Genomic DNA, 130,779 nt, shown 5'->3' with positions numbered 1-130,779 from the left:
GGACGGTGGTGTTTTTCTCGGCGGGTGCATGCGGTGCACGTGGGTGGTCCGCTCCCCAGCGGTATTTTGAAAATGTCGGCGGAACTCTTTAAAAATGTAGTGGAAACTTTCGCCGGGTGGTTTTCCGCTGAAAAAGAGCAATACCGACCACCGAAAAAACCGCCGGAAATGAAGAAGATAAAGAGCTATCCAGCCTAATCTCACTTTCCAGCTCTTGGTCCGTAGCCCTGTAGGTTACGGCACTTCAAGTGCACATCTAAATACTTTTAAAATGTGGTGAGGGTTTCTGCCTCTACCACCCTTTCAGGCAGCGAGTTCCAGACCACCCTCTGGGTGAAGACATTTCCCCTCAAATCCCCTCTAAGTCTCCTACCAATTACTTTAAATCTATGCCCCCTGGCTCTTGACCCCTCTGCAGCAGGCATCGATGACGAAATCCAACACCGCCTCTAGTGCGCCAGTGCAGCCTTCGACCTCCTGAGGAAGAGTGTTTGAAGACCAGGCCCTCAAAACTGCCACTAAGCTCATGGTCTACAGGGCTGTAGTAATACCTGCCCTCCTGTATGGCTCAGAGACATGGACCATGTACAGTAGACACCTCAAGTTGCTGGAGAAATATCACCAATGATGTCTCCGCAAGATCCTACAAATCCCCTGGGAGGACAGGCGCACCAACATCAGCGTCCTCATTCAGGCTAACATCCCCAGCATTGAAGCACTGACCACACTCGATCAGCTTTGCTGGGCTGGCCACATAGTTTGCATGCCAGACAAGAGACTCCCAAAGCAAGTGCTCTACTCGTAGCTCCTTCACGGCAAACGAGCCAAAGGTGGGCAGCGGAAACACTACAAGGACACCTCAAAGCCTCCCTGATAAAGTGCGACATCCCCCCTGACACCTGGGAGTCCCTGGCCCAAGACTGCCCTAAGTGGAGGAAGTGCATCAGAGAAGGCGCTGAGCACCTCGAGTCTCAACGGCGAGAGCATGCAGAAATCAAGCGCAGGCAGCGGAAAGAGCGTGCGGCAAATCAATCCCACCCACCCCTTCCCTCAATGACTATCTGTCCCACCTGTGACAGGGACTGTGGTTCTCGTATTGGACTGTACAGCCACCAAAGAACTCACTTCAGGAGTGGAAGCAAGTGTTCTTCGATTCCAAGGGACTGCCTATAATGATGAAGGGAAATAGGTCATTCCTATCCACTCTATCTAGGCCCCTCATAATTTTATGCACCTCAGTAAGGTCTCCCCTCAGCCTCCCCTTCATAATTTTATACATCTCAATAAGGCCTCCTCTGTTTCAAAGTAAACAAACCCAGCCTATCCAATCTTTCCTCATAGCTAAAATTCTCCAGTCCAGGCAACATTCTCATAAATCTCCTCTGTACCCTCTCGAGTGCAATTACATCTTTCCTGTAATGTGGTGACCAGAACTGCACGCAGTATTCTAGCTGTGGCCTAACTAGTGTTTTACACAGTTCAAGCATAAGCCCCCTGCTCTTGTATTCTATGCCTCAGAAAATAAAGGCAAGTATTCCGTATGCCTTCTTAACCACCTTATCTACCTGGCCTGCTATCTTCAGGGATCAGTAGACATGCACTCCAAGGTCCCTTTGTTCCTCTACACTTCTCAGTGTCCTACCATTTAATGTGTATGCCCTTGCCTTTTTAGTTCTCCCCAAATGCATTACCTCACACTTCTCCAGATTCAATTCTATTTGCCACTGTTCTACCCACTTGACCAGTTCATTGATATCTTCCTGCATTCTACAGCTTTCTTCTTCATTATCAACCACACAGTCGATTTTAGTATCATCTGCAAACTTCTTAATCATACCCCCTACATTCAAGTCTAAATCATTGATATATACCTCAAAAAGCTAGGGGCCTAGTACTGAGCCCTGCAGAACCCCACTGGAAACATCCTTCCAGTCACAAAAACACCCATCAACCATTACTCTTTGCTTCCTGCCTCTGAGCCAATTTTGGATCCAGCTTGCCACTTTGCCCTTGATCCAATGGGCTTTTACTTTCATGACCAGTCTGCCATGTGGGACCTTATCAAAAGCCTTGCTAAAATCCATATACACTACATCAAACACTATCCTCATCGACCCTCCTTGTTACCTCCTCAAAAAATTCTATCAAGTTAGTCAGACATGACCTTCCCTTCACAAATGCATTATTGGAGGTGCTGTGTTTTGGATGAGACGTTAAACCTAGGCTCCGTCTAAAGTGGACGTAATAGATCCCATGGCACTATTTTGAAGAAGAGCAGGGGAGTTATCCCCGGTATCCTGGCCAATATTGATCCCTCAATCAACATAACAAAATCAGATTATCTGGTCATTATCACATTGCTGTTTGTGGGAGCTTGCTTGTGTGCAAATTGGCTGCCGCGTTTCCCACATTACAACAGTGACTACATGCCAAAAGTACTTCATTGGCTGTAAAGCTTTGAGATGTCCGGTGGTCATGAAAGGCACTATATAAATCCAAGTCTTTCTTAATTGTTTTTATAATCCTTACTTTTCTCCCCATCTTCCTCTAGAGGATGTTGCCTCTTTGCTGGAGTATGGTTCCATTGATTGCAATATCTCACCCAAATGTCTATTCTGCACATCCAAGCCTAGATGGTGAGTTTCAGCAGGCTATTCTACTTTGGGAGTGTTGTAGTTGAGTCTAATCCTATCCTTACCCAATGTCCACATGCATGCACTTCCAGCAAAGATGATTGGATTGTGATAAGAAGCTGCAACCAAGGATTATCTTCCTCCCAACCGAGGAGCGTTCGGGTCAATTGTGGCAAAGATCAGCTAACTCAGCACAAACTGTAGATTGAATGTGGGACCTTTCTTGTCTATAATTGCTGAGCTACTCAGCTGCTTAACCAGCCAAACCATTTTGAGGAGCTATAAATATTAATCTCAAGTGACTGCTCTCGTTGGAGTTTAAAAATGCCAAGGCTTAGAAGATGAGAGCAGTGGTGACCTTCACTTACTGTATGTCATTTTATCAGACTCTGACACTCCAAAGTCTCCACTACCATCTTGCACCAGTTAGAAAGGACTTGCTTTTTGAATCTAAACTGCATTATGAGACAGATAGGTTTGCAAGGTGGAATTCAATGTAGAAAAATGTGAAGCAATATATTTTGAAACTAACAATAGAAAAACATTCTTTACAGAAAACTGTGCTTAGAAGTTGTAATTCTCAGTCACAGACCATTGTTGGAGCAGAGTCCACAACTTTATTTAAAAAGGGAATTATATAGTTGCTTGAAAAGGAGGAATATTGAAGGATATGGGAATCCAGCAGGAGAATAGAATTCGACTAATATAAAAACAGAAAATGCTGGAAATACTCAGCAGCTCAGGCAGCATCTGTGGAGAGGGAAGCAGAGTTAACGTTTCAGGTTGATGACCTTTTGTCAGACCAGTTCTGATGAAAGGTCATCGACCTGGAACGTTAACTCTTTTTCTCGCTCCACAGATGCTGCCTGACCTGCTGAGTATTTCCAGCATTTTCTGTTTTTATTTCAGATTTCCAGCATCTGAAGTATTTTGCTTTTGTAATGGGATTAGACTAGATAGTTCCTATGGAGAAAAACACCAGCGACGGGCCTAATGGCCTGTTCCTGTGCCATTATACGATTCTGTGAAATTGGTCAAACCTGCTTACATTAAACAGTTGATAAAACTTACGTAATGTCTGTCAATCCTGAAATGGCTCTTTTCCTGAAATATAATTGTGATGGTTCCACCAACATCAATTCAAAATTGTAATCAAGTAATTCACAAATAATGCTCATTTGTGTTGAGCACTGTGCCTTACATGGACGCGTTAGTTTGCAACAACTAAAGCTGTGATTGGGTACCCCTTGATCACAAGACCTGATTGGTCCTCTTAAAGCATAAGACACATCCAGCAGTTTCTCTGGAGTGTGTAATCAGAACCACCCTGCCTACGTAATCAGTGATTTTGCAAAGTGTAATTCGAGCCATTCTGACTGCCGACTCCAGACAGGACGGTGCTCACTTGGAACAGACAGAACTCACCCTCATGGGTTAAGACCTTCTCCCACACTGCCCCCCGCTCCCCCCTGCAAACAAGTTCCTGTCCCCATCCCCCACTGTCCAAGTGCCTGACCTTCGCCCCCCCGGCCCAAGTGCTTGACTTCCTCCACACCCCCACCACCCGATTTCCTGTCCTACACCTGTTCTAGTTCCTGACCTTCTCTCCCCTGCCCAAGCTCCCCCCCACCCCCTCCCCATAGTTTCATGACCTTCTTTCCCCAACAAGCTCCTGACCTTACCCCCGCCATAGATGGGGCAGTATGTGTGGGTCGCAGATTGTTAACAGGTTTATTGGGTATGAAGTGAATAGTGACAGTGTTGTGTCTTCTGGATTTCGTCCAGTCCAATGATGTCACTTGCCACACACACACCGAGCTTTCCGAGAAATCAACCAGGTGTAGGGGGAGGAGAGGGAGAACAAGGTGCGGGTGTAAAGGGAGTGGGGTTGGAATAATGTGATCCGTCTTACCATTTGGATCACACTTTCACTCTCAAAGCCCCTTTAGACCAGGATCACATTCTTCCCTCATCCCCACTGTGCTCTCCTTACTCTTTACAACCATCCCTCACCGAGATCCTGACTTCTCCCTGAGTTCCTGCTCTCTCCCCCCTCTGATACCCTCTCCTCGTCCCCTCTCTCTGCCTCCTCCCAGTCTCTCTCTCCCCCCCCACTCTCTTGTATTTATATAGCGCCTTTCACGTCCACCGGATGTCCCAAAGTGCTTTATAGCCAATGAAGTACTTTTGGAGTGTAGTCACTGTTGTAATGTAGGGAACGTGGCAGTCAATTTACACATAAGCAAGTTCCCACAAACAGCAATGTGATAATGACCAGATAATCTATTTTTATGTGATGTTGATTGAGGGATAAATATTGGCCAGGACACTAGGAATAATTCCCCTGCTCTTCTTCGAAATAGCTCAACTGAATCCTTTACATCCACTTGAGAGAGCAGACGGGGCCTTGATTTAATGTCTTATTCGAAAGACGGCACCTCCGACTGTGCAGCACTCCCTCAGCACTGCACTGGAGTGCAAGCCTAGATTTTTTTGTGCATAAGTCACTGTAGTGGGACTTGAACCCACAACTATCTGACTCAGAGGCGAGAGTGCTACCCACTGAGCCACAGCTGAACGCGGCCGAATATCACAATTTATCACCTCATAAGTTTCAATACAACTGGATGCTCAATGTGTCAAAGTGATTAATTATATTTGCAAAAAAAAACAATTAGTTTGCTACATTGGCCCATAATGGAATACTACAACAAAAGGCACAAACATACAAAAACAAAGCATTCAGCCTTATAAAATGGAGCTAGAAGATAATAAATTCCTATAGACACCTCACATTATAACTTGTCTCACAGGTTAAAATGTGAGCATGGTAGGGGAGACCACCAAAACCTCGAGCGATACAGTGCCAGATCTCTCATTCAGAGAATGAGAAGCCACGTTTAAATTTGGATTTCAACTGTCATTCAAATCTGGATTCTCTTCATACAGTGTACTTTAATGAAATCTGTCCCAGCGCCTTTGTCACAGAAATTGAGTTTTCTAATCCTGCAATCATTTTTGTTTAATTTCATTATACTTAGGTTGTTTCTGTAATGAGAATAATTTTCATTGCAAAATAAGCTAAGCCTTCTGACTAATGGGGATTTCATGAAGTATCACAATGCTTAACACAATCACGTTCAGGGCAATCCGGTTCCTTCATGCACTATAATCAAGCTAATCAGGAGAATTCATGTGGCACTACTTATTTTAATTCAGAAAATACATCAGCATTGCACCCAATTTAATAGGAAAAAATATTCTCAACACCCTTGAAGACACAATCCCTTCGTTTGCTTCTCAGTTGAGCGCTATTTCACTGTTATCAGCAAGGAGTTGCATCCCCTACAATTATACATCTCAATCATTCCCATAACAAACCACTGGATAACACTGCTCTTCAGAATTCATTCACTAGATGAAGTACCTTTGAGAGGTTCTGATATGATAAAAGCGCTATATAAATGCAAGTGTTCCATGCACAGCCTACACTTGGCATGGGAGAAACACAAGGCAATTTGACCAAATATGTTGCATGGTGACCCGTAGGAATGACCCAACCCCTCCACCATCACCCTTCCATAAAATAAACCAGTCAGCACAACCATAGCAGTGGAAAAGAGCAATACCTCGTTTCAAAATTCCACATGGGTGGAGGGCAGTGAAGATAGAGTGACTCAGCCCTAAATGTCTATCCACTTGCCTTTCACACAGAGATAGCGACAACAAACATATCACTCAGCCCCCTCTCTACCACCGACAAAGTCACCCAAGCATGCACGTGTGAAATACCATATGAACACAATGAAAATTGATTTGGGAATTTGTCTAATAGTTAATGATTTAAATAAACTTTTAAATGCCTCCCAGTATATCGAGCTAATATTACTATCATTTACTCATATGTACAGTGTCAGGAAACACATACAAATTTACCACCCCACTAAAAACTGACTATCCAACAACAAAGAAAAACAGCCAGGATTCCCATTCCTGAACTTTATCCAGCGACCCCTGTTTAAAAGCACTTGTGACTGGGTGTCAGACACGGAGAGGACTGGGCTTGGATGCAGTGTTCCCCAAAGTGAGGGAACCTGATGGTACTCACTGTTCAAGCTCACGCATGATAAACTGCCAGGTACTGAAGGGCAGCAGTCACTGGTTGAAGCATATCTCAGATGAGTAACCATCTTAAAAAGTTGGAAAGGAAAACAAGCCAAACTGGGGTGGGGAGGATGCATTTAGCTTTGTTGTTGCGGCCTGTCACAAGAAACAAATCAACTTGGATTAATACAAATACATGGATATACAAGAATTAACTTGAAGTGTTCCAATTCAGGTCACATTAGTGCTACTAATTGCCCTCTGCTACATAACAACTTTTATCGTAATTAATGTGGCATAGGTTCATTGGATTTGCATACTAATTCTATTGAATTAAATGGCTGACCCGAACATTATGAACTCCTGAACTATGAAATGGTTTGACCTGGCTCAGAGCAGAATTAAAGAGAAAGTCCAATTTGCTGCCCTGGCCATTTATTTAATCGGGTTTCTGGCTCCAGTTGCCTTTAAAAAAACAAGGGATGTTACAAATGGGCATGTGTTCTAGCCATTTCTGCCTTTGGGCAGCCTTCTCAATCTGTGTGCAAGGATTTTTCTTCTATCCACACTGACTGCTTCATCGGGACGAGCTGAAGAAATATGTTTGAAACATTGAATGGAGTTCTAGTCACCTCATGACTGTATCCTTCTTGTACACTGCCATGCAGACAAGCAACAGGCCATTCATTGGCATTTCTAAGATGTTCCATGGAGTGCTGAAATCACCCCCACCCCCACTGTGCGGAATTCTGATCAGCTTTATTTAAAAATGGCTTACAGCCAAAATTGTGCGTGTTTATTTCTCTCTATCCCTAGTTATTCTGAAATCAATAAATTTTCAAACTTAGTTTACTTTAAAAATGTTTCAGAGTTTTATGAGGAGGAGTTGAAACTATGTGTAAATGCAGGAGTTAAATGGCCATGTAAATGTCATCCATGAGTATTAATATTTGCACAGAACCAGGTCCTGTAACTGCTCTACTGCATTCAAAATTTTAGAGGCTGCAAATAAACAGAACATTTTTAGGGAAATTACTGAAATTTCTATTTGCAAACATACAGAGCTCATAACTCCAGTCAAGGTTTCACCTATTAGTTGAGTGCAGAGTAATAAATAAAAATTGTATTAATATAGCACCATATCACATCTTTCAGAAATGTTGCAAAGCACTTCACAAAGAATTTGAAATGTGATGTTGTGCAGGCAGCCATTTTACACACAGTAAGAAATGGACAGCTCGTTAATGTGTTTTTGATGGTGTTGGTGAGGGAGGAATTTTGGACAGGACACTGGGAATGCCACTTTGCATAGAATCTTTACCTTCCACCCGAAATATTGCAACAGTTAGAAGGGGACTCGATTGAACATTTCACTGGCAGACACGGCCTCTAACAAAGCAACACTACCATACTGCACTGGTGTATCAGTTTAGATCATGTCCATAAGCACTCAGGGGTTGAACCTACAGGGGGTGAAATTGGTCTGGGGCGACTTCAATGGACAAGAAAAGTTGGATGGGCTGTGAAACGGGCGGCTGATTCGCTGCTGCTCAATTTGTGCTACTGACCAAGATCAATTTCACCTCCACCTTCTGATTCAGAAACAACAATGCTACCAACAGTACTAATACTTGGCAGTAGTTGGATGGTAAGAAACATACTCATCATGATCATCATAGGCAGTCCCTCGGAGTCAAGGATGACTTGCTTCCACTCTAAAAGTGAGTTCTCAGCTGGCTGTACAGTCCAATGTGGGAACTACAATCTCTGTCACAGATGGGGCAGACAGTGGCTGAAAGAAAGGGTGGTGGGAAGCCTGGGTTGACACGTGCTCCTTCCGCTGTCTATGCTTGGTTTCTGCTTGTTCTCGGTGATGGGACTCGAGGTGCTCAGTGCCCTCCCGGATGCTCTTCCTTCATTTTGAGTGGTCGTGGGCCAGGGATTCCCAGGAGTCGGTGGGGAGGTTACATTTTATCAATGAGGCTTTGAGGGTGTCCTTGAAGCATTTACTCTGCCCATCTGGGGCTCACTTGTCGTGTCGAAGATCCGAGTAGAGCACTTGCTTTGGGAGTCTCGTGTCGGGCATACGGATGATGTGGCCCACCCAACGGAGCTGATCCAGCGTGGTCAATGCTTCGTGCTGGGAATGTTGGCATGAGAGAGAACACTGACGTTGGTGCGTCTATCCCACCATGCGGAGGCAGCACTGGTGGTACTTCTTCAGTGTTTTGAGGTGTCTGCTGTATATAGTCCACGTCTCTGAGCCATATAGGAGGTCGGGTATCACTACTGCCCTGTAGACCATAAGCTTAGTGCCGGATTTGAGGTCGTGGTCTTCAAACACTCTCTTCCTCAGGTGACTGAAGGCTGCGCTGGTGCACTGAAGGCGGTGTTGGACCTCGTCATTAATGTCTGTTCTTGCTGACAGTAGGCTCCCGAGGTATGGCTCACGTTGCCAATGCCTCGTCGTGGATTTTGATAATTAGGGAGCAGTGCTGTGTGGCGGGATCAGGTTGGTAGAGGACCTTTGTCTTACAGATGTTTAACGTAAGGACCATGCTTTCATATGCCTCGGTGAAGGTGTTGACGATGGCTTGGAGTTCGGCCTCAGAGTGTGCGCAAATGCAAGCATCGTCTGCGTACTGTAGTTCAATGACAGAGGATGGGATGACTTTGGATCTGGCCTGGAGGCGATGGAGTTTGAACAGATTCCCATTTGTTCTATAATTTAGCTCGACTCCAGCGAAGAGCTTGCTAAGGGTGATATGAAGTATTGCAGCAAGGAAGATCAAAAAGATGATGCAGCCTTGCTTGACCCCAGTCTAGACATGGATTGGGTCTGTGGTGGATTGGTTGGTCAAGATCACGGCTTGCATGTCATCGTGGAGCAGATGAAGGATGGTGACAAACTTTATAGGGCAGCCGAAATGGAGGAGGGCGTTCCATAATCCCTCACGGTTGACAATGTCAAAGGCTTTTGTGAGGTCAAAGAAGGCCATGTACAAGGGTTGGTGCTGTTCCCTGCATTTCTCTTGTAGTTGTCACGCGGTGAAGATCATGTCCATTCTACCCCTTAGTGGACATTGCGACTCTTGGAGGAGCTCTTCAGCCACAGGGAGAAGACAATTGAGAAGGATTCTTGTGATGACTTTCCCTGTGGCCGACAGCAGGGAGATTCCACTGTAGTTACCGCAGTCGGAATTGTCCCGTTTCTTGAAGATGGTCATGATTAAGGCATCCCTGAGATCTCCTGGCAAGCTGCCCTCCTTCCAGATAAGAGAAATTATGTCATGTAGTCATGCCAATAGTGCTTCTCCGCCATACTTTCGTGCTTCGGCGGGAATTCCATCTGCTCCTGTAGCCTTGTTATTCTTCAGCTGACAGTTGGCCTTTTCTACCTCGTGCTGGGCTGGCATTATGCTGAGATGATGGCGGATAGCATGCTGCGGATGGAGTTGAGGACACTCGCATTGAAGACAGAGTCTCGGTTAAGGAGATCTTCGAAATGCTCCTTCCAACGGGCACTGACTGCCTCTCTGTCCTTGATGAGTACCTCTCCATTCTTGGCCAGCAGTGGGATAGGGCCTTGGGTGCAACAAAAAACCCGTGACCTAAAAAACAGATGTGGGTGGAGAAAGCACAGGAGATCCAGCAGCTAGCCAACAACCACGACGTGCGTGGATTCTTCAGCGCAGTCAAGACCACCTATGGCCCAAGAAACATACTACAAATATGAACACTGAACATCCAGAAATAGAACCATGTACTTTTACTTACAATACTGTCTACTCCTCGATTCAAAATCGCTTAACTCAAATAACTGGATAATGCATTTCTTTGGTATTGAATTCTCATTTTGTTGGGTTATTGGAGTTCAACAATTTCTGATCATAACTCAACGTAAGCTCGAGGAACAGCACCTTATCTTTCGATCAGACACATTTCAGCCTTTCAGACTTAAGATTGAGTTCAACAATTTCAGATCATAACCTCGGCACCGATGTTTTCAGATGGCAGCTGTTGATGACTCTGATATTCCCATTGACCCCTTTTCTAGATGCATCTTTTATTTCTTAACTTTACCATCCCCTTTTGCCTCGCACCATCATCTCTTATGTCATTTAATCTCTCTTGCCTTCCACCCTATCACAGACCTTCCCTTTTGTTCTTTCCTCCCCTCCCCCCTTTCCCTGCCCCTGCACTTGCTTAAAATCTGTTACATCTCTAACTTTTTCCAGTTCTGATGAAGAGTCGTCAACCTGAAACTCTAACTCTGTTTCTCTCTTCACAGATGCTGCCTGACCTGCTGAGTATTTCCAGGATTTTCTGTTTATATTTCAGATTTCCAGCATCCGCAGTATTTTGCCCTTCGCTGGGCTATTGGCTCCACATCCATGTTCCTCACACCACTGTGAAGTAAGTGCCCTGACATATTTTACTCTGTTCAAGGCGCTATATAAATGCACCTTGTTAATGAATTACTGCCTGCTCTCCCAGCTATTGCGAAGTGACTGGATTTTATTACATCACTGGAATTAACGAGGCATACTCTGCTGTCAGAGCTATCAACTTCAAGGAAATGTTGGGAGTGAGATTAATATATGCGAATAAGAGAATGAGACAGATTGCAAGCCATGTAAAATATGGAGCGCTGTGGATTTTTTTAATAGTTAGGTAACATTGGAACACGAATAGGTGAGTCTCACTTCGCAAACTAGATCGGTCTGCACTATAAAAGTTCAGCGCGGCTTTGTCAGTAACTTACAGAAAGTACAGTATTAACCAGACCGCGAGTCACTGGGCTGAGTGGCGAGGTTGCCTTGCGATTGGCAGCGAGAAAAGATCATCTCCAGTAGGTCACGGCCAGGACAGGAGAGCACTACAGGGGAACAAGAGAGCTGGAAAGACTCTGGAGTGGGGCGAAAGCGTGCTACACATGGCACAAAAGTGAACAGGTTGAGGAGGACAGGGCGATTGGGGTTTGAGGGCGGGTGCATGTCGAGAGGAAAAAAGAGCTGGAGTGAAGGAGAAATAAGACAAGAGGTGGGGAGAGGAACCAGGAAGTAGACTGCCCTGGTGACAGGGACTGTCTTTCTGACACTCCCTCGCTCTGTCACCAACATGTCGCTGTTTCAGTGACTTCTCCACAGAAAGCTTATTTATTGGACTGGTTCATGCAGCGTTTACAGTGCTCCCTTCGCTCAGGGCTCGGCGCACTTCTCTTGGTGAGTGTACAGCTGTCGATATAAGTTGGGCAGTAACATATATGCAGTCATTCTTTTTCTCCATGTCTACCATAACTTACCTAGCAAAAAATAAATAGATTTGAAATTGTCTGCAGCAAGAAAATCTTAGTAGTGGCCTTGAAAAGTCCTTTAACATTAAAGTAGTTATTTATATATGCCTTAAACGAAAAAAAAGACAATCGCCATAGTGCGAGACAACACCAAAGGGTGAAAAAGAGTGGGGAAAAAAGACACGTTGTGTGAGGGGGGGAGGGGGGGTGCTGGTTGATAAAGTGACACCATGCTAAGGATTTGAGAGTGCAGTTGGAAAGTAAATTGGGAGACAATGTGGATAATAAGGGGAGAGCTGGCAGGTACAGTCCCAGCCAGAAAAGGGGCCATGGAGTGATTGACCTGTGTTTCTGTAGGCCCATTGCTTCAAGGCACTGGATGCTCACCTTCTAAATAATTTGTTCTCGGGATGTGAGCGTCGCTGGCAAGGACAGCATTTATTGCTCATCCCTAATTGCCCTTGAGAAGTTGGTGGCGGGCTTTCTTATTGGACCACGGCAGTCCGTGTGTTGAAGGTGCTCCCACAGACCTGTTGGGGAGGGGTTTCCAAGAATTTGAACGACAATGAAAGAATGGCGATATATTTCCAAATCAGGATGGTGTGTGACTTGGAGGGGAACTTGGAGGCGGTGGTGTTCCCATGCGCCTGCTGCCCTCGTCCTTCTTGGTGGTAGAGGTTCCAGGTTTGGGAGGTGCTGCCGAAGAAGCCTTGGCGAATTGCTGCAGTGCATCTTGTAAATGGTACATACTGCAGCTACGGTACGCCGGTGGTGGAGGAGGGAATGAACGTTTAAGTCAATGGATGGGGCGCCAATCAAGCGGGCTGCTTTATCCTGGATGGCACCGAGCATCTTGAGTGTTGTTGGAGCTGCACTCATCCAGGCAAGTGGAGAGTGTTCCATCACACTCCTGACTTGTGCTTTGCAGGTGGTAGAAAGCTTTAAGTGAGTCAGGAGGTGAGTCACTCACGGCAAAGCAAAATACCCAGTCTCTGATCTTGCTCTAGTAGCCACTGCATTTATGTGGCTGGTCCAGTTCAGTTTCTGTTCAATGGTGACCCCCAGAATATTGATGGTGGGGGATTCGGCGATGACAATGCCGTTGATCGTCAAGGGGAGTTGGTTGGACTCTCGATTGTCGGTGTAAATATTACTTGCCGCTTATCAGCGCTTTTAGACGGGGGAGTGCTGTTGACTGCACGGGAGCTGTGTGTCAGGAGTCAGTGTACAGCAGTAAAACAGAAGTGCCCCAAGTTAACAACAGCACCAACTTGCATTTATATAGTGCCTTTAAAGTAGTATAACGTCCCAAGGCACTTTACAGGGACGGTATCAGACAAAATTTGACACCGAGCTACATAAAGAGATATTAGGACATGTGACCAAAAGCCTGGTTAAAGAGGTAGGTTTTAAGGAGGATAGAGAGGTTGAGAGGTTTAGGGAGGGAGTTCCAGAGCTTAGGGCCTCGGCAGCTGAAGGCACGGCCTCCAATAGTGTAGCGATGGAAATCGGAGATTCACAGGATGCAGTCTTCGATTCCATCATCAGATGTATGTCATGGAGCTATATTCACGTACCTCTGTGAGCAGATCAAAGTACAAAAGTACTTAAATTAAATGGTCACTATAGTAAGTGGTGTGCTTTTCCTGGCAGTCTCTGTACACTGAATTATTTACTTACCTGCCTCAACTTGAGTATTTCTTTGTTGTGAACTCTTTGGAAAAAAAAGCAGCAAACCTTTGTTTAAAAATGCCTATGTATGATGAAAGTTTATGTTAATATTGTTGGGCCTTATAAGCATTATATAACCCGTTCTTATTCTGAGAAAATTAATTAAAATAAAAGACTGACTGATGTAGCATTTATAAGTCGAAAAATCCAACATAGCTTAGTGTTGACTTGACTGTCGTCTTTGTGTTATCTGTTTATTCATTTAAGCTGTCAGTGGCCCACATGCATCCTGTGATTAATCTGCTCCCATTCAAGTAAATAGAAAATGAAGATATGTACGTCACTGACAAAAGCTGTGCCTGTCACACATTAGCTATTTATGCAGCAGAATCAAGATCAATAGCAGAGCCCATGTAATCACAATACTGTCTCTGATTTTGGTCCCCAAGTTGTGGCTTTATAATCATCGGTAACCCAGGCTCAAAAATAGAAATATGCTTTAAGTGTACACATGATGAAATGTTGCGAGGAATAGTTAACGTAAATAAAAGCAGGCTATTTAATTTACACAAGTAGATGGTTAATAAGCATCAAGCTTGCGAAAATTTAAAGGAATTTTATTTGTGCCACAGTTGCAATGATAATTGGAACAAAGGTCAGCACAGGAAATTAGTGCAATATCATGCCAAAAAACCCTCCTATTTAGGAGTCACGTTTGATCGCACCCTGTCTCCAGAGCTTTGGGAAGAAACTAAAGAGTAGGGTCAACTTGATCCAGAAACTCGCCGAATCCACACGGGGACGCTCAAACCCTCCGAACGGCAACACTTGCCCTGGTGTACTCTACAGCGGAGCACTGCTCTCCGGTATGGCTATCAAGTCTGCATGTCAAATCCGTTGATGTCCAGCTGAATTCTGTAGCAAAGTGCTTGCAAACATCGCACCACCACACCTATGCCGCGAATATGCAGTCTCCAGAGAATACAACCACTACACCAGCAAAGACATGCCGACTTGAACAACCTACCACCAACCCATCTCAAATCTAGAAGGCCATTTTGAACCGTCGCCGAAGCCCTTCAGTGATCTCCCCTCAGCCTTGATGACCGATGGTGAAATGCTTGGAAGAACTGCGATATACGGAATGGTTTCCTTACAGAGGACCCTACAGTACAACCTGAAGCATCAAACCTTCCTCGCAAACAGTGGACAACCATCAATCGCCTCAGAACCGGTCATGGTCGATGCTGCCACCTTCTCCATAGATGGAAGATTAAAGCCTCCCCATCATGTGACTGTGGAGCTCCTAATCAGACCCTGGAGCACATCATTGAGCACTGCCCTCAGAGGGAATTTGCAGGCAACCTACAAGATATCCACGCTGTTACACCGGAAGCTTTGGCCTGGATATCCAACTTAGATATTGACATTTGATTTACTTTGCTACTACCGCACGAAAGAAGAAGTGCAGTATCAATTAATACATTTAAAGATAAACATGACTGGATGAATATTTGTCTCAGAACAGCGCTAAGAGTTAAAAGTATAAATATAAATGCTGCATACGACATGAATTCCTGAATTGTGGAGTAAGGCAAGTGTTTCATTGTGGCGATTGATTTCTCTTCAGTCATATCCACTCAAAAACATCGGCCTGGATTATGTGGTCAGCGGCAAAGAAACGGCGCTCACTGTTCACCTCGAAAAAAGCTGCCCACAAAGCTTTTGTGAGCTCTAGAGCGCAGACATCCTCTTTTTCGATGCATTTGAATTTGGCACCTTAGAATCATGAAATTTACGGTGTAGAAGGAGACCATTCACCCTATCATGTCTGCACCAGTCAAAAAAGAGCAATACAGCCCAATCCCAATTTTCAGCTCTTGGGGATCTGTGGGGCCCAGCAACAGGCAGGCTGATCAGCCAATTAGATTGAAGAATCCTCACAGATGGTAAAGCAGGAAGTAAAAAGCAGGAAATAAAAATTACATTTATATCATTATTTCACTTTCTGCACAAAGATTGGGACATAGACATGGGGTTAAGGGAGAAATTTAAAAGGCTTAAAAAACTTAAACTTGAAAACAATATTTAAATGTTTATTTTTTTTAAACCCTGCAACATTTTAATTTTCTTCTGAGGGAATGAGACTCTACACTTGTAACATTTAATTTTCAGAGCCAGAGAGGTAGTTCAGCAGTAATTATAAGAACATAAGAAATAGGAACAGGAGTAGGCCATAAGGCTCCTCGAGCCTGCTCCGCCATTCAATAAGATCATGGCTGATCTGATCATGGACTCAGCTCCACTTACCTGTCCGCTCCCCATATCCCCTTATCGATTAAGAAACCGTCTATTTCTGTCTTAAATTTATTTAATGTCCCAGCTTCCACAGCTCTCTGAGGCAGCGAATTCCACAGATTCACAACCCTCTGAGGGAAGAAATTTTTCCTCATCTCTGTTTTAAATGGGCAGCCCTCTAGTTCTAGCCTCCCCCACCAGTGGAAACATCCTCTCTGCATCCACCCTGTCAAGCCCCCTCATAATCTTATACGTTTCGATAAGATCATCTCTCATTCTTCTGAATTCCAATGAGTAGAGGCCCAAACTACTCAACCTTTCCTCATAAGTCAACCCCCTCATCCCCGGAATCAACCTAGTGAACCTTCTCTGAACTGCCTCCAAAGCAAGTATATCATTTCGTAAATATGGAAGTCAAAACTGCACGCAGTATTCCAGGTGTGGCCTCACCAATACCTTATATAGCTGAAGTAAGACTTCCCTGCTTTTAGAACTCCATCCCCTTTGCAATAAAGGCCAAGGTAGCATTGGCCTTCCTGATCACTTGCTGTACCTGCATACTATCCTTTTGTGTTTCAAGCACAAGTACCCCCAGGTCCTGCTGTACTGCGGCACTTTGCAATCTTTCTCCATTTAAATAATAACTTGCTCTTTGATTTTTTTTCTGCCAAAGTGCCTGATCTCACACTTTACATCATTATACTCCATCTGCCGAATTTTTGCCCACGCACTTAGCCTGTCTATGTCATTTTGCAGATTTTTTGTGTCCGCCACACTCATTGCTTTTCTTCCCATCTTTGTATCGTCAGCAAACCTGGTTACATTACATTCAGTCCCTTCTTCCAAGTCGTTAATATAGATAGTAAATAGTTGGGGTCCCAGCATTGATCCCTGCAGCATCCCACTAGTTACTGGTTGCCAACCAGAGAATGAAACATAGAAGCATAGAAAATAGGTGCAGGAGTAGGCCATTTTGCCCTTCCAACCTGAACCACCATTCAATATGATCATGGCTGATCATGCAACTTCAGTACCCCATTCCTGCTTTCTCTCCATACCCCTTGATCCCTTTAGCAGTAAGGGCCACATCTAACTCCCTTTTGAATATATCTAACGAACTGGCCTCAACAACTTTTTGTGGTAGAGAATTCCACAGGTTCACAATTCTCTGAGTGAAGAAGTTTCTCCTCATCTCAGTCCTAAATGGCTTACCCCTTATCCTTCGACTGTGACTGGACTTCCCCAACATCGGGAACATTCTTCCTGCATCTAACCTGTCCAATCCCGTCAGAATTTTATATGTTCCTATGAGATCCCCTCTCATTCTTCTAAATTCCAGTGAATATAAGCCTAGTCGATCCAATCTTTCTTCAAATGTCAGTCCAGCCATCCCGGGAATCAGTCTGGTGAACCTTTGCTGCACTCCCTCTATAGCAAGAACGTCCTTCCTCAGATTAGGAGACCAAAACTGCACACAATACTCAAAGTGTGGTCTCACCAAGGCCCTATACAACTGTAGTAAGACTTCCCTGCTCCTAAACTCAAATCCCCTTGCTATGAAGGCCAACTTGCCATTTGCCTTCTTTACTGCCTGCTGTATCTGCATGCCTACCTTCAATGACTGATGTACCATGACACTCAGGTCTCGTTGCATCTCCCCTTTTACTAATCTGTCACCATTCAGATAATAATCTGCCTTCCTGTTTTTGCAACCAAAGTGGATAACCTCACACTTATCCACATTTTACTGCATCTGCCATGCATTTGCCCACTCACCTAACCTGTCCAAGTTCCCCTGCAGCCTAGTATCCTCCTCGCAGCTCGCACTGCCACCCAGCTTAGTGTCATCTGCAAACCTGGAGATATTACATTCAATTCCTTCGTCTAAATCATTAATGTATATTGTAAATAGCTGGGCTCCCAGCACTGAACCTTGCAGTATCCCACTAGTCACTGTCTGCCATTCTGAAAAGGACCCGTTTACTCCTACTTTTTGCTTTCTGTCTGCCAACCAGTTCTCTATCCACGTCAATACATTACTCCCAATATCATGTGCCTTAATTTTGCACACTAATCTCTTGTGTGGGACCTTGTCAAAAGCCTTTTGAAAGTCCAAATACACCACATCCACTGGTTCTCCCTTATCCACTCTACTAGTTACATCTTCAAAAAATTCTAGAAGATTTGTCAAGCATGATTTCCTTTTCATAAATCCGGTTAAGAAAGCAAATGGCATGTTGGCGGTTAAGAAAGCAAATGGCATGTTGGCCTTCATAGCGAGGGGATTTGAATACAGGGGCAGGGAGGTGTTGCTACAGTTGTACAGGGCCTTGGTGAGGCCACACCTGGAGTATTGTGTACAGTTTTGGTCTCCTAACTTGAGGAAGGACATTCTTGCTATTGAGGGAGTGCAGCGAAGGTTCACCAGACTGATTCCCGGGATGGCGGGACTGACCTATCAAGAAAGATTGGATCAACTGGGCTTGTATTCACTGGAGTTCAGAAGAATGAGAGGGGACCTCATAGAAACGTTTAAAATTCTGACGGGTTTAGACAGGTTAGATGCAGAAAGAATGTTCCCAATGTTGGGGAAGTCCAGAACCAGGGGTCACAGTCTGAGGATAAGGGGTAAGCCATTTAGGACCGAGATGAGGAGAAACTTCTTCACCCAGAGAGTGGTGAACCTGTGGAATTCTCTACCACAGAAAGTAGTTGAGGCCAATTCACTAAATATATTCAAAAGGGAGTTAGATGAAGTCCTTACTACTCGGGGGATCAAGGGTTATGGCGAGAAAGCAGGAAGGGGGTACTGAAGTTTCATGTTCAGCCATGAACTCATTGAATGGCGGTGCAGGCTAGAAGGGCTGAATGGCCTGCTCCTGCACCTATTTTCTATGTTTCTATGTTTCTATGCCGGCTTGGGCTGCTTTCAAAAGCGCTGCTATTACATCTTTGATAATTGATTCCAACATTTACCCCACTACCGATGTCAGGCTAACCGGTCTATAATTCTGTGTTTTCTCTCTTCCTCCTTTTTTAAAAGGTGGGGTTACATTAGCTACCCTCCAATCCATAGGAACTGAACCAGAATCTATAGAATGTTGCAAAATGACTACCAATGCATCCGCTATTTCTAGGGCCACTTCCTTAAGTAATCAAGATGCAGACTATCAGGCCCTGGGGATTTATTGGCCTTCAGTCCCTTCAATTTCCCTAACACCATTTCCTGACAAATAAGGATTTCCCTCAGTTTCCCCTTCTCGCTAGACCCTCGGTCCTCTAGTATTTTCGGGAGGTTAGTCGTGTCTTCCTTAGTGAAGGCAGAACCAAAGTATTTGTTCAGTTGGTCTGCCATTTCCTTGTTCCCCATTATGAATTCCCCTGATTCTGACTGCAAGGGACCTACATTAGTCTTCACTAATCTTTTTCTCTTCACATATCTATAGAAGTTTTTGCAGTTAATTTTTATGTTCCCTGCAAGCTTAATCTCATATTCTATTTTCCCCCTCCTAATTAAACCTTTATCCTCCTCTGCTGAATTCTAAATTTCTCCCAGTCCTCAGGATTGCTGCTTTTTCTGGCCAATTTATATGCCTCTTCCTTGGATTTAATATTTTCCCTAATTTCCCTTGTTAGCCACAGTTGAGCCACCTTCCCTTTTTTATTCTTCAACCACACAGGAACGTACAATTGTTGTAATTCATCCATGTGATATTTAAATGTCTGCCATTGCCTATCCACCGTCAACCCTTTAAGTATCATTCTCCAGTCTATCCTAGCCAATTCACGTCTCATACCGTCAAAGTTTCCTTTCTTTAAGTTCAGGACCCTAGTCTCTGAATTAACTGTGTCACTCCATCTTAATAAAGAATTCGACCATATTATGGTCACTCTTCCCCAAGGGGCCCCGCATGACCAGATTGCTAATTAATCTTCTCTCATTACACAAGACCCAGTCTAGGATGCTCTCTAGTTGGTTCCTCGACATATTGGTCTAGAAAACCATCTCTTATACATTCCAGGAAATCCTCCTCCATAGTATTGCTACCAGTTTGGTTAGCCCAATCAATATGCAGATTAAAGTCACCCATGATAACTGCTGTACCCTTATTGCACACGTCCCTAATTTCCTATTTGATGCCATCCCCAACCTCCCTACTACTGTTTGGTGGTCTGTACACAACTCCCACTAATGTTTTCTGCCCTTTGGTGTTTCGCAGCTCTACCATATAGATTCCACATCATCCACACAAATGTCCTTCCTTACTATTGCGTTAATCTCCTATTTAACCAATAACGCTACCCCAGCTCCTTTTCCTTCCTGTCTGTCCTTACGAATATTGAATACCCCTGGATGTTGAGTTCCCAGCCTTGGTTACCTTGGAGCAATGTCTCCGTAATCCCAATTACATCATATCCGTTAACAGCTATCTGAGCAGTCAATTCATCCACCTTACTATAAAAGCTCCTTGCATTGAGACTCAAAGCCTTCAGGATTGTTTTTTTAACATATTTGTTAAATGAACCATTTAGCCCGACTCTTTGTTCTCTGTTAGTTAGCCAATCCTCCATCCATGCTAATATATTACCCCCAACCCCGTGAACTTTTATCTTGTGCAGTAACTTTTTATGTGGCACCTTGTCAAATGTCTTCTGGAAGTCCAAATACACCACATCCACTGGCTCCCCTTTATCCACCCTGTTCGTTCCATCCTCAAAGAACTCCAGCAAATTTGTCAAACATGATTTCCCCTTCAGAAATCCATGCTGACTCTGCCTGACCGAATTATGCTTTTCCAAATGTCCTGCTACTGCTTCTTTAATAATGGACTCCAACATTTTCCCAACCACAGATGTTAGGCTAACTGGTCTATAGCTTCCTGCTTTTTGTCCGCCTCCTTTTTTTAAATAGGGGCGTTACATTTGCAGTTTTCCAATCTGCTGGGACCTCCCCAGAATCCAGGAAATTTTGGTAAATTACAACCAATGCATCCACAATCCCTGCCGCTACTTCTCAAGACCCTAGGACACAAGCCTATGACCTAGTATGCCGTTAAAAACTCAGTTACTCCTGATTGAACAAAGCTTACGTTTTTCATCAGTCTTTAGAGCAAGAATAGTGGCTAATTAGTTTAAGTTCACGCCTTAATAGAGCTTTCTGTGTTGATTCCATTGGCGAAGACTGCAACAGCGCACCATGTGAAGGAGCAGGGCACCACTGACAGCAGCTTCTGGATTTCCGTGTTTAACTGCGCCTGTGCGGACGCTAGAAGTTGCTGTCAGTTTTACACTGTAATAACGGCGCGCACGGACAACCTCACTGTTGTTACTGCAGCAAATTCCAGGCCATCATTTCACTGTCTCCGGGACTTGTGCAAAGTCGGTATTGTACATCGTAACTAAAGCTCGCACTGCACCAAATCATATGCACTAATAATGAAAGATATAAAATATAATATTAAATAGATATCCTGGAGTTTTACTTGTGGGGAAAACAAAGGAAGAAACTTTGTAGAACCTTTCCTCGAGAATCAAAGCATTGGGAAGAGCCTATGACAAGTTTTGATTCCCAGGGCTATGGATAGGGATGAGCTCAATGGGATGATATTTTCTCATTCCATTTAAAAAAGATATATTTTTATCAAGGGACAATCATGAGGCTGTCTTTTTAAATCTTTAGCTAATGTAAAAAGTGCTACCTGCTCTAGCACAGGTAAATTTACCAAAATCAGAATATAGTTTCTGGATAGCAGAAATTTTCTCCAATTAAATATTGGGAAGACGAAGCCATTGTATTCGGTCCCCACTTCAAACGCCGTGCCTTTGTTACCTCTAGACTTCACTATTCCAATGCACTCCTGGCTGGCCTCCCACATACCTACGTAAAACTAGAAGTGATCCAAAACCGTGTCCTAACCCGCACCAAGTCCCGTTCACCCATCACCCCTGTGCTCGCTGACCTACATTGGCTTCCGGTTAAGCAACACCTTGATTTCAAAATTCTCAACCTTATTTTCAAATCCCTCCATGGCCTCACCCCTCCCTATCTCTATAATCTTCTCCAGCCCCATAACCCCACCTCCGCCCCAAGATGTCTGTGCTCCTCTAATTCTGCCCTCTTGAGCATTTCTGATTATAATCATCGGTGGACGTGCCTTCTGTTGCCTAGGCCCCAAGCTCTGGAACTCCCTGCCTAAACCTCTCCGCCTCTCTATCTCCCTTTCCTCATTCAAGATATTCCTTAAAACCTCTTTGACCAAGCCTATGATCACCTGCGCTAATTTCTACTTATGCGGCTCAGTGTCAAATTTCTATCTCATAATACTCTTGTGAAGCGCCATGGGATGTTTCACTACGTTAAAGGCGCTATATAAATACAAGTTGTTGTTGTTGGCAGGTAGCTCCATTGCTTGTTTGACCTTCTGTCCTGATAACCTAGAATTCATTCTCGGGGCTTCCCTAACAGCAACCTTAGGTTGGGGGAGGGAGAAAAAAATTAACTCGTGGATGCTCGGACAGACTCGAACCAAATTGCTTGAGCGTGTCTTTTATCACAGGGTGACATTGAAAGTCTTCAGAGATGTCTGTTAACTTGACAGCATTACTCTCGTAACCGCTTCAAGGTTCGAGAATTAACTAACTGGTGCTTTTGTGCTTTCCTTGGTCTTTAGGTCCTGATTATGGCCTTGTTACTGTATCCAGGGCTGAAGAACATCGCTGTACATTTGCACTCGGCTGTAACAGGAAGCTATATTTCTGGGACTCACTCTGTGGTTTTCATCAGCTGTCCTAATGAACAAGTCGGCAAGATCATTGCAAGGTATATAAAAAAAAATAACTGGGTTACTAGTATCATGTAACAGTTCCAATTCAATACTTGAATCTACTTTGAGGACAATAGGAATATTACTAAAGTAAAACTACTAGATTAAAAACAATAAATTCTGGAAACACACAACAGGTCTCCCCGTAGGTATGAAGTGAAAAGAATGATTAATGTTTTGGGTGGGGACCCTTCATCATCCAAAAAAGCCCGCGTGTTCTCCTTTTATATAATTCCAGTTCTGTTTTCATCAAGTCTGGCAAAAGCATGGTTTCCCCATCCCCCACATTAATCATACTTTCATCGAAATTATTTCAGATTTTGAAAGTCCTTCTAGTTATTGCTTTATTTCTGATGTCTTTAGAGGTTTTTTTTTAATGAAACCCGCAGCTTATTTCATTTAACTTGCCATTACCCACAGATAAGCTAAGGGAAGCTAAACAGGAAATTAGGCTTTATAAACATTTAATCCGGAGAAGAAAGACAGACTTGCATTTATATAGCACCTTTCATGACCATCAGACATCTCAAAGTGCTTTACAGCCAATTAAGTACTTTGTGAAGTGTAATCACTGTTGAAATGTGGGAAACGCGGCAGCCAACAAACAGCAATGTGATAATGACCAGATAATCTGTTTTTGATATGTTGATTGAGAGATAAATATTGGCCAGGACACTGGGGATAACTCCCCTGCTCCTCTTCGAAATAGTGCCATGGGATCTTTCATTTCCAGCTGAGAGGGCAGATGGGGCCTCGGTTTTAATGTCTCATCCGAAAGACGGCACCTCCAACACTGCAGCATTCCCTCAGCACTGCACTGGAGTGTCAGCCCAGATTTATATGCTTAAATCCCTGGAGTGGGAATTGAACCCACAATCTTCTTACTCAGAGGCAAGTGTGCAACTACCCACTGAGCCACAGCTGACAGGATTTTAAGGGCTTAGTTGTGTTCAGCAGGTTGCCATTCCTAAGATTTGGATGGAGTAGAAGACTGCAGTAGGATTGAAATTTCTCATTCTCATGATCCATAGCAGTGTTATAAACAATGCTTGGAACAGAACATAAACATTTAAAACTCTGGGAATGTTCCCAGCAATTTGTTTTTTCTGTAGTTTCAAAAAAATAAAATGTTCTTCCCTTTGTTCCCTCTCCTGAAAGTCTAATGTGTCAATGGCCCTCCCTACCTCACATATGTGCCTTTCCTGTCAGCCTCAACAGGGAGTACTGACAGGCGCTTTGACAACTCGGCCTCATTCTGTTCTCACCTGACGTCCCAACACATGTGGTCTCCAAAAAGGATCACTGGATAGTGATAAATAGGGAGCTAATTAAATCTCTGAGCTTCAAGTATCAAGCTGGTTGCATCCTTGAAGGGGCTACATCAATCGCTGACTTTTCTTATTGAAGCAACATTGCACGCTGTAATTGCTCAACAAAAGAACCTGTCAGCAGTCCAGCAGAGTGAGCGCTGCTGAGGCAAGTCAGCTCATTAGTTGTGTGCTACGTCAAAAGGTTTGAAGATAACCCTGTAAATTATGCCCGAGCTCAACTGACCTAGTTTATCTTTGGTAACTTGAGGCTTATTAATTGTGCAACTTATTTTGTGGGGAGGTAGGAGGGCGGTGGGGGCGGGAGTGGGGGGCGCGGGGGGAGAGAAGGTGTTGTAATTCTTTTCATTTTCCCACAGTACAACAGTAACTACATTCCAAAAGTACCTCATTGGCTGTAAAGCGCTTTGAAACGTCCAGTGGCCATGAAAGGCGCTATATAAATGCAAGTCTTTCTTTAATGATCCAGCCACAATCTTCACACAGCCGAAAGAATATTAAGATTGACTCTGGTAATGTTTACATACATAACAATGTGTAAGACTTGCCACCAGGGTGCACACCCGTGGGAGACCCAAGGGTCACTTGCACACCCCGAGCAAGCAAGTATAAAAGGCAGTCTACCATGCTGCTTCCTCGCTCTGGAGTTATATTAAAGAGACCAAGGTCACAAGAGTTTGAGCTTACAGTGTACAGTCTTGTGGAGTTATTCTGAACATAACAGACTCTAATTCTCATATTACTCCAACTTACAAAATTTAGAATTTCTACACTACTGTTGTAATTTCCATGATTAATTTAGCTTTTAACACCACCTTATTTTCTTAATCAAGGACGTTAATTTTGGTAACATAGAATCAAGGAGAAATGTCACTGCAGTAAATAAAACAGGTAATAGTGAACAAAATCAATGATCAGATATTTTAAAAACTCAACTAAACATAGAATATACTGGCAACAGAGGTCACATGAAGACCTTAATGAGGAGTTGTCTATAAGAAGTGTGCACTTTACCTGCCCGTGGAGCTGCAGCCACAATCACCTGCCCTCACTGCCGTCTAGGAAGCTGATAACCCCTCTCAACTTTCATGACACGGGGTTCTTTCAGGCAGCCATGGGATATCTCTGTAACATCAGCCAGGAACATTATGGGTATGCCCTTGTACTGTCATTGATGCATTTTATGAGAGCAAACCGACTGACAAAGAGTGAATGTCTTCGCTAAACCACAGAGATTCACGTTTCTGCTTTCTCTCGGGTGGACGTAAAAGTTTCCACAGCACTATTGGACGAAGAGCATTGCTGTTTGTGGGAGCTTGCTGTGCATAAATTGGCTGCCACGTTTCCTTACACTACAACAGTGACTACACTTCAAAATACTTAATTGGCTGTAAAGGGATTTGAGACGTCCTGAGGTTGTGAAAGGCGCAATGTAAATGCAAGTGCTTTCTTTCTAATAAATGAGTTAAATGTCAGTGGGTTTGATGAAGCCACCCAGTTTCCCATGGTAAATTGATATATCCCTGATAAGAAAATGAGAGTACTTGAGCTGATTTTACTGGTGAAACTATGTTTAAAAAGTCAGGGGGCCCTTAAGCCATCTGCCTTATTAATTACAAGTAAACGTGGGACCAGATGCATCACTGCACGCAAGCTGCTTTGCTTCTGTGTAGCATGTTTAACTATAATAAAGATGATAATGGTTGAACACATTCTTTTTAATTGAGATGCCTAAGTGGAGGGTTAAGCCCCACCGTGCAGGACATCACCAGGTGTAAACGAGAGTCGGAGGGAAGACAAGTTAAAGTCGAATTATGGTTAGGGGCTGCCAAGCATGGGTTTTGGAAACCTGTGCAATTTAGGAAGGCTGATGCCAAGAAGCTCCGCAATTTTGAAATCATGGGAGAGTCAGAGATAGCGAAGGGATAGAAATTCCGTCCTTGTGTTCCCGGATCGTGGCAGGATTTGCATATCTCAAAATGACACACTCCAAGCTCGTGGTTTTCTGTCCATCTATAACAGGGGTGAAGATGCAGGGACGTTATTCATAAATTGGCAACAAAAAGACAATAGTTTTGACCTCATCATAGACAGTCCCTAGAAGCGAGGATGACTTGCTTCCACGTCAAAAAGGCATGAGTTCACAGGTGTTTCAATGAAGGACCTAATATTTCAGAAACCGAATTACATAGTGAAGGGTGGAAGATGCCTGTGCGTGGATTTTTTTAACGTGTGGTGGCCGTTGCACACCAGCCACCACACGAGCTTGACAGAGCTAGGTCTCGGTCCAGTGGCAAGGATTACCCAAGACTAACTGGAGAGCAGCTGTGCTGCACAGACCGAGCGCGCACACATATCGCAGTGTGGGCTGGCCCGTGCTGCCCCTGGGACCCAGATTCACACCTCTCCTGGGCCCCGGTCACTTCCCTCTCCGGACTCTTGCCGCTCCTTCACCCCTCCTGCTGTGCCTGCCCGCACTGCAATCAGCGACCTGGCTTCGCAGCCGTCGCCCTCCTGCAGCAGCACGCGCTGCTCCCTGCAGTAGCATGCCACCGCACGCTGCTCCCGCCAATGGCCCCGGCCTGCCGATGTTTTGGACCACACAAAGAGTAGAGACATACTAAACAGAGACCTGATATTGGGCAGTGAGAGGTGATCTTATTGAAAAGTATAAGATTCTGAGGGGGCTTGACCGGGTAGATGCAGAGAGGTTGTTTCCCCTCGTGGGGGAATCTAGAACTAGGGGGCGTGGTTTCAGAATAAGGGGTCGCCCATTTAAAACGGAAGTGAGGAGGAATTTCTTCTCTCAGAGGGTCATGAATCTTTGCAATTCTCTACCCCAGAGAGCTGTGGAGGCTGGGTCATTGAATATATTTAAGGTGGACATAGATAGATTTTTGAACGATAGGGGAGTCAAAGTTTATGGGGAGCGGGCAGGGAAGTGGAGTTGAGGCCAGGATCAGATCAGCCATGATCTTATTGAATGGCAGAGCAGGCTCAAGGGGCCAAATAGCCTACTCCTGCTCCTATTTCTTATGGATAAGATTAGTCTTTAAAACCTGCTGATTCCACAGTTAATTATAACTGATGGACTCCAACAGCTGAATAATAATTCTTTGTTTTGAAAGTGGAAACTCGCTAGTTTTACATTACTTGATTGCTTTAAGGCTCCATTGACCCAAAGCGATCAGTTACAGGTCCAGCTGGTTTTTTTGAATGAGTTACTGAAATTACACCCATGTTAGTTTCCTGTGGCTTTCAAATAACAATGGGCTAAAATTTACTTTCAAAATAACAGTGAGGCTAACGGTGCTCACCATTTTTTGCGCGCAAATCAGACAGCAACTTCAGGCGAGTGCATATGTGCAGTTAAAACCGAAAATCCGGAAGTTGCTGTCTGCGATGCAGCTCTTCTCATTGAAACAGCATCGCACTGTCTGATTAACCATTCAAATACCTTGAACGGCATGAGGTTCCTGTACTTACCTTGTAGATACAAACTAAACTCGCCACAGAAAGTTAGAGCGTGTCCATTTAAGTCTAATCACCCTTTTTAATGGTGTGATAAGTCTTAATTACTGCCAAACAATCCTCTGACACTGAAAATTCACTATTACAAATGTGGTCTCTCATTCATTCAGCTTTTAATTGTTGTTGGAGATTTAAAACAAATATATATATTTTTTAAACTTTTTCTTTCTGTCTCTTTTTTTTCTCCCTCTCTTAATCCCATATTTCTTTCCACCTGCCTTTTGCTTTCTATACCTGATTTGACCTTGAATTCACTCGTCTAACTTGGACTTCCTGGTTCAGACTCTGTACTTTTTATTATTAACAATTCATCAATCTGATTGGCTAAAGAGATGCATATGTGCTTTCCCTGTTCACAAAGGTCCCGGCTCCCCTGCAGAGGGCACCTCGCATTTATAGCAACTTGCCGTGCAAAAGTTCATGGCAATTAAATGGGCAAGGGCAAGTGTAACGAATGGGGAGTGGGGGGGGGAGGGGCCATTTGTTCATCACCTACTGTAAATTCTAGCCCATTGTAGTTTGAAGTTCTGCACTTATTGGAAAGCGACTTAACTAAACTTCTAGTAAGCCTCTTGGCTAAGTTATTGTTAAATGCTTCACTTTGGATTGGCCACAGGTTTCTTCTTTTTATTTTGGAGGCTTATCAGGAAACGTGCACTCACAGAGGCTATTTTTAAAAGTAGAAACAAAGGTACACTTGAGATGAACGTTACTCTGCCATTCTTTCGATTGCAAAGATTCAGCACTTGCATGAAATCCGAGTTTAGTTTAGTATTAATCAATTTGGCCACAGGTGTTCCTATATATGGTTTAAAGAGTTTCAGCATGAAAATCTTTACTTTTTCAAAATCAGTTTAAACATCGTTAATTTTTGATGTGCAGCAGTTTTTTCTCATTCCCATGACATGCGAAGAAGAAAAAGATGCAGGGGCTGAATTCAATTATTTCCCTTTATACTGCACACAGCATATTGAGAAATGTTATTACAGAGTATCAAATGTAGGAAGTTTTGCCTCTTTCCACAACATATTTCTTTTGTCATTTAATTTCTGTCTTGTGTATCAATGCTTTCCTTTGAATAAAATGCCAGCAAGAATCGTCCCCGTGTTGGTACTTTCTGATTTCATTATGTTCAGATTTCTTAGTTCCAAAATCTTGTGTGTCAATTTGCTTTCTGAGTTCAGGGGGTTTTGTGATCGTTAACTCCTTTGGGTTATGTGGGCACATGCAGGCTTCCCTCTCAGCAAGGCTGCAAGATACAGCCATATTGTGGCCAAAATTGCCCCAGCAGTAACGGGGCGGAAATGAGTTTCCGCCGGTTGGGGTGGACTCGCTGACGATCGGGACATTGCCCTCTTAATTTTTTGATGCAGAGAAGGTATCCACCCCGCTGCTTTGCGAACGGTGGTAGTGACGTCATCAGAGTGTGTACCTAGTCCCCGCCCGCACGCGACATTGCCCTCAAATAATCGATCAACCGCTTGTTGGTGCCCCTGACAGCTTCACGCAGCGGGATACTGCCAATGGCTGGGCAGCGGGTCCGTCCTTAAAGGGGAGGGCGCACCCTCGCGGCTGCCATTCTATTTTAATTGTCGGCCGACTCTACACTCGGCCTACAATGGCGGCCACGGGCTCGGCCAGGCCACCAACAGGCAGCCCGGCACCCCCCCCTCAGCCCGGCCAAAGCCCTCCCTGGTGGCCCAGTGGGCACTAAGTCGGCCTCGCAGCGTCCCTCCCCTTTAAGTGAAGGGGAGGGACTTTGCTAAGTGTCAGTGCGATGCGGCACATCCGCGTCACACTGACGTCATCAGTGTCGCGCTGACATGCTCAGTGTGGCGTTGATCACAACGCCCGCATTCTGCACCACTCCCGACTCGCCCAACTGCTGCCCCAATGATTTTTCTGAAGGAAAGAGGGCAATTTCCCTCTATTCCTCGCCCCATCGATTGGAGCAGTAATTCACCAAATAATTCTAATTATCTGCCTCAAACGGGGCGGAGGACAATTTCGGCCCCACTGTATTCTGACTGCAACCCAGAAAGGAATTCTGCTACTAGATTTCAAGAACTGTCCTCTTCTCCTGTGCTCGCTGACCTACATTAGCTCCCAGTTAAGCAATGCTTCAATTTTAACATTCTCCTTGTTTTCAAATCCCTACATGGCCTTGACCCCCTCCCGATCCCTGTAATCTCCTTCAGCCCCACAACGATCCCCCCCGAGATATCTGCACTCCTTTAATTCTGGCCTTTGGAGCTTCCCTGACTTTAATCGCTCTACCATTGGTGGCCGTGCCTTCCGTTGCCTAGGCCCTGAGCTCTGGAATTCTCTGCCTAAACCTCTCCGCCTCTCTACCTCTCTTTCCTCCTTTAAGATGTATCATAAAATCGACATCTCTGACCAAGCTTTTGGTCCTCTTCCCTAAAATCTCCTTATGTGGCTCGCTGTCAATTGGGACGTTTCACTATGTTAAAGACGTTATATAAGTTGTTATTCAGTTACCTCACAGACAGAGCGATTGTGGAGTGATCCCAACTACAGCTTTTTCTGTTCTGACGAAAGGTCATCGACCTGAAACGTTCACTCTGTTCCTCTCTCCTCAGATGCTGCCTGACCTGCTGAGTATTTCCAGCATTTTCTGCTTTTATTTCTATCTCTCGCCCCTGAGCAACCTCTTTCCTCTCAGTATCAGTTAGGATGCAATGTTTAGCTCCTGTGCACACAAAGCTGCTCAAACTAGGTACTGAAACTGGCAGCTGTTTCAGGGGTAGAGCCTGCAGGCTTTTGAATAGCGCAGATAAACTGCTAGTGTAATACTGTACTTAAATGACGTGTGTGAGGATAGCAAGTAGAGTTTTGAGTCACCATCTCTGTCCGAGTTGCCAGGGTAACATGCTAAATTGTGCACATTTGGTTCTGGAAACACATGTTTAAAGATGAGAAATTATTATTATTTCAAAAATAATAAAATGAAGTATAAGGATCAAATTATTGATAAACCTTCAAACACAGAAGTGGGTTGAGTTGATTTGTTAATGATTTGTTTGTTTGGCCTCTATCCCCAGGACCATTATGGAGAAGAAGTTGGCTGCTTGTGTGAACATTATACCAAAAATGTTTTCCATGTAAGTTGAAGAAAAAAAAAACTTTCTTTCAAGGTTTAGTGAGTGTCTGTCAGCAAACTGTTCCCAGGAATTCACATCCATAAAAGTCTATGGCTGGTTCCAGAAACAAGGGCCCCAAGTTTCCACACGCTACAAAACGGGCGCCCCTCCGAGCTGGGCGCCCGTTTTTCGCGCCAAAAACGGCGCCTGAAAAAAAACGCGCGATTCTGGAGCGCCCTGCAGCTCCATGTCTGCTTGGCGCGGCGCCCAGGGGGGCGGAGCCTACACTCGCGCCGATTTTGTAAGTGGGAGGGGGCGGGGTACTATTTAAATTAGTTTTTCTCATGCCGGCAACCCTGCGCGTGCGCGTTGGAGCGTTCGCGAACGCGCAGTGTGAAGGAAACATTGGCACTCGGCCATTTTTGTAGTTCTTTGTAGCTGTTTAATTTTTGAACATTTTTTAATAAAAGCACATTGCCATCAGCGCTGAGGCTTCTTGCAGCAGTGAGAAGGCTGCAGGAAGCCTCAGAAAGTTGAGGCAGCCGTTTCCCGACGGCCTCTCCCCTCCCCCCCGCCGTCGGGAATGGCTGCTCAACTTCTGAGGCTTCCTGCAGCCTTCTCACTGCCTCCTTCCCCCCCCGGCCTGCCGTCGGGAATGGCTGCCTCCCCCCCCCCCCCCCGCTGCGGTCGGGCCCTCACTCCCTCCCTCCCCCCCCCCCCTCCGCCCGCCTTTGGGAACGGCTGCCTCCTCCCTCCCTCCCTCCCATTCGCGGGAACGACGCCACACCGCTGAGCTGACTAAGGCTTCCACCTCAAGTGGAAGGCTGCTTGCTGCCTGCTTACTGCCCCTCCCTCCCTCCCTCCCGTTCGCGGGAACAATGCCACATCGCTGAGCTGACTGAAGCACTTTCACACAGGTAGGAAGATTGTTTATTTAATCTTTTCTTTGCTTATAAATGTTTATTCAGGTTGGATTTATTTGTATAATATTTGTATGTATAAATAAGGATTTATTGTAGAATGTAATGACTTCCCTTCCCCCCCCCTCCCCCCCACCTCGTTCTGGACGCCTAATTTGTAACCTGCGCCTGATTTTTTAATGTGTCGACAAGGTTTTTTCAGTTCTACAAAAATCTTCACTTGCTCCATTCTAAGTTAGTTTGGAGTACGTTTTCACTGTGGAAACTTTGAAATCAGGCGTCAGTGGCCGGACACGCCCCCTTTTGAAGAAAAAATTCTGTTCCAAAGTGAAACTGTTCTAACTGACTAGAACTGCAGAAAAAAAAATGTGGAGAATTGCGATTTCTAAGATAGTCCGTTCTCCACCAGTTGCTCCTAAAAATCAGATGCAAATCATGTGGAAACTTGGGCCCATGGAGTGTTATCTTAACATTCAAACTGAGCCATTTAAAAGCAAAGAAAACATTTTCACACAAAGGTTTGGGAGAATTTGAACTGCCCAGAGACCCATAATTGCAGAGCCAACTGAGATGTTTAAAAGGGATTTAGATAGTTACTTAGGAGGCAAGTGTATAAAGGAATATGGAGAAAGGGCAGGGAATTGGGATTAAACACTAGAACTGCCATGGCTAACAAAATGCTACAACAGGTTGAATGGGGTGAATGACCTGCTCATGTGCCTATGACTTAATCACCCTGTCAGGAGTGTGATGGAATACTCTCCGTTGCCTGGATGAGTGCAGGTCCAACAACACTCAAGAAGCTCGGCACCATCCAGGACAAAGAATCCACTTGATTGGCAGCCCTCCACCACCAGTGCACCATGGCTGCAGTGTGTACCATCTACAAGATGCACTGCAGCAACTCGCCAAGATTTCTTCGGCAGCACCTCACAAATCCGCGAATGAGTGAGCATTCGGGAAAAAAAATCAGCCTTGTATGTAACTAACCTTTTATATAAATATTTATGTTAGACAAAATGTGCAACCCTTGGAAATATTTACAGCACTCAACAATCAGTTGGGTCTGAGCAAGCTGTCCAGGTGAAATTTCACCAATATATAATGTGTGAAAGATAAAGGGGGAGAGATTAGGTCGGTTAGCACCCCTGGAAAGGGGCGGAACAGGGGCGCTAAAGGGATCGGAGCCGTGAGCACTGGCACTCGTGGCACTTGGCACATTCAGTGTGCCGGTGCCGGTGGCGCTGAGCTATATCGGCCGGGAGCGTTGCGCAGGTGGGCAGCACCCTCAGTTTCGACAGCGAAGCAATATTTGGTACCTGTAACACCCCGTAGTGAGACCGCCTGGGAAAGCGGGCGTGCAGCATTGTTCCGGGGCACTGAGGGAAGGAATGATTGAAAGAGGTAAGTGAAATTGATATTTTTTTGAATTTTTTTTTGTGATTCATCTTTATGTGGGGTTGGGGCTGGGGTACTTTATCGGGAATGGTTTTTGTGTTTTTTTTGCCGATTGTTTTTTTTTTTGCAAGGAGATTTCTCTTACGGTGCTTCGAAGCCGGCTGTTTAGCAACGTATTTGCAGTTGCTCACCTGGCCTAGCGTCCTGAGAGAGGTGTGGAATGCCTCCCTTAGCGCTCTGCTCCACTCTCGGCCCAGCAAATTAATTTTTTGACTGCCGCAGCAAACCACTTTCCAGTGCAAAAATTTACCAACCAGCCACCATTAGCGCCCTAAGAAGCCTCCAACCGAATTTCCACCCCATAGGGTGTAACGGTTATAATTGCACTGTGCATCTATAATACTGGAACAACAAAGCACTTGAAAGCCATCTGTGCAGATTTTAAGCTTGTTCCTCTTCTGGTTTTTATATCCAGCATGAGGCTAACAGATGGAACTCTCGAGTTGCAGCATAAATCTGTCTGGAAATAGGTCTGTCTTTTCCTAGTAACCATGGTGTTTCTTCTCATTATATGTCCAGCTACTTTTGGGACAGTCAAATAACAGAAGCTACTGAAGCACTGCTGGTGAGTTGCTGCATGTCTGGATTGTTCAAAATATGAAAATAATTTTCAAAATTATTCAGTGTCAATTGTGTGTACTTTGTATCGCAGGCATGGTACACAAACACATACACACTGATTTCTAAAGTAGCACAAATTATCCGATACTATGAGATAGTATTAATTACAATGTCAGACAGCTAATATTAAATAGGCATTGTTACTTGCAAAATGTTTAATAAACCGGACATAATTCCCATTGAAATCATTGTGAACTTACAAACAGAAAGCAATACTTTTCCTATCCTTTTATTCCCCTCCTCTCAAAAATAATGACGATTCCCTTTATTAATGACTTAAATTTCCTATACTAACTTCCTGTATAATACTCAGTGCCAGATTTTGTACAGTTGGTGCTAAACTAAGCACCTCTAGTTAGCTGAAGAGCTAAACAGCTCAACAGTTTGCAAGTGGCAACAGTGTGTTTGTTTTTTTGTTTCTCTCCCTGGTCTTCCTGGTCTTGCCCCCTCGCCCCCTCGCCCCCCCACCCCTCACAGTTTTGTCTCTGGTGTTTTATGTCTTGAAATGGCTGACTGACTGGTGCTTCGTGTGGTGGGTGATCTATCTTCTGATCCTGGTGCTCAGGTAACAGGACTGCAAGGCTGAGGAGCTTTTCCCTTCTCCATTTTGGGAAAGGGGCCCCCAGCAGACCGTCAGTGTTCTTGTTACCTCCATAAGGTAAGCTTCTGGTCTGGAGTGGGCCTGCAGATGAGAGCTGTAAATTTTCTGTCTCGTCAGTCTTTCAAGGGGCAGCGCATCAAGACTAAAAGGGACGCAGCCACTTAAAAGATTTTTTAAAAATTCAGCCTTTCCAAAGATTGTATGGGCCAAGATATGTGGCTGACAAAATCCAATGGATGACTTAATACATGGAGAGGCAGGAAATGGAGACTGCAGGCAAGCAATGGAGTGATAAAGCACCTGAACCCTCTTTGATGGATGGTGAAGTAGAGATGCAGTTGCTTGCGGATACAGGAAGGGTTGCTTGGTTGTGTTATGTATGCAATAAAGGTTCAAACTGAGTACTGTTTAACTAAGAAAAATACAACCTCTGTTTTATTTAGGCCCAAAGTGCCTGACTCTCAAAATTGCTGGTCTTTTATACCTGAGCAGCACCATGTGTGTGCTGCTCAGTGGCCTCCAACAATGACGCCATCTGGTGGCCACAAACAGAATGTACGTACATGACAGTTTGGCACCTCCCCAGAGGGCAGCAGTGCAACATGCTTAGACTTCCACTGTAGAGAAAGCACTTTGTGCGGAGAATTCCATTTCAGTTGGAGTTTAGAAGAACAAGAGGGGATCTCAATGAAACATATCAGATTCCGAGAGGGTAGATGCTGAAAGGCTGTGTCCCCTGACTGGAGAGTTTGTAACTGGATGGGATAGTCTCAGGATAAGGGGTTGGCGATTTAGGACTGAGATGAGGAAAAATGTTTTCACTCAGAGGATTGTGAATCTTTGGAATTCTCTGCCCCAGAGGGCTGTGGATGCTCAGTCGTTGAGTATATTCAAGGCTGAGATTGATAAATATTTGGACTCTAAGGGAATCAAGGGATATGGAAATCAGGCGGGAAAGTGGAGTTGAGGTCAAGGATCAGCCATGATATGGCGGAGCAGGCTCCTATTTCTTATGTTTGTAAGCAGAGGGAAGCAATAGCTGATAGCACCAGGCCCACCTTCTGTACACTTATTAAATAACATAGATGGCAATCCCTTCGAATCCCAGATAAGGGAAACATATCCAAGGTAGATTTTAATGAGTTGCCTATGAAAGTTAATAGATGATTTTCTGCATTTCTGTAGGTGATAAAAACAAGAAGCTCAAAAATACACGAACTGACAGAGTTTATCAGGTGAGTGTATTCATCCCCAGATGGCAGAGGTAGGATTTAACTCTTCGGTTACAGGTACTAAGATTTTTTTTTTACTCTTTAAGAACACAAGATCTCAAGGAAAAAGCACCTTCAAGCCCATTCCTTCCACAAACCATGTACAATCTATCTTATCTTGAAATTTAACCCACTTAATGGCCTGAGAGAATACTACTCAAAATTTCTAATGGACCCACAAAAGAACTCCAGAATATCAACATATACCTTCAATATTCACATCTGATTGGTTATGATTCCATTGCTGAACGTTTCATTGTCTTACTGGCAACTGGACCACCATACACCACACCATATTGTACCACCTGATCATACTTTTTCTCAACAACATAAGGAATCATTCTTAGAGATTTTCACAGTTATAGTTCTTCGGTCAATTAGGTATTGGGCCACAAACAGCAGGCGGGGACCGTAACTCCGGAGTACGCCGCCAACGTGCAAAAGGAATACGCACCTACTCGATGGCAGCCCTCCGGTGCAAATGTGCGCTCTGACGCTGTGCGGCGCAGGACACCATATCGTACTCCCACGTACCCTTCCGCACAGGCTGCGTCCCTGGGATCCGTGGGCCTGGTCCTCCAATCAGAAAACAGATTGTCTTTCATTCATTTAAATCACTACATTGCTTCACTACTACAGCCTTTAAAATACACACAAATTTAGCTTTTATTGTGGGAATCCAATTCATTGCTCATAATTCCCACCTCGAAACAAATACTGTGAAGAAAGGTATGAAATATAAACGGTATTTAAAAAAAACACGTGCACCTTTAACATACACTTCCCTTTAAAGCTTTTAAATCATTTAATTTACATTAAAAAATATATGTTTTTTTTTCATTTTGGGTGTCCCCATATGCTGTGGAAACAAAACAAGTGCTGCGCCTGTTTGCTCCAGCCATAAAATTTCCAAACGCAATTGCTGGGCAATTGGTGAGCAAATATCTCAACTCGGCGCCAGGAAGTAGGCTTTTGGTGGCAGAGCAGATGGCCTGATTCATACGTTGACGGACCGCAAGTTCGGGATTTAGCGCATAATCCTGAACTTGCGGTATATTTCAAAGGGGGTGTGACGGGGTCCTCTAGGCCGTCATACTGACCACAAAATCCAGGCATTTACATTTAGAGACAGAACTAAAAGTTATTAACAAGGAAAGTATGTCATAAGTCTGAATCCACAGTTAACGTGAACAAGTTGATTTTTTCCCCAGAGAGGGGAAAAAATTCCTCTCTTTAAATTAAATTTATTTCACTCCCCTTTCTCCAGTCTCTTTTTCTGTTTATATTTGCCTACAGGCACAGCACATGTTTAAAAGAAAATATGAAAAAAATTAGGCCCAATTTCCGTCAGCTACCACAACCTTCCTTGCCCAGTTACTGTGCCATCAGCCTATCTCAGACAGATCAGAATTTAATTGGAAAAAGCTTTTGTTGTAGATGTTTATCCAGATGTGGGAATACAGTCTGGAAGCTGCAGTTTGCACACATCTGAAACATGACAAATTACTATTATCCCTCAGCCAACATCACTAAAACAGACTATCTGGTCATTTATCTGATTGTTTTTGTGGACCTTGATGTGCACATATTAGCTCCTGCGTTTCCTTAAAGTACTTCTGGGATGAGGTGGTGAAAGGAGCGATATAAACGCAAGTCCTTTCCTTTCCCTTCACCGATGCTGCATTCCACAAGGTTTTAATTTCACCCAAGGATCAGCCTGTACCAGGAGACTGGCTGAGTGACACATCCAGGATGGAGTGTTGCCCAACACTCCTGGCTGGCCTCCCACATTCTACCCTACGGAAACTAGAGATGATCCAAAACTCGGCTGCCTGTGTCCTAACTCGCACCACGTCCCACTCACCCATCACCCCTGTACTCGCTGACCTACATTGGCTTCTGGTTAAGCAACGCCTCGATTTCAAAATTCTCATCCTTGTTTTCAAATCCCTCCACGGCCTCACCCCTCCCTATCTCTGTAATCTCCTCCAGCCCCACAACCCCCCAACCCGAGATGTCTGCACTCCTTTAATTCTGCCCTCTTGAGCATCCCCGATTATAATCACTTAACCATTGGTGGCCGTGCCTTCTGTTGCCTAGGCCCCAAACTCTGAAATTCCTTGTCTAAACCTCTCCGCCTCTCTTTCCTCCTTCAAGACACTCCTTAAAACCTACCTCTTTGACCAAGCTGAGCTAATTTCTACTTATGTGGCTTGGTGTCAAATTTTTTATCTCATAATACTCCTGTGAAGCGCCTTGGGACATTTCACTACGTTAAAGGTGCTATATAAATACAAGTTGTTGGTGTTGATGGACAGGCGTTTAGGTAACTAAAGCATCCTCTTGCCACCACCTTTCAATGTGCATTATTAGGAAAGTAGAAGGCTTCATCCAGGCCAACATCTCCAGCATTGAAGCACTGACCACACTTGATCAGCTCTGCTGGGCAGGCCACATTGTACGCATGCCAGACACGAGACTCCCAAAGCAAGCGCTCTACTCGGAACTCCTTCATGGCAAACGAGCCAAAGGTAGACAGAGGAAATGTTACAAGGACACCCTGAAAGCCTCCCTGATAAAGTGCAACATCCCCACCGACACCTGGGAGTCCCTGGCCAAAGACCGCCCCAAGTGGAGGAAGAGCATCCGGGAGGGCACTGAGCGCCACAAGTCTCATTGCTGAGAGCATGCAGAAATCAAGCGCAGCCAGCGGAAAGAGCGTGCGGCAAACCAATCCCACCCTCCCTTACCCTCAATGACTGTTTGTCCCACCTGTGGCAAGGACTGTGGCTCTAGTATTAGACTGTTCAGCCACCTAAGGGCTCATTCTAAGAGTGGAAGCAAGTCTTCCTCGATTCCGAGGGACTGCCTATGATGATGATGATAAGGAACAACATCACAACATCATTTGAATTTAGAAAACTGGGAAAAGACCAAGAAATATAAATAACGTTTGGAGATTTCTTTTTACCACTGGTCAACATCTAAACACTGGCCATTAGATGGTGTCAGGGGCAGCTTTCTCTCAAGATAATAGAACATCAATTCAGAAATCATTAACATGAGATAGGGCTTGAAGTGCACAATAATGAAAAAAGGAACTGCAGTAAACTTCAGTGTCTTGTCCCTGTGAAAGGCACGTGTTTTAATTAACACTTCAGAAATATGCACTGACCGAGGTGAATCGTTGCTCTTCAATCATTGTAACTACATTCAGCCACATATGAAAAGACTATACCCCTTGATTTCCAACTAGAAGACACAAGCTTTCAATACAAACCAAAAACTTGTACATCTTGTCCTTGATGTACGTAAATCATATTCGTGCTTCATTAATCCCTTCTGCAGAATTTCATCAACTAATTAGATTTCCATACATCCATTCACTAAAGTGAATCCTCTGAAAATGCACCAGTGGCATAAGCATTTAAGTATTATATTGTCAGCTGGAGTCCTTGGGTTACTGCAGCTGCCTCAGTCACAGGAGTCACTCGGCTCAGCCAGGCTGCCAAAGGAATAGTATATGAAGAAAGACTTCGTTATATAGCACCTTTCACGACCAACAGATGTCTCAAAGTGCTTTTGGAGTGTAGTCATTGTTGTAATGTAGGAAATGCGACAGACAATTTACGCACAAGCAAGCTCTCACAAACATCAAAGTGATAATGACCAGATAATCTGTTTTTGTTATGTTGGTTGAGGTCTAAATATTGGTCACAACACCAGAGATAACTCCCCTCTTCTTCTTCGAAATAATGCCATGGGATCTTTTAACATCGACTTGAGAGGGCAGACAGGTCCTCGGTTTTAGATCTCATCTGAAAGACGGGACCTCCGACAGTGCAGCGCTCCCTCGGCACTGCACTGGAATGTCAGCCTAGATTTTTTTGTGTGCACATCTCTGGAGTGGGACTTTGAACCCACAACCTTCTGACTCAGAGTCGAGTGTGCTACTCACTGAGCCACAGCTGACATATGGAAGCAAATGATCCCACTTTGGGTTTGGGAAACCAGAGATTGGCCACATGTTTGATATCTCGATTAGTTACAGAGAATGTCAGGCCTCAAACCATACCCCTTTGTGACTGTCCCTTCCAGATAGCAGGAATGTGATAAAAGAACCTGCAAGAGGCAAAAATTAAGATCAAGGTGATTAATTATTCTTTATCTTTTTGTTTTATTTATTTGTCCAGGATTATACCAGCACATTGCGAGGATTGAAATAAATGCACAAATTATTAAATTAATTTTACCATTAACCACTGAAAAAATCTATCTGCTAAATCTTGGCTTTCTTTCTCCCCAGATCAGTCCATCCTTTTGAAATTCCTGAAGTTCTAAGCCTTCCAGTTGACCAAGGCAACCCATTATATTTGAAATGGATAGAAGCGGCTGTGCCAGAAGAATGATTTATTTACTTTGTTTTAAAAAAAAAAGTGTACAGAGTTCAGTCTCCATTACAGTTGCTTTTTTAAAATTGGTGTAAAGATGAACAACATGGCTTGTTTTTAAAAAAAAAACAACCAGCCACAGCAATACCCAAAGGTCAGTTTGGTGATCTTCAGAGGCAAGGATGCCTTAATACTGTAGAATGCAGTGAATGACCCTGTTATTTACATGAAAGAAACAAAATACAAAAGCATAGTAATAAAACCTTGTTCTTTCACGAATGTGCATAATACTTTGGCCCGGGGTTTGCGGTGATAATGATGGTGAAACTACAGTGATTCTACGCTTCTCCACAGGTTGCGCTGGTAACTCCCCAGAGCCAGCAATCAATTCAAATCACAATTTCTGGCAAAAACTTCCCTTATTACGCTGGAATATCCCTGTTAATTACTCCCCCTCCCGAAGCAGTTGAGCCTTGTTGAAAGAGGTGTAACTGCGTTTTTAATGGTGTACTGACTGCTGAGCAATTGTTCTAGCCCTGAAAAACTAATTTTACATTTGTGGAATGTCAATTTTTTCCATTATGATTAAGGTTTATAAAATAATAACTTTTTTAAAAGTTTGTTTATATGATATTTCAGCTTCTACCTTAATCTGTATGGATGTCCCAATCTTTATTTTGCTCTCTGTAAAATTTATAAAAAGTTATAATCTGTCATTTTACTTCCTGGTTTGCTGTCTGAGAGAATTCTTCAGTGTGATTGGCTGCTCAGCCTGCTTGATGACATCACTGTTATTGGATGCTGGAGATTCACTTGATTTGGCATCAGATTCGAACAAAGGACGGGAGAGCTGAAATTCACACTGATCTTTGTGGGCAGCTTTTCTCAAGGTCGGCTTTTCTCGTAAATTCACCGCTGACCGCAAATTCCAGTCCATACTTTTCTCTCCCTTCCAAAATTCATTGTCTCCAAACTAAAAAAATAAGTCACAGAATAGTCCGTCCTTTAATACTGAGACACTTCCAGGTTTCAAAAATATCTCTCACTGTCTTAGGCAGTCCCTCGGAGTTGAGAATGATTTAAAAATAAATGTTCAAATGGCCTATATGGAGATTGAACCAACACTTTGACATTAGTCACCCCACGCTCTAACCAACTGAGCTCACCAGCAAAATATCTAAATGAAAATGTATGTGTAAATGCAACCAAAATATCATTGCTGAATAGTGTAAAGATAAGTGGGGATATTTCCTATGGTCACAAATGTGAATGAAAAGGTTTGTGAGGCTATAAAATAGGGAACCTGTTTTCTACTCTCACACACTTTTTCAGTCACATTAATGACTGGAGAGAAGCATAGCTGAAGACGCATAGAAGAGTGGAACATGTCTTAGCTCTAGATTAATGGTAATCGTGTTATCATTTTCGTTTTCAACACAGAAATCCTACGACTAGAACAGAGAAGGTTGAGAGGAGATTTGATCGAGGTGTCCAACATCATGGGTCTAGGCAGAGTAGGTAGATAGAAACTGTTTCTATTGGCGGAAGGTCGAGAACCAGAGGACACAGATTTAAGGTGATTGGTAAAAGAACCAAAGGCGACATGAGGAAAAACTTTTTCACGCAGCGAGTGGTTAGGATCTGGAATGCACGGCCTGAAAGGGTGATGGAGGCAGACTCAATCGTGACTTTCAAAAGGGAATTGGATAAGTACCTGAAGGAAAAAAAATTGCAGGGCTACGGGGAATGGGACTAGGTGGAGTGCTCTTGCTGAGAGCCGGCACGGACTCCTTCTATCCTGTAACCATTATATGATTCTACTATCTTCAGAGGTTTTATAGAAGAGGAAACAATAACTGAACTGCTGCCAGAAGGTCAGACATAATAAAAAATATTTCTTAAATGTGTATGTTACAAATGCAGCCTTAGTATGGCTTTCTTTAACTGAAAGAAAACACTGTAATATTTACTGTTATCATTTTCCCACAGCAGGATCGTCTTGATAGAAGTTTACTAATCATGGGGGGTTTAAAAAAAAATTAAGTTATCCAATCTCCTGTAGCCTTGCACATGGTAAGTGAGGTGATATTCTGATGTACAAGGACAAGCATTATACAATGTTATGCACAGTGTATAATTGTTCTGTAACAGAGCTGTGTGTAATTGGCCTAATCTGGAGAATAACTGTTCAATTCAAAAAGTATTTCTGTGGCTGGGGAAGTTTCTCTGAAACTAGCAGGAAATGACTGTCATTCTATTTTATATATTTTACTTACGTGCAACACAGATATTTGAAATTGTGACAGGTATTGTGACCGCCCCTATTTAAAAAAGGAGGTAGACAAAAAGCAGGAATCTATAGACCAGTTAGCCTAACATCTGTGGTTGGGAAAATGTTGGAGTCCATTATTAAAGAAGCAGTAGCAGGACATTTGGAAGAGCAAAATTCGGTCAGGCAGAGTCAGCATGGATTTATGAAGGGGAAGTCATGTTTGACAAATTTGCTGGAGTTCTTTGAGGATGTAACGAACAGGTTGGATAACGGAGACAAGGTGCCACATAAAAGGTTACTGCACAGATAAAAAGTTCACAGGGTTGGGGGTAATATATTAGCATGGATAGAGGATTGGCTAACTAACAGAGAACAGAGAGTCGGGATAAATGGTTCATTCTCTGGTTGGCAACCAGTAATTAGTGGGGTGCCGCAGGGATCAGTGCTGGGACCCCAACTATTTACAATCTAAATTAACGACTTGGAAGAAGGGACTGAGTGTAACGTAACCATTTGCTGACGATACAAAGATGGGAGGAAAAGCAATGTGTGAGAAGGACACAAAAAATCTGCAAAAGGACATAGACAGGCTAAGTGAGTGGGCAAAAATATGGCAGATGGAGTATAATGTTGGAAAGTGTGAGGTCATGCACTTTGGCAGAAAAAAATCAAAGAGCAAGTTATTTTTTAAATGGAGAAAGATTGCAAAGTGCTGCAGTACAGCGGGACCTGGGGGTACTTGTGCATAAAACACAAAAGGATAGTATGCAGGTACAGCAAGTGATCAGGAAGGCCAATGGAATCTTGGCCTTTATTGCAAAGGGGATGGAGTATAAAAGCAGGGAAGTCTTGCTACAGCTGTATAATGTATTGGTGAGGCCACACCTGGAATACTGTGTGCAGTTTTGGTTTCCATATTTACGAAAGGATATACTTGCTTTGGAGACGGTTCAGAGAAGGCTCACTAGGTTGATTCTGGGGATGAGGGAGTTGACTTATGAGGAAAGGTTGAGTAGATTGGGCCTCTACTCATTGGAATTCAGAAGAATGAGAGGTGATCTTATCCAAATGTATAAGATTATGAGGGGGCTTGACAAGGTGGATGCAGAGAGGATGTTTCCACTGGTGGGGGAGACTAGAACTAGAGGGCATGATCTTAGAATAAGGGGCTGCCCATTTAAAACAGAGATGAGGAGAAATTTCTTCTCAGAGGGTTGTAAATCTGTGGAATTCGCTGCCTCAGAGAGCTGTGGAAGCTGGGACATTGAATAAATTTAAGACAGAAATAGAGAGTTTCTTAAACGATAAGGGGTTATGGGGAGCGGGCGGGGAAGTGGAGCTGAGTCCATGATCAGATCAGCCATGATCTTATTGAATGGCAGAGCAGGCTCGAGGGGCCGTATGGCCTACTCCTGTTCCTATTTCTTATGTTCTTATGTATTTGAAAATGTGACAACTCAAATGTTACATATATATACAACCACATATATATGTATATAATGGCCTGTATTATGAGTAGGGAATAACAGTGAGGCTTTCAGCACTCACCGGTATTATGGAGTAAATCAGACAGCAATTTCCTGAGTCTGCACGTGTGCAGTTAAACGCGAAAATCTGGAAGTTGCAGTCTGGGTTATCCTGCTCCTCCACAGGCTGCGCTAGAACAGTACTTCGGCCATCGACTCGGCATTGAAATCAATGTAAGGGCGTGAAGTTGCTGTACTTACCCACTAAACATGGCAGAAAAGGTTAGTGCTGGTGCATTTAGGTGCAAGTGAATTTTTAATGGCGTGGTCAGACATAATTACTGACAAACAACCTCTCTCGCACTGAAAATTGAGTTCAACAAGTGTGAAGTCTCATTCCTTCAGAACTTAATTAGTGTTGGAGATTTTATTTAAATTCCTCTGCCGCTGACTGCAAGATCCGGGCCAATATCTCCCACATGTAGCCTGGGAAATGGATTGTGAAGTGCAGTGGGAATACACCAGTGTAGGTGGGCGAAGTGAGAGCTGGGGAGGTGATGGAGTTGGGCACACGGTCTGAGTTGAAGCAGGGAGTAAAAGCAGAGTAAGTTTATTTGTATCTGGCAAATTGAGAGCAGCATGTTCTGAAGCCAGAGGTCGGCAGCGGCATTCCTGTGACTGAGCCTCCTGAGGTAGGCAGAGTTATTTCTGTCCAACGTGTAGCTTGTCCACACCCTGAGAGCACATTATTTATTACCTGCCCGCATCAGGAAATGCAGCAAATACACAGCAGGTTGGTAACATCTCTATAGGAACAGGAATCGGCTATTCGGCCCACTCGAGCTTGTTCTGCCATACAATGTTCACACAGCTCCCAGCAACCAGACATTGACAGCATAGGGAGAGGTCTGGGAACGGCCAGAGAGAGTGCATCGCCGAGCACAAAAGGAGGAATATAAGAGTTTTTAAAAAGTATAAAGATATGCATTATGTGATTTAAAAAAAAACACACATTTCACCTGTTAGGTGCATTCTTGAGATTACAGTGAAAAAACTGCGACGGCACGATCCATCCAGTCTCCCAGCCTTGTAAAGCTACCCAGATTATACCGCGTTGTCTTTCCGAATGCTTCTGGTCCGAAACCACTTACTTATTCCATTAAACTGAGTGTGTTTTCTTAATTAGCAAATTAAAAACCTGGTCAATATATCCTGAAAGCATAACAGGTGACACTCTGTCCTCAGCTAACAATAGGAAGCTTTAAGAGTGTCTATTGATGTGGGAGGATATGTCAGTAAATATGGCATGGATGTTCATTGAGTGAGTCTGCGCTTTGTTTATGCTGATTATCCAAATCTCTAATTGCTCTGATTTATACTTCAGATACTAATACCTGCAGCACTATCCATTTCAGCTGAATCCTGGAAAGGTTCGTACCCATTTAATATGTCCAGTTATCCAAACCAGTGGTGTCAGAACTCTTAAAATAGATTGCTCTTTGTTGAAATTGTTTTCTTAGAAATAATTGAGCAACAAGGTGATGACTTGCTACACCTGCTGTGCAAACCTGCCAACTACACACTGCCTCTTCTATATTGTCATGGAACCAGTATTGATGAAATGTCCAAATAAGCTACACTAAACTTTTGAGTACCAGAAATGAAGCCTGTACCCAGGTTTCACAGCGATTTCAGGCCAGTTGGTGTAAATCATTATTCCAGTGTCCCTGTACTGCACAACGGCAGTGCAGCGAAGAGTGATGTCAGCAAGGTCCAAGTTGGTGATTGGAGCGTTGGCAGATGCAGCAGGAGCAGCAAGATTGGGGGCGAAGGAGCTGTGAGAGACTGTGGAGCGATGTGATCGGAGCCCGGGGGAGACGTGAGTTCAGGGCCAGGGGCAGCGCGGACCAGTCCACACTGCGATATGTGTGCGCACTAGGCCCGTGCAGCAGAGCTGGTCTCCAGTTGTCTTGGGTAATCCTTGCCACTGGACCAAGACCCAGCTCTGTCAAGCCAGTGTGGTGGCTGGTGTGCAACAGCCACCACACGTTAAAAAAAATCCACGCACAGGCATCTTCTATCCTTCAGGATGTAGTTCGGGTTCTTCATTCGAAACACCTGTGAACTCATTCATTTTTTTTGGGTGGAAGCAAGTCATCCTCGTTTCGAGGGACTGCCTGTGATGATGATGACTTCACTCCTTTGCAATCTGTGTGGGTGGCTTAGCTCAAGTGAAATCATTTTCAGAATGTTGAAGGTTTTTGAGACTATAGCTGCTTCAAGAAGCTGGGAGAACTCCATGGATATATCAGTAATTGGACAGTTTTTTTCCTGAATGGGATTGAGAACATCGAGACACAAGCCTCAGATTTTAATCAAAAGTATGGTTCCACTATTTGAAAAAAGAGCCTTCTGCACTAAAACTGAATTATAATGTGAACAGGAGATCATAGGGCTGCTTTCTGGAGCTAAGCTCCCTCTGGCTGGAAAGCTCTACAAGAGGGGGAAACGTTACCTCAGAATTGGTAACTGCTGACTTGGTCAAGAAGTCGACTCTCAGACTGACAGAGATCAAAGGGTTTTCCAACACAAAGGTGAGAGGCATCTTTTCGAATACCCAGAGAAACTAATGCATCGCTTATTATTTAGTGTCTGGGGGAACTAACTTCCCCTGACGAAGGGCCATCGACCCGAAAGGTTAACTCTGCTTCCTCTCCACAGATGCTGCCTGACCTGCTGAGATTTCCAGCATTTTCTGTTTTTATTTCAGATTCCGCAGTATTTTGCCGCCTTTAACCCACCACCTTTCATCAAAATGCTTCCCTCTATTTTTTTTAAACTTGTGAGAATACATGTGGCTTTTAAAAATCCGGCAATAAACATAACTTTTTCCAAGTCCAAAAGTGGCCAAAAATCAGAACGTTGACAATAGCACAGATGAGCAAGTTAAACCAAGAGTTTATAGGCAATTGTTTTGCATAGCTGAATAATACAGAGCAGAATACTGAACCACATAACGAAGAATACATGTTTTGTTACAAGAAGGAGGACATTACATAGTGTGCTTGCTTACAAATGTACAATGTTAAAGTAATACTGTAAACCTCTAATGGTTATGCAAATCACATTGTGCAGGTAACATTTGTACAAGGATTGTCGTTTCAGATTTTTCAAATGTCAGAATTGATCAAACCCTTTGGGAGGGAGTAAGAGTACCGAATGTAAGATATATTACATGGCTGGAGATTTGGTACAGTGCTAAGTCGTAATTCACTAGTTACAGTTCGCCCCCAGTTATTCCCATCAGCCAAAGGACTTTGAAAGTCAGAGCAATTGTCCAAGTCTGGTTAAGAACTGATCAGACCACTGTGCAATAACTGGCACACCGTAATGATGAATAAACTGGGGGATGTGAAAAGTTCGTTGTCCAAATGTTAAGCAAACTCATCAGCAAGATACGGTAAGTCTTGACATATTGCCCACTCAGCAACATGTTTTAGTGCTAATGGTTTCTGAAATAATATTGCTATTTGCAACTTAAATTTTTTTTCTCTCAAAGTCTACTAAAGCAAAGAGCATTAAAAGGAACTTCATAAAATAGACTGAGCATTTTCTACCCACAGTAATGGAAATTTCCACTTGTTTTCTAAACCAGGACCAAGCATCAGTCAAGAGACACCATCATTGCAAAACGGAATTACCTTAAACTTGGGGAACCTGCGAAGAGAAATGCTTTAATTATTTCACCACAGTTGACGCACACACACAGAACTTGGCGAGTGAATCGCTGCGTGTTTGCTGGGTTTAGGGGCTGGATGGGAGGGAAGAAATAAGCAGGCGTAGACTGATTCAGATCTTGCTCGGGCACCATCCCGCACCTGGGTATAGGCACCAGTACTGCCCACTCCCTCAAACCAGGGAGGAAAACCGAACGAGGAATGTGCGGGGAGACTGAATATTCCTGTCTTTGTGAAATCAAACTAAACAAGTCTGATGGATCTTGAAGCGTGTTAAAGAGGAGGCACTACTAGTGAAATTTAAACCAGCTGTAGTTTTTGGATTGTCATGTTACAGCCTGTTGGCAACGTTACTGTATTCAGAATGTACAGTACACAGGGTTAGACATTAGTTAGGGCCCACTTTCGAATGCACAGCCAGCGGGGCGCCAGCAACCCAATAGATGAATGTGGGGCTGCTCACCCCGCTGGCAGCTGGGGGAGGGGGAAGGGGGAAGTGGAGCAGTGGGGGTGAGGAGTTTGGTGGAGTAGTGCGGTTGGGGGGTAGGGATGGTGTTGGTGGAGTGGGGGTTTGATGGGTGGGGATGGTGTTGGTGGGGAAATTGGTGGGTAGGGGTGGTGTTGGTGGAGCGGGGTGGGGTGCGGGGGGTTGGACCTGCTCCTCCTTGCTCCACAGCAGCATTTTTGGAAGCAGGCGTTTAGAGCAGGCAGTCCAATTTCTGCCATGGGGCGTAAAGCAGGCCCCTCCTCGGTAAAGGGCCTAACTCCTGATGCCTGGAAAAAAAGTCCGGTCCAATAATGGATCGCACGTCTTTCAGGCGTCATTTGGCGGCGGGGTGTAGGACATCGGTCCCTGAAATTGGCCTGCTTTACGCTCGTAAAATGGGCGTAAGGTCCAATTTCTACCCCATAATGTCTGTGAGTTCTGAGGTAAAAGTTCCCACTGGCCACTTCCATCAGCTAGATGTTCCTTTCATGTCCATTAGACACATTGTTGGTTAAATTCGACCTGGGCGATAGCAAAAAAAAACAGGTGCTAACCAATCGGCACCCGTCTTAATAAAAGTAACACGGCTGGCAATTCGCTCAAGACGGGTTTCTCCTCCCTTGTTTCCAAACAATTTACTGGCACTTCTATAACACCTTTCGTCAATAGAAAAATAAAACCACAAAAAGTTTGAAGTCTTTGGCTAGCAGGGTCTATTTTATGGAGCCTAAAATCACAATTAAATTCATCTCCATATTGCACACTTGAAAAAGACGCTCAGAATATAGTGCTTTTTTTTTGTTGCTATAGTCAACATAAAAAGGTGATCCGTCTCCATTAAATACTTAAAAGCAGGGCATTTTCCAGAACAGCTTATTTCGACCCCATTCATTCAAGTCTCCAATTTTCCTGAAAACATGATTTAAGTGAATAATCTCTGCTGTCAATTTTAATCCCACACAGGATAAATCAGAGAAAGAACTGCATTTCTCACAATAAAAATACCTTCAGTATTCATTGAGAGATGACAATTCACTAATATCTTTAATGTAGTCATTGCAGACTAGTTTTGCTTGAAACATATTTTTAAAGAGAGTTTGTATAACTGTTTTTCACTTTTAAACCGCTACATGAGAGCTCTAATAACACATAACCGTGACAATATAAATCAGACATTTTGATTATCAATAGCAACTAAAGCATCCAATGTCCCTTCGCTTTTCATTTGCAACACCAGGTTGGCACATACAGATACATTAAAGCTTAACCCTTTGAGAACAAACAGAACTTCTGCAGCTTTCAAAGTGCACACCTCTTTCCTTTCCTGCAACTACCTAAAGTGAATTATAAAGCAGCGATACAGCTCTCACGATTGCTCAGTTAGTCAGTGCATAGATAGTGCGGGACTGACCCAGGCAGCACAGGGAAGTCCCAGGTTGGATCCTAGCTCTGTGCTGAGAGCCACAACTGGCAGTGAGGAAGTTGGTTTTGGAATCCCAGGGCCAGACTGGGGGCGGGGAGTAAATCAACTAAGATTATTGCTTCTGTTCACAGTCCTGTGACTGCTGCTGGAAAGTGCACTTGTGTGGATGTCAGCCAAGGACAGGTCTGGGATCACCTGTGAAGCCCTCTATTGTCGGAAAGCCTACGGACAATCACTTGGACAAAGAAGGGTGCTTGGCTGTCCTGTCAGTTTCCCAACTGATGGATTAGGTTAAAATTGCACCCTCCACACCCCGAATTTTTTTTAAAATCGGAGTGCACCGTTTAAAAAAAATTGAAACATTCCATGTGCTGTGCTGCGCCTACACTTTCCTTTAGGCTTACAGGAAAGTGGAGGTACAGCACACCAGATAAAGATGGAAGAGGTGGTTTCGGCGGAGGTCTGCCAAAACCCAACAGAAGAGTTAAAGTGCCCTGTAAAGAACAGAAACAACGTGAAATCTTTCAACAGTGAAGTGCCCCCTTCCCCCCCAAAAAATTCCCGGTTTACAGCAACCAAAACAGGGCGGAAGGAAAAAAAAGTTATCAAATGCAGTGCGACCAGCACACAACGTCATGGTCAGAAACTTAGAGGTAAAAGGACACAAAGTTTCAACACGGTTACATTTTTGAAATTGGCATGGGAATGTCAAGCCAGTTCTCAAAGGGTAAACATTGCAGCGCAAAATAAGACAGACCCACAAAGCAGGAGCAGCAACTTGAACATAGTCAATTCACATTCTATATATTCTCTATTTTTGAAATTCCAGTCCCAATAAGGAACATGGTCGGTACCCACGGGAGAGGGTAACCTGGAGCAGCAACGACCCGACTACGTATCACGTTATCTGCTGAAGCTAGCCTTGTCCTTGCCAGAGTCCTGATAAACAAGGTTGGGTTTTTTTGTTGTTGTTGCCAAAAATAAAACTTTTAGCAAAGCTGGCTGAGAGGAGGATTTAAGCAGCAGAGGCCGGTGGAAAAATACTAAGTCTTTCAAAAGCTAGCTGTAGATGGATCAGTTACATAGCAACTGGCTACAGAATGAGCTAGCGTAATTCTGAAGTCGAAAGCAGAGCTGTGCACGGAAACGGATTAAAATAAAGCAGCGCTAAGTATGCAGCAGATACAGTGGAGCCCACTTAAGGTCAACTTTGCGAAGGCCTCCTCCCACTTGACGATGAAACTTTCTCAGTGTACAGCACCATTTCCATTCACTGCAACATCAAACGTCGCAGTTTACATCTGTAAAAATCAAATCCCACTTACAATCAAAACTTTCACATCTCGACCTTACCCTACAGTCACTTACAATTAAACTTTCCTGTTCTCCTTCCCAAAGCGTAAAAAACCCTTTAAATCGCGATTTAAATGAGATTTTCATGGCTACAAATCAACTCAGCGGCCATTGACATCAGCAAAGTGATCCAAAATAGATATGGACCATGCCATTTGCTGGTGCTGTGAAAGATGATGTCAAGTCATCTGCACCGCTGGATAAAGCTAGTGCGGTACTCATTCATTGCCACTGGATATCTATAACATTCTGAAAATGATCTTCAATTGGGTATTTACTACGTACACTAGCTACCACTAGCAGCAGAAAGCCTGTTCTGTACCAGTTTAAAAAAAAATGACATTAGTACAGCAAGTACCTAAGGAGATCTCAAATCCCAGATTAAATGTTTGTTTCTGGTAAATAAGAAGGCTCCACTGTAGTTTACTTTTTTTTTAGCAACGAGAAATTCTTTCGAGCCCTGCCCAGCCCAGGGTCCATTTCACCGTGACCCCCATGGTCGCTAACAGGACTAGACGCAGTTCCCAGTTGTGATTCAGTACGGAGTGGCTCCTTCCCATTCTACCAGGTACTGCACGTTCCCATCCAGGGTCACCCTCCGAGCCAAGACCTGGAACTTTTCACCACACGCCAGCCTTCCCGCTGCACCAAAATAATTAGTGATCGAGGATTTAAGATGGGACAGGGAGGTTTCGTCATCACTCATGCTATCAAAGGTGTGGCCGTTTATGAAATTCGTATCCATGGATTGCTCTGTTGGACCCACTCCATTAGCTGTGTGTGTGTAGATGCTTTCCTTCTGATTGTCGTTCAGTGAATACTCGACTGGCGCCTTCCTTTTACGGCTCCCCACAGTCTTTCTGCGAGCAAGAAAACAAAACACAAGGAAAGTCAAGACACTAATACAAAAGCAAAATAGTGGTGGATGCTGGAATCTGAAATAAAAACAGAAAATGCTGGAAATCTCAGCAGTCAGGCAGCATCTGTGGAGAGAAACAGAGTTAACGTTTTGGGTCGAAGACCCTTTGTCAGAACTGGCGAGTGTTCGAAATTAACAAGTTCTTAAGCACTGGAAGGGGGAGGGGAGGAAAGAACAAAAGGGAGGGTCTGTGATAGGGTGGAAGACAGGAGAAATTTGAGAGAAAAGGGATGATGGGCCAACTTGAGAGGGTAATGGAAGAAGTTAGAAAAAGATGAGTGCAGATAGGGTGTGAATGGCAGAATAATTACCAGCTGCCATGGGAAATAGAGAGATAGAAAAAATATGTAAGATCAGGGGGGGGGAGTTTAAAAAAAAAGAGGAAAGGAAACAACTGTGGGCAGAGGTTATGGTCTGAAATTGTTGAACTCGATGTTGAGTCCAGAAGGCTGTAAAGTGCCGAAACAAAAGTTGAAGAGCTGTTCCTCGAGCTTGCGTTGAGCTTCATTGGAACAGTGCAAGAGGCCGAGGACTAAGAGGTCAGAGTGGGAGTGAAGCAGAGAATTAAAGTGACAGGCGACAGGAAGCTCGGGGTCACTCTTAGGGACTGAACGGAGGTGTTTAGTCTTCTCAAGACACTGTTGCGCAGAATCATTGGAACAACCTCCTTAAACATAAGAACATAAGAAATAGGAGCAGGAGTAGGCCATAAGGCCCCTCAAGCCTGCTCCGCCATTCAATAAGATCATAGCTGATCTGATCATGGACTCAGCTCCACTTCCCTGCCCGTTCCCCATAACCCCTTAATCCTTTATTGTTTAAGAAGCTGTCTATTTCTGTCTTAAATTTATTCAATGTCCCAGCTTCCACAGCTCTCTGAGGCAACGAATTCCACAGATTTACAACCCTCTGAGAGAAGAAATTTCTCCTCATCTCAATTCTAAATGGGCGGCCCCTTATCCTAAGATTATGCTCTCTAGTTCTAGTCTCCCCCACCAGTGGAAACATCCTCTCTGCATCCACCTTGTCAAGCCCCCTCATAATCTTATACGTTTCAATAAGATCACCTCTCATTCTTCTGAATTCCAATGAGTAGAGGCCCAACCTACTCAACCATTCCTCATAAGTCAACCCACTCATCCCCGGGATCAACCTAGTGAACCCTCTCTGAATTGCCTCCACAGCAATATATCCTTTCGTAAATATGGAAACCAAAACTGTACGCAGTATTCCAGGTGTGGCCTCACCAATACCCTGTACAGCTGTAACAAGACTTCTCTGCTTTTATACTCCATCCCTTTTGCAATAAAGGCCAAGATTCCATTGGCCTTCCTGATCACTTGCTGTATCTGCATACTATCCTTTTGTGTTTCATGCACAAGTACCCCCAGGTCCTGCAGTCCTGCAGCACTTTGCAATCTTTCTCCAATTAAATAATAACTTGCTCTTTGATTTTTTTTCTGCCAAAGTGCATGACCTCACATTTTCCAACATTATATTCCATCTGCCAAATTCTTGCCCACTCACTGAGCCTGTCTATGTCCTCCTGCAGCCTCTTTATGTCCTCCTCACACATTACCCTTCCTCCGATCTTTGTATCGTCAGCAAACTTGGCTACGTTACACTCAGTCACCTCTTTCAAGTCGTTAATATAGATTGTAAATAGTTGGGGTCCCAGCACTGATCCCTGTGGTACCCCACTCATTACTGATTGCCAACCAGAGAATGAATTATTTATCCCGACTGTTTTCGGTTTGTCAGCCAATCTTCTATCCAAACCAATATATTACCCCCAACCTCATGAGCTTTTATCTTGTGCAGTAACCTTTTGTGTGGCATCTTGTCAAATGCCTTCTGGAAGTCCGAATACACCAACGATATAGGTAAAAAACGGGATGAGGTTCTATGAGTCGAATTTAAGGAGCTAGGAGCTAAATTAAAAAGTAGGACCTCAAAAGTAGTAATCTCAGGATTGCTACCAGTGCCACGTGCTAGTCAGAGTAGGAATCGCAGGATGGCTCAGATGAATACGTGGCTTGAGCAGTGGTGCCGCAGGGAAGGATTCAAATTCCTGGGGCATTGGAAGCGGTTCTGGGGGAGGTGGAACCAGTACAAACCGGACGGTCTGCACCTAGGCAGGATCGGAACCAATGTCCTAGGAGGAGTGTTTGCTAGTGCTGTTGGGGAGGAGTTAAACTAATATGGCAGGGGGATGGGAACCAATGCAGGGAGACAGAAGGAAACAAAATGGAGACAGAAGCAAAAGACAGAAAGGAGATGAGTAAAAGTGGAGAGCAGAGAAACCCAAGGCAAAAAACAAAAAGGGCCACTTTGCAGCAAAATTCTAAAGGGTCTAAGTGCGCTAAAAAGGCAAGCCTGAAGGCTCTGTGCCTCAATGCGAGGAGTATTCAGAATAAGGTGGACGAATTAACTGTGCAGATAGCAGTTAACGGATACGATGTGGTTGGCATCACAGAGACATGGCTCCAGGGTGACCAAGGCTGGGAACTCAACATCCAAGGGCATTCAACATTTAGGAAGGATAGACAGAAAGGAAAAGGAGGCGGGGTGGCGTTGCTGGTTAAAGAGGAAATTAATGCAATTGTAAGGAAAGACATTAGCTTGGATGATGTGGAATCGGTATGGGTAGAGCTACGGAATACCAAGGGGCAGAAAACGCTAGCGGGAGTTGTGTACAGACCTCCAAACAGTAGTAGTGATGTTGGGAAGGGCATCAAACAGGAAATTAGGGGTGCATGCAATAAAGGTGCAGCAGTTATCATGGGTGACTTTAATATGCATATAGATTGGGCTAACCAAACTGGAAACAATACGGTGGAGGAGGATTTCCTGGAGTGCATAAGGGATGGTTTTCGAGACCAATATGTCGAGGAACCAACTAGGGGGAGGCCATCTTAGACTGGGTGTTGTGTAATGAGAGAGGATTAATTAGCAATCTCGTTGTGCGAGCCCCTTGGGGAAAGAGTGACCATAATATGGTGGAATTCGACATTAGGATGGAGAATGAAACAGTTAATTCAGAGACCATGGTTCAGAACTTAAAGAAGGGTAACTTTGAAGGTATGAGGCGTGAATTGGCTAGGCTAGATTGGCGAATGATACTTAAGGGGTTGACAGTGGATGGGCAATGGCAGACATTTAGAGACCGCATGGATGAACTACAACAATTGTACATCCCCGTCTGGCGTAAAAATAAAAAAGGGAAGATGGCTCAACCGTGGCTATCAAGGGAAATCAGGGATAGTATTAAAGCCAAGGAAGTGGCATACAAATTGTCCAGAAATAGCAGCGAACCCGGGGAGTGGGAGAAATTTAGAATTCAGCAGAGGAGGACAATGGGTTTGATTAGGGCAGGGAAAATAGAGTACGAGAGGAAGTTTGCAGGGAACATTAAGACGGACTGCAAAAGCTTCTATAGATATGTAAAGAGAAAAAGGTTAGTAAAGACAAACGTAGGTCCCCTGCAGTCAGAATCAGGGGAAGTCATAACTGGGAACAAAGAAATGGCAGACCAATTGAACAAGTACTTTGGTTTGGTATTCACTAAGGAGGACACAAACAACCTTTCGGATATAAAAGGGGTCAGAGGGTCTAGTAAGAAGGAGGAACTGAGGGAAATCCTTATTAGTCGGGAAATTGTGTTGGGGAAATTGATGGGATTGAAGACCGATAAATCCCCAGGGCCTGATGGACTGCATCCCAGAGTACTTAAGGAGGTGGCCTTGCAAATAGCGGATGCATGACAGTCATTTTCCAACATTCCATAGACTCTGGATCAGTTCCTATGGAGTGGAGGGTAGCCAATGTAACCCCACTTTTTAAAAAAGGAGGGAGAGAGAAAACAGGGACTTATAGACCGGTCAGCCTGACCTCAGTAGTGGGTAAAATGATGGAATCAATTATTAAGGATGTCATAGCAGCGCACTTGGAAAAAGGTGACATGATAGGTCCAAGTCAGCATGGATTTGTGAAAGGGAAATCATGCTTGACAAATCTTCTGGAATTTTTTGAGGATGTTTCCAGTAGAGTGGACAAGGGGGAATCAGTTGATGTGGTGTATTTGAACTTCCAGAAGGCTTTCGACAAGGTCCCACACAAGAGATTAATGTGCAAAGTTAAAGCACATGGGATTGGGGGTAGTGTGCTGACGTGGATTGAGAACTGGTTGGCAGACAGGAAGCAAAGAGTAGGAGTAAATGGGTACTTTTCAGAATGGCAAGCAGTGACTAGTGGGGGTACCGCAAGGTTCTGTGCTGGGGCCCCAGCTGTTTACATTGTACATTAATGATTTAAACAAAGGGATTAAATGTAGTATCTCCAAATTTGCGGATGACACTAAGTTGGGTGGCAGTGTGAGCTGCGAGGAGGATGCTATGAGGCTGCAGAGTGACTTGGATAGGTTCGATGAGTGGGCAAATGCATGGCAGATGAAGTATAATGTGGATAAATGTGAGGTTATCCACTTTGGTGGTTAAAAACAGAGAGACAGACTATTATCTGAATGGTGACAGATTAGGAAAAGGGGAGGTGCAACAGGACCTGGGTGTCATGGTACATCAGTCATTGAAGGTTGGCATGCAGGTGCAGCAGGCGGTTAAGAAAGCAAATGGCATGTTGGCCTTCATAGCGAGGGGATTTGAGTACAGGGGCAGGGAGTTGTTACTACAGTTGTACAGGGCCTTGGTGAGGCCGCACCTGGAGTATTGTGTACAGTTTTGGTCTCCTAACTTGAGGAAGGACATTCTTGCTATTGAGGGAGTGCAGCGAAGGTTCACCAGACTGATTCCCGGGATGGCGGGACTGACATATCAAGAAAGACTGGATCAACTGGGCTTGTATTCACTGGAATTCAGAAGAATGAGAGGGGATCTCATAGAAACTTTTAAAATTCTGACGGGTTTAGACAGGTTAGATGCAGGAAGAATGTTCCCAATGTTGGGGAAGTCCAGAACCAGGGGTTACAGTCTAAGGATAAGGGGTAAGCCATTTAGAACCGAGATGAGGAGAAACTTCTTCACCCAGAGAGTGGTGAACCTGTGGAATTCTTTACCACAGAAAGTTGTTGAGGCCAATTCATGAAATATATTCAAAAAGGAGTTAGATGTAGTCCTTACTACTAGGGGGATCAAGGGGTACGGCGAGAAAGCAGGAATGGGGTACTGAAGTTGTATGTTCAGCTATGAACTCATTGAATGGCGGCGCAAGTTCGAAGGGCCGAATGGCCTACTCCTGCACCTATTTTCTATGTTTCTACATCCACTGGTTCCCCTTTATCCACTCTGTTCGTTACATCCTCAAAGAATTCCAGCAAATTTGTCAAACATGACTTCCCCTTCATAAATCCATGCTGACTTTGCCTGACCAAATTTTGCTTTTCCAAATATCCTGTTACTGCTTCTTTAATAATGGACTCCAACATTTTCCCAACCACAGATGTTAGGCTAACTGGTCTATAGTTTCCTGCTTTTTGTCTGCCTCCTTTTTTGAATAGGGGCATTACATTTGCAGTTTTCCAATCTGCTGGGAACTCCACAAAATCCAGGGAATTTTGGTAAGTTACAACCAATGCATCCACAATCCCTGCCGCTACTTCTTTTAAGACCCTAGGATGCAAGCCATCAGGTCCAGGGGATTTATCTGCCTTTAGTCCCATTATCCTATTGAGCACCGCCTCCTTAGTGATTGTGATTGTGTTAAGTTCCTCCCCCCCTATAGCCCCTTGACTATCCACTGTTGGAATATTGTTAGTGTCTTCTACCGTAAAAACGAATACAAAATACTTGTTTAGAGTTTCTGCCATCTCCATGTTCCCCATTACTAATTCCTCGGTCTTGTCCTCTAAGGGACCAACATTTACTTTAGCCACTCTTTTTCTTTTTATCGACCTATAGAAACTCTTACCATCTGTTTTTATATTTTGTGCTCGTTTACTTTCATGGTCTATCGTCCCTTTCTTAATCATTTGTTTAGTCATTCTTTGCTGGTTTTTAAAAGCTTCCCAATCTTCTGTCCTCCCACTAGTTTTGGCCACTTTGAATGCCCTTGTTTCTAATCGGATACCGTTCTTTATTGCTTTCGTTAGCCACGGATGATTTTCTTTTCTCTTGCACCCTTTCCTCCTCACTGGAATATATTTTTCTTCAGAGTTGTGAAATAGCTCTTTAAATGTACACCACTGTTCATCAACCGTCCCACACTTCAATCTGTTTTCCCAGTCCACTTTAGCCAACTCTGCCCTCATACCTTTATAGTCTCCTTTATTTAAGCTTAGTACGCTGGTTAGAGATCCAACTTTCTCACCCTCCATCAGAATTTGAAACTCAACCATGTTATTGATCACTCATTCCAAAGGGATTCTTTACAAGGAGATTGTTTATTAATCCTGTCTCATTACACAGGACCAGATCTAGGATAGCCTGCCCCCTGGTTGGTTCCGTTACATACTGCTCAAGGTACCCATCCCTTATGCACCCTATGAACTCCTCCTCAAGGCTACCCTGACCAAGTTGATTTGTCCAATCAATATGGAGGTTAAAATCACCCATGATTATTGCTGTTACCTTTTTACAAGCCCCCACTATGTGATACAATTGTGCCTGAGCTCAAATGTACTGTGCCATCTTTCAGTAAAAATTACTCTCACTGCCTGCCTTCTGTGGGTCAAAACAATTCTTTCTGTAATTAAACACCAAACAAACATTCATTGGCAGAATGATATACAAATGTTTAATGATTTTGAGGAAGAACGTTGGTCTTACCGAGAGTCACAAGAGAAGCTTGTGGAGGCAGAGCCAGATGTACTTGCTGCATCTGTCGAATCTAGGTCGGAGCTAAAGTTTCCCTCAGAGCGGTCACTAGAATCAGGTAAAGAAAAGACAGAACTAAAATCTGCAGGGAGAAGAAATAATCACTATATGAACACAAGAAATAGGAGCAGGAGTAGGCCCTATGGCCCCTCGAACCTGCTTCTCCATTCAATAAGATCATGGCTGATCATTGACCTCAACTCCACTTTCCTGTCCGATCTCCATATCCCTCGATTCCCCTAGACTCCAATAATCTATCGATCTCAGCCTTGAATAGATTCTGAACTCAGCATCCACAGCCCTCTGGGGCAAAGAATTCCAAAGATTCACGACTGTCTGAGCGAAGACATTCCACCTCATCTGTCTTAAATGGCCTGCCCCTTATCCTGAGACTGTGTCCCCTCGTTATAGACACTCCAGCCAGAGGAAACAACCTCTCAGCATCTACCCAGTCAATCCCCTTCAGAATCTTGTATGTTTCAATGAGATCACTTCTCATTCTTCTAAACTCTGCCAGAGATTTTTTTTATGCAGTCTGGGATGGTGAGACAGGTCAGAGACCAGCCATGCTGGAACTTCAGCAGCAGATGGAAACATGTTGGGTTTGTGTCCACAATTGCTCTCTACAACACATTTTACAACCTGAGTTTGACGTTATGGGGAGGTTCTGAGCAGAGGCAAGAACCTTTCCCACGATGAAAATTTGAAAGGCTGTTATCACTAGGCTTCTGCCGTATATAGTTTGGCTCCAGAGAAGCATAGTGGCTTTTCAGCCTGCCCTCAGAGATGCTTGGCTCTGTTCTGACACGCTATGCAACGCCCAAAGCCTGTTCCCCAAGACATAAGACTTTAAGGTGGGAACTCACTCACCTTTTCAAACTCTGAATGTCATCCACTGTAAAGTCAAATATGTTTGCCAAATGGTAGCTGGTACTCTCAGCTGTTGAGAAGTCACTCTGCGGTTGGAAAAATGAAATCATGAATGACAATTAGAATGTTACTTGCAAACTATTATTCTAATACTTCCACTTATAAAGCACCATATCACTTTAAATATCTGAGTATTTCACACAATGAATTACTTTGCAGGTGCATTGGCTGTCATTTTTCCCCAACAAAGTCCTACAAATAGCAATGGGATGCTCGGTCAATATTTGGTGTGTTGGGTGAGGGAGGAAATCTGGCTCAGACAGTGGAAGAACTCCCTAATCTTCTTCAAATAGTGTCATGGGATCTTTAAAGCCCACTTTATCAGGCAGACGGGACCTCAGTTTAACATCTCAGTCAAAGGATGATACCTTGTGCAATGCAACACTCACTCAGTATTTCAAGTAAATTATATAGAATATACAGCACAGAAATAGGTGCCCACCCATCCCGGTCTTAGCGATTGTGAGTCGCCCCCTTTCCTAGTCTTCCCCAACCGTGGGCCTGCCCTCCCCTCCCCCCCCACCAACAGCCCCACCACCCCACACCCATTAACCAGACTGTCCATTTGGCCGGCTTCCGGGAGGGAGATGGACCTACAAGATGTAAATGACAGCCTTTCGGGTCCTTGGGTCTTTTTCGGCCTCACCTGCACCATCCCCATAAATATCGGGGCCACTGTATCGCTCCCTTCGGCTTCTCCTCGGGGTGGCATATGACGCATGGAGGAATACGGAACTAACCCGTGCTACAGTGAAATCCATCACCTAACTGCCCGAGATCACCAAGCCACTTTTAGAACTACTTATCACAACCGCTCTTTGCAGTAAGGGCATGGGTGACTTCTGGTCGCTGCTCACGAGCACTGCACAACCAGATCCTTTTTAATTAAATAATTCAGGGGGAACACAGTTTCTGGAGGAGTGTAGAGAATGAAATATGCCAAAATGCTGAAAGAATTCTAACCACAGTCTAGTGCAAAGAATGACACTTGCGCTGAAGGAGGCCATTCGGCCCATCATGCCTGTGCCAGCTCTTTGAAAGAGCTATCTAATAGTCCCACTCCCCTGCTCTTTCCCCACAGCCCTGCAAATGTTACCTTTTCACGTATATACCCAGCTACCTTTTGAAAGTTACTTCTAAATCTGCTTTCACTGCCCTTTCAGGCAGTGCATTTAAAATCATCATAACTTACTGCATTAAAAAAACTCTCCTCCTCGCCACTCTGGTTATTTTGCTAATTATCTTTAATCTGTGTCCTCTGGATACTGACCCACCCTCCAGTGGAAACAGTTTCTCTTTATTTATTCTATTAGAAACCCTCATAATTTTGAACACCTCTCGTAAATCTCCCCTCAACCTTCTGTACTCCAAGGAATCTCAGCTGCTCTCATCTCTCCACATAACTGAATTCCCTCACCCCTGGTATAATTCTGGTAAATCTCCTCTGCGCCCTCTCCAAAGCCTTGACATCAGCCTCTACACTTCTAGGCAACCAAAGCATTGCTACATGTTCCAGATCAGTTGCACTATCAGCATTCCAGCACTGCGTCCCTGGCTGCCAAGGAGAAAGAAAGACTTGCATTTATATAGCGCCTTTCATGACCACCGGATGTCTCAAAAGCGCTTTACAGCCAATTTAGTGCTTTTGGAGTGTAGTCACTGTTGTAATGTGGGAAACGCGACAGCCAAATTGCGCACAGCAAGCTCCCATAAACAGCAATGTAATAAAGACCAGATAAATTGTTTGTTATGTTGATTGAGGGATAAATATTGGCCAGGACACTGGGGATAACTCCCGTGCTCTTCTTCGAAATAGTGCCATGGGATCTTTCACGACCACCTAAGAGGGCCTCGGTTTAACCCCTCATCCCGAAAGATGGCACCTCCGACAGTGCAGTCCTCCCTCAGCATGGCACTGAAGTGTCAGCCAAGATTTATGTGCTCAAGTCCCTGGATGGGATTAGGCTGGTTTAGGGGAGCTGAAGGACGTTTTTGGCTGGTTACAATATCTGACTCTCTTAAAGTGGGGTTTACGATCCATAGCTGAAGGGCAGTGTAACTAACCTTTGGAACCGCATCCTGCAGAAACCAATTTGATTTCCTGCTCTTCTGCCCCCATTTCAATGGAAGCCTTCGCCTGCGAGGTTGAGGCACTTCTGGGAGGGGACTGTGACACAACAAACAGGAGACAAAGACAAGTGAATAGTCAATGCAGCTGTCTTAAAATCTGGTACAGATCCAGACTGGCCACAATAAACAACGGAGTCAGTCTCATCAGGCGCTGATAATTATATTCATAACAGTTCAATCATTACAGACACCGAATCTTTACTGAAAACACTTTATTTTCCCTTATTCACTGAACTAATGTATTCATGGATTGACTGTTAGTCTGTAAACATGCTCAGTACATACCCGTACTTCGTTGCAAACACCAACATGTTTTTTCCTCTCCTCCTGATCTCATTAGAAGCATTATCTGTCAACTGACCAATATTATCCGGCAAAATAATATTCGGAGGAACCGGGGGTACGCGAGTACGAAGGCGGAAAATACATTTTTTCTTCTTAATTTCTTTACCACAGATAAACCTTCAATATAAAAGATAAGTACGTTAAGGCTCTTTCATTCAAGATTCCCATCTGGTTTGGGTTCTAGTCTCCCAACACACATCATAACACTACATTCATTCAGTGTGGTGAGTTGTATCGATGTAAAAATGAGAATAACCTGTAGTGCTTCTCACAAGGATGGACCTTGCGGAATTCTTTGCAAGAGACCGAAAAGGACGTTAAATTCGGAATAGGAAGGGTGGACTGAACATTGTTTGGAAGTGAAACCCACAGCAGATGAATACATGCTTCACTCAATATAAAGCTTTTCATCGACAGCAATAAATCTTTCTTCCCTACATTCTCCCTATGCCACAAACTTTTCTCTGGCGGTGAGGGTGGACCAGAGGCCTGTTCCCAGGCTGCTTGCAATGTCTCTCTATCAGCGTCCACAACAGCAGCCTGGGTGACTAACCTGCAGATTTCCTTCTCCCTCCATTTTGGTGAAACACCCAGCTTCGAGCCCACACCCTCCCACAGCAGCAGAGTACAGTCAGCCCCGTGCTGAGTGACAGAGGTGGACCCGGGCCGTACGTGTTCCAGCACCACTGAGTGCCCTCCACTGAAGCTGAAGTCAATTTTATGAAGGTCATACTGTGCACAAGCCCAGGAAGCTGCCCAGGGGTTGTGGGTGAAGCCACGTGAATTGGGCAATCTCCATTTTCATCACAAGCAGTTCATTGTGAAAACGCTCTCCAGCAATTTAAACTGAAGACTACTGGTGAAGGAGGGAATCTCTTCCCTTTTAAATGGTGTGTTGTTTGGAGCTGTTCGTGGAGGGGAGGAGAGTGTTTTAGCAAAAGGACTAACTAGGGGTGGGCAATAAATGCCGGCCTTGCCAGGGACACCCACTGTAATGTATGCAGCTGTGAGGATGCTCACAGGCTGGTAGAGCTGTTGAGTTGCGAGTGGCTTAGGCAGTCACGCGATGTTCACAAGACTCAATAAAACCCCAGCCAGTTGGGTCCAGGGTGTCCACGATGAGGCAGGTGGTTGTGAGCCTGGTGGATGAACTGGTAATGTGTGGTGTGATTGTTAAATCTTTGTTAATAAACCAACTAGTTCTTAAGAATTCATAGCAACACATTGCTATTAAGCAAAGAACCCATGAAGCAAATACATTACACCCACATCCCCAGGATGAATATTAAAAAAACATAGAACAAGGTGAAGGTTAGCGACTGTGAGTCAAAGTGACTGTCCCGGTTGGCATTTTATTTGAAGCTCTCACAGTAAGATTTTCTCATTTTAAAGTTATATATTATACATCATTCAGAGATGATATTTGCTGGAAACTACTTTAATCCCTTTAAATCCAAATCCTCACATCAGTCACTGAGGTAAAATGAAGATAAAATTCCCCCAGAGGCTTAGACTCAGAATGTTATTTTCTCTGCGCTCCAGTAAATTTGGTTGCACTCGAACAATACACTCTGAATGTGAAGTAGAGGACAAACAATCAGATGATACACATTAGGACCGTGATAAGCAATTATTTCTCTAATCAAATAGTCCACTGATTGGTTGATTAATTGAATATTCAAAGTTGCCCCACCAACCAGAATTGTGATTTTTATTAGCATGGTACAATTCGGAATAATTGATCGAGGAAACATCACAATATAAACGGCAATGGCAGAAGTCTTGACTCGCCATTATGATGAGATGGACAAACAGTCCTGGGGATAGAATGCCTCTCTTTTTGCCATCATAAACCATTACATGTATGGAAGTGGCTGCACTAAGTCTCAATATCAAGCACTCCCAGCCAAGACTCAACTGCCCCATTCTCAACATTGTATTTAATTATTTTACTTTTTTTTTGGTTTAAAAAAAATCTTAACCCCATGTCTCCTTACATGACTCCACAGCACACCAGCGTGACATTTTCAATTTCCACCTCGTCCATCCTTGTGGCTTCCCTGCGTGGATCTGCAAATGTAATAGTGGTATTGCTCATAGTGATGTCAGAGGAGAGGAGACAGTGGAGCTACGCTGCCACCTAGTGGCTGCAGCCTGCAAGTGCAGCATCACGGGACCTGTTTACATAGAGAATTCCAAATTGAATCTTCAGTGCTAATGTAAAAAGCATGATCAAAAAATGGTAACAGCAGGAAGTAAAGTTTGTGGACAGCGAATGCAAGATTTTTAATAAAGTATATAGGTATAGATATTCATAATAAAAGACTTGCATTTATATAGCGCCTTTCATGACCACCGGACGTCTCAAAGTGCTTTACAGCCAATGAAGTACTTTTGGAGTGTAGTCACTGTCGTAATGTGGGAAAGTAAGACTCACAGTCGCTAACCTTCACCTTGTTCTATGTTTTTTTTTAGATTCAACCTGGGGATGTGGGGCAGTTCTGTGCTGTAAATGAATGCTCTTTAGGAAAAGCCCAAACTCATCTTTGTTGTGAACCTTTACATGTACTGCAGAGAGGAGTCAAGTGCAAGCTGGTGAAAGGCAGTGAGTGGCCCAATGAACTGTGCGTGTTATTGTCACTGGAAAGGCTCTCATAAAACTGAAATAGTAAACGTAGATATGCCTTTTCAAATTTTACCAAGTCTCACTCGTAAAACACAAGGCAAAGTCTCACCGGCTTTTATAGCTGTTTAAAGCATTGAGGAGATGCTGCTTTCGTTCATGCACAGTCGTTTCTGTCAGCTAAAGAGAAATAAGAGGATTGATTCAGCATCAAAACACTGCAATATTTCAGTAACAATATCTCCTGAGCCTTTCAGCTGTAAAAGGGACATGTAGGTCAACGATTTGAATATTATTGGTTTTTTAATCCTGTAGACCTAGTATGAAGCAGACATGTTTTTGATCTGCATTTGACGTCAGAATTAACAATGGCTCTGGTCTTGTCTCAACAGTTTCCCCACTCGCTTAGGAGAGATGAAGATTCTGCTCCCACTCAGCATGCTAGGTACATGAGCTGGCCAAGAAATGGGGAAACTTGGTCCAAGCAGGTGATCGGGTCTGGATCTCATTCTCGGTTGGGATATCAACTGGCAACACCCAATACAAAGACTATAGAGCCTGAATTTCTCTTACCTTATTCCCTTTACACTTGGGATCACACCTTTTGCCTTTCTCTGTGCCTTCACCAATGAGTGTACATCCTTTTTGCGTTATGGTGATCAGAACTGAATCCAATACTCCAAGTGTGATCTGACCACCAGCATTGTCAAGCCTCTGAATTATGCAGTATAATGTAGATAAATGTGAGGTTATCCACTTTGGTGGCAAAAACATGAAGGCAGAATATTATCTGAATGGCAGCAGATTAGGAAAAGGGGAGGTGCAACGAGACCTGGGTATCATGATACATCAGTCATTGAAAGCTGGCATGCAGGTACAGCAGGCGGTGAAGAAGGCAAATGGCATGTTGGCCTTCATAGCTAGGGGATTTGAGTATAGGAGCAGGGAGGTCTTACTGCAGTTGTACAGGGCCTTGGTGAGGCCACACCTAGAATATTGTGTTCAGTTTTGGTCTCCTAATCTGAGGAAGGACGTTCTTGCTATTGAGGGAGAGCAGCGAAGGTTCACCAGATTGACTTCCGGCTGGCAGGACTGACATATGAGGAGAGACTGGATTGACTGGGCCTGTATTCATTGGAGTTTAGAAGAATAAGAGGGGATCACATAGAGACATATAAAATTCTGACAGGACTGGACAGGTTAGATGCAGGAAGAATGTTCCCGATGTTGGAGAAGTCCAGAACCAGGGGTCACAGTCTAAGGATAAGGGGTTTAGGACCGAGATGAGGAGAAACTTCATCATTCAGAGAATTGTGAACCTGTGGAATTCTCTACCGCAGAGAGTTGTTGATGCCAGTTCGTTAGATATATTCAAGAGGGAGTTAGATATGGCCCTTACGGCTAAAGGGATCAAGGGGTATGGAGAGAAAGCGGGAAAGGGGTACTGAGGTGAATGATCAGCCATGATCTTATTGAATGGTGGTGCAGGCTCGAAGAGCCGGATGGCCTACTTCTGCACCTATTTACTATGTTTCTGAAGAAGTGTATTCTACTTTTCTGGCCAGATAACCCAACATTATATTTGCTTTTTTAAATACTTCAGCACCTTGTCTGGATTTTGAAAGTGATGAATCTATTGTCATTCCCGTGTCCCATTACAAAAGTCTCTGTATTAATGCTATTACATTCATTGCACTACTCCTGAGGTAGCTTCTTGTGCAAAAAAAATCAATTATCCAATGTTTGAATTAAAAATTGTAAATGACATAGCAAAGTGGGAATTTAGTGCTAAAAATTGAATCAGCAGATAATCTGAACTGAGTTAAATATATTTACATTGCACATTTTTCACCAAATGTGCAATACTTTACTTTCAGCAGTATTAAATTTTGTTTTCATTTTTCTCTTCAGCTACGCAAGTCTGATGCCTTTAACTACATTCTCTATATCTACTGTACCCGCTATTTAGTCTCAAGTTAAAAAAGTGACAAGCTTACAATTGATTTCAGTATCCAACTCATTTATGTAGAGTTCTACAAATTCATTTATCAGGTTTTTGTTATAACTGCTTTAGAGGATATTTTCCCGTGACACTCCCTCTCCCTGCCCATAGGGAACGGTTAAAATCTCACTGGCCTCAAGCTCCGGGAGACAAATGGTTCGCTCCCCAGCTCCCACCCAGAGTTAAAATCTGGGCTAGTGACCAGAAGACAATTGGTCAGGCAGTTCCACTTGAAGGGATTTATCCTGGAGCAAACGGAAATCAACTGACTGAACATGTCCATTAAATATCAATTTGTGAGGTATTTAAAATAAAGAAACTAAACATTTATGATCACAAAACAAAGAACCACATTAGCACTCTTTTCTATAGTTACTAAAACCAAGCAATACATCTGACTGTGTTTAAATCAGCGATGGCAAATAAGATTGTTCCTCAGAAAGTCTTCAGAATGTTACATCGAACCCCACATTAGTTTGTCCTTTTGAGTGCTAGCTCTTCTGATTTCACATTGGCATTCAAAGGGTTAAGAGCCCGAAATAAGTTGGTTTTAAATGGCAGTAACCGGCACTGGGGATCATTCCTTAACATCCATCAAACCGGCTTCATATAAAAAAAAATCTCAACCACTGCCCCAAATATTGCTCGAGACAAACCAGATTTTAATATCAGAAACGTTCTTTGGCGTACAATTCTATTTGTACCTCTGTCAGAGCAGAGGAGCGTTTAACTACACACCAGCGCCACAGTAACACACACACCTACCTTTCCAAGCTGGAGGCTCGACCAGTTTTGATTAATAAATATGAATATTTCTTCTTCAAAGTCAAAGTATTTCTTTTTCCCACGGACCCCTAAATTGTACAAAACAAGGTGCACGACATCTACCCTAGAATCAAAATAAAGGGACAGATTTTAATAAAAGAACAACGCGTTCCCAACACAATTACCTGTATAACATTTACTGACAGCGCTACACTGAATTATCAGGTTTACGGAAATAAGGCATTCAAAGATTCCACTGTATGAAATCTAGTTCGACTACACTTTTAGAACCGAATCAATTGCTCAGTTGGTAGCACCCTCGCCTCTGAGTCAGAAGGTTGTGGGTTCAAGGCCTACTCCAGAAACTTGAGCACAAAAATTTAGGCCGACACTCCAGTGCAGAGCTGAGGGAGTGCTGCACTGTTGGAGGTGCCGTCTTTTGGATGAGACGTTAACAGAGGCTCCGTCTGCCCTCTCAGGTGGATGCAAAAGATCCCATGCCGCTATTTCGAAGAAGAGCAGGGGAGTTATCCTCGGTATCCTGGCCAATATTTATTGCTCAATCAACATCACTAAAAAAAATCACCTGGTCATTCTCACATTGCTGTTTGTGGGAGCTTGCTTGTGCGCAAATTGGCTGCTGTGTTTCCTACATTACAACAGTGACTACACTCCAAAAGTACTTGATTTGCTGTAAAGCACATTGGGACGCCCTATGGTCGTGAAAGGAACGATATAAAAGCAAGTCTTCCTTTCTCATCGAGATGAAACACATTAATGCTGAGAAGTGATACATTTTCCCACATTTGGCTCAGTCTCAGCATTAAACCCACCCAAGGAATGTATGGCAATTTAGTTGCAGGCTAAAACACTCTCTACTCTGAATGAATATTGCAGCCCAGCCGAAAACGGCCCTTTCTAAATGCACGAGTGTGAATTTACACATCTCACATCAGAACTTCTGCACCTACTCTGCACGAGACTGCTAATTTATTGCCAATTTGTGATGAATCCCTTGTGGTATTATGTATTGGAGCCGTGATTATTGGGAGCCAGGCTAAGACTGAGAAACTCATCTAATACAAGACCTTTACAACCAGCGAGAAGACTTTCATCTGTACAGGCAGGATTCAAACACTAGTCCAAGAGATGAAAGCAAAAGGTGCTTACCCACTGTAAAACCCATAAAATAGCATTCGAACAATGCTCAACACTGAAAGCCAAACATTCTTATCTGTTTTCTATACAAATTAATCATATAATATTGAAAAGAAAGACTGGCATTTATATCGCGCCTTTCACGACCATCATCATCATAGGCAGTCCCTCGGAATCGAGAAGGACTTGCTTCCACTCCCAAAGAGAGTTCTTTGATGGCTGAACAGTCCAATATGGGAGCCACAGACCCTGTTACAGGTGGGACAGACATTCGTCGGGGGAGGGGTCGGTAGGGCTGGTTTGCCGCACGATCCTTCCGCTGCCTGTGCCTGGCCTCTTCATGCTTCTTGCGTTGAGACTCAAAGAGCTCAACGCCCTCCCAGATGCACTTTCTCCACCTCGGGCGGTCTGCGGCCAGGGTCTCCCACGTGTCAGTGGTGATGTCGCACTTTACCCGGGAGGCTTTGAGGGTGTCTTTATAACGTTTCCGCTGTCCACCTTTGGCTCGTTTACCATGAAGGAGCTCCACATAAAGTATTTGCTTAGGGAGTCTCGTATCTGGCATGCGTACTATGTGGCCTGCCCAGCGAAGCTGATCAAGTGTGGTCAGTGCTTCAATACTGGGGATGTTAGCCTGGTCGAGGACACTGATGTTGGTGCGCCTGTCCTCCCAGGAGATTTGCAGGATCTTACAGAGACATCATTGGTGATATATCTCCAGCGACTTGAGGTGCCTTCTGTACATCGTTCATGCCTCAGACCCATACAGGAAGGCGGGTATTACTACAGCCCTGTAGACCATGAGTTTGGTGGTAGATTTGAGGGTCTGTTCTTCAAACATTCTTTTCCGCAGGCGGCCAAAGGCTGCGCTGGCACACCGGAGGCGATGCTGAATCTCCGCATCAATGTCTGCCTTTGTCGATAAGAGGCTCCCGAGATAAGGGAAATGGTCCACGTTGTCCAGGACCGCGCCATGGATCTTGATGATTGGAGGGCAGTGCTGTGCGGCGGTGACAGGCTGGTGGAGGACCTTTGTCTTACGGATGTTAAGTGTAAGACCCATGCTTTCATATGCCTCAGTGAATACATTGACTATATCCTGGAGTTCAGCCTCTAAAAGTGCACAGACGCAGGCATCGTTCACATACTGCAGCTCAACGACAGAGGTTGGGGTGATCTTGGACCTGGCCTGGAGGCGGCGTAGGTTAAACAGCTTCCCACTGGTTCTGTAGTTTAGTTCCACTCCTGCGGGGAGCTTGTTGATTGTGAGATGGAGCATGGCGGCGAGGAGGATTGAGAAGAGGGTTGGAGCGATGACGCAGCCCTGTTTGACCCCGGTCCGGACGTGGATTGGGTCTGTAATGAATCCGTTGGGAAGGATCACGGCCTGCATGTCATCGTGAAGCAGGCGAAGGATGTTGACAAACTTTTGGGGGCATCTGAAACGGAGGAGGACGCTCCATAGACCCTCACGGTTGACCGTGTCAAAGGCCTTTGTAAGATCGTAAAAGGCCATGTATAAGGGCCTTTTCCTGCAACTAGCGCTGCAAAGATCATATCTGTTGTGCCCCGTAGGGGACAAAATCCGCACTGTGATTCCGGGAGGAGCTCCTCGGCCACAGGGAGAAGACGATTGAGGAGAACTCGAGTGACAACTTCCCAGTGGCTGAAAGCAGGGAGATTCCCCTGTAGTTGCCGCAGTCGGACATGTCCCCCTTTTAAAAAATGGTCACAATCACTGCATCTTTGAGATCTCCTGGCATGCTCTCCTCCCTCCAGATGAGAGAGATGAGGTCACGTATCCGCGCCAACAGCGTCTCTCCGCCATATTTTAGCGCCTCAGCGGGGATTCCATCCGCACCCGTAGCCTTGTTATTCTTAAGTTGTTTTATGGCTTTGCCTACCTCGTGCAACGTTGGAGTTTCACCGAGTTGGTGGCGGGTGGCATGCCGCGGGATGGAATCGAGAACACTCGAGTCAAAGGCAGAGTCTCGATTGAGGAGATCTTCAAAGTGTTCCTTCCATTGGGCCCCGAGAGCCTCGGTGTCCTTGAGGAGTGTTTCCCCGTTCTTCACCAGGAGTGGGGTGGGGCCTTGGGAGTTTGGACCGTAGGTGGCCTTGACTACAGTGAAGAATCCTCGCATGTCATGGCTGTCGGCCAGTTGTTGTATCTCCTGTGCTTCCTCCATCACCACCTGTTCTTTAGGTCCCGCGTTTTTTGTTGGACCTGAGCCTTGAGCCGTCTGTAATGTTGTTTTGCAGCTCCCGAGTTGGGCTGTTTCTTGAGGCTCAGAAATGCTTTGCGCTTGCGATCTATTAGTTCTTCGGGCTCCTGATCATTTTCATCAAACCAGTCCTGATGTTTTCTGGTTGAGTGACCAAGTGTCTCTTCACAGGCACTGTTTATAGAGGCCTGGAGGGCAGACCAAGCGCTATGGGGATTCAGCATCTTAGGGTCATCAAGGCATGCCAGATTGGCTGTGAGGTGCTGGCTGTATAGGGCTCTCTTAGCTGGGTCTCTAAGTGCCCCGGCATTAACTTTTTTGCGGAACTGCTTCTGATATCCCCTCTGCTTTGGGGCGATGTTGATGTCGATGATGGATCGGATTAGGTGGTGGTCGGTCCAGCAGTCGTCAGCTCCTGTCATAGCGTGGGTGATGCGCAGATCCTTGCAATCCCTGGCTCGGACGATGACATAGTCGAGCAGGTGCCAGTGTTTGGAGCGAGGGTGTTGCCATGATGCCTTGTATTTGTCTCTCTGGCGGAACAGCGTGTTGGTAATGAGGAGTTCATGTTCTAGACATTTTGTCAGGAGTAGGGTACCACTGGAATTGGCTTTCCCTACCCCCTCTCTGCCAATCACGCCTCCCCAGAGGGCTGTGTCTTTGCCAACTCTGGCATTAAAATCACCCAGGAGGATCAATTTGTCGCCCGTGAAGACACGGGACAAGGATGTCTCGAGGTTGGAATAAAAACCTTCTTTAGCCTCATCCATTGCATTGAGTGTGGGGGTGTATCACCGGACATTTCAAAGCGCTTTACAGCCAATGAAGTACATTGAGTATATAACATTAAAAAAAGTGAATTAAATAACTGGAAAAAGTAACAAACAAAATCACTCAAGTTTCTCTGGCTGAACTTCTGATCACACTATTAATTCATTGTGTACAACCACAGGACTCTGCATGCCAATTGCCACCCATTGCTTCTGCTTTCTGCTAATGGGCAATTCACAGGCAGCATGATTTCAGCCTTCACTGCCACTGATCCCAATATAGCACCATGATTACGATTATATCCACCTTGGTGGGTGTAATGTATTTGCTTCATGGATTCTTTGCTTAAGAATTCATAGCAATATATTGCTATTAAGAACTAGTTGGTTTATTAGCAAAAGGTTCAACAATGACACTACACATTACCAGTTCATCCATCAGGCTCACAACCACCTGCCTAATCGTAGACCTCCTGAACCCAACTGGCCGGGGTTTTATTGAGTCTTGTGAACATCACATGACTGGCTAAGCCACTCACAATTCAACAGCTCTATCAGCCTGTGAGCATCCTCACAGGTGCATACATTACAGGGATTATTTTTCAAATATGACCGGGTTCTGGCAGTGGGTCGGAGCTGTCTTCACTCCAAGTGGTGGAAAACACAGCAAGGAGTCCGAGCAACAAGGTTAAGAGATAAACAATAGGGCCAGCTGTGTGTGTGTGTTGTGAATCAAAACCTTAAGTAATTTTTGGGGGGCATTACTTACCATCTGAGGGGTAGGCGTTTGATATATTCGGGTCCTTTATTGCACACTGAGCAGACAAACAAATAAAATCTGGAAAAAAAAATGGAGAACAGAAAATGCAGTCATTTCAATAAGTTACCTGTTATGAATGGATGTCTTATTAATGGGGATGTTGGGCTAAAGGAAACATTGCTGAAGGACTGACGCCGTTATTAATGTGCAAATCGGCCAGCAGGTCCAGGGGATTAAGGGATATGCCGTGAGTTGCGAAACTCTGGATTTGATGGTCGATTAAAGCTGCTCACCATTTGCTTCGTACAAACGGTATCTCACCCTTAGCCTCCCTGTTAATTTTAAGAACTTGCTGGATTTTCACATTAATTGCCCGTTAAACTTGCCACAGAAAGTTAATTCTAGTAACTAATAGCGCAAGTTCCCTTTTAATGATGTGATAATTGTTAATGTAAATAAGTTTCCCACATTACAACAGTGACTACACTCCAAAATGTACTTCATTGGCTGTGATGTGCTTTGAGAGGTCCAGTGGTTGTGAAAGGCGCTATATAAATGCAAGTCTTTCTTTCTTTTTTCTTTCAATGCCAATCAACCTCTCTGGCCCAGAAAGTGAACAATTTAAACTGTTCAATCTCATTCCTTGAGCTAATGAATTGTTGGAGATTGTTTAAAAAGTCAAATTTAACATTTTAAAATTTTTTCTCTTTGTCTTTTTTTTTACTCTCTCGTCATCCAACCTTCCTTTCTCACTCTTTATTTCTTTTTCTGAACCTGATTTGACTCCAAGTCACCCTCCTTTCCCATTGTAGCTCTTTCTTTTTCAATCCTTAAATCTCATTGGTTGAGGAGATATAATGTTGGTCTCGTCGTTCAATGAAGTCCCAGTCCGGCATGGACTCGATGGGCCGAATGGCCTCCTTCTGTGCCGTAATGGCTCTATGCCCTGTTGCCCTCACCGTGCCGTTATCAGCTCGCACTCCAGCAAGTTACGGTGCAAAAAAAAATTGAGCTGAAGGGAGCAGGAATAAGTCGGACTAACGGCACACACCGTGACATCCCCGCTCTAGCAAGATCTGGCCCGAAGTCTCAGAGAATAGAAAGCGTTGCAGATTTTGTGTGAAAGTTAGGACTGAGCTGCCTGTTTGAGATACATCTCGTGGACAACGCAGCACCTGCCACACATTGAGAGACGCACTTAAGCAAAAAGCAATATGTGAAAGTCATCCATGTACTGAAACATCTGAGACACGGGCTGATGAGGTCCGTGAGTAAACAGAAAAGGGGATTTTTTTGCACCCCCGCTGCACATTAAAAAGCTTCTCCTGGAACAATGATACTGAAATTCTAAAGTATGGTTAATCGAAAAGTGTGTATGTTTGGGATTAAACCAACTCACACCTGCAGAGTGCAAAGAAATGAGCACCATCTACTGGTCACTGTTCGTTACCTTAAATTTAAACAGTTTCAGCAATACTAGTGATGAATGACATTATTCATTGTCCCAGAGGGTTATACAAGAACACAACAGAAACTCAAAGATCCACAATATGTTACAACTAGCCTACCACCTATAAAGAAAATTCAATGCACAACCTACTATATGCATGTGGAATAAAGTAACCGTTCTCTGACTGCCGTCAGTGGGCAGGGTAACTATTATAGCCATTGATTATACAACGACATTCTACTGGTAATCCTCAAAGGCAGCAATACTGCCTTAATGAGGGGTCCTGCAGGGTTCCTCCAACACTGTGTGTTACGGCAGCCACTATAGACAAAGTCCGCTGGGGAGACCATGACTGGGTCTGCCATTTTAGGTCTGGTGGCGGATGGATGCAGACGCACTGCTGGCCTGGATGAAGACACCCCCCCCCCATCCTCAGCATCAGGGAATGTTGTAGGAAAACTCCAAACTTTTAAGAGTTCTAGTCAAGCCAAATTTATGCTTCACAAAGTGGGTGCCCACTTTCATTAAATATGTGTGGAAGTAAATATTTGGTCATTCAATTTTATTTTTAAAAAGCAGCAACCAAAAGAAAGGTGAGATAAACTAGCCAAATGTGTGCCTTTGGAGCAAATACAGATGTGCCAATCTCACACAAGCAATTAGTTAGCACCAACAGCAACTAGAAGAATAAATTGCATTTCATGTAGGAACAGTGAAGTCTTAAGGTCCATCAAATGCAGTCCGGTTGTCAGTGAAAGAATGACATTTCCCCCGCACACCCCCTCATCCATCTCGCCAGTTTATCAGTTGTCATTACATTATCAAAATGGCTGAATGTGATCAGACCTGTCTCCAAACATCATGGCTTCATTCAGACACTGAGTGCAGGCTTCGTGAAACCATTGCTTACATCTGCAGCACTGAAGCATCTTCAGGTACCACCTGGTGTCAGAAAATAAGAGGAATCATATTTACATCAGCGAAGTACCAGCACATTTACAATGTAACATGTCAACATATTTTAACCTTTCCTGGATGATAGCTGCACACGATCAGTTAAGAACAATTTCTACACAACAAATAAACTCCTGTAGACTAGGCAATGAGAAATCTAGGAAAGAGATTGTCGGGGCATAAACATTGCACAAGACATTTCCCTGGTACAGGTGGTGGAAAATCTCATTTCTAATTTCAATGGGATTTTCAGGAATGTATTGAGCATCCTCAGTCTCTTCCCTTCTCCCCCAAATACCCCCATTCCTCTTGAAGACTCTTCCTCGGATATATTTCCATGGGTGCCGCACACCCCTCTAGTACCTCACCCCAGTGGCTATTCTCCACACGTGAATCCAGAAATTGACCATGAAAAGCACCATGGCCGGGGCCAATCCCACAGTCAAACAAAGTCCACAGACTTCAGGGGATCCTTCCAGCAATGGGCGACAGTCAGGAGGAATGTGATCCCTGACAGTTTCCCCTCTCTAAGCCAAGGCCAAATGCAGCACCTCAGCAGCAGATGTCCCAACAGAAATTAGGGAGTGAATCTGGCATCTTCTGGTCTGTGTGCCTCAGTATCTTTACCCACCTGCCTACTAAAGGGAGTTTGCCATACTAACTTAATGGAAATTGGAAGCAGAAATACCATGATTCACTAGGTCATTAACACAAACCAGAGACATGTTAAACGTGTCAAAGCACTACACTATCATGCAGACAGGATCTTGCTCTCTGATGACCTGTCACTGTAGAGGAGCACAGTGCCTAAAAACAGGTGAGACTTCGTTTCACCTGTTCACAAGCTTGATTCCAGAGATGAGGGGGTTGACTTATGAGGAAAGGTTGAGTAGGTTGGGCCTCTACTCATTGGAATTCAGAAGAATAAGAGGTGATCTTATCGAAATGTATAAGATTATGAGGGGGCTTGACAAGGTGGATGCAGAGAGGATGTTTCCACTGATGGGGGAGACTAGAACTAGAGGTCATGATCTTAGAATAAGGGGCCGCCCATTTAAAACTGAGACGAGGAGAAATTTCTTCTCTCTGAGGGTTGTGGATCTGTGGAATTCGCTGCCTCAGAGAGCTGTGGAAGCTGGGACATTGAATAAATTTAAGACAGAAATAAACAGTTTCTTAAATGATAAGGGGATAAGGTGTTATGGGGAGCGGGCAGGGAAGTGGACCTGAGTCCATGATCGGATCAACCATGATCGTATTAAATGGAGGAGCAGGCTCGAGGGGCCGTATGGCCTCCTCCTGCTCCTATTTCTTATGTTCATTTAATGTTCCTTCCTATCAAATCACCTTCATTATGGTGTAAAGGTTCAGGAGCACTGCAACTTGGTGCAATATATAGTGATGGATTCTGGTTTATGCTTGTGAAGTCCCGCATGGTGGGCTCGGGTCTAAGTTGTGCCAGTCGATGAGTTTGGGGGGGGGGGGGGGCGGGGGTCAAAAGATCTGAGGAAAAGTCTACCTGTGCTACTCTCACCGGGATGTCTCCTCGTGACCGGTCAAGGAATAGTATATGGCACCAGAGGTGGTGGGAGACAAATCAAGAGAGGTTTGGGGTGGGAGGAGTTACAAAACAAAACCATACAGCAGATCTTACTCTCCGGGTCCCCCACAGTAACAGTAGCATTGTTGCAGATTAGTTCTGTGCAGAGAATCCCAGTTCAGTTCATCCATGTTGTAGGGTAAAACCCGTTTGACACTCTGCAAGGCTTTAGCAAGTGGTCCCTTTTTCAAAGCACCTCCTTTCTGTTAAAAAAACACAGAAAAACAAATCCAGTGTCATAACTGCAGCATCAGTATTCATTCCGTTGCCAATAGAAGCTTTGTACAGGACCAGCAGTTGCTCATTACAAATAGAGTGCGCATTATAGTTTCCTCGGTGCCTAAATCTAAGTTCGGTAACTGCTGAACCAGCCCAGACTGTAGGGGGGCGAAATTGCCCTCTGCCCTGTTTGGGTGGATAATTTGAATTAAGTGGTGAATTACCGCCAGTACAGATGGGGCAGGGAATAGAGGGAAATTGGGTGCTTTGGTTTACCACAATGAACGGGGCGATGTTGAGGGCGGCAGAGAGTCGGGAGCGGAGCGCAAGGCAGGCGGTGTCATCAGCACATCAGCATCCCTCCCCTTCACTTCACTTAAAGGGGAGGGGCACTGCCAAGCCTATGTCATGCTCACTGGTCCACCAGGAGGGTTTCGGCCGGGCCAAGAGGAGTTGCTGGGTTGCATGTTGGCGGCAGCTTCCCGTTGCGCGAAGCTGCCGGGGGCACCGACTGGCGGCAGCTGCGCTCCCGCGGGGCAATTTCTCTCGCGAGGCGGAAAGGGGTCGCCAACGGGCGGAAAGGGGTCGGCGTGTGGCTGACAAGGGGTCGGAGCGCTGGGCAGAAAGACGGGCACAGCGGAAACCCGTTTCAAGTGGATGGGGTGACTCATGCGGAATTGCCCCCAGCCCGGGGGCAATTCCGCATGAGTCATCCCATCCACTTGACCCCGGTCGGAATGCCTTTCCGCCCCATTAGGTAACAGGCCTTAACAAAAGGGGCAATTCATCCCCAGGAGCTTTCTCCACAGCCTGTCATTCCCCACTGACCATTAGGTGTGTAACCCCGCTGGCTCAGGTGTTACCTCAATCTCAAAGTTACTGGTGAATACAACCTGCCTGCAAATGCTCATTGACACCGCTGCATCAGGCTCTCCTGTCATGTCGGTGAAAACAGGCAGTGAGGCTCAGAGTGAATCACCCAGGTAAGGTTGAAGTATTAAGGTCTAATTATTTTTTGGGGGTGTTTCTTTTAGCAATTTTTCAGTTGCTCCAAATTCGCTGCTTTATCGACCATTTCCTTTTTTTGCAGGTAGTGCATTGGTCAATCTGAAAGTGCCACATGTGCACCTGACTCACGAGTACGATATTTGAGTCAAATAGCAACAAAACACAACTGAACGAATGGGGAAACCAACCAACAACAACTTGTATTTATATAGCGCCTTTAAAGTAGTGAAACTTCCCAAGACACTTCATAGGAGTATTATGAGATAAAAATTTGACACCGAGCCACATAAGTAGAAATTAGCACAGGCGATCAAAAGCTTTGTCAAAGAGGTAGGTTTTGAGAACCGTCTTGAACCCGAGGCAAAAGAAGGCACGGCCACCAATGGTTGAGCGATTACAATAAGGGATGCTCAAGATGGCAGAATTAGAGAAGCGCAGACATATCAGTGGGTTGTGGGGCTGGAGGAGATAACAGAGATAGGGAGGGGCGAGGCCATGGAGGGATTTGAAAATAAGGATGAGAATTTTGAAATCGAAGCGTTGCTTAACCGGAAGCGAATGTAGGTCAGTGAGCCCAGGGGTGATGGGTGAGGGCAGCCGAGTTTTGTGTCACCTCTAGTTTACGTAGGGTAGAATGTGGGAGGCCAGCCAGGAGTGCTTTGGAATTGTCAAGTCTAGAGGTAACAAAGGCATGGATGAGGGTTTCAGCAACGGATGAGCTGAGGCAAAGGCAGAGAAGGGCGATATTACGGAGGTGAAAATAGGCGCTCTTAGTTATGCTGCGGATATGTGGTCGAAAGCTCGTTTCAGGGTCAAATATGACACCAAGGTTGTGAACAGTCTGGTTCAGCTTCAGAGTGAAGTTGGGGAGTGGGATAGAGTCAGTGGCTAGGGACCGGAGTTTGTGGCGGGGACCGAAAACAATGATTTCAGTCTTCCCAATATTCAATTGGAGAAAATTTCTGCTCATCCAGAACTGGATGCCGGACAAGCAGTCTGACAATTTAGAGATCGTGGAGAGGTCGAGAGAAGTGGTAGTGTGGTAGAGCTGGATGTCATCAGTGTACATGTGGAAACTAACACTGTGCTTTCGGATGATGTCGCCAAGGGGCAACATGTAGATAAGAAATAGGAGGGGGCCAAGGATAGATCCTTGGGGGACACCAGAGGTAATGGTGCGGGGACGGGAAGAGAAGCCGTTACCAAAGAATGAGAGAAGCATCTTAAAACAAAAATATGAAAAAAGAGAAATAGCAATTAGCTGCTATTTGACCTCAGAATATACCGAACACCTTTTAATTGAACTCAGTTAATGCCTATAATCAAGTCGCGCAAAAAACATTTTCATTGTTTATCAACGTTCAAAGACACAGGAAGTTTTCCAGCCCAACATCTTCTCTCATCCAAACACCACCAAAGAACATGAACTGGTCATGTTGTTTGTGGGACCTTGCTGTGCACAAATAGCAACAGTGACTGCACGTCAAAAGTAATTAATTGGCTGTGAAGTGCTTGGGGACACCCTGAGAATGTGATAAGGCACTATATACATGCAAATTCTTTCTTTCTAAAGGCTGATTTCGACATTTTTTGGTTCCTCGGAGAGTGGGTATGAAAAGCACACCATATAGTCCGTGTGCTGTTATAATCGCTGTAGGGTTGATGTGCACCATGGAAAACCATCAACATCTGGGATGTATGCAGCATAACAATTGGCCAGCAACTTAACAATATTTCTTGCTGACATGTCAGTTCAATTCCTTTTTTCTTCATGACCCACACCAGCCTTCTCGAGACTTGCAAATTAACACCAATTGTTGTAAACCTTTCCCAGAATCCTATATTCCATATAATAACCAGGACTTCATGATTATTCTTCCCTCAAAATGATGCATTATTTATCTTTCAGGCAATCTGAATAATCTTATAAACACGCATTTGTAGTTTTAATAACATGCCGACAGTATTGCGTAAGATGGTAAACAGACGTAGGTACGAGAACTGGTCTTACCCTGACAGCCAATGCAAATATACACTGCCGACAGAACCACGGTGAAGTGGATGCATTTGTTGTGATATCTACTTTGGGATTGTGGCATTGCTGATGGTAACCTAAAGAGAAACAAAGTTTTATTATTCAAATTGAGTTTATATTACATTTGGCAGCAAGAGACAAATTATCTGCAATCTGGTATCACAAGTGAAAGTGCAGTTGTAACAAGTAAACAGCCTTCGTGAGGAGATAAATAGGAACTTAATTGTTAATTCTGTGCTCATCAAGATGAGGGGGTGTTTTTGCTGGGAATGGAATACTTTCCATTTCGGGGACCCAGTGACAACAATCTAGGTCAGATATAGCATAGTGAGATGTAGAGTAAAGCTCACTCCAACAAGGCGCCTCATCATCAGAAGACCACCCAGTGTGACATTTTCCGTTTCTTATACCAGTAGTGAGAGATTGCTGAACCAGTCCTGGATGGTGCTGAATTAGGAACAGTTTTGGACTGTGGGCCCATGCGTAATAAGAGTTGGTTCAAAGTGCCCCAACTCATTTCACAGATGACCCTGACAGTCAGCTTACAATTTAGCTTTGGAAACAAAGCATTAACCTCCTTCAATCCCTCTTCCTCTTTGAGTAATTCATTAAACAGCTGGTGCACTCCGACATTACTGTCACTAATGCACTAGTTTATTCAGAAATACATTATGAACTTACATGACAAAATTAATAGGGTAAAATAATAAGCTTATTGAAACAGCTTTTTGTGTTCTTTATCGACATTAATAATCTTCAGTGGATAAGATAGGGGTGTCATCTCTGTATAAAACAGAGTCTCTGACATAAATGTCAAGAAATTTCAGTAAATTCATCTTTTCAGTTAAAGTGCTCTTTTACAGTACAAGGTAACAAAGCAATCCGTAGAGTACCAGGAATAAAGACCTTCAGTTAGTGGAGCGACTAGAAAATCTGGGATTGTTCTCCTTCGAGCAGAGAAGGTTAAAGGGAGAATTAATAGAGATGTTCAAAATTACATCTTTTTGATAAAGTAAATAGGGAGACACTGTTCTCATTGACAGGAGGGTCAGTAACCAGAGGACACAGATTTAAGGTAATTGGCCAAAGTACCAAAGGGGCGATGAAGAGAAATGTTTTTATTCAGTGAGTTATGATCTGGAATGCATTGCCTGAAAGGATGATGGAAGCAGATTCAATAGTAACTTTCAAAAGGTAATTGGATAAATATTTGAAAAGGATAAATTTGCAGGGCTATAAGGAATGAGCAGGGGAGTGTGACTAATTGGATAGCTCTCTCAAAGAGCTGTCACAGGCACAATGGGCTGAATGGCCTCCTTCTGTGTTGAATGATTCGATGAGTGGTATGCTAGTGTGGAGTGTTAGTGTGTCCAATTCTGCGCAACGTGAGTTTCTGCTCTTAGTCTGGCCGCAAGTGGCAGGCACTGAGAAAAGGCTAGCTTCCACAGAGAGAGAACAGAGAGAGAAATAAGGAGAAAAAGGGAATATTGCAGGTAGATTCAAGGAATGAACTCCAGCACTGGAATATAGTCTTAAACAAGAGGAGAAAATAGATAAAATAAAAGGAATAAAATGTTAGTGATGTGAAAGGACAGTAGCTTATGATAAATAAATTCTTACATGAGTTCACATGATATACGAAGCGCGTCCAATCTATTTTACATTCCTGATGCCATATGAACATATTTGAATTGAAATATTTTACAGCCCTAATACTGTTGCTCTGGCACTGCTCACAATGCAACATCCAATCCCACAATGCGCAACAAATAAAGTTCAGCAAACAAAATTGCAAAATGATGAAAGGTTTTGTGATGGTAACAATGAAACATTGTTTCCAATGGTTGGAAAATTGGCAAGATAGGGCCATAGAGCGAAGGGGGAAATTTGGAATATTTGTTTTTCACACAGAAGGTGGAATGCTGTACCAAAAGTGGTTCTTGAGGCAGATGATAACATTATGGAAAAGGGAAATGGATGACTACTTAAAAAGGAAGAATATAAAGGGATACAGGGAAAGGGCAGATTGGAGTAAGTAGCTCCAGTAAGTAGCACAGGCGGAATGGGCCGAATGTTATGTAATGTTTTATGATTCAGTGACACAGTGATATCTCTCAAAGACTTATAAAATTCTGGCTACACTATAGAGACATGTTATACAGTGTCCCTGATATTGTTGGAACCACAGTCAATTAAGCAGTTACAAACCTCAAGGATTGCATTTATGAGAAGGGGATGTTAATCACACGAGTTACAGGTGTAGTAGCACAAAACAAAACTGCGAGCCGACATTATTGATGATGTGGTAAATCCCATATTATAGTCACTACCTTGCAGTTTGTTATTGCAAAAAGACTAATAAATTGATCACAACCTTTTTCACATCGAAATATATACATGAGAAAATAATGTTAAATGAGTGACAACTGGCCTTCAGTCACTCAGCCGTGAGATAATTATAATTTCAAACAGTCTCGGCGTGCACCTGGAGCCTTACAGCAGCCAGTCATACAACGAATGGCATTTCAACAGTGCAGCTTACATCATAGATCGGGAAACATCAAAATGTGTTAGATTGAGAAGAATATTATGTATCATTTATTAATCAACATGTGTTTTCCCTGGGCCTGTTTAAGGGTTTTTCAAATCTCTGGATGAAATGCCTTAATAGCGCGCCCATCACAAAGATAGCGAGCTTCACTTGAGTTTCATTCCTCCCAATTGCGTTGTGTTATTTGCTCTGACTAGGCAGTGCGTGGCACGGAATGTAGTACGCTTTAAATGTTACGTGTCTGTACTGCATCTGCTTCATCGGCTCTTGCTTAAGAATTCATAGCAACACACTGCTATTAAGAACTAGTTGGTTTATCAATAAAAGTTTAACAATCAACCTACACATTATCAGTTCATCCACTAGACTTACAACTGTATACCTCATCGTGGATAATCTACACTCAACTGACCGGGGTTTTATTGAGTCATGTGAACATCACATGACTAGCTAAGCCACTCATAATGCAACAGTTCTACAACTATTTTGGATGGAACTTTTAAATCAAATACCCGCTTTCAGTAAGGGCCCCTCGAACCCACAAATTACCAAATTAACTGGGAACTTTACCAAATTAAATTAAAATTCTGTTCCCGGCGGGTGATGATGCACTCCAGCCCACCTCTCGCGGAAGGCCGTGAGCGTACCGATGCTCCATCTCCAGGGACACCCTGGCGCGAACGTAGCCATGGAAGAGAGGCAGGCAGTTGGGCTGAACGACCCCCTCGACTGCCCTCTGCCTGGTCCTGTTAATAGCCACCTTGGCCAGGTCCAGGAGCAGTCCACAAAAACCATGCCAAAAATTGCTGGTCACAGGAATGTGGGAAGTGAGGACCTTGAGACAATCACTACCACTAGGGGGATAGTGATGGACAGGCTAATGGGACTCAAGGTAGACAAGTCCCCTCGTCCTGATGAAATGCATCCCAGGGTATTAAAAGAGATGGCAGAGGTTATAGCAGATGCATTCTTTATAATCTACCAAAATTCTCTGGACTCTGGGGAGGTACCAGCGGATTGGAAAGCAGCTAATGTAACGCCTCTGTTTAAGAAAGGGGCCAGACAAAAGGCAGGTAACTATAGGCCAGTTAGTTTAACATCTGTAGTGGGCAAAATGCTTGAAACTATCATTAAGGAAGAAATAGCAGGACATCTAGATAGGAATAGTGCAATCAAGCAGACGCAACATGGATTCATGAAGGGAAAATCATGTTTAACTAATTTACTGGAATTCTTTGAAGATATAACGAGCATGGTGGATAGAGATGTACCGATGGATGTGGTGTATTTAGATTTCCAAAAGGCATTCGATAAGGTGCCACACAAAAGGTTACTGCAGAAGATAAAGGTACGCGGAGTCAGAGGAAATGTATTAGCATGGATAGAGAATTGGCTGGCTAACAGAAAGAGAGTCGGGATAAATGGGTCCTTTTCGGGTTGGAAATCGGTGGTTAGTGGTGTGCCACAGGGATTGGTGCTGGGACCACAACTGTTTACAATATACATAGATGACCTGGAAGAGGGGATAGAGTGTAGTGTAACAAAATTTGCAGATGACACAAAGATTAGTGGGAAAGCGGGTTGTGTAGAGGACACAGAGAGGCTTCAAAGATATTTGGATAGGTTAAGCGAATGGGCTAAGGTTTGGCAGATGGAGTACAATGTCAGAAAGTGTGAGGTCATCCACCTTGGGGAAAAAAAAACACAGTAAAAGGGAATATTATTTGAATGGGGAGAAATTACAACATGCTGAGGTGCAGAGGGACCTGGGGGTCCTTGTGCATGAATCCCAAAAAGTTAGTTTGCAGGTGCAGCAGGTAATCAGGAAGGCGAATGGAATGTTGGCCTTCATTGCGAGAGGGATGGAGTACAAAAGCAGGGAGGTCCTGCTACAACTGTACCTGGAGTACTGCGTGCAGTTTTGGTCACCTTACTTAAGGAAGGATATACTGGCTTTGGAGAGAGTACAGAGACGATTCACTAGGCTGATTCCGGAGATGAGGGGGTTACCTTATGATGATAGATTGAGTAGACTGGGTCTTTACTCGTTGGAGTTCAGAAGGATGAGGGGTGATCTTATAGAAACATTTAAAATAATGAAAGGGATAGACAAGATAGAGGCAGAGAGGTTGTTTCCACTGGTCGGGGAGATTAGAACTAGGGGGCACAGCCTCAAATACGGGGGAGCCAATTTAAAACCGAGTTGAGAAGGAATTTCTTCTCCCAGAGGGTTGTGAATCTGTGGAATTCTCTGCCCAAGGAAGCAGTTGAGGCTAGCTCATTGAATGTATTCAAGTCACAGATAGATAGATTTTTAGCCAATAAGGGAATTAAGGGTTACGGGGAGCGGGCGGGTAAGTGGAGCTGAGTCCACGGCCAGATTAGCCATGATTTTATTGAATGGCGGAGCAGGCTCGAGGGGCTAGATGGCCTACTCCTGTTCCTAATTCTTATATTCTTCTTATGTTCTTATGGACCTGCCCGCTCCCCTCCGCACAGGATGCCCAAAGATCAGGAGCGTAGGTCTGAAGTGCAGCCAAATATCGAGGAGCAGCTCCTTCAAATAATGGAACAGAGGCTGCAACCTCACGCACTGAACATGAACATGGAACACGGACTCCTCCAGACCGCAGAAATTGCAGGCGGCCTAGGAGTCCATGAACCGACTTAAAAACTTATTGCACAGGACTGCCCAGTGCAACTCCCTCCTGGCCAAGTCCCCAATAAATAAAGGGGAAACTGCCTCCTAGAGAGCACTCCATTGGGGACCCCCGCCTCTTCCGGACGGCAAGATGGTGTGCAACAGCTCTGCAACTATTTTTGTAGAAAACAATCGAGTGCCCCCTGATTAAATGGGGGGTCACACTCCAAAACCTTCTCAGGTTCCTCCTGTTTATTTTCCCCTGAGGGCACCAAAATACAAATGATACAAGTGTCCCCTGGCTAAAAGGCGGGGGGGGGGGGGGGGGCACTAAAACCGACAAACTTAAACAAATTAAACTTTTGACATGGTTCAAATTAAAATTTGGTCGCTGGGGGTGATGATGCACTCCAGTCCCTCTGGCGCCCAACAGCTCTACAACTATTTTGTTGTAAACAGAAATCAAGTGCCCCCTGATTAAAGGGGGAGGCACACTCCAAAAACTTTTCAAGTGCCCCCTTGTTTTTTTTTTTGAGGGCACTAAAACACAAATTATACAAGTGCCCCCTGACTAAAAGGGGGGCACTAAAACCGACATAATTAACAAATTAAGTTTTAGACATTAAAATCAAAATAAAATTTGGTTGCCGGGGATGATGATGGTGGTGGTGGGGGGAACACTCCAAACACTTTTCAGGTGCCCTTTTTTTGTTTTTTTTGTGGGGTTTTTTAGGGCACCGAGAGGCAAATTATACAAGTGCCCCCTGACTGGGGGGACACTAAAACCGGCAATAAAAACAAATTAAACTTTAAAACATCTAAAATCAAAGTAAAATTTGGTTGCCGGGGGTGATGATGCACTCCAGTCTCTCCGGCGCCCGACAGCTCTTTTAGAGGAGACAAAATACATTAGATCAAGTGCCCCTCGATCTGGGGGACACTCCAAACATTTCCCAAGGCCCTTTTTTTGGGGGGGGATTTTTTTGTATTTTTGTAGGGGGTTTTTTTTGTGTGTTTTTTTTAGGGCATTAAAATTCCATATTTTACAAGTGCCCCCTATAAAAAGGGGAGGGGGACACTAAAAACCCTGGCAATTAAAACAAATTAAACTTTAAAACATAAAATCAAATTAAAATTTGGTTGCCGGGGGTGATGATGCACTCCAGCCCCTCCGGCGCCCACCTCTCCAACAGCTCGACAAACCTGTGAGCATACTCACAGGTGCACACTCATTCTTGGCCCAATTTCCTGCTCTGAAGCCCTTGCTAATGTTGCTCTGTTATTGGCCTCGAGGGCACTTGCCAAAAAAATGGTGCTGGTTGACACCTTCCAAATCGCCTTCTCTCCCACACTGGGCTGCCTCTGCTCAAGAGGGGTTCTGGATGAGATAAGAAACTCCCTCTGTGGCGAGCAGGCTGCCTATTGTAACAGGTGATGGGGATAGATTCCCTTTTTGCTTCTATTCCCTTTTTCATACATCCCGTATTTCTTTTGTCGGCCCTGAGCACTCTCAAAGGGGATTGTTAACCATGCCTCTTACCTAAGCCGCACTTGCCACAAATCAAAATTTCATTGGGTGGTGTGGATGTTTTCTCCGAGCATATGTTACACCTTGGCTCTTCTCCTGGAACACCAGCTGTTTAAAATGAAAATGAGCAGAGAACGTGGAAATCTTGGCGAAAGAATCAAATGTTACACAAAGTAGACAGTCAAACAAGAAATAAATAATGTTAATATATTTCAAAAGCATGCAGCTTTTCAAGTGATCCAAGTGCCCCAGATAAGGGAGGGGAGAAAAAAAATCAGCTAGGATTTCTGCAATACACGGGGGTAGATCTTGGCTTTGTGTGATAGTGCAAATCAGGTAATAGTGAGTTGTCAGCCTGCTTTATAGCTGTCCCGGTGTTTATTTCTGTTAAAGTCAACGGAAATAAAAATCGGGAGCGATGTAAAACTGGTTGCCAACTCGCTATCGCCTATTTTATACTATCGCACAAGACACGATCTGCCCCCTTGACTGCAGTTAGAAAGCTTTTGTGTGTGAATTTCAGGCTAGAGTCAGGGTTGACTCAGCGGTGGTCCTTCCCCATATTCAAATAGCCTGTTGACTCTCGCTGACTCGGCTCGAATATGGAAGTGTCCACTTGGGTGAAGTAGTGAAGGGACGCCTTTGGAGGCTAGCGAGATTCAGTGCCTTCAGGAAAGGGGGAAAGCAGAGGAAGAGGCTTTTTTGCGAACCTCACGGTAACTAATTACAGCTTAAATATTAGGCCGTAAATTGCGGCCTCTCTGGGTGTGTACGATGTGCGCACGCACCCGAAGAGGCCTAGCTAATTCTGGGTTTGGGCGCGCAAAGCGTATGCGCCTAAACCTGGCACTTCCGATCTGTCAAAATGTCTTTTGACAGATCCAACGCATCCCGGGGAGAAAGACCTTCCACTGGCGGAGATTTGGGCTATTTGCCCAACTCTTGCTCAGCGATTGTCCTTAAAACTCTTACGCCTGGTAAAAGCAGGCTTTTCAGGCTTTCACCAGCGTAAGAGTTTTAAAAGATAGAAAAATCAAATTTTATCAGTAATGTTTATATTTAAAAACCCTGTCCATTAAGGCAAGTTTATTTTTAACCCTATTAAAACATTTTCAAAACAATATTTTTTATTCTAAAACATTTAATTTAATTCAATTTCAATTAATTTTAAATATGTGAGGTGTTTTTTTTTATTTATTGTGTTGTTTCTGTATTCTTGGGGGTATTCTCATAGGAGCTCGTACAAACGGAACTCACCATTATTACCAATGAGAATATTACACTGTGATTGGTGATCCAGGCCCACATGATCCCAGGATGTGCTCACGTTCCTGGGATGCATTGGGCCTCTGCGCTGGGCTGCACATCTAGGCCTCGGACAGGAAATGTTCATTCCTCCGGGACCACCAGGAACTTTCGTAAAAAAAATTTGGTTGGAGACATCAGCCTGCAGGAAGCCTCCGGCCGCAATTTTTGTCCCATTATATATAAAGTAACAGAAAAGCACTGGGAACTGAATAATGGTCCTCACAACCATTTCATTTTGATGAGGGGAAAACCTGTTTAAACATATTCCAGACTCCCAAGAGCCTAATGGATAAAGGTACAGTCCATTATCTACAGACTATTAGTAGTAGTATTCGGCGGTCCGGCGTATCGAGGATGACCCACTTCCACACCAAAAAGGGATGAGTTCACAGGTGTTTCAATGAAGGACCGACATTCGAGTTCCCGAACTACATATTGAAGGGTGGAAGATGCCCATGCGTGGATTCGAGGTCAGATTTGAGCATTATAAATGGAATCCCTAAACTAAGGAGAGAAAAAAGGCACGGTCCCCACTCCGGACTCTGACTGGAAATTGCACTTGACCAGACATGAGGGTGCGTAACAGAAGCAGCGTGGCTGCAACAACCTCCATAATTGGACAGATTATCTACACTCTGTCTGGGCTCACAATTGAAGAATGACACCTGTGGACCTGTACCACAGTGAGTCAACACCTTGAGGAGGGGCGAAACACTGTAAAATAATCAATTAAACTATGATCCAGATCCTCCCTACTTTTCTCATTTATTTTGAAATAAAGGTGGCAGCTATAATACCAACATCAGCGAGAGGCTATTATTGTAAATTGTAATTTAATTGATTATTTTACAGTGTTTCGCCCCTCTCAAGGTGTTGACTCACTGTGGTACAGGTCCACAGGTGTCATTCTTCCATTGTGAGCCCAGACAGAGTGTAGATAATCTGTCCAATTATGGAGGTTGTTACAGCCACGCTGCTTCTGTTACACATCCTCATGTCTGGACAAGTGGGGACCGTGTCTTTTTTCTCTCCTTAGTTTAGGGATTCCAATTATAATGCTCAAACCTGACCTCGAATCCGCGCACGGGCATCTTCCACCCTTCAATATGTTGTTCGGGAACTCGAATGTCGGTCCTTCATTGAAACACCTGTGAACTCATCCCTTTTTGGTGTGGCATTTTAGCCTTTTAAACAATGGAATGATCCTATAATAATAATGCAGTGGCCCTCAATAGGTGTACTCACCATGTTGTATATCTTTCCAAAGAATCCAAAATTCGGAATTATCTTCAAAGACTAAAAGGCAACTTTGTTTATGTTTGTTCACCTGAAGAGTTTCAACAAAACCAATTCATTAACTTAATGACAATATTCCAGCAATAATTAATGATGCAAATTCAGATTACCTTATTCTAATCACATAACACACCTATTTAAAAAAAATGTTTTCCATTACTTTCTCCCCAAGACTCCATTGTACCTGCAGTACACTGGAGAATGTAAATCAGTGAAAAATACATTTACTGCTGATACCAGGATTAAATAAAAACTTTACTGAACAAGCAATACATGTTTGGAATAGTCCATCAAACAAGGTAACAGATTTGAAAAATTAGTGCTATTCAAAATACATTTCGAGACTGTGGTGAGTGAGTGAATTTACTGCAGGGATGAGCTTTGATGGGCTGAATGGCCTTTTCTCAATGCTAGGGTTTCTTATGTAAAATTAATTACTTGGTGGTAATAAGGGACCAAGAGCTACAACATGAGTATCTCAATCAGGAAACTTGAGTTTGAATCTCAGGCTCAACTGAACTTCACACTCGGGTTTCTCCTGGAGTTGTTGGGTGGGTAAGGGAGGGGAAGAAAACCTGGTTGAGGTTGGGCACATTCCTTCCTGCATGAGCCAAGTGTGTCTTCTGATGGATTGACAAAGGAGTATAGAGATGCACAGAAGCTGGGCCCTCATCCTCTCACAACTCGAGAGAGCAGTATGGGACAAAATGGAAAAATTACAGCAATATGGTTTTATATATAGAAATAGAAAGTACTGTCTTAGGTAGAGGCATTTTACTGAAAACATCTTTTAACAGTTTTAGTCAGGAGTGTCCATGCCTTCTTGATTTTTCCTAGGTAGACCAACCCATCTGTCCATCTGGATAAGACATACTGCCCTTCAGTAAATGCACAATCCTGTTCCACATGCACAGTTCCATTTTGCAGAGATTTGGCAGTAATCTTTTGGATGCATTTGGAGATGACACCAACATCTCTCAGTTGTGGTTCCAATGTGCCTTTCTCCATCAGCTCCTCCCACTGCTGTAAAATCAAAAAAAAATTAAAAATCACATATTAATAACATTATTACAAGATACTAACAGTTTCTACACACTCGAATGCAATGAGCATTTTGTCTCAGAAGTGGTTGGTGCAGTGCACTGGAATGCTACCAAGTTCTGAACCACTGCTCATCATCTCTGGAGACCCTAGATCCCTTCCAGAAGTTTAATTCAAAGTTATTACAAATGTTACTCTCAGCTTACAGTTTTATATTACATAGAATCTACAGCACAGCCCAACTTGTCTATGCTCCACACGAGCCTCCCCCACTCTAATTATCCTCTACCCCATTTAGTTTCTTCCCTTCCAAGAAATAAGAGGCCTCCTTATGCCCCCTACTAAAATGAAGCATCTCACACTTGCGTTCTATAGAACTTAACGTACAGAAACAGGCCATGATTATGCTTCAGATGAACCCCCTCCCACTTTATTTATTTCATCTCACCCTATTGACATATCCTTCTATTCCTTTTCCCCTCATGTGCTGATCTAGCTTTCCCCTTAAATGCATCTATACTGTTAGCCTCAATCACTCCAAGTGGTAGCGAGATCCACATTCTTATCATTCTCTGAGTAAAGAGGTTTCTCCTGAATTCCTATTGGATTTAAGTGACTACCTTATATTCGTGAGCCCTAGTTTTGGACTCCTCCACAAGTGGAAATATCTTCTACGTCTATCCTATCAAACCCCTTCATAATTTTAAAGGCCTCTATCGGGTCACCTCTCAGTCTTCTATTTTCTAGAAAAAAGAGTCCCAACCTGTTCAGTCCTCCCTAATGGTTGTACCTTCTCAGTTCTGGTATCATCCTTATAAATCTTTTTTGCACATTCTTCAGTGCTTTTGTATAATTTGTAATATTGTTATGTCTTTAGATGCTCTGATAATGACTCCACAAGGCAATGTTTTGTACTTGAACTGTAGTGACTTTCGTCTTTTATTGATAACTCCAGAGTGAGGATCACACCTGGTGGCCTGCCTTTTATACTAGGCCGGGCACACTTGTACAGGTAACCTGCAAGCCTCCCACTGCGGTGCCCTCTTGTAATAGTGCACACAGTAACCATGCAGGATACATGACAAATATAGAGACCAGAACTGTGCACAGTATTCTAAAGTGTGGTGTAACCATGGTTCTATACAAAACTTCTCCGCGTTTGAATTCTAATCCTCTAGAAATGAACCCCAATGCTTTGTTTGCATTTTTTATGGTTTTATTAACCTGCGTTGCTACTCTTAATAATGTGTAAATCTGTAACCTTAGATCCCTTTGCTAGCCCATTTAGACTCTTATCTTCCATGGAGTATGTAGCCTCCTTATTCCTCCCGCCAAAATGCACCACCTCACATTTATCTATATTGAAATTCAATTGTCGTTTACATGCCATTCTGCAAGTTTGTTAACATCTTATATTTTGTCACAGTCCTTCTCAGTATTAACTATACTCCCTAATTTGTTGCCATCCTCAAATGTTGATATTATACATTGTTATATTGAATGTCATTACCACCACTCTGCAGGCCTGTTTAGATATTTGGGTGCAGTCCTCCACATCATTAGCTATACCCTCCCCCCCCCCACCCCCCACTCCCCAATTTGGAATTGTCGTCAAATCTTGACCTCTAATTTCTGAGTCCAAATCATTCATGTACATGGTGTACATGGTGAACATTGGTCCCAACATGGATCCCTGCAGGATACCACTTCCTACTTTCTGCCAATCCAAAACATGTCCCTTAATTCCTACTATATGTTTCCAGTTTTTTAAGCCATCTTTCAATCCATTCTACCTGGTTTTCACTCCACATGCCCTGTCCTGTTTCATGAGTCTTTTATGTAGCACCTTATCGAAGGCCTTCTGAAGGTCCATGTATACCACATCCACTGTAATGCCCTTGTCTACACTTTGTTATTTATTCAATAAGGTTGGTTAAGCATGACTTATCCTTTTAAAAATCAATGCTATTTTTGATTATATTCTCCGTCTCTAGATGTTTTGATTTCTGATCTTTTAGCAAAGATCCCAGTATCGTTCCTAGTAATCTAACTGACCTATAGTTCCCTGGAGTTCAACTGTAAAATACTCATCCGTATTTTCAAATCCCTCCATGGCCTTGTTGCTCCCTATCTCTGTAGCCTCCTCCAGCCCCACAACCTTCCGAGATCTCTGCATTCCTCCAATTCTGGCCTCTTGTGCATCCCCGATTTAAATCGGTCCACCATTGTCAGCCGTGCCTCTGCTGCCCAAGCCCTAAGCTCTGACATTCCCTCCTGAAACCTCTCAGCGTCTCTCTCCTCCTTTTAGATGCTTCTTAAAACCTACCTCACCGGTCCTAATATCTCGTTATGTGGCTCGGTATCAAAAATTGTTTGATAACTTTGCTGTGAAGCGACTTGGGATGTTTTACTAGGTTAAAGGCACTATATAAATGCAGGTTGTTGTTGCCACTCGCCAGCCCTCTGGCGCTATTCCTTTTTCTACTGAATCTTTATATATATAATATATAATATAGATACTAGTGCCTCTGCTTTCTCCTCCCTAGTTTCTTTGAGTATCCTTGGGTGCAATCAATCTGCATCTGGAACTGGGGCTTTGTCTAGCATATTTTCTTTCTATCTTAACTGTTGTAATATCCCTTTTGACTTCTTCCTATGTAATGATTTCCTCTTTGATAACATCTTCAGCGAAAACTGAGGCAAAGTATCTGTTGCCATTTTAGCATCATGCAGTGAGTTTATCTTGCTTGTAGTGGTCCTATCCATATTTCATTCTCCTTTTGTTACTGATGTGCATTTGCATGTGTATTTTACATCTATACGTTAACTGGTAAATTTTTGAGACAGCTATACACAAAACCCTAAATCTGAATGGCACTTTATGCATTTCAGTCAATTCTTTACTGCTAATTTTTTAAATGATGTATCAGCTCAAGTCAACTGGTAGTATCCTTGTTTCTGTGTCAGAAGGCTGTGGTTTAAAGCCCCACAGCAGGATGTATGTGCATAATTTAGCTTAACAGCCCAATGCGACACTGAGAGATGTGATGTTGATGCAGATGATATCCTTCGAAAGAGGTAGTTAAAGTCCTATCTGCTGGTTGACTGTGAATCTTTGCTTGAAAAAGAAGCAGGGAGCTCTCCTAGTATCCTGGCTAACATTGGAATTCAGAAGAATGAAAGGTGATCTTATCAAAACGTATAATATTATGAGGGGGCTTGAAAAGGTGGATGCAGAGAGGATGTTCTTATTGAATGATCTATTGACACAATATCAGGCAATACAGCCATGATCTTATTGAATGGTGGTACAGACTTGAAGGGCCGAATGGCCTACTCCTGCACTTATTTTCTATGTTTCCACTGATGGGGGAGACTAGAACTAGAGGCCGATCTTAGAATAAGGGGCCGCCCATTTAAAACAGAGATGAGAAGAAATTTCCTCTCTCAGAGAGTCGTAAATCTGTGGAATTCGCAGCCTCAGAGAGCTGTGGAAGTTGGGACAGTGAATAAATTTAAGACAGAGATAGACAGTTTCTTAAAAGATAAGAACATAAGAATTAGGAACAAGAGTAGGCCATCTAGCCCCTCGTGTCTGCTCCGCCATTCAACAAGATCATGGCTGATCTGGCCGTGGACTCAGCTCCACTTACCCGCCCGCTCTCCATAACCCTTAATTCCCTTATTGGTTAAAAATAAGGGGATAAGGGGTTATGGGGAGCGGGCGGGGAAGTGGAGCTGAGTCCATGATCAGATCAGCCATGACCTTATTGAATGGCGGAGCAGGCTCGAGGGGCCGTATGGTCTACTCCTGTTCCTATTTCTTATGTTCTTATGTTCTATTCCTCCTTCAAATAAAACCAGATTTACCCCAATAACAGTAACCACGCTCCAAAACATATTACATCTGTGCTGTGCTCTGAGACATTTCAATGATACGATACTTTATAACTACAAGTCTTTATTTGTTGTCTCTGTTACAGCGCTCTTTCTTGTTCTTTCTTCTGAAGTCTAACTTTACATGTATCTGTGTAAAAGGTTGAACAATAATAAAACAATATAAAATTATGAATCTTTCCACAAATTTTTGTTGCTGTGGTTAGATTTCAAAAACAATGAATGAAAGATCAATAAAAAGGCGAGAAAAACAATATAATGCAAAAGCTTTACTTGCGTATTTCCATTTTGAATAAAAACATTCAACATGTAACCATCATTTGCATATTGAAACACACCAAGATTTTTAATCACCTTTAAAGAAAGAAAATAAAGATTTGCATTTATATAGCATCTTTCACGACCACCAGATGTCTCAAAGAGCTTTAGAGCCAATGAAGTATTTTTGGAGTGTAGTCACTGTTGTAATGTGGGAAACATGGCAGCGAATTTATGCACAGCAAGCTCTCACAAACAGCAATGTGATAATGACCAGGTAATCTGCTTTTTTTTGTTATGTTGATTGAGCGATAAATATTGGCCAGGATACAGGGATAACACCCCTGCTCTTCTTCAAAATAGTACCATAGGATCTTTTACATCCACCTGAAAGAGCAGACGGGGCCTCGGTTTAACATCTCATCTGAAAGACAGCAGCTCCGACAGTGCAGCAGTCTCTCAGCATTGCACTGGAGTGTCAGCCTAGATTTATATGCTCAAGTTTCAGGAGTGGAATTTGAACCCACTACCTTCTGACTCAGAGGCGAATGTGCTACCCACTGAGCTACAGGTAGCACTTAGGGTGCAGGCAACTTATTTGCTCAATGAAATCTGGAATATCAGGCAATAGATGCAACAAGTTCTGCAGCTCCAATTAAAGTACAACGGACTCACAGCAGAGCTCCACATTGCATTACTAATTCCTCAGGCATACCGAGGAGGTGCCGAAAATTTGCATATGGCTCCCGGATGGGGGTCTAAATGGATTGTCAGGATAATTTTACATTGTTTTATTATTCTTCAACCTTTTGAATAGATACACGTAAAGTTAGACTTCAGAAGAAAGTGAGCTGTAACACAGATAACAAATAAAGCCTTGCAGTTGCAAATGATCTGATATCATTGAAATATCATTAAAGTATACAGGCTTCACAATGTTTTGGGCAAATAAAATTGTTGCAGTGGCTCCTGACATTCAGTAACCTATTTAATAGAATCATAGAATGGTTACAGTACAGAAGGCCATTCGGCCCGTCGAGCCCATACCGACTCTCAGCTCGTCCCACTCTCTCACCCTTTCCCTGTAGTCCCGCAAATTTTTTTCCTTCAGATACTTATCTAACTCCCTTTTGAAAGATAAAATTGAGTCTGCCTCCACCACCCTTTGAGGCCGTGCATTCCAGATCTTAACCACTCGCTGTGTAAAAAAGATTTTCCTCATGTTGCCTTTGGTTCTTTTGCCAATCACCTTAAATCTGTGTCCTCTGGTTCTCGACCCTCCCGCCAATGGGAACAGTTTCTCTCTATCTACTCTGTCCTGACTGCTCATGTTTTTGAACACCTCTCTCAAATCTCCTCTCAATCTTCACTGCTCCAAGGAGAACAACCCCAGCTTCTCCAGTCTATCCACGTAACTGAAGTTCCTCAATCTCGGGATCATTTTCGTAAATCATTTCTGCACCTTCTCTCAGGCCTTTACATCCTTCCTAAAGTGAGGTACCCAGAATTGGACACAATACTCCAGTTGGGGCCGAACCAGTGCATTATACAGGTTCATCATAATTTCCACACCTTTGCACTCGAGAGGGCCCAAATTTGGCAAGGAGTTGCTCCGTTTTTTTTGGAGCAACTTGATTTTTCTAGAGTATCTTAAAAATCCCCATTCTGCACATTTAATTTGCGCCAGTGTAAGTGAGTTCGTTAGGATTTTTTTTAGTTTAATTTTTTTTTCAAAAAGGGGCATTATCAGCCACCTACACCTGTTTTGGCCTTTTAAGCCAGTTTGGACAGTTAATAGTTGCTCCAAACTAACTTAGACTAGCGTATGTGGCCACTTGTGGCCGCACAAAAAACCCTTGCGGAGAGTTAAGAAATCAGCGCAGCTAAGTACATTCTAAATCATCAAGCACTAAACAAAGCACAAAAATAAGTATTAAATAACAAATAAAAAATACAAGGAAGCTGAGAGGACCTGCACTAATACTTACAAAGTACTAAACAAAGCACAAAAAGTAATAAGCAATTAGCTAACAAATAAAAAAATAGAAGGAACCCTGCACCTAAAGCACCAAGACCAAAGTAATAAGCAATCAATCAATAACAAATAAAAAATGGAAGTCTAACTAAAACAACATGGCCCGGGAAGGCAATGGGCCGCCGATGACGGAGCCCATTCGGCCAGGGATAGGGGGCGGCACGCTTCGGCCCATCCCACACAGCCTGCAGCACACTCTCACAGATTCTGGGGGCGAGGAGCTACTGCGCATGCGCGTACACTCTAGTGCGCATGTGCAGAGGTCCCAGCACTGTTTTCAGCGCCGGGACCTGGCTCCGCCCCCGAATCCAGTGGCCACACTACGCCACCATCGAGGAGAGGCTGGGGAGCAGCCAAATTCAGCTCGAAGATTTTTGGAGCGCTTCGAGGCAGACAAAAGTGGCCCACCTCTGGTGAGTGCGCCAGAAATCTGTAATGGCTAAATTCTACCCCTCTCCCTCTATTTTGAAACCCAGGATCCCGTAAGCCTTTTTAACTGTTTTCTCAACCTGCCCTGCCACCTTCAACGATTTATGCACACATACTCCCAGGGCTCTCTGTTAGTGCACCCCCTTTAGGATTGTACCATTTAGTTTATATGTCCTCTCCTCAATCTTTCTACTAAAATGCATCACTTGACACTTTTCTGCATTAAATTTCATCTGCCACGTGTCCACCCATTTCACCAGCCTGGCTATATGTTCCTGAAGTCTATCACTCTACTCTTCACTGTTCACCATACTTCCAAGTTTTGTGTCATCTGAAAATTTTGAAATTGTCTCCTGTACAACCATGTCCACGTCATTAATATATATCAAGAAAAGCAGTGGTCCTAGAACCGATCCCTGGGGAACACCACTGTATATCTTCTTCTATTCTGAAAAACAACCATTCACCACCACTCTTTGTTTCCTGTCACTGAGCCAATTTCGTATTCATGCTGCCACTGTCCCTTTTATTCCATGGGCTTCAAATTTGTTGGCAAGCCTATTATGTTGCACTTTGTCGAACGCCTTTTGGAAATCCATGTACACTACGTCAATCGCATTACCCTCATCAACCCTCTCTGTCATTAAAAAGCTTGATCAAGTTGATTAAACACGATTTGCCTTTAATAAATCCGTGCTGGCTTTCCTTAATTAATCCACCCCTATCCAAGTGACTGTTAATTTTGTCCCTGATTACTGTTTCTAAAAGCTTCCCCATTACTGAGGTTAAACTGACTGGCCTGTAGTTCCTAGATTTATCTTTACCCCCTTTTTTGAACAATGGTGTAACATTTGCAATTCTCCAGTCCAGTGGCACCACCCCCGTATCTATGGAGGATTGGAATATTATGTCCAGTACCTCTGCGATTCCGCCCTCAATTCCCTCAGCATCCCAGGATGCATCCCATCCATTCCTAAGTATAGCCAGCCTTTCTAATACCTCTTCTTTATCAATTCTTCTCCTATCAAGCGTCTTTTCTACCTCCTCCTTCATTCTGTGTATGGCAACATTCTCTTCCTTGGTGAAGATAGATGCAAAGTACTAATTTAGTACCTCAGCCATACCCTCTGCCTCCATGCATAGATCTCCTTTTTGGTCCCTAATCGGCCCCACCCCTCTTACTACCCATTTACTATTTATAAGCCGAAAGAAAACTTTTGGATGACCTTTTATGTTAGCTGTCATTCTATTCTTATACCCTCTCTTTGCCCCTCTTATTTTCTTTTGCACTTCTCCTCTGACCTTTCAATGTATACCCTGATTCTCAGATGTATTTGCAACCTGAAATCTGTCATATGCACTCTTTTTCTGCTTCATCATATTCTCGATCTGTCATCCAGCGAGCTCTGACTTTAGTTGTCCTACCTTTCCCCCTCGTGGAAATGCACCTCGACTGTACCTGAACTATTTCCTGTTTAAGGCAGCCCATTGTTCCACTACAGTTTTGCCTGCCAATCTTTGATTCCAGTTGACCCGGGCCAGATCCGTTCTCATCCTACTGAAATTGGCCTTCACCAAGTTAAACATTTTTACTCCAGATTGCTCCCTGTCCTTTTCCATAGCTAAACCTTATACTATGACCACTGCTCCCTAAATGTTCACCTACTGACACGTGCTCCACTTGACCTACCTCATTCCCCAGAACCAGATCAAACAATACCTCCTCCAGAGTTGGGCCGGAAACATACTAATCAAGAAAGTTCTTCTGAACACACTTCAAAAATGTTCCCCTTGTCTGCACATCACACTATTATGACAATTTGTCATCAAACGCCCTGGTGATATTCGGAACACCTTATATCACAACTCTATCTTATTAATTGGGTGGGGGTGGGGGGGGTGTCATTTTATATTTACTATTGTAATGCAGATCCCAAAGTGGACACAATTCAGGGGTCATTCTTTTAATCCCGTATTTTAATATTGGTCACAGTGGACAAAATGCAGAAACAACACAGTACCACCATGAGTTCTTTAAGCATCATTTATATTGAAAGGGCTTCCTGGCAATTCTTCAACTGAGTCACTCTGCCTCCACACAAGGACTTTGAAAGCACTTACTCTGAGTAAGCATTAGAACTCTTTATCAAGGTATTGTCAGGAGCCCTTTAACCCTATAAGCACTCAGTTATATCTTTAAAATAACTACTGAGTGCTTACATTCAGCATTTTCCAAAAAAGTATATATTTTAAAATAACAGTTTCATATTAAGGAATCAAATAAATGATGACAGCCCCTTTCATATGCCAATATTGGAGTACAGTACTCGCAGTTGGAATGTGACTGAACTTCCTGCTGACAGTTTGACTTGCTGAAAGTTTCATTCATTCCATTTTGCACCTCGAGGCTTGGCGGTAACTAAGGCCAACATATAATTTACTGGGTGAGCAGGTTGTGCGACTTGCAGCACAGACCCTGCTCAATGTGCTCGCTCAACACCGGGGACTTCCCAAAGCGCGCCAAGAGAGACCCGCCCCCTCCGCTGGAACGATCCACCCCGACAGCCAATCACCCGGCGCCGAGCCCCACTCGGCCCCGCCCACGCGCGGCGGCAATTGGTCCAAAGTTCAGAGCCGGCGCTATAAAGGCGCTGAGTGGCCCGTCCGGCCGTCCATCAAACTCGGCGCACTCTGGCTTGGGTCGCCCCGCACAGTCATTTACAGTAACGCCGCTACACAGTTTATTTTTCAAAAAAAAGTTTGTTTTACTCAAAGATACAGAGCTCACCCGCAATAGTCACTTCCTAGCAATAAAATAACCCAGAGCTGAGACTGTGAGAAAACTAAAGCAGCTCCTGCCCTAAGTTCGACCCAAACTGATTGTCAGGCTCCTCCAAAAGAAAACTTTAAAAAAAAGACCATTCAAACATAAAACAACTGCGGCGAATAAAATGCAACTTTAGCAGAGAGACTCCAGCGAGCTATATATTAAACATGGCCGCTTGCAAGGCAACAGTTTTGTGCAAGTATTTCTAAAACATTTTTGCCTTCATCTCCTTGACTGAGGCGTCTAAACATTTTAGCGTGACAGATGAAATTGTTAATTTTTGAATTGAGTTCGAAAAATAAAAGCCAGCAGCCGGCAGGCAGAACTGAACCGAAAAATGCTGCAGCAGGACAGGGCTGATCAGATTTGAATTCGCCACGCTTGGCAATATCGATTTTGATCAACTGGGCGATAAATGATCTATTTCAGGGCGATCACACAACTCTTAAATCAGTACAGGGCAATAGTTTGTATCAGAGGGAAAACATGGCACATCAATCCAGCCTGAGTTTGGGGGAGTTTCAGCAAGTCATCTGCTGCAAGAAGTCTTTCAGATCCCCACTCATCTGTCAGTCCCTCCGTCCACTTTGAGCCGAATATTAATTTAATGGCAAACAGCAAACCAGCTCTTTGCATTTTTTTCTCCCAAACTCTCTCTCTCTCTCTCTCTCTCCTCTCCCTTTCTATAAGCAGCATTGCACAAACCTGCTCCTGCCTTACCCACTCTCTCTCTCACGCGTTTCCACTTTACTCCCGTCTTTTGCTCAAAGTCGCGCTTCACGGTCAGTCCCGGGTCGATCACAAGCCCCTTCCACGGGAATCACTCAATCGGCGGCACATCCACCTCGCCGCTTGTGTGGGAGTGAGGGGGACTGACACTTATGTCCAGTTACACTCACAGCTCCCTGCCCCATAAGTCGCCATTTTTTTTCTCTTTCCCGCGATTTATTTGCGTGTGCTTATGTAATTAACACATCATCAAGGAAGTCAGTAACAGCGAGTGCGGTGCGGGCTCCCGGCGCGGCGCAGGACAGCAGCGCACCGCGTAGTTAACTCTCCGAGCACCAGTCAAATGTCAGCCCAGCAACTCGTACCGCCAGGTACTGCCAAGATGACAAAGCAAATACTGTACATGCTGCAAGATGCCAAAGCCCAACTATGCAGAGGTGACTGCGTTTTACACCAACTTTAAAAAAATAACAAACTACACACAAGCCGTGTTTTATTTTAATGAATGCACAAATATATATATATATATATAAAGATATAAACTAATTGCATTTCCTACACTGAGGGGATTTATTTGGAGTTTGCTGAACTGCCTTCTGTAATTTGTTTGCATTGTGGGCGGACTCTGCAAATGTATGGGAGGTGCCATCGTCTGCAACACCTTGACAACTGACACGACGCTATGCACGATGCGAACTTGACACAAGAGATCTGCACACCAGCTCAAACACACCTTGTTCACTTGTAATACATGTTGTAGGAGGAGAAAAAAAAATTATTATTTATTTCACAAAAAAATCCCATTAAATGCTGCGACTTCACTAGTCAATATCTTAGTTGCACTTTGGGAGGAGCAGCATGGAAAGTATCTAAATGCTGCTATTTTGAGGGGATTGCAATAGCAGATGTGCCTCGGGGTGCATGTTCACAAATGTTTGAAGGTGGCAGGGCAAGTTGCTAAGGCGGTTACGAAAGCGTATGGGATATTTGGCTTTGTAAACAGGGGCAGTGAATACAAAAACAAGGAAATCATCCTAAACCTTTACAAATCACTGATTAGGCCTCAGCTGGAGTTTGTGTACAATTGTGGGCACCAGACTTTAGGAAGGATATGAAGGCTTTGGAGAGGGTACAGAGGAGGTTTGCCAGGATCATACCAGTGATGAGGGACTTCAGTTAAGTGGAGAGATTGCAGAAGCTGGGATTGTTCTCCTTGGAGCAGAGAAGGTTAAGGGGAGACCTAATAGAGGTATTCAAAATTATGAGGGGTTTTGATAGAGCAAGTAGGGATAAATGGTTTCCTTTGGCAAGTGGGTCAGTAACCAGACGTCATACATTTAAAAGAATTGGCAAAAGAAGTAAATGGAAATGATGATCCATTTTTCACACTAATGATTGTTACGATCTGGAATGCATTAGCTGAAAGGATGGTGTAAGCAGATTCCATAGGAAATTTCAAAAGGCAATTGGACATGTACTTGAAGAGGACTAATTTGCAGGGATATGGGGAAAAAGCTGGGGTGCGGGACTAACTTGGACAGAGCTCTCGAAGATCTGGAACAGGCACGACGGGCCGAATGGCCTCCTGCTGTGCTGTAAGATTCTATGATTAGAATATTGATTACTATAGAACATAATGATATTTTAAAAAATACACATTCATTTGCATTTCATATACTTAAAGATTTTTCTGAAAGATTATCATTGTTTGGAATTGTGTTTTTGGATTTCATGAAAAACAAAAAATCTAAGTTTTATTTATTAATTTTATGCAATTTGTTGAATTTGTGCATTGGCAAAAACAACTAGAAAACCACACATATTGTGAGTGAAGGGAGATTTTATCCTCAGGATTATAAAATTTAAGTAAAAGTGATAAAAACAATATTTGAGATTTACATGATGTTTAAGTTAGGTCAAAGCTACTTGGTATCAATATACAACGTACAAAAAGAAATTGACATTTCACAAGTTACTGTTTCAACCATTATTTGCTCCGGGGCCTTTTGTACAAATACCAAAATAAGCCGAGTCTTTTTTTATATAGAAACCCAAAATCAATAAAAGGTGGAGTGAATTTTGACTTTACAGTACAAATCTTTGTGAAGATTATGCAGCAGGATCTATAATATTCTGAACTAAGAATATGTTGAAATATGGAGAAATGAAGTCCAAGTGTTTCTTGTTCAGGAATGAAAAATGTTTTTGCATGCCTTTTTTGAACACTATCATAAATAGGTCTAAGTAGAACTTGAACTCTCATTCCAAGTGTGGTGCAGTCACCCTTAAAGTTTAGGTTCTTATACAACTATGATATCATTAGTAAATTAATTTGGAGGAAATGCTGAGCCCCTTCAGTGTAAGGAACTAAATTAATATACACCAGACATTGATTAATGGCTGCATCTCTGTTTTTTTATTCATTCAGTTGCCTTACACTATGTTGTTCAGTAACTCCTCTATGTCAGTGTAGTTATCAACTGTACTTTACAGGAATTCCGTTGGCACGGTGTATATTTTATAAGAACATTTGAAATATAACGTTAAAAAGTATTAAAAGCGGTATAATCCAATAACTGCAGTGGACCTCTTTACAAGATTCTGTTAACATATAGTCATCTTTACCACCTGGACTCATTGCCTGGACAGAGTGTAGAAAGAAAAATCTGGCAGAGAGGATCACATGTCTCTTGCAGAACATGCTGGACTTTCCTTCGATTAAAATTAATGAAAGAAAAATCTAATGAGTTCTGTAAGGGGTGTGCAATCCTCCTGTTAGATTTTCCTTTCTACACTTTGTCCAGGTGATGCTTAACATTCAAATAGTAAAGATGAATATCTAGTCTCTACCCTTTGGGTCATCATCATCAAAGGCGGTCCCTCGTATCGAGGATGACTTGCTTCCACGTCAAAAAGGGATGAATTCACAGGTGTTTCAATGAAGAACCTGACATTCAGGTCCCGAACTAGATCCTGAAGGGTGGAAGATGCCTGTGCGTGGATTTTTTTAACGTGTGGTGACCGTTGCACACCAGCCATCACACGGGCTTGACAGAGCTAGGTCTTGGCCCAGTGGCAAGGATTAACCAAGACGACTGGAGACCTGCACGGATCTAATGTGCACACATATCGCAGTGTGGGCTGGCCCGTGTTGCCCTTGGGCCCTCGCCTCTTCTGGGCCCCGAACTCACGCCTCTCCTGGGCCCCGATCACGTCGCTCTATGATCTCTCGCCGCTCCTTCGTCCCGACCTTGTTGCTCCTGCTGTACCTGCCCATGCTCCAATCACCGACCTCGACATTTATGACATCCAATCCGGTTGCCCTCTTCACTGTCGTCACCCTCCTGCACCAGCTCACGTTATACCTTGCAGTGGTGTGCCACCACGCTGCCCATGGCCGCTGCCCACCACTCCTTTTATGGCCCCAACCTGCCGCTGATGATCTCTCACAGGTCAGGGCCTCCACACTGCTCCAGGCCGCCGCTCACCGCTCCTTTGGCTGCTGTTAGTTATCTTATCCACCTTCTGCCATCCGAATCAATTGCAATACTCTGTCGCATATTTGGTCTTTATTGCTTGTGCTTTATTTTTATAATGAAAAATAAAGCACAAGCAACCTATGGGTATATAGGGAATCTAAAACACTCTCTTTATAACATGCTTTGTGTATAAAGTGGTTTGCTTTGTTGTATAATGTTAGCTATAAAAGCCTAATAGGCTTTATATGGTAAATACGTTTGTGTCTGAAGAAATTAAACTGCATTCGATCATTGCTTCAATCCCAGGAAAAACAAAGGGTTTATGCACTTGTCATGAAGTGAACCCATTCGGAAGTGTTACTATTCTACTTCACATCAGTTCTAAACCTGGTGTATATAAAATTATGTAATGTGTAGTTATGGACAAATGAATTCCTAATACTGTATGTCATGTAGATGCAATTGCTTTAAAATGTATTTAAACACCAAGTTTCTCTGATTACAAAACAATTGGTTTATCCGTAAAATAATAAGAAATTTGGACATATTACTGCTGCATACTCCCAGTGTTTCTGAAAATGTTATTACGAGTTTATTATTGCCTTCATTTACTGGGAATAGGAACCAATAATAAACGTAACTTGCTTCTTTAATATGCTGTGTCAGACATTAGTGTCAAATGGAACTGTTCAGTTGGACTCTACTTCTCTATATATAACTATTTATTGGTACTATGTTTACACTTGAGATACATCAAGAAATACTGTATTTTGAACTATATAGATAAATACAGTATTACATTTTCAGTTATTTTTTGTTACTTTTTGGTATTCTTTACATTTGTCGCATAAGTTTGTTTTCAGTTACATTTTAAAGATAAAATATTTGTGGAGTATTTATATTTGAGAGTTGTGCCATCATAGTTTAACATCATTTCAACTTCAAGTAGAACATGTTGCCCAGGCACTAAAGGGGAATAGCATCATGACCTAAAAAGAAAGCCTTGCTGACCACAGAGACATGGTCACCATAGTTGCCGCTGGGGAATTTAACTTTGAACTTTTTGAAAATCCCATGGATGTAATAAAAGAATTGCACTGAGTGAACTGATCGTCTAGTTATCTGAAGGGCAACTGTAATGTATGTACCTGTCAGTATGCTCACAGGTTGGAAGAACTGTTAAGTTGTGAGTGGCTGAGTCAGTCACGTGATGTCCACAAAACTCAATAAAACTCCAGTTAGTTGGGTTCAGGATGTCCACGAACATAAGAACATAAGAAATAGGAGAAGGAGTTTGCTATACGGCTCCTCGAGCCTGCTCCGCCATTCAATAAAATCATGGCTGATCTGATCATGGACTCAGCTCCACTTCCCTGCCCGCTCCCCATAACCCTTTATCCCCTTATCGTTTAAGAAACTGTCTATTTCTGTCTTAAATTTATTCAATCAGCTTCCACAACTCTCTGAGGCAGCGAATTCCACAGATTAACAACCCTCTGAGAGAAGAAATTTCTCCTCATCTCTGTTTTAAATGGGCTGCCCCTTATTTTAAGATCATGCCCTCTAGTTCTAGTCTCCCCCATCAGTGGTAATATTCTCTCTGCACCCATCTTGTCGAGCCCCCTCATAATCGTATACGTTTCAATAAGATCACCTCTCATTCTTCTGAATTCCAATGAGTAGAGGCCCAACCTACTCAACCTTTCCTCATAAGTCAACCTCCTCATCTCCGGAATCAACCTAGTGAACCTTCTCTGAACTGCCTCCAAAGCAAGTAGATCCTTTCGTAAATATGGAAACCAAAACTGCACGCAGTATTCCAGGTGTGGCCTCACCAATATCCTGTACAGCTGTAACAAGACTTCTCTGCGTTTATACTCCATCTCCTTTGCAATAAAGGCCAAGATTCCATTGGCCTTCTTGATCACTTGCTGTACCTGCATACTATCCTTTTGTGTTTCATGCACAAGTACCCCCAGGTTCCGCCATACTGTGGCACTTTGCAATCTTTCTCCTTTTAAATAATAACTTGCTCTTAGATTTTTTCTGCCAAAATGCATGACCTCACACTTTTCAACATTATACTCCATCTGTCAAATTTTTGCCCACTCATTTAGCCTGTCTATGGCTTTTTGCAGATTTTTTGTGTCCTCCTCACACATTGCTTTTCCTCCCATCTTTGTATCGTCAGCAAGCTTGGCTCAGTCCCTTCTTCCAAGTCGTTTATATAGATTGTAAATAGTTGGGGTACCAGCACTGATCCCTGCGGCACCCCACTAGTTACTGGTTGCCAACCAGAGAATGAACTATTTATCCCAATACACTGTTTTATGTTAGTTAGCCAATCCTTTATCCATGGTAATATATTACCCCCAACCCCGTGAACTTTTATCTTGTGCAGTAACCTTTTATGTGGCACCTTGTCAAATGCCTTCCGGAAGTCCAAATACATATCCACTGGTTCTTCTTCATTCACCCTGTTCGTTACATCCTCAAAGAACTCCAGCAAATTTGTCAAACATGACTTCCCCTTCATAAATCCATGCTGACTCTGCCTGACTGAATTTTACATTTCAAATGTCCTGCTACTGCTTCTTTAACAATGGACTCCAACATTTTCCCAACCACAGATGTTAGGCTAACTGGTCTGTAGTTTCCTGCTTTTTGTCTGCCTCCTTTTTTAAATAGGAGCGTTACATTTGCAGTTTTCCAATCTGCTGGGACCTCCCCAGAATCCAGGGAATTTTGGTAAATTACTACCAATGCATCCACAATCCCTGCCGGTACTTTTCTTAAGACCCTAGGATGCAAGCCATCAGGTCCAGGGGATTTATCTGCCTTAAGTCCCATTATCGTACTGAGTACCACCTCCTTAGTGATTGTGATTGTGTTAAGTTCCTCCCCCCCTATCGCCCCTAGACTATCCACTGTCAGAATATTGTTCGTGTCCTCTACCCTAAAGACTGATACAAAATATTTGTTCAGAGTTTCTGCCATCTCCATGTTCCCCATTACTTATTCCCTGGTCTCGACGTCTAAGGGACCAACATTTACTTTAGTCACCCTTTTCCTTTTTATATACCTATAGAAACTCTTGCTAAGTGTTTTTATATTTTGTGCTAATTTACTTTCATATTCTATCTTCCCTTTCTTAATCATTTTTTAGTCGTTCTTTGCTGGCTTTTAAAAGCTTCCCAGTTTTCTGTCCTCCCACTAGTTTTGGCCACTTTGTATGCCCTTGTTCTTAATTGGATACTGTCCTTTATTTCTTTAGTTAGCCACGGATGGGTCCCATTTTTCTTACCCCTTTCCTCCTCACTGGAATATATTTTTCTTGAGAGTTGTGAAATGTCTCCTTAAATGTACACCGTTGTTCATCAACCGTCCTACACTTTAATCTATTTTCCCAGTCCACTTTACCCAATTCTGCCCTCATACCTTCATAGTCACCTTTATTTAAGCTTAGTATGCTATTTGAGATCCAACTTTCTCACCCTCCATCTGAATTTGAAATTCAATCATGTGATGATCACTCATTCCGAGGGGATCCTTTACTAGAAGATTGTTTATTAATCCTGTCTCATTACACAGGACCAGATCTAAGATAGCCTGCCCCCTGGTTGGTTCCGTTACATTCTGCTCAAGGAACCCGTCCCTTATGCAGTCTATGGCCTCCTCCTCAAGGCTACCCTGACCAATTTGATTTGTCCAATCAATATGGAGGTTAAAATCACCTATGATTATTGCTGTTCCCTTTTTACAAGCCCCCACTATTTTCTGGCTTATGCTCCGACCAACAGAGTTGCTACTGTTAGGGGCCTATAGATTACACCCACCAATGACTTTTTCCCCTTATTGTTCCTTATCTCCAGCCAAACTGTTTCAACACCCTTATCATTTGAGCCAATATCATTTCTTACTATTGCAGTGATTCCATGCTTTATCAATAGAACTACCCTGTCATGTATTTAACCATCTGGCAATGACATAGTCATGTAACTGTAACTCATGTACACTGTACACTGTACCTGCACCCTAGAAATGCACAACCTGACCACAGGGGATGAACTTGTGGGAGACACTCCTCACCTGGGTTTCCAGGTATAAAAGGGGAGGTCCCACCTAGGGTCCACACTCCTTGGTCCTGGCAATAAAGGTGAAGGTCACAGAGTGACCGTCTCTGATATATCCATGCCTCATGTGAGTTTGTAGTAAGGTGCAGGCACATTACATTTGGCGACGAGAACAGGAATCACCAAACCACAAGGATGGCCACCGATGGCACAGGGGAACGTTACTGTGTGGGCGAGGACTGGGACGACATCGTGGAAAGACTCCAGCAGAGCTTTGTCACAAAGGACTGGCTGGAAGAGAAAGCAGCTGACAAGCGGAGGGCGTTTCTACGGACGTATAGAAACATAGAAAATAGGTGCAGGAGTAGGCCATTCGAGCCTGCACCGCCATTCAAAAAGATCATGGCTGATCATTCCCTCAGTACCCCTTTCCTGCTTTCTCTCCATACTCCTTGATCGCTGTAGCCGTAAGGGCCATATCTAACTCCCTCTTGAATATATTCAGTGAACTGGCATCAACAACTCTCTGCAGCAGGGAATTCCACAGGTTAACAACTCTCTGAGTGAAGAAGTTTCTCCTCATCTCAGTCCTAAATGGCCTACCCCTTATCCTAAGACTATGTCCCCTGGTCCTGGACTTCTCTAACATCGGGAACATTCTTCCCGCATCTAACCTGTCCAGTCACGTCAGAATCTTATACGTTTCTATGAGATCCCCTCTCATCCTTCTAAACTCCACTGTATAAAGGCCCAGTTGATCTAGTCTCTCCTCATATGACAGTTCAGCCATCCCTGGAATTAGTCTGGTGAACCTTCGCTGCACTCCCTCAATAGCAAGAACATCCTTCCTCAGATCAGGAGACCAAAACTGAATACAATATTCCAGGTGAGGCCTCACTAAGGCCCTGTACAACTGCAGTAGGACCTCCCTGCTCTTATACTCAAATCCCCTAGCTATGAAGGCCAACATACCATTTGCCTTCTTCACCACCTGTTGGACCTGTATGCCAACCTTCAATGACTGATGAACCATGATACCCAGGTCTCGTTGCACCTCCCCTTTTCCTAATCTGCCGCCATTCAGATAATATTCTGCCTTCGTGTTTTTGCCCCCAAAATGGATAACCTCACATTTTTCCACATTATACTGCATCTGCCATGCATTTGCCCACTCACCTAACCTGTCCAAGTCACCCTGCAGTCTCTTAGCGTCCCCCTCACAGCTCACACCGGCACCCAGTTTAGTGTCATCTGCAAACTTGGAGATATTACACTCAATTCCTTCATCCAAATCGTTAATGTATATTGTAAAGAGCTGGGGTCCCAGCACTGAGCCCTGCGGCACTCCACTAGTCACTGCCTGCCATTCTGAAAAGGACCCGTTTATCCCGACTCTCTGCTTCCTGTCTGCCAACCAGTTCTCTATCCACATCAGTACATTACCCCCAATACCATGCGCTTTGATTTTGCACACCAATCTCTTGTGCGGGACCTTGTCAAAGGCCTTTTGAAAGTCCAAATACACCACATCCACTGGTTCTCCCTTGTCCACTCTGCTAGTTACATCCTCAAAAAATTCCGGAAGATTCGTCAAGCATGATTTCCCTTTCATAAATCCATGCTGATTTGGACCAATCCTGTCACTGCTTTCCAAATGCGCTGCTATTTAATCCTTAATGATTGATTCCAACATTTTCCCCACTACTGATGTCAGGCTAACCGGTCTATAATTACCTGTTTTCTCTCTCCCTCTTTTTTTAAAAAGTGGTGTTACATTAGCTACCCTCCAGTCCATAGGAACTGATCCAGAGTCGATAGACTATTGGAAAATGATCACCAACGCATCCACTATTTCTAGGGTCACTTCCTTAAGTACTCTGGGATGCAGACTATTGGGCCCCGGGTATTTATCAGCCTTCAATCCCATCAATTTCCCTAACACAATTTCCCGCCTAATAAGGATATCCTTCAGTTCTTCCTTCTCACTAGACCCACTGTCCCCTAGTACATTCGGAAGGCTATTTTCGTCTTCCTTCGTGAAGTCAGAACCAAAGTATTTGTTCAATTGGTCTGCCATTTCTTTGTTCCCCATTATAAATTCACCTGAATCCGACTGCAAGGGACCTACATTTGTCTTCACTAATTTTTTTCTCTTCACATATTTATAGAAGCTTTTGCAGTCAGTTTTTATGTTCCCCGTAAGCTTCCTCTCGTACTCTATTTACCCCCTTAATTAAACCCTTCGTCCTCCTCTGTTGAATTCTAAATTTCTCCCAGTCCTCAGGTTTGTTACTTTTTCTAGCCAATTTATATGCCTCTTCCTTCGTTTTAACACTAGCCTTAATTTCCCTTGTTAGCCACGGTTGAGCCACCTTCCCCGTTTTATTTTTTTTTATGCGCTGATGAAACACCTGCTCACACCCCAAAAGCCGACGGACAAGTCTTTTGAAGAGCTCAGCCAGCTGATCAGTGAGCATCTCAAGCCGACGAGTAGCGTATACATGGCCTGGCACCGGTTTTACTTGCAACGGCGTCGGGAGGGTCAAAACGTTTCGGACCTCATGACAGAACTGCAGCGCTTGGCCAGTCTCTGTAAGTTCTCCGATGCCTGTAGGGGAGAGATGTTAAGGGACTTTTTCATCGAGGGCATTAACCATGCCGGCATTTTCAGGAAGCTCATAAAGACTAAGGGCGGCGTTGATGCCTCAGACCTTTATGGAAGGGGAAGAGGAGACCAAGCTAATTTACGCGCGCAGCCCTGGTCCAAACGTGGCGACGGACCAGGGAGTTAACATTGTAAACGCAGCTCGGGACCCCGCAGGCAGGCAATGGCATTTCGAAACCGCCCAGGCAGCAACAAGCTCTGGGTGGGCCCGCAACAAGGACAATGGAAAGGGGATAGGCAATTCACGCCATCTCGAGGAACAATGCGTCCCGCGATGGGACCATTAATACCCACCATCAGAGTGCTTAGAAACAGCCAAATGGGCAATCAGAGAGGAATGCCTGGTAATAGTCCTTTTGTTAACAGCAATCTCAATCTCAGCTCATGCTGGAGATGTGGGGGTAGACACACCGCGAAAAGCTGCAGGTTCCAGCAATATACCTGTAGGATTTGTAATGTCAGTGGACACATGGCCAGGATGTGCAAAAAGGCAGTAGCGAGGCTAATCTACGAGACAGAGGAACCAGACGAGAGGTCTGCAATGCAGGATGAGGCCTGGGGTAAAGCCATAGATGCTGAAGTTCAGCGGGTTCATGTGGCTGACGTCCACAGCTCATACACTAAAACGCCACTGTAGGGGAGGACGAAAACGCCCTCATTTTACCCAGAAGGAAAAGGGCTGTAGGATCTGTCTATGCTGCAATGTGAACTTGAAACCGAGACGGTTTGACCTTGGCAGAGCAGTGATTGGACGGGGGGAGGACACCAGAGGGCCAATGGTGGGACAGAGTCAGCCCGAGGCATGGGGCTTTCAAGCCAATGGGAGAGCACTTGCTCGAGAACTGTGGGACTGACTCATCACCATTATCGGGCTATTGTCTTCCCCATGTTTACACTATGGAAGGAAATTACGCAGACCTTCAGAAAACGAGGGAACCCAACACAAACCAAGGGCCTACACAATGGCTACAGGAGGCCAACCCAATCAACACCTACTCAAACCTTGAGTAGGTTAGAAAAACTGAATTGGAGGAAAATTATGCAGACCTTCAGAAACTAGGGAACCCAAAACAACCCAAGGGCCTACACAATGGCGACAGGAGGCCAACACAATCAGCACCTACTCAAACCTTGAGTAGGTTAACATCAGTGGAAAAAACCTGCAATAATCTAAAACTGCTACATTTTTCACAATCACAAAGCCCACCAATGGGAAGGATCGATTTCAGCAGGAGAGGCGGACTGGATAATCTGGCTATAAAAAGGGGTTTCTGACGCATTGTGTGTGGTTCCCTGCTCTCGTGATCCAACAACCAGCAAGCCTCTCGACACTGAAGGAAAACCAATGTCCGAAGACACCGAAGATAGAAGAAACAAACCACCAGACTGCAGAAGGCACAGTAGTGAGTATAACCTCTGGTCCCCGGAACTCCCAACTCAGTTAGGCAAGGAAAGGTGGGAGGTTGGGCATTGTACTGCTAAACTTGTGTAAAGATTTTCGTTGTGTCCGTTTAGTGGGATTTAGGGGGATTGTTTTGTTGGTGTATTGCTGTTTGTTGAGATACACCTTGTCAAATAAATTGGAAGCCTAAGTTCCTCTTGGAATCACCTTGTCTCAGTTTTATTGTATTACATCTCCTGATTGTGAGTCTTATGTCAGAACAGTGCAAGGGAAGCTAGGAGCACCTCGAAAACGCTCAACTGTGTGTCACAGGCTAGTGAAGAAGGGGTTAGGAGTGTTTGACACTCACAGATGCCTCACAGGCTAGGCATAAGCTGTGGGGACACACGAGTCTCAAAACCCCCTTCATAAGCTGTGGACACAGTCTCTCCAGGGGTGCTCTTGCAGCACTCAGGGTACCTCACAGGCCAGGCATAAGCTGTGAGGGCAGAAGCCCAGAGAGAGACACCCAAGGCACAACAACACTCCCCGAGAACCCCTTACACCACCCATGATGATGAAAGTCTTACTGAATGGCATTCCGGTGCACATGGAGCTGGATATGGGAGCTAGCCAGTCACTCATGAGTGCCCAACAATTTGAGAGACTGTGGCCACACAGAGCTCGCAGGCCCAAACTGGAACGCATTGAGACGCAGCTACGGACATACACCAAAGAGATCATCCCAGTGCTGGGCAGTGCAAACTTGGTGGTAACACATAATGGATTACAGAACCGGCTGCCACTCTGGATCGTTCTGGGAAATGACCCCGCGCTTTTGGGGAGGAGTTGGTTAGCTGAGATGAATTGGAAATGGGGGGATGTGCACGCCATTTCATCAGTGGAGCGAAGTTCATGCTCACAGGTCCTGCAAAAATTCGATCACTTTTTCAACCTGGTGTCGGAATGTTCAAGGGCACTAAAGTAGTGATACGCATCACTCCGGATGCCAGACCAGTACACCACAAAGTCAGAGCGGTACCGTATGTGATGCGTGAAAAAATTGAATGTGAACTGGACAGGCTGCTCAGAGAGGGCATAATTTCGGCCGTTGAATTCAGTGACTGGGCAAGTCCCATCGTTCCCAGCCTCAAAGCAGATGGCTCGGTTCGGATTTGTGGTGACTACAAAGCCACCATCAACCGAGTATCGCTGCAAGACCAATACCCGCTTCCGAGAGCGGAGGACCTTTTTGCCACGCTGGCAGGTGGCAAGCTGTTCACTAAGTTGGACCTCACTTCGGCCTACATGACTCAGGACCTGGCTGAAGAATCCAAGCTTCTGACCACCATCACAACGCACAAGGGTTTATTTGTCTACAACAGGTGTCCGTTTGGCATTCGTTCAGCAGCAGCCATCTTTCAGAGAAACATGGAAAGCTTGCTCAAATCAATCCCCGGAACAATCGTATTCCAAGACGACATTCTCATAACGGGTCGAGACACCGAAGAACACCTCCACAACCTGGAGGAGGTGCTATGCCGATTGGATCGGGTAGGCTTGCGGCTGAAAAAGGCCAAGTGTGTGTTTTTGGCCCCAGAGGTCAAGTTTTTGGGCAGGAGGGTTGCCGCAGACGGGATCCAGCCCACTGAATCAAAAACGGAGGTGATCCGCCGGGCGCCCAGGCCCGGCAACATGTCGGAGTTGCGATCATTCCTGGGACTTTTGAACTATTTTGGGAACTTTCTGCCGAACTTAAGCACATTGTTGGAACTGTTACACATGCTCCTGCGTAAAGGTTGTGAATGGTTTTGGGGGGACTGTCAAGAACGGGCTTTCAATAAGGTGAGGAACCTGCTGTGTTCCAACAAACTGTTGACTTTGTATCAACTGGTCTTAACATGCGATGCGTCATCCTACGGGGTTGGATGTTTGTTGCAGCAGGGTAACGATGACGGCCGACTCCAACCGGTGGCTTACGCCTCCGGGTCGCTCTCCCAGGCAGAGCGTGGATACGGCATGGTTGAGAAGGAAGCACTCGCGTGTGGTTACGGTGTGAAAAAGATGCACCAGTACCTTTTTGGTAAACAGTTCGAGCTAGAGAATGACCACAAGCCGTTAACATCCTTGTTGTCTGACAGCAAGGCTGTCAACGCCAATGCGTCAGCTTGCATACAGCGCTGGGCCCTCACGCTGGCTGCGTATGACTACACCATACGGCACCGGCCAGGCACCGAAAATTGCGCTGACGCGCTCAGCAGGCTCCCACTGGCCACCATCGAGGGGGCATCGGAGCAGAGCGCCGAGATGGTCATGGCCGTCGAGGCTTTTGACACTGCAGGCTCCCCCATCACAGCCCGCCAGATCAAACTCTGGACCAACAGGGACCCCCTCCTACCATGATAAAGAAATGTGTCCTGACTGGGGATTGGGCGCCCACACACAGGGCATGCCCCGAGGAAGTCAGACCGTTTCAGAGGTGGATGGATGAGCTCTCCATCAAGGCCGACTGCCTGCTATGGGGCAGCCGGGTAGTCATGCCCCAGAAAGGAAGGGAAGCGTTCATCAGGGAACTCCACAGCGAGCACCCTGGCATCGTGTTAATGAAGGTCATTGCCCGGTCACATGTATGGTGGCTGGGGATTGACTCAGACCTGGAACACTGGGTTCGCAGGTGCACGACGTGTGCCCAGCTGGGCAATGCCCCCAGGGAGGCCCCACTCAGCCCATGGCCCTGGTCCACCAGACCATGGTCACGTATTCACATAGATTATGCGGGCCCGTTCATGGGGAAAATGTTCCTGATCATTGTCGATGCATACTCGAAGTGGATCGAGTGCATCATATTGAACTCGTGCATGACATCCATCACCGTGGAGAGTCTACGTACGGTTTTCGCGACCCATGGCTTGCCAGACATCCTGGTCAGCGACAATGGCCCGTGTTTCACCAGCCAATGAATTCCAGGAGTTTATGTCGGGTAATGGTATCAAGCACGTCCGGACAGTGCCGTTCAAGCCGGTTTCCAATGGCCAGGCGGAGCGGGCGGTCCAAGTCATAAAACAGGGCATTCTACGCATCCAAGGACCCTCCCTTTAGTACCGTCTATCGTCCTGCCCGCACTCGCTCACGGGAGTCCCGCCAGCGGAACTCCCCATGAAATGCACGCTCAAGACGCGGCTGTCCCTCATTCACCCAGCCCTGGCAGACATTGTTGAGGGCAAGCGCCAGTCCCAAACCGAGCTCCATGATCGAAACTCAAGGGGGAGGTGTATAGAAATGGATGACCCGGTATTTGTTCTTAACCATGCTTTGGGACCCAAGTGGCTTGAGGGCACCGTAATTGGCAAAGAAGGAAATAGAGTCATGGTGGTCCGACTAAACAATGGGCAGATATGCCGCGAATACTTGGACCAAGTAAAGAAAAGGTTCAGCATAGACACGGGGGAACCTGAAGAAGAGCATGAGATAGCACCCACACCACTGACAGCGGACGAGCAATAAAGACAGCCCTCAGCATGCACAGTCCCTGCGGCCAGGCCGGACAGCCGGAATCACCTCAAGTGACAGAGACGCGTGCTGAGGCTCAACCACCAGAGCCACAACTGCGGCGCTCCACGAGAGAGCGTCGACCACCCGACAGACCTAACCTCTGAAACTAAAAGACTTAAGGGGGGAAGTGATGTCATGTATTTAACCATCTTGCATTGACATAGTCATGTAACTGTCACTCATGTACACTATACCTGTACCCTAGAAATGCACACCCTGACCACAGGGGGTGAACTTGCGGGAGACACTCCTCACCTGGGTTTCCAGGTATAAAAGGGGAGGTCCCACCCAGGGTCCACACTCCTTGGTCCTGGCAATAAAGGTGAAGGTCACAGAGTGATCGTGTCTGATATATCCATGCCTCGTGTGAGTTTGTAGTAAGGTGCAGGGACACTACATACCCCACCTCCTTTTCCTTTCTGTCTGTCCTTCCGGATTGTCAAGTACCCCTGAATATTTAATTCCCAGTCCTGGTCACCATGCAACCACGTCTCTGTAATGGCTATTGAACATACCCATTTGTCTCAATTTGTGACGTCAACTCATCTATTTTGTTACAAATGCTACGTGCATTTAAGTTTGTTTTTATTACCCTTTTTTCCTGCTTGTTTCCTCCCTCCTTCAAACTCACTTTCTTTATTTTTGCTTTCTAATTCCAGCTTTACTGCCCTCCCTACAGAATCTATTTTCAGGTTCCCATCCCCAACAGCACTAGCAACCCCCCCAGCGAGGATATTGGTCCCGGCTCTGTTGAGGTGCAAACTGTCCGGCTTGTACAGGTCCTACCTCCCCCAGAAGCGGTCCCAACGCCTCAGGAAACTAAATCCCTCCTGCCTGCACCATCTCTCCAGCCATGTATTCATCTGCTCTATCCTCCTATTTCTGTACTCACTAGCTCGTGGCACTGGGAGTAATCCGGAGATTATGACCTTTGAGGTCCTGCTTTTTAATCTCTCTCCTAGTTCCCAAAACTCTGCCTGCATGACCTCATCCCTCTTCCTACCTATATCATTAGTCCCGATGTGGACCCCGACCTCTGGCTGTTCACCCTCTCCCCCCAGAATGCCTTGCAGCCGCTCAGTGACATCCTTGACCCTGGCACCAGGGAGGCAACATACCATCCTGGAGTCACGTCTGCGGCCGCAGAAACGGCTGTCTGCTTCCCTGACTATTGAATCCCCTACCACTATAGCTCTTCCATTCTTCTTCTTCCCCCCTGTGCAGCTGAGCCACCTGTGGTGCCATGGACTTGCCTCTGGCTGCACTCCCCAAAGCCGCCATCGCCCCCACCGGTATTCAGAACAGAGTACCGGTTGGAGAGCAAGATGGACTCAGTGGACGCCTGCACTACCTGCCTAGTCCTCCTCTTCTGTCTGACAGTCACCCACTCCCTCTCTGCCTGCACACTCTTAAGCTGTGGGGTGACCACCTCTAGAAACGTGCTATCCACGTTGCTCCCAGTCTCGCGGATGCACCGCATTGACCCCCAGCTGCCGCTCAAGCTCCAAAACACGGAGCTTGAGTTGGTGCAGCTAGACCTCCTGCTCACAAAGTCGTCCTGGCTGCGCGAAGCACCTGGGACTTCCCACATGCCACAGGATGTGCAATCCATGGGACTGAGCTGCCCTGCAATTCCTCTAGTTACACTCGCAACTACCGAGTACAACTAAACTCTAAACCTTAGCACAACACACCCAGCCGCTACTCAGCAAACAGCCGATTTAATTAACTGGCTCTCCTTAGATAATAAAGATTACATATATTTATTGCCAGATCCTACTTACGATAATGCCAAAGATTTCCTACTGAAAAGAAAAAGAAAAAGAAAAATACTCACCAATCCACCAGCCAATCACTTACCCGCTTGGCTGTGACGTCACACTTCGATTTTGATTTTTTTTTTAAAGACTTTTTGTCTCTGCACCAGCTAGTTCCTCCCACTCCCGCTGCTGTGGCCCCTCCGACTCTCAGGCCCTCTTACCTGGGCCTGGCTACTCCCGCTCCCGCTCCCGCTGAGGCAGGTGGCTGTGAGCTTGGTGGACAAACTGGTAATGTGTAGTGTGATTGTTAATCCTTTGCTACTCGGGGGGGGGGGGGGTGTGACCCCCAATCCCAGGGGTCTTTGTATTGGGGGTTCTGATGGGGCGGGTGGGGGGTTGCTTGGGGGAAGCACTCCTGCTCATAAGCAGTGCTGTAAAGCAGGTTAAATTCAGAGGCTGCCAGCCTCATTAAAGTGCAGCAGAGCAGGTCTCCAGTCGTCCTGGTTAATCCTTGCCACTGGATAAAGGCCGAGCTCTGTCAAGCCCGTGTGGTGGCTGATGTGCAACGGTCAACACACGTTAAAAAAATCGACGCACAGGCATCTTCCACCCCTGGAGTTCAGGACTGGAATATCGGCTCCTTCATTGAAACATCTGTGAACTCATCACCTTTTGGTGTGGAAGCAAGTCATCCTCGTTCGCGGGATCGCCTATGATGATGATGATGAATAAACCAACTAGTTCTTAATATTAATGTGTTGCTATGAATTCTTAAGCAAAGAACCCATGAAGCAATTACAGGCAACCATTACCAGGGTGGGAAGTGAATGATGGCTTGCAGCAGGAGAAAGAAACAAAGGGAAATGTTACAAATTTTGGCTGCAGGTTAGAATATCTTTTCACCCCAGATTGATTCCTCTCAGACATGCCAGCTCCCAGAGAGGAATTCCACTAAACTGTCCTCATGTAAAGTGTTTATACAGCAAACATCGAATCTGCCTTTTCAGTTTCAACACTGAAGTGAAAATGGCGATTCAACCCTAGCAACAAATATATTCTACCACTCGTTTGCTGTTAATGTGATTAAAGAGAAGAGAAAAATTGGCTGATTTCTATGAAAAATGTTGTCCAGCAATCGTCAACATCTCCCCCACTGTGTCTGCATACAACCAGTGGAAGAATTAGAAGAAAAGATGAAACAAGCATCTCACTTAAGTCACCCAACTATTATTCCATGTCTGCCAGGACATCTTGTGACAGTTCCCTTCATAAGGACCATTTTTTATTTTGTTGCATTGGCTCATCTCCAGCAGACGAGATAGGGAGGCATAAATGAGAAAATCCAGAAAACTGGATTTGGTAGAGCAGCAGAGGTTTGAATACGGAGATTGTTTCCAGCTGGGAAGATTGTCATTATGTCATCAAATCCTGGGAACAGGCTTTTATCAAGCACTTTATGTGAATTGGTATATCGAAAGACACAAGGGATAAGTGGAAAAAACCTCAATTGTGATACTGTGGAAAGCAGTGCTAATGGGTTACGAGCACTACAGGTATCCATTGTTCACATATTTATGAGTGCCTGAGAACAGATCAAAAGTGCCTCACTTCAGCAGCCCAGCTCTTTGCAACAGTCTGTGTTTTAAGTTTTGGTTACAGATTGTGGTGAAAATTATATATTCCTTAATTATTAAAGAGAATGCACGCACCATTTCTTAATTCTGTGTAATCATTACGCTGTTAAAAAGAACTAAAAAAAAAACCCGAGTCCCCTTCACTTGCGCAGTTGATATCTAAACAGACTAAATGAAGAAAGGTGGTGGCAGCTACAGGGAAAGAGATGGCAGCAACCCGCATCGAAATCCAGAAGTAGAAACGACATGGATCATTTTTTGAGACAAATCCAGAAATTGAGAGGTTATGCTGATAGAGTTAGATGAAGCCAGCTTGAACCAGTTGGGCCAAATGGCTTTATACTGTGCTGTACATTATATGTAAAAGAAATTCAATCTTGGGCTATTATTATCAACAGAAAGTTCTTAATGGTGTACATATTTTAAGATTTGCCAGGGTTGGTGGATTAAGTGCCGTGCACTAAGTTTGACATCTTTGTTTATGTTGCCTCTAGAAAGAATTCTAGCCAGAAGAGAAAAGCTGCTAATGATTTGTATGATATGATAAATTTAAGAAGAGGGATAGAACATGTCCAGGGAACAACTGGCCAGTCAGCTTAACATCAGTGGTAGGAAAATAATGGAATCCCTACTAAAGGAGAAAATAGAAGAACATCTAGAAGCCAAAAATATAATAGTGAATAGTCAGCATGGATTTCAAAAGGGAAAGTCTTGCTTGACCAACCTCATTGAATTTTTTGAAGAGGTAACAGAGAGAGTAGACAATAGTAATGTAGTAGATGTAAATTATCTAGATCTTCAAAAGGCCTTCGATAAGGTATCACATGGTAGACAAATAAAGAGGTCAGTGAAAGCAGAATCAGGGGACAAGTAGCAGAATGGATAGCTAGCTGGCTTCAAGACAGAAGGCAGAGAGTAGGGGTAAAGAGTAGCTATTTGAAGTGACAGAAGGTGGGTTGTGCTGTTCCACAAGGATCAGTGCTGGGACCACTGTTGTTCACAGTTTATATTAACGATTTAGACTTTGGAATCAAAAACACAATTTCTGAGAAGGACTGCAACAAATTACAGGAGGATATGAATAATCTTGCAGAATGGGCATATAATTGGCAAATTAAATTCAACACAGATAAAATGAGGTATTACATTTTGGTAGGAAGAGTGGGGAGGTCACTTATTACTTGGAGGGTGAGAGTCTAGCTGGGGTAGAAGAACAAAGGGATCTCAGAGTACAAATACACAAATCACTAAAAGTAGTGGCACAAGTTAACAAGATCATAAGAAAGCAAACCAGGCACAAGGGTTTATTTCTAGCAGGATAGAATTGAAAAGTGGTGAAGTTATGTTAAACTTGTATTGAACCTTGGTTAGACCACACGGAGTACTGCGAACAATTTTGGTCGCCATATTATAAAAAGGATATAGAGATATTGGAGAGGGTGCAAAGAAGATTTACAGAGATAATACCAGAAATGTGAGGGTATACAGATCAGGAAAGGATGAACAGACTAGGTCTCTTTTCGCTTGAAAAAAGAAGGCTGAGGGGTGACCTAATTGAGGTCTTTAAAATTATGAAACGTTTTGATAGAGTAGATACAGAGAGAAAGTTTCCACTTGTGGGGAAGAACATAACTAGAGGCCATCAATATCAGACAGTCACCAAGAAATCAAATAGGAAATTCAGAAGAAACTACTTTACCCAGAGAGTAGTGAGAATGTGGAACTCGCTGCCACAGGGAGTGGTTGAGAAAAATAGTATCGATGTATCGATGCATTTAAGGGGAGGCTAGACAAGTATATGAGGGAGACGGGAATAGAGGGTTATGCTGATAGATTTAGATGAGGAAAGATGGGGGGGGAGGCTCAAGTGGAGCCTAAACGCCAGCATGGACTGGTTGGGCCGAATGGCCTGTTTCTGCATCGTATATTCTATGATAAAAATCCTACTAAATGTAAGAAACTACAGCCTCATGTTGAACTTCTAATTGGATCATGGCCTGAAATCATCACTCAGTCACAATTAATGTAGATTCCTGTTTTCAGAGGTGTAGCCACTGATAAAGAGTTGGGGAGGGGACATAAGAGGCAATTCTGGAATTTGAGGCAAGGGAGAGATGTTCCCTTTATAAACTCCACTGGCTCTGCTCATTTTGAGAGATTTCACTTAGGTTACTAAATTTATTGGCCTGTAACTTGCAATCAGTGGCAAAGCAAATGCGCTCGCCGCAAGCCCCGAAGAAAGTTGTCCAGAGATTTTGTGGTCTCTGTGGCGAGAAATTTGCTTTTTTCAACATTCAGTTGCTTTCAGCACTCCGTGGTGGGAATTCCCTAGTGTGATGCTACTGTGACATCAACAAGCTGTATAAGCAGCCAATCACATTGGAGAATTCTCACAGACAGGAAACCAGGAAATGAGAAGCTGCTTTTATCCAGACTTTTAAAAAATGTTACAGAGAGTGAAACAAAGATTGGGACTCTCACGTCGGGATAAGGTAGAACCTGAAATATCATGAACAAACTTATATATATTTTTAATTGTAATTTTTATCATAATGGAGAAATTTGACACTCCACAAATATAAAAATTAGTATTTCAGGGCAGAACATCTGTTTAGCAGTCAATACCATGTTAAAACCCCACCTATCGTACAACAAGGTGTAACATTTAATGGGGTATTTAACAGCCATATTACCGTGACAAAACCCAGGTTTTCTACCAATATAAATCTAGCTTCTTGTTATATATTGTATCTTTCCTTCCTATTCTGCCCTCATTCAGTTACTAACCTTCATACTTTATGCATTGTACTTGCCACATTCATTAGTAAAATGGTTACACTGATTGCCGGCTATTGGGGGTGGGTGGGGAGGCTCAGCGCAGCCAGTGTCGGAGCAGTGAATGACTGACCGCAACTTCAGGATTTCCGCGTTAGAATGCGCATGCGCTACATGCTGAATTTGCAGTCAGTTTCAAAGGGTAACAACAGTGAATGCTGTTATTCCGCCGTTATTACCCACTGCAAATTCCGGCCCATTATTTTTTTTCTGGTATGCATAATCTAAAAAGTTGGGTGGTTGTTGGAGCAGTGTGATTTGTTAAAAGCATAAATCACAGAAAGCTCTTTCGCTGCAGATTCATTCTGATTTTTCTTCCCACTCTGTATGAAGTATCTGGCCTCGGTTCAGCTGCACTCCTGGATTAAATCAGGAAACAAACACTTGGAGAATTACAGACCTAACCCTGTGGCACAGCCCATTTTACTAATTCATGTGGCATGAGTATGATGTGGCATGATAATGCATAAAATATGAAAGTAATAGAATGAGGGCAGAATATAGACAGAATAGGAAAGATACATTATATAAGAAGCTAGATTTATATTGGACATCATTTTAATAAGTAGAATTATATTCACAAATCAATAAATATATCATTAATCATACCACAGACAGCACTTAGAGATGTTTTTTCATTTAATAATGGAACCCCAGACTGAATCTAGCAGCATAAATCCTGCTGAGTTTTACACTTCAGCTCAAGCTGCTGTGAAAATGCACAGCTGGAAGATTATTGGTGTCCTTTACCGTGAGTGTTAGCGATTCACTACGGTTTCTCGATGAATGAGGTGGCACAATGTAAATGCATGCCAGAAAAGGAAATAAATTTGGTAGCACATGGTGCCATAATTAATCTGCAAGTGTTGCAATGCAAGTTTAGTTTAGAGAAGCTTGTACCTTAACCATCCTTTCCTGAGTTTCAAATAATCAGAGCTTTTTGAATACCATTCCCCAGAGACAGAGCAGAGCTCAAGAGCTGGTTGAAGCAGCAAAGCTTGAATATACAGGAGAGGAAGACTGAAAAAATGAAAACATTAAATTTTCCAGCCAGGTAGGATGTGTGTGCTTTACATAATGACTATTACATGCATGCTTTGCTTGGATAACTTGTGTATTTAGTGTGGAAATCCAAGTTAAGTCTGAAAATATGAATATCAGTCATGGAGCAAAACTGCTTACAGAAAAAGTGTATGCACTCTGCATTGGGAACAGTAGACTTCTGACTAAAAGTTGCATTTTAATTTGGACAATCTGCAGTTAAGTCAGGTTCACAGCACAGTTACCACACTGAACTACAACAACTTGCATTTATATAGTGCCTTTAAAGTAGTAAAACACCGCAAGGAGCTTCACAGGAGAGGTTAACAAAATGTGACAGAGCCTCAAGGAGAAATGAGGACAGATGACCAAAGGCCTGGTCAAAGCGGTAGGTTTCAAGGATGTCTTAATAGAGGCGAGAGAGGTAGAGATGTGGAGAGGCTTAGGGAGGGAATTCTAGAGCTTACGGCCCAGGCAGATGAAGGGAAAGGTCACTAATGGTGGAGCAATGGAATGTGGGAATGTACAAGAGTTTAGAATTGGAGGAGCGCAATGATCTCGGAGGGTTGTACGGATGGAGGAGATGAGAAAGTTTGGGCTCAATTTTCACCAAAGCATTTTTTTGGCGTACATGAAGAGTTACGCCCGATTTTTTGGGGCCTAAGTACACCAAAAAAAATATTCTAAGTTTCCCTGTTGGATTTCTTCATTTTGGCGCGGCGTAACCCGACCTTTAGTTTTGGGGGTGGAGCCTTGATCTGTGCCAAAAAGGCTGCCATGGTAACCAGGGACACAATGCGAGCTGAGGCTGCAAAGTGAAGCATACAGCCAGCTTCCAACACATTAATGCAAAAGGCAGGAGGCAACAGAGCAGAGTAGCACTGGGGTAAGGGGAAACCACAAGGTGATAGGAAGGGACAATATGTATGAATATAAGGGGGCTGCAGGAGGGGTCAAAACTAAAAATCATGGTTTAAAAGCTAGTATTTAAAACACTCTACCTAAACGCATGCAGCATTCGAAATAAAGTAAATGAGTTGACGGCACAAATCATTACAAATGGATATGATTTGGTGGCCATTACAGAAACGTGGTTGCAGGGTGGCCAAGACTGGGAATTAAACATACAGGGGTATCTGACAATTCGGAAGGATAGACAAGAAGGGAAAGGAGGTGGGGTAGCTTTGTAAATAAAGGATGATATCAGGGCAGTTGTGAGAGATGATATTGGCTTCAATGAACAAAATGTTGAATCATTGTGGGTGGAGATTAGAGATAGTAAGGGGAAAAAGCCACTGGTGGGCGTAGTTTATAAGCCCCCAAATAATAACTTCATGGTGGGGCAGACAATAATCAAGGGAATAATAGAGGCATGTGAAAAAGGAACGGCAGTAATCATGGGGGATTTTAACCTACATATCGATTGGACAAATCAAATCGCACGGGGTAGCCTGGAGGAGGAATTTATAGAATGCATATGGGATTGTTTCTTAGAATGGTATGTTACAGAACCTACAAGGGAGCAAGCTATCTTAGATCTGGTCCTGTGTAATGAGTCAGGAATAATAAATGATCACCGAGTAAAAGATCCTCTCGGAATGAGGGATCACAGTATGGTTGAATTTGTAATACAGATTGAGGGTGAGGAAGTAGTGTCTCAAACGAGCGTACTATGCTTAAACAAAGGGGACTACAGTGGGATGAGGGCAGAGTTGGCTAAAGTAGACTGGGAACACAGACTAAACGGTGGCACAATTGAGGAACAGTGGAGGTCTTTTAAGGAGCTCTTTCATAGTGCTCAACAAAAATATATTCCAGTGAAAAAGAAGGGCGGTAAGAGAAGGGATAACCAGCCGTGGATAACCAAGGAAATAAAGGAGAGTATCAAATTAAAAACCAATGCGTATAAGGTGGCCAAGGTTAGTGGTAAACTAGAAGATTGGGAAAATTTTAAACGACAGCAAAGAATGACTAAGAAAGCAATAAAGAAAGGAAAGATAGATTACGAAAGTAAACTTGCGCAAAACCTAAAAACAGATAGTAAAAGCTTTTACTGATATATAAAACGGAAGAGAGTGACTAAAGTAAATGTTGGTCCCTTAGAAGATGAGAAGGGGGATTTAATAATGGGAAATGTGGAAATGGCTGAGACCTTATAACAATTATTTTGCTTCGGTCTTCACAGTGGAAGACACAAAAACCATGCCAAAAATTGCTGGTCACGGGAATGTGCGAAGGGAGGACCTTGAGACAATCACTATCACTAGCGGGGTAGTGCTGGACAGGCTAATGGGACTCAAGGTAGACAAGTCCCCTGGTCCTGATGAAATGCATCCCAGGGTATTAAAAGAGATGACGGAAGTTATAGCAGATGCATTCGTTATAATCTACCAAAATTCTCTGTACTCTGGGGAGGTACCAGTGGATTGGAAAGCAGCTAATGTAACGCCTCTGTTTAAAAAAGGGCAGACAAAAGACAGGTAACTATAGGCCAGTTAGTTTAACATCTGTTGTGGGGAAAAAGTTTGAAGCTATCATTAAGGAAGAAATAGCGGGACATCTAGATAGGAATAGTGCAATCAAGCAGACGCAACATGGATTCATGAAGGGGAAATCATGTTTAACTAATTTACTGGAATTCTTTGAGGATATAACGAGCATGGTGGATAGAGGTGTACCGATGGATGTGGTGTATTTAGATTTCCAAAAGGCATTCGATAAGGTGCCACATGAAAGGTTACTGCAGAAGATAAAGGAACGTGGAATCAGAGGAAATGTATTAGCATGGATAGAGAATTGGCTGGCTAACAGAAAGCAGAGAGTCGGGATAAATGGGTCCTTTTCGGGTTGGAAATCAGTGGTTAGTGGAGTGCCACATGGATCGGTGCTGGGACCACAACTGTTTACAATATACATCGATGACCTGGAAGAGGAGACAGAGTGTAGTGTCACAAAATTTGCAGATGACACAAAGATTAGTGGGAAAGCGGGTTGTGTAGAGGACACAGAGAGGCTGCAAAGAGATTTAGAAAGATTAAGCGAATGGACTAAGGTTTGGCAAATGGAGTACAATGTCGGAAAATGTGAGGTCATCCACCTTGGAGAAAAAAACAGTAAAAGGGAATATTATTTGAATGGGGAGAAATTACAACATGCTGTGGTGCAGAGGGACCTGGGGGTCCTTGTGCATGAATCCCAAAAAGTTAGTTTGCAGGTGCAGCAGGTAATCAGGAAGGCGAATGGAATGTTGGCCTTCATTGCGAGAGGGATGGAGTACAAAAGCAGGGAGGTCCTGCTGCAACTGTACAGGGTATTGGTGAGGCCGCACCTGGAGTACTGCATGCAGTTTTGGTCACCTTACTTAAGGAAGTATATACTAGTTTTGGAGGGGGTACAGAGACGATTCACGAGGCTGATTCTGGAGATGAGGGGGTTACCTTATGATGATAGATCGAGTAAACTGGGTCTTTACTCGTTGGAGTTCAGAAGGATGAGGGGTGATCTTATAGAAACATTTAAAATAATGAAAGGGCTAGACAAGATAGAGGCAGAGAGGTTGTTTCCACTGGTCGGGGAGACTAGAACTATGGGGCACAGCCTCAAAATACGGGGGAGCCAATTTAAAACTGAGTTGAGAAGGAATTTCTTCTCCCAGAGGGTTGTGAATCTGTGGAATTCTCTGCCCAAGGAAGCAGTTGAGGCTATCTCATTGAATGTATTCAAATCACAGATAGATAGATTTTTAACCAATAAGGGAATTAAGGGTTACGGGGAGCGGGCGGGTAAGTGGAGCTGAGTCTACGGCCAGATCAGCCATGATCTTTTTGAGTGGCAGAGCAGGCTCGAGGGGCTAGATGGCCTACTCCTGTTCCTAATTCTTATGTTCTTAAAAGAATTGGAAACCACATAGCAGCAACTTGCCTCCAACCCCGCCTGAAGGGCTCGCCGGTCTGGTCGGGCACTCTATCTCTCTCTCTCTCTCTCTCTCTCTGTGAACCGGGGACCGAGAATGGGACCGGACTGGGAGAATGGGCACCGAGAATGGGACCGGACCGGGAGAATGTGGACCGAAAATGAGACCGGACCGGCAAGCCCTTCAGGTGGGGTTGGAGGTAAGTTGCCGCTATGTATTTTTCAATTCTTTTAGTGTGTCCGGGCATCTGCTGCGCCGATTTCCATACCTGCGCTGATTTCCTTAACTCTCCAGAAGGTTTTTCTGGAGAGGCCACACATGCTGGCCTAAGCAGAACTGGAGTAACTCTCAGCTCGCCAAACTTCCCTAATTGGCCAGAATTGGCTGGTTATGTCCACTTTGGCTGAATAAAAATTGACCTAAAAAAATTGTAACTGCTGCAAATAGATTGGGGAAACTGATGTTTTTCCAACTTAGGCCAAAAAGAGCAGCTTGCTCCAAAGAAAAACGGTGCAAATCACTTGGAAAAATTGAGCCCATAGGGAGGGGCAAGCTACGGAGGGATTTGAAAACAAGGATGAGATTTTTAAAATAAAATCGAGGCATTACCGGACCACAAGTCAATGTAGGTCAGCGAGCACAGTAGTGATGAGTGAACGGAACTTGGTGCGAGTTAGGATACGGGCAACTGAGATTTAGATGAGATCAAGTTTACAGAGTGTGAAGGTCGGAGATTGCCCAGGAGAGCATTGGAATAGTCACGTCGAGAGGTAATAAAGACATGGATAACTAGTTGAAATATGGTTTGCATTTTGCTATTCTTGAAAATTCTGAATATTTCTATTGGAATACACCAAATGTATTGAAGCATACTATAAAATAACATATAATTAAACACTAGTACTTAGAAACATAGAAACATAGAAAATAGGTGCAGGAGTAGGCCATTCGGCCCTTCTAGCCTGCACCGCCATTTAATGAGTTCATGGCTGAACATGCAACTTCAGTACCCCATTCCTGCTTTCTCACCATACCCTTTGATTCCCCTAGTAGTAAGGACTTCATCTAACTCCTTTTTGAATATATTTAGTGAATTGGCCTCAACAACTTTCTGTGGTAGAGAATTCCACAGGTTCACCACTCTCTGGGTGAAGAAATTCCTCCTCATCTCGGTCCTAAATGGCTTCCCCCTTATCCTTAGACTGTGTCCCCTGGTTCTGGACTTCACCAACATTGGGAACATTCTTCCTGCATCTAACCTGTCTAAACCCATCAGAATTTTAAACGTTTCTATGAGGTCCCCTCTCATTCTTCTGAACTCCAGTGAATACAAGCCCAGTTGATCCAGTCTTTCTTGCTAGGTCAGTCCCGCCATCCCGGGAATCAGTCTGGTGAACCTTCGCTGCACTCCCTCAATAGCAAGAATGTCCTTCCTCAGGTTAGGAGACCAAAACTGTACACAATACTCCAGGTGTGGCCTCACCAAGGCCCTGTACAATTGTAGCAACACCTCCCTGCCCCTGTACTCAAATCCCCTTGCTATGAAGGCCAACATGCCATTTGCTTTCTTAACCGCCTGCTGTACCTGCATGCCAACCTTCAATGACTGATGTACCATGACACCCAGGTCTCTTTGCACCTCCCCTTTTCCTAATCTGTCACCATTCAGATAATAGTCTGTCTCTCTGTTTTTACCACCAAAGTGGATAACCTCACATTTATCCACATTATACTTCATCTGCCATGCATTTGCCCACTCACCTAACCTATCCAAGTCGCTCTGCAGCCTCATAGCATCCTCCTCGCAGCTCACACTGCCACCCAACTTCTGCATGAGGTATTCTTTGGTTTATTACAGTTACATTAGTATAATAAACATATTTGTGATAAAATCACTGTATTACTTTGTAAGAAACCAGAATAAGACATATTGTACCTGAAAAAATAATTGGCCTATTAAATTCTTACAAAGTGCTTTCTTAAATATAAGTACATGAGATATATTCTCAATTTAGTTCATCCTAATTGGAGACCAAACAAATTCAGGCCAGAAAATCAAACCAGTTTAATTTGATCAAGTTGTGTAATGTAATTTAAACACACTGTTTTGGGCTTTTAAGATAACATCCATACTTTACTTTCTCCCTTTGAAATTATTTCACCAGATCAGGTCACTGATATATTTCTACTGCATAATAATGAGTTCATGTGGAGTAGGAGTACAGGGGAAAAGGCATAAACATGTGTGGAGCGCCGCCTAGAAGCTAAAAGATTATTTTAAGCACTGGTCGCTTGTTAGAATAAGGATTAGATTCTCCTGGTTGGTGGACAGACTATATGTAAGGAGAAAAAGCTAAACAGCTTTCAATGTGGCTGACCCCCCACCCCTCCATCCTCATCTGCCGTGTTCCACCTAGAAACATAGAAAATAGGTGCAAGAGTAGGCCATTCGGCCCTTCGAGCCTGCACCGACATTCAATATGATCATGGCTGAACATTCATCTCAGTACCCCACCCCTGCCTTCTCTCCATACCCGCTGATCCCTTTAGCCATAAGGGCCACATCTAACTTCCTTTTGAATATGTTCAATGAACTGGATTCAATAACTTTCTGTGGCAGAGAATTCCACAGGTTCAAAACTCTCCAGGTGAAAAAGTTTCTCCTCATCTCGGTCCTATATGGCTTAGCCCTTATCTTTAGACTGTGACCCCTGGTTCTGGACTTCCCCAACATCAGGAACATTCTTCCTGCATCTAATCTGTCCAGTCTCGTCAAAATGTTATAAGTTTCTGAGATTCTCTCTCATTCTTCTAAATTCCAGTGAGTATAAGCCTAGCTGATCCAGTCTTTCCTCATATGTCAGTCCTGACATCCCGGGAATCAGTCTGGTGAACCTTCGCTGGACTCCCTCAACAGCAAGAACGTCCTTCCTCAGATTAGGAGACCAAAACTGCACACAATACTCAAGGTGTGGTCTCACCAAAGCCCTGTACAACTGCAGTAAGACCTCCCTGCTCCTATACACAAATCCCCTTGCTATGAAGGCCAGCTTGCCATTTGCTTTCTTCACCGCCTGCTGTACCTGCATGCCAACCTTCAATGGCTGATGTACCATGACACCCAGGTCTCGTTGCAGTGAGGCAAAGCTGGCTGTGCTCAGCATACATCTAGAAGATGACCCCAATGGTTTCAGAAATTGTCTCCAAGGACAGTATGTATAGAAAGGGTCTTGGAGCATGCTGGAGGTAACCAGGCAGGCATGAGAGGAGAAATCTTTATGTAAGTTGCGCTGAATGTGTTCTCGACAGATCGGAATGTAACTGTCAAAGAGCGGTGCATGGATTTATGAAAGGGAAATCATGCTTGACAAATCTTCTCGAGTTTTTTGAGGATGTAACTAGTAGAGTGGACAAGGGAGAGCCAGTGGATGTGGTGTATTTGGACTTTCAAAAGGCTTTTGACAAGGTCCCACACAAGAGATTAGTGTGCAAAATTAAGGCACATGGAATGGGGGTAATTCAGATAATAATCTGCCTTCCTGTTTTTGCCACCAAAGTGGATAACCTCACATTTATCCATATTATACTGCATCTGCCATGTATTTGCCCACTCACCTAACCTGTCCAAGTCCCCCTGCAGCCGCCTAGCATCCTCCTCACAGCTCATACTGCCACCCAGCTTAGTGTCATCTGCAAACTTGGAGATATTACCTTCAATTCCTTCATCTAAATCATTAATGTATATTGTAAATAGCTGGGGTCCCAGCACCGAACCCTGCAGCATCCCACTAGTGACTGCCTGCCATTCTGAAAAGGACCCGTTTATCCCGACTCTCTGCTTCCTGTCTGCCAACCAGTTCTCTATCCACGCCACGTCAATACATTACCCCCAATACCATGTGCCTTAATTTTGCACACTAAATTCTTGTGTGGGACTTTGTCAAAAGCCTTTTGAAAGTCCAAATACACCACATCCACTGGTTCTCCCTTGTCCACTCTACTAGTTACATCCTCAAAAAACTCTAGAAGATTTGTCAAGCATGATTTCCCTTTCATAAATCCATGCACCGCTCTTTGATAGTTACATTCCGATCTGTCTAGTACACATTCAGCGCAACTTACATAAAGATTTCTCCTCTCATGCCTGCCTGGTTACCTCCAGCATGCCCCAAGACCCTTTCTATACATACTGTCCTTGGAGACAACTTCTGAAACCATTGGAGTCATCTTCCAGATGTATGCTGAGCACAGGCAGCTTTACCTCACTCCAAAAGTACTTCATTGGCTGTAAAGCACCTTGAGATGTCCAGTGGGTGTGAAAGGTGCTATATAAGTGTAAGACTTTCTTTATCTTGTTCACATCCTAGGACATGATTGAATCTCCGTCCCGAGATGCCTGC

General features: G+C 44.0%; 2 protein-coding genes across 4 annotated transcripts; one reads left to right on the top strand and one right to left on the bottom strand.

The window, feature by feature from the left end:
- The first annotated feature begins 11,408 nt into the window (after positions 1-11,408).
- Positions 11,409-40,757, top strand: LOC139232887 (protein CutA homolog). Of its 3 annotated transcripts, none has more exons than XM_070863379.1 (6): positions 11,409-11,432; positions 22,674-22,822; positions 30,748-30,807; positions 33,684-33,729; positions 35,572-35,621; positions 39,964-40,757. In XM_070863379.1, exons 2-6 carry the CDS (start codon positions 22,683-22,685, stop codon positions 40,064-40,066), a joined length of 399 nt encoding a protein of 132 aa, XP_070719480.1. In that variant the 5' UTR covers positions 11,409-11,432; positions 22,674-22,682; the 3' UTR covers positions 40,067-40,757. The 3 variants fall into 3 exon arrangements, with proteins under 3 accessions (XP_070719480.1, XP_070719479.1, XP_070719481.1); XM_070863378.1 differs by lacking the exon at positions 11,409-11,432 and adding an exon at positions 11,786-11,962; XM_070863380.1 differs by lacking the exon at positions 11,409-11,432 and adding an exon at positions 11,786-11,962 and having other exon boundaries at positions 39,969-40,050.
- Positions 40,758-46,733: 5,976 nt separating this feature from the next.
- On the bottom strand, positions 46,734-100,161 carry phf19 (PHD finger protein 19). Its single transcript, XM_070862601.1, has 15 exons — positions 100,038-100,161; positions 89,650-89,853; positions 88,780-88,861; positions 86,239-86,334; positions 79,483-79,583; positions 76,299-76,447; positions 74,537-74,632; positions 72,250-72,318; positions 67,328-67,451; positions 64,673-64,740; positions 61,878-62,054; positions 61,527-61,629; positions 59,403-59,488; positions 58,485-58,580; positions 46,734-51,646 (listed from the first exon to the last, which is right to left on the bottom strand). The coding sequence occupies exons 2-15, from the start codon at positions 89,836-89,838 to the stop codon at positions 51,322-51,324; spliced, it is 1,761 nt and encodes a 586-aa protein (XP_070718702.1). The 5' UTR covers positions 89,839-89,853; positions 100,038-100,161; the 3' UTR covers positions 46,734-51,321.
- Positions 100,162-130,779: the final 30,618 nt, after the last annotated feature.

This window comes from Pristiophorus japonicus, chromosome 20 (genome assembly GCF_044704955.1).
Source record: "Pristiophorus japonicus isolate sPriJap1 chromosome 20, sPriJap1.hap1, whole genome shotgun sequence".
Lineage (NCBI taxonomy): Eukaryota > Metazoa > Chordata > Chondrichthyes > Pristiophoridae > Pristiophorus > Pristiophorus japonicus.
The sequence above is the reverse complement of the archived record's forward strand: the minus strand, read 5'-3'. Positions and strand labels throughout refer to the sequence as shown.

Coding starts and splice junctions, on each gene's coding strand:
- LOC139232887 (XM_070863378.1), top strand. CDS start 11,912: ATGCAGCGTTTACAGTGCTCCCTTCGCTCAGGGCTCGGCGCACTTCTC. Junction 22,823..30,747: donor GTCGGCAAGATCATTGCAAG/GTATATAAAAAA, acceptor CTCTATCCCCAG/GACCATTATGGAGAAGAAGT. Junction 30,808..33,683: donor ATACCAAAAATGTTTTCCAT/GTAAGTTGAAGA, acceptor TTATATGTCCAG/CTACTTTTGGGACAGTCAAA.
- phf19 (XM_070862601.1), bottom strand. CDS start 89,838: ATGGAGAAAGGCACATTGGAACCACAACTGAGAGATGTTGGTGTCATC. Junction 88,862..89,649: donor ACCTAGGAAAAATCAAGAAG/GCATGGACACTC, acceptor GAAACTCTTCAG/GTGAACAAACATAAACAAAG. Junction 51,647..58,484: donor AGCTTCTCTTGTGACTCTCG/GTAAGACCAACG, acceptor TCTTGCTCGCAG/AAAGACTGTGGGGAGCCGTA.